The sequence below is a fragment of the Mobula hypostoma genome, unplaced genomic scaffold, assembly GCF_963921235.1.
Source record: "Mobula hypostoma unplaced genomic scaffold, sMobHyp1.1 scaffold_134, whole genome shotgun sequence".
Lineage (NCBI taxonomy): Eukaryota > Metazoa > Chordata > Chondrichthyes > Myliobatiformes > Myliobatidae > Mobula > Mobula hypostoma.
In genome coordinates this window covers 38451-182629 of record NW_026948246.1, presented here as the reverse complement: position 1 = coordinate 182629, position 144179 = coordinate 38451, and the positions used below count along the sequence as shown (strand labels likewise).

Genomic DNA, 144179 nt, shown 5'->3' with positions numbered 1-144179 from the left:
CCAATCGGCTTAATCCTGGTGTTTAACGGGTTAACCGTAAGGCATATCGTTGCTGCAATTAGAGTCCGCAGAAGGCTTCGGCACAGCAGCGACAATCAGAAAGATGCCGAGGTGGAAAAACGCAGAAAATCGATTATTTTGTTGTTTTCTATATCAGCTAATTTTATATTATTGTCGATGCCCTATGTAGCCCATTCCCTGAAATGGCAACTGCAAAACTATTTTTACGAGGACAGATATTTGAGTTCCCCGGTGTACATCCTACAGCAATTTGGGTTCATGTTGGTAATGCTCAGCGTGTGCACCAACACTTGTATCTATACACTGACACAGAGGAAATTCAGAGAAGAGCTGACGAATGGAATGACGTATGTGTTTACATTAAATGGCCGTCTGTGTAGATAACACCCGCCTCCAATGGCAATTCAGCGGAGTTTTCAAATAAAGCCGTTTCACAATGAACAGGGTTGGCAAATATGTCACAAACTCAAACATTCAATGCTGCTGGCGTGATTGTTACAATGGTTGAAATAGTTTGCAAACTATCCCAGATACTCAACTGTCACAAGGGCAGGAATGGCTGCAGGACTTTCCGCGTTTTAGATGTTGAATGACGGACAGGGTCGGGTAATAGAGTGTTAAGGGAGAGCGATTGTAAACCAGGGATAGTATCGCAGATGCAGAAAGGGAGGACAACGTGGAGCGTTCGTTTGTTAATAGACTGTGAGACGAACACAGAAACATGAAGAGCGCGATCTCCCCATTTGGAGTATTCTATACAGCCGCCCACCAGATTAACAAAAAAAAAACGCAACGGGAACAGTGAGGAACCGATCGGGAGGGGAACATCGACATGTGTCATGCTATTGGGACGGGTAAATGAAACTTCCACAATATTCTTTGGCACCTCCCCAGGGTAAACGGTTTACCTATGGCATAATTTCTCAGTGTGTCCAGGAAGGATTCATGTCACTATAAGAAGACACGTGGACGAGCGAACAGTCCATACCGGATCTAATATTAGAAAAGGAAACGGGTCAGGTGACAGATCTCTACGCGGGTCAGCATTTCAGAACCATAGGGCAGGACTCCTCGACATTTATCTTGCACGGGGATAGGACCAGGGAGCATGGAATGTATTTAATTGGGGGTCTGTGAATTATGGTGCTACCTGGCAGAATATTGGGAAAGTAAATTGGGAAATGATGCACTCGGGTAAATGCGCAACAGATATGTGGTGATTGTTGAAGGAACAATGACATGGGGTTCAGTATAGGCTTGTCTCTTTCAGGCAGCGAAAGGAAGATAGCGTAAAGTAACCCTGGGAGATAAGAAGATTGGAACGATTCAAAAGGAAGAAGGAAAGATACTTAAGATTTTAGGAAGAAAGGATCATATAAGTTTATGGCGAGTCGCAATGCAGACAAGAAAGAATTTAACAATGGGCTTAGCAGCCTTAGAAGGGGGCTTGAGAAGTCTTTGGAGAGTTGCACTGTGAAGAATAGGAGGAGACTGGAGAGAGTGTGGTCAGATCAGAGGAAAACTTGTGTCTGGAGTCCAAGGAGGCATTGAAGCTCCTTACTGAACACATTGAAGAATGTGAACACAGTGTAAAAAGGCGGATACGCCAGATCATGCCGACGCTGAGAAAGAGGATGCGCTGGAAACTTGGAAAACATTATGATGGATGATTCCCCGATACTGGAAGGGATATTGTCCAGGTAAATTTTGGAATGCGAGCAAAGTTACTGCTGAGCTTTTGGACAGGATATTTATGGCTTGGATGGCCACGGAAATAAAACTAGATGATTGGAGGGTGGAAAATGTTATTCATTTGTTGACGAAAGACAATAGGGATACTTCTTGGAATTCTAGACCAGAGAGTCTTACATCACTAGTGGGTAAACTACTGGAGAGGATTATTGAAGAAGGAATTTATGAGTATTTGGAGAAAGGCAGTCTGGCTACAGAGAAACAACATGGCATGTTGTCCTTTCTGAGCCACATTGAATTATTTGAAAAAAGTGAAAATTAAACAAACTGAAGAATCAGAACAGTCCATGTGGGTCCATTAATTTTGATCAGGCGTTTCATCAGTTCCCCATAGGAGACTCATTCAGAAAGTCAGGAGGCATGGGATCTGGGGAATCCTGACTTGATTCAGGGCTGGCTTCCTCACAGAAGGCAGATGATGTGGTAGATAGAGTGAATTCTGTCTGGAAGACAGCGGACAGCCGTGTTCTGCATGGACAGTCGAATTTTCGGTACACTTTATAACTCTATTTCGAGTCTGTAGTTACAGTGCTCTATGAAACAGGGCTGAGGAAATAACGGATTTAATCCGACCACATAGCAGCAGCTGGATAATTAATGGAATCAGGGCTGACGAAGTAAGCAAATCGCTGATCGATTGACTAGACCAGCGCGTTTTATGAACTGACCTGTCATTTATATATTACAGGGCAAATGCTACAATGACTTCAAAACATCTTTTCCAATGGAGCCCTACAACTTAAAACCAACATTTCAAAGTGTTCAGCCGCAGCTTCTGGTGCTCATTAAAAGAACCCGCCTTCCAAAATGCCAATTCCAAATTCCCAATTCAAGTACGCACCAATTTATCCTAATGCCAATTTACCTCTGAATTGTGGTTTTATCGTATCGGGTGTAGATACGCTCATATTTCGATGTATTCAACCCTGAATCCACATTGCCAGTGTGGAATCCGTGTCTCCCTCTGAAATCAATAATAAATGAAACATACAAAACTACAGAAACTAAAAACGCAGCGAAGACAAAGCAAATATCCGTGCTCACACTTGTCTTCTTTGAAAACCATCGCAGGCAGTTGTAGAATACAGAATAAACAATTTCCAAGCAAAAGGCCTGAGCACGTATTCTGAAGAACTTAGGACAGTAAAATGTGGAAAGCTGAGGTTCACATACACGAATGTTTCATAGAATTTCGAAAAGATATGCAGCCTCCGAATTCCTCATTAGTTCCTGGAAATCACTTCTTGCAAGGTGACACAACTGTTTTTTTGTCACGTGTGTGGCGAAAAAAAATTAACACAGGCAACCTGTTCATTTTCTATACCTTCACAGGATGGTCCGGGTCAATTCTAACCGGGCCCAAGAATGCCCTCATAACAAGTGTCTATACTAAATTATGAAGGACAGATCTATTTAGAATATATAAATAGCCTATCTGACATTAATAAATTGGTGATTAATCCTTAATTAATGTTTCAGAGACCTAAAATCCATTTCAATAGATACAGGTCAAATTTGACCAGGAACAGCCTCAATGAAGAAGGGTAGTTATGGAAAGAATGACAATTAAAGGAGAGGAAGCACTGGCGCTTTTAAGGAATATAAAAGTGGATAGGTCTCCGGGTCCGGACAAGATATTCCCTACAGAACAGTGCAGGCCATTCGGCCCAGCAGGTTATGCAGAGCATTTAACCCACTCTAAGATCTACCTAACACTTTCCTCTGACAGAGCCCTCCAATTTTCTCTCTATGTGTCAATGTCATCCTTTCATAAATGTCCTTCCTATATCTGCCTCCCACATTCCGGGCATAGCGTTCCCCCTGACATCCCCCAGATACGTTCCCCAATCACCTTCAAATTATGCCCATTCGTATTTGCCATCTCGTCCGGGGAAAAAAAAAGTATTTGATGACCAACTCGATATTATTGTCATATAACCTTGAACATCTCTGTCAAGTCATGACCTCATTCTCCTTCGATCAAACGAGAAGAAAACAATGGTTTGCGTAACCTATCCTTATACGAAAGGCCTTATGACCCATGCAGCATCCCGTAAATTTCCTCTGCAGCCTTTTGAAATCAATCCCCCGAATAATGAAAGCCAACATATGGTACTTAACAACACTGTTAATTTGCGTGCCAACTTTGATGAATCCATGGACGTAGACCCCAAGATCCTTCTGTTCCTCCTCACCACTGGAATCCAACCAGGACCCCTGCATTCCACCGTCAAATATGGAAATATTCCTGATAAAGTGAATCACTTACACTTTTCCGGGAATGAAATGTTAATCACGACATGCTTGAAAATTCCACAAGGAATATTTGCAAGGAGATTAGTCGAGCTGTATTTATATCTCTTATCCATCGTACGCCAGGATGCTTTATAACCCCATAATGAACCACCGTGTATATTGATAAAGTGATTCATGAATAATGCGCTTTTTTGTGGTGACCATGGTTCATCCACCTGTAAGGCAAATAAACGCATCGGGAAATACTCGTCTCGAAACCAATAGATGTTACTGATAACTATTCGAACTTTCCAAACAAACACAGACAACAGTGAAGCGGCTGGAATGATGTAGAGAGTTCATTATCAGGTTAGAACATAAGGCGGGGATCCTACTGCCGAAGACTGATATTTCAGAACACTACTGGCTTTCCCAGCAGGAAGTAGAATCAATCACGTGTAATAGTTTTAACGAACAGGTTGAAATGGGAGACAGCCGCGATCTTCAGCTGCTCCATGAATCTGGTCCGGGTCACCCTGTAACTGCGGCTGTTTGTGCAGCAACTGAAAAGCTAAACCACAATCACCACATTCTCTGCCTGAAAAAAAGCCGAATTGACGTTTCCAGATCCGTGTAATGATATCGCATGAGAATGAAGACCAGAGTGGTCGTCGCCCAGCAGAGAAGGAAACTCGCCGACAGGCTGAAGAGCAGAATGATGGATTGTCTCTGGCTCTCCAACTCCGGATCTCGCTGTTTGCCCTGACAGCCCTGCGAACTCTGCTTGCAGCCAGGAGCTGCCTGACGTTCAGCGTATTAAGGGACAAAATGAGGAATGAAGGAAGCAGCGGGTTCAATATGCGGCCCGTCCAGTAAAACCCTCTAAGTTTTCCCCTGAAAGAAGCGGTGGTCTCTCAAGGCGCACCAGTTTACTGCCCACGATATAGGTTGTTGCTTCGACATACAGAAAATAAAAAGGGACATTTTTCAAACATACCAAAAGAAATATTGTGCCAATCACCGTCCCCAAAATTTTGGGTGTGCAGCAGTTTGTCTTGAAGTTAGCCCTGCAAATGGCCACAAAGCGATCAAAATTCAAAGCAACTGTCAACCAGACGGAACAGTCCAAAGCAACGTGACACAGGACATGAACAAGGCCAAATAGGGGAGGAGGCTGTTTATGGATGGGCAGACCTCATAAGCTTCATTTATCGGGAACACTACACTTCGATAATCACGACCATGAGATCCGCCGCTGCCATCGCCAACAGGTATCGAGTGATACGTTTCGAGAGACCGCAATTTCCTCGATAGAGTACTACAATTGCCATCAGGTGAACTGGGGAGAGGAAAGACCCAGTGATAAATTCAATATTAATATCTATGTATCTCCATACGAAAAAAATAATGTGCCAGAAAAAAAAAATAGAATACTATGCAGGTAGAAGACGCTGCTGGAGTCTGAAGCAATAAATCAATTGATAGATAGATAGAGACCGATAGATAGATAGATAGATAGATAGATAGATTGATTGATTGATTGATTGATAGAGGGATAGATAGATAGTCCACTCACAACATGCTGGAGGAACTCAGCGGGTCGGGCAACATCCGTGGTAAAGATCGGTCGACGTTTCGGGCCAGAACCCTTCGTCAGGACTGCAGAGGGAAGGGGCAGAGGCCCTATAAAGAAGGTGGGTGCAGGGTGGGAAGAGGAAGGCTGGTAGGTTCCAGGAGAAAAAACAGTAAGGGGAAAGATAACGGGGTGGGGGAGGGCAGGCAGGAAGGTGAATGTCCATTATCCACAAAGTAGCTGAGGGCTTGAGGCCTTCTTGATGGGGAATGGAGCTGTGTAGGGATTGGACATCCATAGTGAAAATGAAGCGTTTGGGACCGTGGAACTGGAAGATATTGAAGAGGTAAGTCACTCTGCCCCCTCCCCCAGCTGCCTATCACCTTCCTTATGGTTCCGCCTCCTTCCACTACCCATTGTGTTTTTCCCTATTCTTTCTTCACCTTCCCTGCCTATCACCTCCCTGCCTCCCCTCCCCCACCCCTTTATCTTTCCCCTTACTGGTTTTTCATCTGGAACCTACCAGCCTTCTCCTTCCCACCCTCCCCCCACCTTCTTTATAGGGCCTCTGCCCCTTCCCTCTACTGTCTTGACGAAGGGTTTCGGCCCGAAACTTCGAAGGATCTTTCCACGGATGCTGCCCGACCTGCTGAGTTCCTCCAGCGTGTTGTGAGTGTTGCTTTGAACCCAGCATCTGCAGATTATTTTGTGTTTAGATAGATAGTTCGTCGCGATTGCAAATCAGCTGAGAACTGGCTCCATTCAAAATTCGGTACTTCTTGGCCAAATTTTGTATCAGCTGTGAGCCGACAGTTACGGGAATTTTGTGATTGTGTGACATAGTCTCATTGCCTGATTTTGTGGGGCTCTTCCCTGGTTGTGGACTGCAGGTTACTTGATGTTAATCTTCCTCCTGTCCGCAATCATTCTTCCAATCGTGACTACTCCCAGAGTAAACAGGAGCACTCCAATAGAAGTATAGAATTGGCCTGTGATGACAAAGCCGATGGAGCAAGCAATGGACAAGATCAAAATCAATCATGCAACCGAGCGGTGAGCTAGAGAAACAAACAAGAGAAAATCTGAAGATGACGGAGTGTCCCTGGGAGGACGCGGACGGGATACAGACAGCCCTCTCTCCAGTCTGCAGTCGGATTTAGAGTCGCAGTCGCAGCTCAGTGCAGCCCAGAGCCGGGCCGGACTGGAGGTGGGTAGGGTCCAAGAGGAAACGTCCCATCCCACAGAGAGATTCTGGACCTTCATGTACCTTCAAGTACCCGGGATCCCCCTCCACCCTCCAGCTCCCTTCTACTTCCTATTCACTACGGTGATTCGCCTGTGCCTACCCTCATCCGAACAGAAAACGCCCCCGACCTCCTGCCTCTGACCCAGGCGGTAAGGGTGCTGAAGGTGCGGGAGCGTCCCGACTTTGTGCACAGAGGGGCCGCGCTTGCGAGTCGTTTCGGGTCAATAGGTGCTAAGGCCGAAAAGGAAGGTGAGGGAAGGTTGTAGATTTACCTCACCCCTGCGATACCTGGGGAAGAGCCGGCCCGGTAGGGGTGTGATCAGAAGTCCCGGCACTCGTGGGTTTGGCGGTGCTCCTGGGCTCGGGGATTCCGTAGCCTGGAGGGCAAAGGAAGGGTGGAGTGAGAGCATGGGAATGCGGGGTTGGGCCGGTAGGGGGAGCTACTGGATGGAGGTCCCGGCACTCGTGGGTTTGGCGGTGCTCCTGCGCTCGGTGATTCCGTAGCCTGGAGATCAAAGGAAGGGTGGAGTGAGAGCATGGGAATGCGGAGCTCGGCCGGTAGGGGGAGCTACTGGATGGAGGTCCCGGCACTCGTGGGTTTGGCGGTGCTCCTGGGCTCGGGGATTCCGTGGCCTGGAGGACAAAGGAAGGGTGGAGTGAGAGCATGGGAATGCGGGGTTCGGCCGGTAGGGGGAGCTACTGGATGGAGGTCCCGGCACTCGTGGGTTTGGCGGTGCTCCTGGGCTCGGTGATTCCGTAGCCTGGAGGGCAAAGGAAGGGTGGAGTGAGAGCATGGGAATGCGGGGTTGGGCCGGTAGGGGGAGCTACTGGATGGAGGGAGGGGGTGGGGAGCTCGATTTGTCATTTCAATTATTTATGTAACAGCACAAACACAAGACTTGTGAAAAATACAGTAAAATTCACATTTTCGTGTGCTTCACTCTGTACTGGCACCGAAATTTCGTAAACGGGGGACTTTCAGTAACCCCAGAGGTCCGTGCCAGTCACAAAATAATGCCACAAACTCGCTAAGTCTCCGCAGCCTCGTGTCACCCCAAACTAATCCCACTGCCTCGTTAAGTCCCAGTTTATTCCCCATATCCTTGTGCCAGTCCCTAAATTAATCTCGCTGCCGCTTTCTTCCCACAGCCCTGCATCAGTCACCAAATTAATCCCGCTGCCCTGCTATCTCCCGAAACCCTCGTGTCAGTCTCCCAAACGAATCCCATCACCGTGATCTCTCCCCTCGGACCTATATCAGTCCCCGAATTAGTCACATTGTCCTGCTGTCTCCCCACAGGCCAAAAGTAATTAATTGGGTAAATGAAACTATGATGCTATTAGGCCGGATAGTCAGGGATAAACCAGGGAACTTGTGCGCTCTGGAAAATGTACACCACGAATGAGAAGGTATTTTAGGCAGCACCTGCATAGCGTTCTGGATAAGTGAAGGAATCATGTTTGAGCGAGATGTGGATCAACTGGTCAAGAGGAAGAAAAATGCTGACTAGGTTTAGAAATCCAGGATCGGACACGGCTGTAAAGTTACAAGGCAGCCAGGGACGAGCTGAAGGATGGAATTAGGAGAACGAGATACCTCTATATAAAGCCTACAAGAGGATTAACGAAAACCCCGCGACATTCTAGGTGTATGTGAATAAGAGAACGACTAGATTGAGGGTCGGACCGGTCAGGGATAGAGATGAAACATGCGGCTGGAGTTGGTGGAAGTGGGTCTGGTCATTAATGAGGAGTTTACTTCAATTCTCACCGGTCAGAGATCCTGACGTTTGTGAGGATGCGTTAAAAGGGCTTTCGTGCGGCAACGTGTCGCGGTTAAAAAAGAGGATGTGCAGAAAATGTTGAAAAAAATTAGGATAGGTAAGTCCTCTTGGTGTGGTGGCGAGAAACCCCAGGTCACGGTGGGAAGCGGGGGAAGAGATTGCTGCTCGCCCGGTGCTGAGCTTTGCGTTATCACCAACCACAGATGTAGTGTCAGCGGATTGGAGCGTGGAAAATAGTATTGCCTTGTTCAGGAAAGGCTGCAGGTATAACCTTGTAAATTATAACCCAATGAGTCCTACTTCAGTGGTGGGCAAACTATTGGAGGAGAATCTTAGAAACAGGATTGCGGAAACGTGATACGGAGAGTCGGCGTGGCTTTGTGAGGCGCTGGGCATGTCTCCGGAGCCTGGTTGAATTCCCTGAGAATGTGACAAAGCGCGTTCATAAAGGGAGAGAAATTGAATTGGTATGAACGGATTTTAATAAGGTACTTGATACGGTTCAAATTGGTAGCCCTTTCAAAAAGTTAGCAGTTAGCTGGTGGATCAGAACTGACGCCCACAGAATACACTACACCGTTGGTTATCGGGCGTTTTCTTCATGGGTGTCGGTAGCCAGTGGTGTCCTACAGAGATCTGTTCTGAGACCCCTGGCGTCTTGTGTTTTATTAATGATTTGGATGAGGAAATGGAAGAGTGGTTACTGTGTTTCCAATGATGTGGAAGCTGGTGGAATTATGGATAGTACAGAAGGTTACAACTGGACAGGGACAGGACGCAGAGCAGCGCTCTGAAGTTACAGGGTGAAGTTCAATCCGAAACAGTACGACGTGATTCACTTTGGAAGGATGGGTTTGAAGGCAGAGGTGATACTTTCTCGAGACACCGAGGACCGAACATTAGTAAGAGTTCCCCAATGGAAACAGAGTGATGAGACTCTCTCCAATAAGGCGAGGTCCGGTCATCGGTACGAGTATCACAATAGTCACGGAGCGGTGAACGGCAAGAGCAGAAGGAAGTGTGATTGACGGGTGAACTTGAACCCATCCGCTGTTCTGCACATTCTTATAGTGACGCTCGAAAGGCAATATACCTGACAGTAAATCAGAAGAAAAAAAATACAACTTAGTGGCTAATAATAGAACAGCCGGAAACCTGCGGATAGTTCACAAATTTTACTTGCTATATTTGTTCAGAGAATGGATGGAGAAATAGTGGTAGAATTGAGGCAGGTTTGAAATGTCTTTAAAGTTAATTTGTCTGCATCGCAGGTCTCGGGTATGGGGTGGTCAAATCATTCACTGGCAGAGGTCAGGTTCGTGTGTGCGCTGGAAAACATTGTTCTTCAGACTGTCCACAGACCTCGCTAATTTCCCGAAGACACTTTCCGTTTTTGACCACAGGTCTCTGGAATATCGCTGTGGATCTTTAAAACTGCTTGGAGGAACTTAAGTGCAATGTATTTTATTGTAGCACATGTCAGCTGTCACTGTCAATTTCATCACTCAAACCACAGAAATGACTGGAACGAAAGAAAGAAAAGAATGAGCGAATGTTCCCTTTTAATAAAGAATTGATCTCCATTTCACCTGCCAGAGCAAACTCCTTCCCTCAATTTCAGAAGCGAATGTGCACGGTCAAATATTACAAAATTAATCGGCTTCAAGATGAATGCCTGTTTTAAAGCAACAATGATATAAAAATATGCTATGTTAATAGCTGAAGCCGGGTATCATGGAAAATAACATTTAAAAAAAACACATGATATTTTGTTTTAAAGTAATAGACTCCCATGAGGAGTCAAATTCATGACACAGGGACAGAGTCAGTAAACACAGCTTAACGTAAGTGTTTGAGCAGTTGGTTTTCACTAATGTCCCTGACGTGATAGCCACGCTAATTGCCTCAGTGGAATTGCTCTCACCTCAATAAAAGTCTGCTAAACCGATGCCCAGTCCATCTGAGCAGCTGAAACGTTCCGTACAACTGAACGCTGCTTCTGACGGAATATGGGATATCCGGCGATTTACAACATCGCGGCCATTTTCTATCCCACACTCGTAGCGGTTGGTGTCCCCGGTAAGATGCCGGAGCTGGTTACTTTATGTACGGTGCCGTCGTCTTGCTGTTACTCTGCTGCGGGATCCGCACTGTTACTGAGCACAGATGCTGCCGTCGGCTGAAACGTGTTTCCGGAATGGAGGGTTCAGGCATCTGATTGTTTTATTTTCATTTTCCATACTTCGATCGCAATGTCTTCTTCCTTTGTCAATTAAGTTGGAGCCGATATTGTCAGTGTCTCACAATTTCACCTCGCTAGGCTTTCTGAAGTGATGCTGGTCTCTGGTTTTCTAGGTCCGAGTCTCTATCAGTGCAGACACTTCGATCTTATAACAACGTGGCAGCTTATTTAAATGACGGTCCAGTCTATGTTCAACACATAGGTCTGTTCTTCTGTAAGTCAGTAAATGAGAACTCGTGCTTCATATCTCCTTGACTCCACTTTGTTACCGCTACAAACAATCCCTTCAGCTATTTCACCTCTAATAATGGAAATGGTGTTGTTTACAGGAGCGATCGACTGATCACCGGTACGTGAGCCGTGGAACTCGGATGCCTCGCTCTAAACTGTGGGAAGGTCGCCAATCCACCGACACTCACAGCCGTCATTGTCCTCCAGCCGGCCTGTAGCGACCGAGACCGCACACACTGGATTTCCGGTTTCCACTTCCAAACAGACCAGACCCTGCGTCGCATCGGTAGAATGGGGGGATTCAGGGAGCTGACCATATTTCTATTTTGTTTCCAAATTTCTTGCAGTTAACTTAACGGCGATTGTGATCCTCTCTCGGGGAAAATGCGGACTCTCCAAATGCATCACCCGTTACCTGGTTGGAATGGCCACAGCGGATCTGATGGTGGTTATCGTTGTTGCTTTAGTGGATCAGACCAACAATATCTACATTTATTCCAGATCCCTGCTCATCACTCCTGTATGCGCTCTGACACTTGTATTTCGGGCTGTAACAACGGACTGTTCTGTTTGGTTTACGGTCAGTTTTACCTTCGATCGCTTCATCGCAATATGTTGCCGAAAGCTGCGGGAACGATACTGCACCGAGAGAACAGCAACTGTGGTTATGGTGACCGTGGTTATAGTGAGCTGCGGGAGATGTGCCCCGGCTTACTTTGTCGTTCAACCTTACGTCATCATTGACAACACGCCGTGGCGGTGCACCGGCTCATATGAATTCGCTGCTTCACCCGTGTGGAGAGGATACGAATTACTAGACAGTATTTAAAAACCTTTGCTACCAATCGGCTTAATCCTGGTGTTTAACGGGTTAACCGTAAGGCATATCGTTGTGGCAATTAGAGCCCGCAGAAGGCTTCGGCACAGCAGCGACAATCAGAAAGATGCCGAGGTGGAAAAACGCAGAAAATCGATGATTTTGCTGTTTTCTATATCAGCTAATTTCATATTATTTTGGATGCCCTATGTAGCCCATTCCCTGAAATGGCAACAGCAAAACTATTTTTACGAAGACAGATATTTGAGTTCCCCGGTGTACATCCTACAGCAATTTGGGTTCATGTTGGTAATGCTCAGCGTGTGCACCAACACTTGTATCTATACACTGACACAGAGGAAATTCAGAGAAGAGCTGACGAATGGAATGACGTATGTGTTTACATTAAATGGCCGTCTGTGTAGATAACACCCGCCTCCAATGGCAATTCAGCGGAGTTTTCAAATAAAGCCGTTTTACAATGAACAGGGTTGGCAAATATGTCATAAACTCAAACAATCATATACCTGGTCATCCTGAAATTACAGAATTGGCGGAAGATTGCTGACTTCATACAGTTCAGGTATGGAGCAATACAAACGTTCAATGCTGCTGGCGTGATTGTTACAATTGTTGAAATAGTTTGCAAACTATCCCAGATACTCAACTGTCACAAGGGCAGGAATGGCTGCAGGACTTTCCGTGTTTTTGAAGTTGAAAGATGGAGAGGGTCGGGTAACAGAGTGCAAAGGGAGTGCGATGGCAGATCAGGGATAGTAAGGCAGATGCAGAAAGGGAGGACAACGTGGAGCGTTCGTTTGTTAATAGACTGTGAGACGAACACAGAAACATGAAGGGCGCGATCTCCCCATTTGGAGTATTCTATACAGCCGCCCACCAGATTAACAAAAAGAACTGCAACGGGAACAGTGAGGAACCGATCTGGAGGGGAACTTCGACATGTGTCATGCTATTGGAACGGGTAAATGAAATTCCCACAATATTCTTTGACACCTCCCCAGAGTAAAATGTTTCGGTATGACATAATTTCTCAGTTGTGTCCAGGAAGGATTCATGTCACTATAAGAAGACAGGCGGACCAGCGAACAGTCCATACCGGATCTAACATTAGAAAAGGAAATAGGTCGGGTGACAGATCTCTCTGCGCGTCAGCATTTCAGAACGATAGGGCAGAACTCCCCGACATTTACCTTGCACGGGGATAGGATCAGGGAGCATGGAATGTATTTAATTTGGTGTCTCCGATGTATGGTGCTGCCTGGCAGGTGCTTGGGAACGTAAATTGGGAAATAGTATATTCAGGGAAATGAGCAACAGATCTGTGGTGATCGTTGAGGAAACTCTGACCTGGAGTTCAGTATAGGCTTGTCTCATTGACACAGGGGAAGGATGTAAAGTAACCCTGGGTGACAAGAAAGTTGGAACAACTCGTCAAGAGGAATAAAGAAAAATACTTAAGATTTAGGAAGAAAGGATCGGGCAGGGTTATGGCGAGGCACAATGTATACAGGAAAGAATTTAACAATGGACTTAAAGGAGCTAGAAGGGGGCTTGAGAAGTCCTTAGAAAGTGAAGAACAGGGGGAGACTGGAGAGAGTGTGGGCAGATCAGAGGAAAACTTGTGTCTGGTGTCCAAGAGGCAGTGAATCTCCTCACTGAATATATTGATGAATGTGAACACAGTGTAAAAAGGCAGATACGCCAGATCATGCCGACGGTGAGAAAGAGGATGCCCTGGAAACTGGAAACTTGGAAAACATTATGATGGATGATTCCCCGATACCGGAAGGGATATAGTCCAGGTAATTTTGGAAGGTGAGCGAAGTTGCTGCAGAACTTTTGGACAGGATATCCCTGTCTTCGTTGGCCAAGGAAGTAAACCTAGATGACTGGAGGGTGGAAAATGTTATTCATTTGTTGACGAAAGATAATAGGGATACTTCTTGGAATTATAGACCAGGGAGTTTTACATCAGTAGCGGGAAAACTACCGGAGAAGATTATTGAAGAGGAAATTAATGCGTATTTGGAGAAACGTAGTCAGGCTACGGAGAATCAACATGGCATGTTGTCTCTTCTGAGCCAGATTGAATTATTTGAAAAAGTGAAAATAAAATAAACAGAAAAATCAGAACAGTCGATCTGGGTGCATGAATTTTGTTCAGGCGTTTGATCAGTTCCCCGTAGTAAGCTCATTCGGAAATTCAGTAGGCATGGGATCTGGGGAATCCTGGCTGCGTTGATTCAGAATTGGCCTCCTCACAGAAGGCAGATGATGTAGTAGATAGAGTGAATTCTGGCTCGGTCAAAGGGCAGCCGTGCTCCGCACAGAGAGTCGAAATTTCGGTACACTTTACAACTCTATTTCGAGTCTGCGGTTACAGTGCTCTATGAAACAGGGGTGAGGAAATAACTGATTTAATCCGACCGCACAGCAGCACCTGGATAATTTATAGAATTAGGGCTGACGATATAAGCAAATCGCTGAGCGATTCCCTGCACTGGCGCGTTTTATGAACCGACCTGTCATTTACATATTACAGGAGAAATGCTACAATGACTTCAAAACATCTTTTCCAATCGAGCCCTACAAATTAAAACCAGCATTTCAAAGTGTTCAGCAGAAGCTTTTGGTGCTTATTAAAATAAGCAGCCTTCCAAAATGCCGATTCCAAATTCCCAATTCAAGTACACACCAATTTTTCCCAATGCCAATTTACCTCTGAATCGTGGTTTCATCTTATCGGGTGTAGATACGCTCATATTTCCATCCATTTAACCCTGAATCTACATGGCCGGTGTTGAATCCGTGTCTCCCTCTGAAATCAATAATAAATGAAGCACACTAAAGTACACAAACTAAAAACGCAGCGAAGGCAAAACAAATATCCAGGCTCACATTTTTCTTCTTTCTAGGCTTTTGACAAGGTCCCACACAGGAGATTAGTGTGCAAACTTAAAGCACACGGTATTGGGGGTAAGGTATTGGTGTGGGTGGAGAATTGGTTAGCAGACAGGAAGCAAAGAGTGGGAATAAACGGGACCTTTTCAGAATGGCAGGCGGTGACTAGTGGGGTACCGCAAGGCTCAGTGCTGGGACCCCAGTTGTTTACAATATATATTAATGACTTGGATGAGGGAATTAAATGCAGCATCTCTAAGTTTGCGGATGACACGAAGCTGGGCGGCAGTGTTAGCTGTGAGGAGGATGCTAAGAGGATGCAGGGTGACTTGGATAGGTTGGGTGAGTGGGCAAATTCATGGCAGATGCAATTTAATGTGGATAAATGTGAAGTTATCCACTTTGGTGGCAAAAATAGGAAAACAGATTATTATCTGAATGGTGGCCGATTAGGAAAAGGGGAGGTGCAACGAGACCTGGGTGTCATTATACACCAGTCATTGAAAGTGGGCATGCAGGTACAGCAGGCGGTGAAAAAGGCGAATGGTATGCTGGCATTTATAGCGAGAGGATTCGAGTACAGGAGCAGGGAGGTACTACTGCAGTTGTACAAGGCCTTGGTGAGACCACACCTGGAGTATTGTGTGCAGTTTTGGTCCCCTAATCTGAGGAAAGACATCTTTGCCATAGAGGGAGTACAAAGAAGGTTCACCAGATTGATTCCTGGGATGGCAGGTCTTTCATATGAAGAAAGACTGGATGAACTGGGCTTGTACTCGTCGAAATTTAGAAGATTGAGGGGGGATCTGATTGAAACGTATAAGATCCTAAAGGGATTGGTCAGGCTAGATGTAGGAAGATTGTTTCCGATGTTGGGGAAGTCCAGAACGAGGGGCCACAGTTTGAGGATAAAGGGGAAGCCTTTTAGGACCGAGATTAGGAAAAACTTCTTCACACAGAGAGTGGTGAATCTGTGGAATTCTCTGCCACAGGAAACTGTTGAGGCCAGTTCATTGGCTATATTTAAGAGGGAGTTAGATATGGCCCTTGTGGCTACCGGGGTCAGGGTGTATGCAGGGAAGGCTGGGGCGGCGTTCTGAGTTGGATGATCAGCCATGATCATAATAAATGGCGGTGCAGGCTCGAAGGGCCGAATGGCCTACTCCTGCACTTATTTTCTATGTTTCAAAACCATCGCAGACAATTGGAGAATATAGAATAAACCATTTCCAAAGCTTCCATCTTCTCGTGCTTTAACCATCCATCTTACTCAGTCTCCATGCTTCAGTGTGTGCAAGGACAGAGGGATAGAGCAGTATCAACGACTTTGTAGATTGGTCGGTGCAGTGAGACACTAAAAGTTCTAACCCAGACATGCAGTCAGACAGCCGCAGGAGAATACTGCACAGAAAAGGAGTCTTCAGCCCGTCAGGTCGGTGAGGAATTATTTAAATTGCCTACTGCCATCGACTGCATCCGGACCGTGACCATCTATATCCCAGTATTTATCCAATCATCTCTTAAACGTTGCCATCGACATCTCAATTCCCATTTGCGTTGGCAGCACTGTCTACACTCTGACGTCAGCACTCTCTACACTCTGATGTCAGCACTGTCTACACTCTGACGTCAGCACTGTCTACACTGACGACCCTCTGGGTGAAGAAGTTTCCCCTCATGTTCCCCTTAAACATTTCACATTTCACCGTTCGCACATGATCCAGTTGTATTCTCGCCCAACATCAGTGGAGAATGCCCGCTTGCATTTACACTCTCTTTAGGCCTCATAATGTTGTATACCTCAGTCAAAGCTCCCCTCAGTCCTCTACCCGCTCGGGAATAAAGGGCAGATACCTGTAATCAACACACATCAAAGTTACTGGTGAACGCAGCAGGGCAGGCAGCATCTCTAGGAAGAGGTACAGTCGACGTTTCAGGCCGAGACCCTTCGTCAGGACTAACTAAAGGAAGAGTTAGTAAGAGATTTGAAAGTGGGAGGGGGAGGGGGAGATCCGAAATGATAGGAGAAGACAGGAGGGGGAGGGATGGAGCCAGGAGCTGGACAGGTGATAGACAAAAGGGATACGAGAGGATCATGGGACAGGAGGTCCGGGAAGAAAGACAGGGTCGGGGGGACCCAGTGGATGGGCAAGAGGTATATTCAGAGGGACAGAGGGAGAAAAAGGAGAGTGAGAGAAAGGATGTGTGTATAAAAATAAGTAACAGATGGGGTACGAGGGGGAGGTGGGGCACTAGTGGAAGTTAGAGAAGTCGATGTTCATGTCATCAGGTTGGAGGATACCAAGACGGAATATAAGCTGTTGTTCCTCCAACCTGAGTGTGGCTTCATCTTTACAGTAGAGAAGGCCGTGCATAGACATGTCAGAATGGGAATGGGATGTGGAATTAAAATGTGTGGCCACTGGGAGATCCTGCTTTCTCTGGTGGACAGAGCGTAGGTGTTCAGCAAAGCGGTCTCCCAGTCTGCGTCGGGTCTCGCCAATATATAAAAGGCCACATCGGGAGCACCGGACGCAGTATATCACCCCAGCCGACTCACAGGTGAAGTGTTGCCTCACCTGGAAGGACTGTTTGGGCGCCTGAATGGTGGTAAGGGAGGAAGTGTAAGGGCATGTGTAGCACTTGTTCCGCTTACACGGATAAGTGGCAGGAGGGAGATCAGTGGGGAGGGATGGAGGTGACGAATGGACAAGGGAGTTGTGTAGGGAGCGATCCCTGAGGAATGCAGGGGGCGGGGAGGGAAAGATGTGGTTAGTGGTGGGATCCCGTTGGAGGTGGCGGAAGTTACGGAGAATAATATGTTGGACCCGGAGGCTGGTGGGGTGGTAGGTGAGGACCAGGGGAACCCTATTCTTAGTGGGGTGGCGGGAGGACGGAGTGAGAACAGATCTGCGTGAAATGAGGGAGATGTGTTTAAGAGCAGAGTTGATAGTGGAGGAAGGGAAGCCCCTTTCTTTGAAAAAGGAAGACATCTCCCTCGTCCTAGAATGAAAAGTCTCATCCTGAGAGCAGATGCGGCGGAGACGGAGGAATTGCGAGAAGGGGATGGCGTTTTTGCAAGAGACAGGGTGAGAAGAGGAATAGTCCAGATAGCTGTGAGAGTCAGTAGGCTTATAGTAGACATCAGTGGATAAGCTGTCTCCAGAGACAGAGACAGAAAGATCTAGAAAGGGGAGGGAGGTGTCGGAAATGGACCAGGTAAACTTGAGGGCAGGGTGAAAGTTGGAGGCAAAGTTAATAAAGTCAACGAGCTCTGCATGCGTGCAGGAAGCAGCGCCAATGCAGTCGTCGATGTAGCGAAGGAAAAGTGGGGGACAGATACCAGAATAGGCACGGAACATAGATTGTTCCACAAAGCCAACAAAAAGGCAGGCATCGCTAGGACCCATAAGGGTGCCCATAGCTACACCTTTAGTTTGGAGGAAGTGGGAGGAGCCAAAGGAGAATTTATTAAGAGTAAGGACTAATTCCGCTAGACGGAGCAGAGTGGTGGTAGAGGGGAACTGATTAGGTCTGGAATCCAAAAAGAAGCGTAGAGCTTTGAGACCTTCCTGATGGGGGATGGAAGTATATAGGGACTGGACATCCATGGTGAAAATAAAGCGGTGGGGGCCAGGGAACTTAAAATCATCGAAAAGTTTAACAGCGTGAGAAGTGTCACGAACATGGGTAGGAAGGGATTGAACAAGGGGGGATAAAACCGTGTCGAGGTATGCAGAAACGAGTTCGGTGGGGCAGGAGCAAGCTGAGACAATAGGTCGGCCAGGACAGGCAGGTTTGTGGATCTTGGGTAGGAGGTAGAAACGGGAAGTGCGAGGTGAGGGAACTATAAGGTTGGTAGCAGTGGATGGGAGATCCCCTGAGCGGATAAAGTCGTGTTCTCTTCACGCCCGGAGAGTGAACCCTTCCCCTGACTCCCTACTCTGTGTGTGATAATCCTCTCCCAATCCGGATCCTGCAGACGATCGGCCGCCGCCGACCCGCTTCAACACAGAACTGAAGGAAAGTCAGGACTGTAAATTACGTCATCAGAGCTGAGGGTGGAGCCTCGGAAACAAGGCAGATCTGCGGGAAAAGGGAGCGGGAAAGGGGCTCACGTGACTTTCACAAACATGTACGTCCATGAAATTTTGCAAGATTTTGCAATTTTCGCCGTCAGCTGAAATTCTAACAAACAAAAATTTCATAAGAACATGCGAATATAGCACAGATCTTGTAGCTGTGTTTAGATATACAAAGATGACACATCGTGCAGCACTCGACTAAGCACGCAACTTTCAGGTGTGTCTGTGTTAACTCTGTTACGGACCCGTAACGGGTTAAATGAACCAGCAGCAATAGACTACATCTGCAGTCTGGTGTTGATGTTAAAACCACTATCCTTAATAGTATCTACTTAATATAGCAACTTAAACAAGAATGATAAAAAGTTAACAGTGTTATGAGTATACATATGTTTCAATATAACTCCGACACTATTGAGGTCGGGGCGGGGTGGGGGGTGGGGGGAGGTGGTACAAGGCTTAAAATCTTGAGTTGGCAAGGAATGAGAGTTCAGTTCATCCACAGATTACAGGATGTGAGGGAGATATTTGTAATCCAAGGTGAATGTCGAGAGAAGGCATTTATATCGTAATCCACAGTTTCCACGGTGGTAAAGCAGGAAACAATCGCCGTAGATTTTACCCATCGTCGTTCCAAATCCACCTACGAATCATCACCAATAGTAGCTCATCACAGGGGTACCTTTAAAGGGAACTACCACCCAGGCAAGGGTTGACACAAAGGTAGATTCCACAAGGTTGCCCCGATCACACAACGTGATGGCCGCTTATCGATGTGCTGGGTCGATACTCAACCCACCCTTGTGGGCGCTCGGAAGTTCCAACCTGTGACCCCTCAGTCACTGGCTTCCTTTCATAGTCCGACTGCAACTGCGACTGACCGTGTGTGAGTGAGTGTCCTTGCTTCAATCAAAACAAGCCGCAGAGTCTCATAGCTCCGCACCTCTCTCTCTCTCTTAAGGCTGATTTATACTGTGTGTCAAATGTATGCTGTAGGTACGGCGTAGTGGCGCACCCTACGCCGTAGCCTATAACCATATAACAATTACAACACGGAAACAGACCATCTCGGCCCTACTACTCCGTGCCGAACTCTTACTCTTACCTAGTCCCACCGACCGGCACTCAGCCCATAACCCTCCATTCCTTTCCTGTCCATATATCTATCCAATTTAACTCTAAACGTCAACATCGACCCTGCCTCAAACACTTCTGCTGGAAGCTCGTTCCACACAGCTACCACTCTCTGAGTAAAGAAGTTCCCCCTCATGTTACCCCTAAACTTTTGCCCTTTAACTCTCAACTCATGTCCTCTTGTTTGAATCTCCCCCATTCTCAATGGAAAAAGCCTATCCACGTCAACTCTATCTATTCCCCCTCATTATTTTAAACACCTCTATCAAGACCCCCTCAACCTTCTAAGCTTCAAAGAATAAAGACCCAACTTGTGCAACCTTTCTCTGTGACTTGGAGATGAAACCCAGGTAATATTCCAGTAAATCTTCTCTGTACTCACTCAATTTTGTGCATTAAAGTGTATACCTTTCTTGCGGAACATCACTGGTCACTGTCTCCCAGGCAGAATTCCCTCCTTCTATTATCTAATCTGCCTGCTATTAATAAGCCAATTCTGAGCGTACGCAACCAGCTTTCGCTCGATCCAATTTCGTCTCACTTTCTGAATGTGCCTATCATGCATAACCCGGTCACATACTTTACAAAATTAATACACACCGAACCGACTGTTCTGTCTTCATCTGCGTATTTTTTTTTCACTTTTTCAAGGAATTCAATCAGGCTCATAAGAGGCGACCTGCTCCCACAAAACCATGCTGACTGTTCCCATCCAGAACACGTTTCTCCAGATATTCATAAATCTCCTCTCTAATAATCCTCCCCAATAGCTTCCTCACTACTGACGGAAGACTTACTGGCCTGTAATTCTCAGGACTATCCCTAATGTATTTCTTCAACAAAGAATTAACATTTGTCATCCCACAATTCCCTGGTAGTACTGCTGTGGCCGTTGAAGACGCAAATATCATATCCAAAAGCGCAGTAATATCTTCGCCCGCTGTCTCTAATTACCTGAGGTATATACCTTCCATCACTGGAGAATGGTTTATTTTTAATGGTTTACAAAGCTTCCAACGCATAATTCTTAACGTAGGCATGTCCCAGTATACGCGCCTTTATACGCTGGATCACATTCATCAAGGTCGCTCTCACTGGTGAATACCGAAACGAAGTATCATTAAAGACCTTCACTGCCTCTTTGCTAGCCAGGCACATGCTTCCTCTTTTATCTCTGATATGTCCCACCCTCTCTCTCGTCACCCTTCTGTTCTTTATGTACCTTAATGCGATCTCCATGGCATTCTCATGTCCCTTTCTAATCTTCTAAATTCAGTTAATTTCCTTCATGGTTACCTTGTGACTTTCGATAGCCTTGCCTGATCTTTACTTCCTGAATCTTAAGTATCTTTCTTTCTTTTTCTTGAGGAGGCGTTCCATATCTTTTTTCAACCATGGTTACTTTACATTACTTTCCGTTCCTCGCCTCAATGAGGCAAGCCTATTCGGAACCCCAATCAACTGTTTCATTAGCAATCATTTATTGCCTATTTCAAGGAGACACCATTTCCCAAATTCGGCTCCAAGTTCCTACCTAATAGCACCAATTAAATACATTCCGTTCTGTCAGCCCCTATCCCAATGGAAGGTTATGGTAAATGTCGAATAGTTGACCCGCGAGGAGATCTGTGTCATTTTCTGGTACTAGATCCTGAATGGACTGTTTTCTAGTCCACCTGTCTGCTTATTGAGAAATTCTGCCATATCTAAATCTTTTAACCTAAGGAAGTGCCAATGAATATTAGGGAAGTTTAAGTTGCCTGTGACAACAACCTTGTTAGTATGGCACCTGTCCAAAATCTATCTCCCGATCAGGTCCTCACCGTCTCTGATTTTTATTTTTTGTTTTGTTTTGGAGATAGTGTGCGGGGTGTGTGGTTTCTACAGGATACTCCCAAACGAGTGATTGCTCCGTTTCTGCTTCTGAGTTCCAATCACAGTCTAGCAATAGACAGTCTCTGCACTGTTTCTTCCCTTTTCTCAGCAGTGTTAGACTCTTACTCTGCGTGTGTTTCTGCTTCTGAGTTCCAATCACCGTCTAGCAATAGACAGTCTCTGCACTGTTTCTTCCCTTTTTTCAGCAGTGTTCCACTCTTACTCTCCGTGTGTTTCAACGGCATTCGCTTTACTCTCTTTTACCCGACTCTGTCAGTTTTGAAACGTCTGAACCCGGGTATGATCAGAAACCGTTCCTGCCCTTATGTTTGTCAAGTCTCTACAATAATTTGGAGTGAATCAACCAATATAGCAATCACGCCAGCCCACTGAACGTTTGCCCAGTTTCCTGCCTTATCCGCATGAAGTTTACAACCTTCCGTAATTTTGCAATATTTGGATGTCCAGGCAAACGATTGTTTGAATTCATGAGCTGCGCATTTGTAAGTGTTTTATTAGAAAACTCCGTTGAATTGCAAATGGACGTAGACATTATCTGCACAGATGGCCATTTAATGTAAACACATACTTCATTCCATTCTTCAGCTCTTTTCTGAACTTCCTCTGTGTCAGTGTATAGAAACAAGTATTAGTGCACATACTCAGAATTTGGAACATGAACCCAAATTGTTGAAGTATATATACTGGGGAACTCAAATATCTGTCTTGATACATATAGTTTTCCGGTTGCCATTTCAGGGAATGAGCTAAATAGGGTATCCAAAATAAAATGAATTTAGCTGATATAACAAATAACAAAATCATTGATCTTCTGCGGTTTTCTATCTCGGTATCCCGCTGATTTTCCCTGCTGTTCCGAAGCCCTCTGCGGACTCTATTTGCTGCAATGATATGTCTTACTGTTAATCCATTGAACACTAGAATTAAGCCGATTGGTAGCAACGGTGTTAAAATGCTATCCAGCAATTCGTATCCTCTCCACGCGGGAGAAGTAGTGTATTCATATGTAAGGGCGCAACGCCACGGCACGTTGTCAATAATGGCGTAAGGTTCAGATACAAAGTAAAATGGCACACTTCTCCCGCAGCTCACTATCACCACGGTCACGATAACCACCGTTGCTGTTCTCTCGGTGCAGTATCGCTCCCGCAGCTTTCGGCAACATATTGCGATGAAACGATCGAAGGTAAAACTGACCGTAAACCAAACAGAACAGTCCATCGTTACAACCCGAAATACAAGTGTGAGAGCGCATACAGGAGTGATGAGCAGGGAACTCGAATAAATGTAGATGTTGTTAGTCTGATCCACTAAAGCGTAAACTAGAACCACCATCAGATCAGCTGTTGCCATTCCAACCAGGTAACGGGAGATACATTTGGAGAGTCCGCACTTTCCCCGAGATAGGATAACAATCGCCGTTAAATTAACTACAAGACATTTGCAGGAAAAAAAAAATCGACAAAGAATTATCGTTAGCTGCAACTGTCTGAATATTCACCATTCTTCTAATGCTATGCAGGGTATAGATTTTTTTTTGGAAATCGAAAGCAGAAATCCAGTGTGTGGGGACTCCGTCGGTGCACTCCGGCTGGAGGACAATAATGGACTGGAGTAGCAGGGGGTTGGCGATCTTCCGACAGCTTAGAGACAGGCATCTGATTTCCACGATGCACCTACCGCTGAACGGTCGATCGCTCCATAAACAACATTTTAATTATTAGAGGTGAAACAGCTGAAGGGTTTATTTGTAGTGAAATTAATGAGGTTCAAAGCATAACTTATAAATTAGTGATTATAGAAGAACTGACCTCCTTGTCGATAGTCGACTGGACAGGCATTTGAAGAAGATGCCGATCTGCAAAAGGAACCGCTGTCGCTTAAGAAAGCCGAGCAAGATCAAACTATGAAATATCGGCAACAACGTATTTGACAAAAGAGAAAAAAAAATCATCATATTGGAAAAATATGGAAACTGAAACTGACGGTAGCGTTTGTGCTCAGTAAAAATCCAAAGAGAGCAGCGGAACAAAAGCAAGACGACAGCACCGTACATATAGTAACCCGCTCCAGTATCTTACCAGGGACACCGATCGCTACAATTGCAGGATAGTAAATGGCCGCGATGTAGTAAATCGCTGCATATCCCATACTCCGTCAGAAGCAGCGTTCAGTTGCACGGAACGTTCCAACTGCTCATATGGACCGGTGATCGGTTTTACAGAGTTATATGCAATTCAGAGTAATTCCACCGAGGCAATTAGTGTGGTTATGACATCAGTCACATAAGGGACAACCAGCTACAAAACACTGATATTAAAGTGTTTTTCTCACTCCGAAACCGTGCCATAAATTCGACTCCCCAAGAGATGTTACAGGTTATTAACTTTACAACAGAAGATAATATGAAAGTTACCAATATAATTTCCGAGACACCAGCCTTCAGCAGTCGTGGAAGATTGTGGTTTCAGAATCTGGCCTTGCAATCGGGCTTTCAGATAACAGGGCAAGTGGCCGGATCCCGGGTTGATGAGGAACATATCCTAGCAATTCTTCCAAAGAATTTCGGGCTCTTCGCTTGTTGATGCTACCGTTCTATAAATCGCGTCAAGACATCCATCACGTTGACACTCCCTTTAGAGCTCCCTCGCTTGGATTGTGTTCGCTTTTTTTTTATATAGAAATAGCAGAATAGAGTGCAGGGAGCATTTACAAAGATGATGCAAAGCATGTAGTTTCTGAGTTATCGGGAGCGGTTCTGTCGAATAGGGTTTTATTTCCTAAAGCAGATCTGAGGCGTATGACTTTATAGAGGTGCATCAATTAGTGATGATGTTCAGACACAGTCAATGTGCACTGTATCGTTTTCTCCATGATGTTGTGGCATATTAAGTAAAGGGAGTAGGTTTAATTTCAGAGGGCAGAGATGTAGTTGGAATTTGAGGGACATTTTATAACACAGAGTACGGACTGTATCTGGACCGACTGACAAAGGAAGGGGGTGATACAGTGTCATTAACAATACTTAAAGGACAACTGGACAGATTAATGAATGCGAGTGGTTTAGAGAGATGTGAATCAACACGGACGAACGGAACCAGCTCAGATGGCCATGTCGGTCTTCATAGAGATACTGGGCCGAACCACTCTTTTCTGTGCTCGATGATTCCTGAACTCTGCTCTGCCTAGCTACTGCATTCTGTGAACGTGAAGAGATAATTTGATCATTGCGGCTGTAAAGCATTTAGACTGCGTTTCAAATAATCTGCATAATCACAGCTGTATTCCTACTCCTCGCGATAAAGTCCATCATTGATGAACCACGTAGTTATTTCAAGCAGACAAAATACGCTTTGCATTTCTTCAATAAACGCGATTTGATGTTTTTAACTGCTTGATTTTGATTTATTTTTGTTTGTTTGTTTCACTGTAGTTAACCTTGTTGCAATCATAATTCTCTGCCGAGGAAAATGCGGTCTCTCCAAATGTATCACACGCTACCTGGTGGCGATGGCCGCGGCGGATCTAATGGTGGTGATGATCGAAGTCCTGTTCTACCGGATGGGTCGAGCATACGGAGTTGACACGTTCCTGGACAACGCTCCGTTCTGCCTTGTCCACTACGTCATGTGTCACGTGGCCGTTGATTGCTCCGTCTGGTTTACTATCAATTTCACTTTAGATCACTTTGTGGCCATTTGCTGGACTAAATTTAAAACGAAACACTGCACCCCAAAATTGCTGATTTGGTGATTGGCGTAGTACCCATGTGTTCTGTTTTTTTAAATATCCCATTTTATTTCCTGTACATGGAAGCAGCAACAGTTTTAGTGAGAGTTAAGTGGGTCAGTTTTGGTAGACCCACCCTTCCTTTTTCGGAATCGTTTGATGGGTTTTATTGGGTGGACCGTCTGTTGAATCCGTTACTTTCTTTCTTTCTCATTTTGACCCTCAATGCTCTGGCAATCAGACAGATTTTGGCGGCGAGCAGAGTCCGCAGGGGGCTCAAGGGACGTGGAAGTTTCGAGAAACAGCAAGATTGGGAAATGGAAAGCTGGAGACAGCCCATCATTCTGTTTTTCACCCTGTCGGCGAGTTCCTTCTCTGTTGGGTGACAACCAGTCTGGACTTAATTCTCATACGAAGCCTCTACACAGACCTAGAGATGTCTATTTGGCTTTTTACAAGCACAGTTTTAGCGATACATACATGGTAAATGGTAGGGCATTGAGGAATGCAGTAGAACAGAGGGATCTGGGAATAACGGTGCATAGTTCCCTGAAGGTGGAATCTCATGTGGATAGGGTGGTGAAGAAAGCTTTTGGTATGCTGGCCTTTATAAATCAGAGCATTGAGTATAGAGGTTCGGAAGTAATGTTAAAATTTGTCAAGGCATTGGTAAGGCCAAATTTTGAGTATTGTTTACAGTTCTGGTTACAGAATTATAGGAAAGATGTCAACAAAATAGAGAGAATGCAGAGATTTACTAGAATGTTACCTGACTTTCAGCATCTAAGTTACAGAGAAAGGTTGAACAAGTTGGGTCTTCATTCTTTGGAGCATAGAAGGTTGAGGGGGAATTTGATAGAGGTATTTAAATTTATGAGGGGAATAGATAGAGTTGACGTGGATTGGCTTTTTCCATTGAGAGTGGGGGAGGTTCAAACAAGAGGGCATGAGTTGAGAGTTAGGGGGCAAAAGTTTAGGGGTAACACGAGGGGGAGCATCTTTACTTAGAGAGTGGCGGCTGTGTGGAACGAACTTCCGGTAGAAGCGTTGGAGGCAGGTTCGATATTGTCATTTAAAGAAAAATTGGACAGGTATATGGACAGGAAAGGAATGGAGAGTTATGGGCTGAGTGCAGGGGGTGGGAGTAAGAGTTCGGCACGGACTAGAAGGGCGGAGATGGCCTGTTTCCATGCTGTAATTGTTATATGGTTCTGTGATTCAGAATTTCAGCAGCTGCACAAATACATTTATTTACGGATGACCCAGACCAGGTTCAGAGAGCAGCTGAAAGTTGTTCCTCTCTCCCACGCGACTTTAGTTTCCAAAATATTTAGACGTCTGTACCGCTCAGATGAAGTGGTCAAATAATTTCTAATTTCGAAAATAATCTCACACTTGCTCTACAAACTTATTAACAATTTCAACTTCCAGAAAGCTTTGCTGTTTTCAATGAATACAACAATTGCTCCCAACGGGTCTGCATTGGCTTTCTGTCTTTGAAAGAATCTACCTGTCATACATTAAGTTGCCTGGCGACTTCCTTTTTGTGAAATGTTATTTGCCTTGCACATTATAACACCTAAAATCCGATATTTAAACTGCGTACTGTAGATCCATTTTTGAAGTGTCCATTACACGAATCTTTGGAATGATCGAGCCGTGTCTGCCGATCCCGGCATCCATTCCCTTTCTCTCTTCTTCAGTTCTCTCTCTCTCTTCAGTTAATGTTCCAGTTTGCCGACTGTTCGAGCACGTTGCTGGGAGATTTATTGCACGTGTTCTGCCTGACTAACGCTTTCTATATTGAGCACAAGACGACGCCCGCAATGTGATTGAGATCATAATATTGTTTCTGCGAGTTTCACTGTAACTCGACAACACATCAGTACATCTTCCCTATTGGCCTGACGGTATTTACATCCAGAAACTAGTTTTCCATTGCTACAGCTATTTTACAGCACGGCCCCTTTACAGTAAAACTGTCGGATATGAGAAACATTGGACTCAATTTTAGACTTTACATTCTTTTTGTATTCCACTAGTTTAAAAATCTATATCTTCCTAATTCCTACATTGAGGGTGAGCCATTGTTATGTCTGTAACACAAGCTGTCTTCTTGTTTTATAAATTTCAAGATTTGTGACTATTTTTGCGGGAATGCTGTACTGTAATAGTTTCGAACTCTGTCTTCGCTTGCCGTGCCATGTGTCCCAAGGAGCTGGGATGTAAACAATTAGCGCGAATTGATGGCTCTGGGCCTGTACTCGCTGAGCTTAGAAGAATGGGAGGAGATGGCATTGTTTTCCATTGAACAGCGGAAGGTCTGGATAAACACGATGTGCAGAGTGGGGTGAGTCTACCACTAGAGGGCGCAGCCTCGGAATTGAAGGACGTCCATGTAGAACAACGATGGGGAAACTTCTCTTCAGTCAGGAGGCGGTAAATCTGGGAATTTGTTGTCGCAGACGGTTATGCAGGCCATGTCATTAGGTACACTTAGGGAGGTGGTTAATAGTTTCTAAAATAATCAGGGCATAAAAGGTTACGGGGAGAAGACATGAGAATGTGGATGAAAGGGATTCCTTTCTTCCTCATTTTGACCCTCAATGTTCTGACCGTCAGAGAGATTTGGCCAGCGAGTCGAGTCGCAATGGGTTCAAGGGAAGGGGAAATTTCGGGAAACAGCGAGATCCGGAGATGGAAATCTCGAGACAATCCATCATTCTGTTTTCCACCCTGTCGTCAGGTTTCCTTCTCTGTTGGGCGACGAGCACACTGGTCTCCATTCTCAGGCGATGCCTGTACACAGACCTGGTAATATCTATTCCGCTCTTTCAGAGACAGTTTGGGGTTCTGTGATTCAGCATTTCAGCAGCTGCACAAATACATTCATATACAGTGTGACCCAAAACAGGTTCAGAGAGCAGCTGAAAGTCGTTCTTCTCTCCCCCGCGAATTTAGTTTCCAAAACATTAAAAGTCTGTACCGCTCAAAAGTGAAATGATCTATTGTGGTCTCCTGTTCAACTGCTGAATTCCAAAAAAATGTCAGGCGACATTCTGTGTGATATTCCTGTTGGGGCTGAATAAACACACAATCATTCTCCAATTTATACACCGTTTTCGTTGACAAGTTAACGAAGAAGTCCGGAATTCATTTTTACTTTTAGCTGCGATCAACGTTTGATTACTTACTTAAACTGTAGGCAAATGTTTACCGCACTTGTTTCCAGCCTAAGAAATCCGTCTCTGACCGAAAAAAACCGTGCCTCACATTTGTATTTCTGAGGGAAATAATTCTGAAGTGATGAAGCCACTGGAAGCGTCTGGCTGTCGCGCTGCTCGTTTTGTATATCCACTTGCACGATCACCCGGTAAAATGAGCGGGGCAGAATCTGTCGTGGCGCTACATACTGGCACTATGGGGCTTAATGTCATTTAGAGAAGAATGTTCATTTGAGCAGAAGATCTGTCAGTGGTAATGCAAAACCTCTTCAGGGATACTATCTGGATTTAGGGGAATGTCAGTGTGATACCAATAAAGTTATACCCCTTTTATTCGAGTTTCTTTCCGCGGTTAATGCTGCCTGAAATAATTATTACCAACAGATGTCTGATCTCATATCCGGCATTGAAGGCAATTTAAGCAACTTAAATCTAGATTTTCCGGAGTCGTTAGCTCTCCCGCCGTTACGTTTCCTGCTCTTTGCTCTTCAATGCTACTGTTTTACCCCTTAATCCATTTCCCACATTACAGTTTGCGGAATCGCTGACAAGGTCGACAATAATCACAAGTAGTAATAGAAAATGCCTCTTCATATTAGTAAGCATTGAAAGTCGTCAAGTTATTTTTCACCTGGAAAAGGCTGGACCAGTGACTGACACTTCCGAAGTTCCCCAGTGAACTTCAAATGTCCTTTTGGAAATAACTTCCCAAACTAATTAGAAGGGGAATTTTATTCTATTTAATTGAATTCAAATTTCCAAAAAAAAACATTTTGAGTTGGGAATGCATTCTCCAGTGCTCAAGTGTGCTAACGGAATGATGCAAGGAGCATTTCCGCCATATTTCGTGAATCCGACGGTCAACGTGGACTTATAGATGTTAATGTTCCGCAGTGTGAAAATTGAAGAAGGAAATTCCTGCAGCTGATCCATTTCCTCTGCACTTGTATGTGCCTCCGGTCGGCTGAATTCAAATGGATGAAAGAGAACGTGCCCGCCACTCATAAACTCGTTGGACAAATAGAACAAGTGTTACTCCAACTACTCCGAGAGGCGGCAGTCGTGTGTCATTTATTCATATGAAGAAGACTGGTTTTCGGATTGGTCATCGTCTTTAGTAGAGCTAACCTGTAACTTTAAATTTCGCTTTTGCTCGGTAAATCAGTGCTAAGCTTTATAATATACACTAATATTTTTTGCTAATTAACAGTGAAACTTCAACATTGAATGGTAACAGCGCCGGCTTTCTGTTATATGGAAAAATTGGAGCGACGGTTTAGACTATCGGTCGAAGATGGAGAACTGTGAGGGAATATGAGAACCAGAACACTAAGCAGGTTTATTATCGCCGGTATGTGTCGTGAGATCTGTTAACTTAGCAGCAACAGCTCAATGTAATACATGATAATATATAAAGCAAGAAAATAAATACGTAAATTACCATCGACTTTACTTCAAACTTCCACCCAGCCCTCAGATTCACTTGGTCCATCTCGGACACTTCTCTCCCCTTTCTCGATTTCTCGGTCTCCATCTCTGGAGACAGACTGTCCACTGACATCTTCCACAAGCCCACTGACTCTCATAACTACCTCAACTATACCTCTTCCCACCCCGCCACATGCAAAAATGCCATTCCCTATTCCCAGTTCCTCCGTCTCTGCCACATCTGCCCCCAGGATAAGGCTTTCCATTCCAGGACATCTCAAATGTCCTCTTTCTTTAAGGATCGTGGTTTCCCTTCTGCCGTCATCAATGATGCCCTCACCCGCATCTCCTCCATTTCCTGCACTTCAGCCCTCACCCCATCCTCCCGCCACCACAACAGGGACAGAGTTCCCCTTGTCCTCACCTACCACACCGCCAGCCTCCGGATCCAGCACATTATCCTCCGCAACTTCCGCCACCTTCAACAGGACCCCACCACTAAGCACATCTTTCCCTCTCCACCCCTCTCCGCTTTCCGCAGGGGTCGGTCCCTCCGCGACTTCCTGGTCCACACGTCCCTCCCCACGGATGTCCCACCCGGCACTTATCCCTGTAAGCGTAACTGCTGCACCTGTCCCTACACCTCCTCTCTTGCCACCATTCAGGGCCGCAAACAGTCCTTCCAGGTGAGGAAACACTTCACTTGTGAGTCTGTTGGGGTCATAAGACCATAAGACAAAGGAGCAGAAGTCGGCCATTCGGTCCATCGAGTCTGCTGCGCCATTTTATCATGAGCTGATCCATTCTCCCATTTAGTCGCACTCCCACGCCTTCTCACCATAACCTGTGATGCACTGGCTAGTCAGATACCTATCAATCTGTGCCTTAATAAGCCCAATGACCTGGCCTCCACTGCTGCCCGTGGCAACAAATTCCATAGATTCACCACCCTCTGACTAAAGAAATTTCTTCGCATTTCTGTTCTGAATGGGCGCCCTTCAATCCTTAAGTCATGCCCTCTCGTACTAGACTCCCCCATCATGGGAAACAACTTTGCCACATCCACTCTGTCCATGCCTTTTAACATTCGAAATGTTTCTATGAGGTCTCCCCTCATTCTTCTAAACTCCAAGGAATACAGTCCAAGAGCGGATGAACGTTCCTCATATGTTAACCCTCTCATTCCCGGAATCATTCCAGTGAATCTTCTTTGTACCCTCTCCAACGTCAGAACATCCTTTTTTTTAAAAAAGGAGACCAAAACTGCCCACAGTACTCCAAGTGAGATCTCACCAGCGCCTTATAGAGCCTCAACATCACATCCCTGCTCCTATACTCTATTCCTCTAGAAATGAATGCCAACATTGCATTCGCCTTCTTCACTACCGACTCAACCTAGAGGTTGACCTTAAGGGTATCCTGTACGAGGACTCCCAAGTCCCGTTGTAGCTCAGAACTTTGAATTCTTTCCCTATTTAAATAATAGTCTGTCCGTTTATTTCTCCTGCCAATGTGCATAACCATACACTTTCCAACATTGTATTTCATTTGCCACTTCTTTGTCCATTCTTCCAATCTATCCAAATCTCTCTGCAGACGCTCCGTTTCCTCGGCACTACCGGCCCCTCCACCTATCTTTATATTGTCAGCAAACTGAGCCACAAAGCCATCTATTCCATAACCCAAATCGTTGATGTACAATGTAAAAAGAAGCGGCCCCAACACGAACCCCTGTGGAACACCACTGGTAACCGGCAGCCAACGAGAATAGGATCCCTTTATTCCCACTCTCTGTTTCCTGCCAATCAGCCAACGCTCTATCAACGTATGTAACTTTCCCGTAATTCCATGGGCTCTTATCTTGTTAAGTAGCCTCATGTGTGGCACCTTGTTAAAGGCCTTCTGAAAATCCAAATATACAACAACCACTGCATCTCCCTTGTCTAGCCTACTTGTAATTTCCTCAAAAAATTGTAATATGTTTGTCAGGCAGGATTTTCCTTTCAGGAATCCATGCTGAGTTCTGCCTATCTTGTCATATGCCTCCAGGCACTCTGTAACCTCATATTGACAATCGACTCTAACAACTTCCCAACCACCGTTGTCAAGCTAGCAGGTCTATAATTTCCTTTTTGCTTCCTTGCCCCCTTCTTAAATAGCGGAGTGACATTTGCAATCTTCCAGTCCTCCGGAACCATGCCAGAATCTATCGACTTTTGAAAGATCATCGCTAATGCCTCCGCAATCTCCACAGCTACTTCCTTCAGAACACGAGGGTGCATTCCATCTGGTCCAGGAGATTTATCTACCTTTAGCCTATTCAGCTTCCTGAGTACTCTCTCTGTCGTAATTGTGACTGCGCACACTTCTCTTCCTTGCCACCCTTGTGTGTCTGGTATACTGCTGATGTCTTCCTCAGTGAAGATTGATGCAAAATACCCGTTCAGCTCCTCTGCCATCTCCTTATCACCCATTACAATTTCTCCAGCATCATTTTCTATCGGTCCTATATCTACTCTCACCTGTCTTTTACTCTTTATATACTTGAAAAAGCTTTTAGTATCCCCTTTGATATTATTTGCTAGCTTCCTTTCATAGTTAATGTTTCCCCTCTTTAATGACCTTCTTAGTTTCCTTTTGTAAGCTTTTAAAAACTTCCCACTAATTTTTACTTCTTTGTATGCCCTCTCCTTTGCTTTAACTTTGGCTTTGACTTCTCTTGTCAAACACGGTTGGATCTTTTTCCCATTCCAAAACGTCTTCTTTGTTGGAATATACCTGTCTTGCACCTTCCTCACTTCTCACATAAACTCCAACCACTGCTGCTCTGCCGTCTTTCCCGCTAGTGTCCCTTTCCAGTCAACTTTGGCCAGTTCCTCTCTAAAGCCACTGTAATTTCCTTTACTCCACTGAAATAACGACACATCAGATTTCGGCTTATCTTTTTCAAATTTCACAGTGAACTCAATCATGTTATGATCACTGCCTCCTAAGGGTTCCTTCACCTCAATCTCTCCAATCACCTCCGGTTCATTAGACAATACCCAATCCAGTACAGCCGATCCCCTAGCGGACTCAACAACAAGCTGTTATAAAAAGCCATCTCGCAGACATTCTACAAATTCTCTCTCTTGAGATCTAGTGCTGACCTGATTTTCCCAATCCACCCGCATGTGAAAATCCCCCACAATTACCATAACAGTGCCTTCTGACAAGCCTTTTCTATTTCCTGTTGTAATTTGTAGTCCACATCTCTGCAGCTATTTGAAGGCCTATAAATAACTGCCATCAGGGTCCTTTTACCCCTGCAATTTCTTATCTCAACCCATAAAGACTCTGCACCTTTCTAGCTGAGATCACCTCTTTCTAATGATTTAATATCATTTCTTACCAAAAAAGCCACGCCTCCTCCTCTGCCTTCTTTCCTATCCTTCCGATACACCGTGTATCCTTGGACGTTCAGCTCCCAGAGACATGCATCCTTTAGCCAGGTCTCAGTGATGGCCACAATATCATACTTGCCAATCTGTAGCTGTACGACAAGATCATCCACCTTATTTCTTATGCCGCGTGCATTTAAGTTTAACACCTTAAGACCAGTATTTGATACTTTTTTCTTTGATTTCACTGCAACTTTATTGCACCGCAACTCATCCCAATGGCTGCAAATTCACCCCATCACCTGCCTGTCTTTCCTGACATCTTTACTGCTCACTATCTTAGGTTTATTTCTGTTTTCCCCTTCCTCTGCTCTATCATTTCGGTTCCCATCTCCCTGCCAAATTAGTGTAAACCCTCCCTAACAGCTCCATTAATCTTTCCCGCCAGGATATTGGTCCCCTTCGGGTTCAGGTGTAACCTATCCTTTTTGAACAGGTCATACTTCCCCCAGAAGAGATCCCAATTATCCAAGAATCTGAAGCCCTGCCCCCTACACCAGTCTCTCAGCCAGGCATTCATCTGCCTGATCCTACTATTCTTGCCCTAGCTAGCACGTGGCACAGGTAGCAATCCCGAGATTACTACCCTGGAGGTCCTGCTTCTCAGCTTCCTTCCTAACTCCCAGAAATCTCTCTTCAGGACCTCCTCCTTTGTCCTATCTATGTCATTGGTACCAACATGTACCAAGACAACTGGCTGCTCGCCCTCCTCCTTGAGAATATTCTGGACCCGATCCGAGACATCCCGTACCCTGGCACCTGGGAGGCAACACACCACGCGGGTATCTCTGTCAGGCTCACAGAATCTCCTGTCCGTTCCCCTGACTGTGGAATCCCCTACGACTACCGCATTTCTCTTCTCCCTCCTTCTCTCCTGCACAACAGCGCCAGGCTCAGTGCCAGAGACCCGGTCACCGTGGGCGTCCCCTGTCAGGTCATCCCCCTCAACAGCATTCAGAACAAGATATTTGTTGTGGAGGGGGGCAGTCACAGGTGTGCTCTCCACTATCCGGGCATTTCCCTTCCCTCCCTTCACAGTGACCCAGTTTTCTGACCCCTGTAGCCTACGGATGACTACCTCCCTGTAGCTCCTGTCTATCACCTCTTCACTTTCCCTGATAAGCAGTAGGTCATCAAGCTGAGGCTGCAGATCCCTAACACGGTCCCTGAGGAGCTGCAACTCGGTGCACCTGGCGCAGATGTGGCCATCAGGGAGGCTGGAGGTCTCCCAGGATTCCCAATTCTGACATCCTGAACATGTACTAACCCTGCAGGCATGCTATCTAATTCTACAGGAATGAAACAGGAAAAATAAGTCTACTCACCTACTTACCTCGCCAAACAGACGAACGTTTTTAAACCGTTGACTCGTATCGTTAGCTGTGAGAGCCCCGCTGTTCCTGTCTGTCCGGGCCGATTCGCCAAGGGGGCGGGTGGGGGGAGAGTTTGTGCTTCGCTCTCGCTTCTTCGCGTTTACCGCCGAAGCCCATTGAAGCCAAAGCCCTACACTCTGCTCCCACTCACTACGCTGCCCGCTGTATAGGGTGGTCTCCTTTTCAAACTCTCCGCTCTGCCCTGTTACGTCACGCGCCTGCGCAGTCCCGTCCTTCTTGCACTCGAAGAAGCTTTTTTAAACAAAACAGCCTTCCTTCAGAATTCAGCTCCCACGACGCTCTGTAGTCCTGATCCTCTGATGTCTTTTGAGGAAGTAGTAACTAAATACTCTCTCGTATTCACATTTCTTGCAATATTTTCAGGTCAGACACTTCTTACAAAAATATTTAAGTAACTTTCCATATATACAGGATTCTGACCTGTTAGATATTACGTATTTTAAAAATGAAACCTTTCGTGAAAGGTTTTATTGGGAAAAATTATAATTTATTGTTACAACAGCATAATTATCCTTCAGTTAAAATTAAGCAAGATTGGGAGAGCGAACTTAACATGACCTTGATAACAGAGGACTGGTTGCGAATCTTGAAATTGGTTAATTCTTCTTCGGTCTGTGCCTGTCACTCTTTAGTTCAATTTAAAATTGTACATTGTTACTATTTGACAAAGGAGTTTTCTAATGTTGATAATCAGCGTGATAGATATAAAACCGAGACAGCTACATTGACACATATGTTTTGGTCGTGTTCTGTTTTGAATCATTCTTGGAAATCTATTTTCTCTACAATTTCTAAAGTTTTAAAAATTAATTTACAACCTAATAAGTTGACAGTTTATTTGGTCTGATTCCTCAACATATTCATGGTATTTCTTTCTCAGACCAGCATGTAATTGCATGCGTTACATTATTGGCCAGAAGGGCTGTTCTGTTGAAATGGAAAGATGCTTCTGCTCCCACCTTGATGCAATGGATCTCACAGGTGATGCTGTGTCTGAGTTTGGAGAAAATTGGAAGTCGAACTTTTGAGCCTCGATTTGATTTTGAGAAAAGATCAGGTTCATTTGCTCGCTACTATCATCTGACTTGAGTTTCATTCCGAATTTTGTTTCAATGGATTTCAGTTGGCGGTTTGAAGGTTTTCTTTTACGGAAGCTCGGATGACGTAGAGCTCCGAGGGTGTGCTCCTAATGTTTTTTTTTTAGTTAGTAGTTTTTTTTTCTCTTTCTTTTTCTTTAAAAAATATTCCTAATACTTTATATTTTATTATTATTGTTGACGTAATGCTTAATTTTGTTAACCAATTATTTGGTAATTTAATTCTTCATTGTACATATTAATATATTGACTTGATTACCTTAATGTACTTTGTGTCGATCTTTAATAATGATTAATAAAGATTTTTTAAAGTGAACACAGGGACTTTGACGGCAGAAATGTGGGTCACAACGATGGCGCTGATCTACACTAACAGAACGTAGGTCGCTCCACTGGGGAAGAGAGGTGGATATAAACTGGTGAATGCAGGAAAATAAATCGATTGAAATGATCGTCAGTGAGTCAGAGTGAGGAATCATGCGCGATGGGAAAACTGGCGAGCAATGTGATGAACAAGGACAACGCCGGGCTCCATTGGTGCAGAGATTGCCTGCAATGAGTGGTTAATTGATTTGGCCAGGCAGGGAAACATCACTAATTCATGACATCCTCGCAGCAACGAGAGCCAGGAGATGTTTTATCGCGTCCTTCAGTTGCTCCCTGAACTTGGTCTGGGTGACGGCGTAAAGAGCCGTGTTTGTGCAGCAGCATCGAGCCCAGTTCTCGCAGAGAATCAGGAGGCACCGTCACGGCAGAGGAAGCAGACAGCCGGTTCCACGCAGAATACACAGTGAACGGTGCCCACAGCAGGACGAAATTGCCAGAGATGATCAGCAGTAAAACGAGGGATTTCCTGCGGCTCTCCATCTGCGGGTCCCTGTCACCCTGTCCCTTGTCAGCACGCCGGAGTCTCCTGCGCCCCCTGCTGGTGACTAGAACATGCCGGACGGTGAATCCATTCGTCAGGAGAACCAGCAGGAATGGGATTACAGGGGTGAGAAGGTAATTAAATAATTCTATTGGTATTGCGACAGATAAAGAGAAATAATACACGGTATCTAGACAAATAAATGGAGCGATCAACACTGCATAATACCGCGAGAGCCGGAAATACCAGGAAATGTTCCTTAAACAGCTGATTACAGTCACTGTCCCCAGAATCACAGCCGCAGTTTTCCCGGTGCAATATTTTGTTTTCAGCTTTTGGCAACAAATGCCCACAAACCGGTCAAAGGTGAAAGTGACGGTGAACCAGACCGAACAATCGGTGGCGGTGTAAAGCAGGACGGCGTGGATTTTACACACTGGTGTATCTCTAGCCCAGAGGAAAAGTTCCATTGATGCGGAATCTCGCTCAGTATCAGGTCCAGGACAACGACCATAAGATCCGCCGCTGCCATGGCAACCAGGTAGCGAGTGACAACTCTGGAGAGACCGCACTTTCATCTGGACAAGATTTAAATGGTCACCAGGTTCACTGTGAGGGGGATAAAAAAAATAGTGGAGACACATCCGGAAGCGTTCTACATTGTCATACAATTTATCGGATTTGTTTTTTTGTGTCTAGTCACATGAGTAAATAAATGCTCCTCGGGAAGTCTATCAAGAAAATCAATTATTAGAATCAAATCGTTAGTGAAGTCACTGAACAATCAACCGTAATATTTGCGGGCCGGTATCACACAGGGAACAGCAGTGAATAACACAGATAACGATCACTGATAATTGGTAACTTTGTATATGTTGAAGGGAAAGATGTAAATGGAACTTCAAATACGAGCTCTACAGAAACTTATAATCAATTAGATAAATTTCGGCAAGAATAGCTGCTTAGATCAAGGGCAGACACCCTCCCCTGATCATTATGCATTACTCTGCAAAAGTCTTTGGCAAACATATATTTAGTTAGGTAGTCTATGCGTTTTGCACAATACCGTATTGTCAACGTAGAGCGGAGAACCAGGTTGCAAATCTGGCGGAAAAAATCGATGTTGAAATTTATTGTCAATTACAGAATATCTCCCCGGTGCTTCCCGCTCCCTGCCCTCTCCCTCCCACTTTTCCCAACTACGATTCTCTCACCCTGACCCCTTCCCACTCCCAGTAGACAACCAACACCCATATCAGAAACAGATTTAACGTCACCATCTGAAGTCAAGAAAACAGTTCCTTTTTTTTGTGGCAGCAGTACAGTGGAATACATACAATTACCACGGTTCTGTGGAGAGGTCTCGGGCATCTTCGCTCTATATAAAGTACTGTCACTGGTCTGTCAGCAGTAGCTCCGGTGAATTCGCTCGATGTGCGAGTGATTCCGAATAGCGGAATCCATCCAAGTTTCACACAACCCATTAACCGATTTGAAGCTGCTGCCCTAAAGCTCGGAGAAGCTGGTCGACTCTCTGACACATTCAGCGGGAGACCAGATTTTGCTGCAGCTGATGTTACGTTCACAAGCCAAAAGTTAACTGGGCAAATGATATTCCTTTGGAATTTTTCTTCCACGGTTCTTTAGCCCCTTCAGATACTCCTGCCCTTATTAAAGAGATTTTCCTGCATTCTTTTGCATTTAATTTGATTCGTGGTAAAAATTTACTTCCCCGCAATAATGACCCTCTTTTATCCCCAAAGCAATGCATCACTGTCAGAATTTCATGGCCTGTTCGTAATCGTTCAGTGCGCAGATTTTTTTGTTTAGTTTTTGTCGCTTCAGAGCACCGACAGAGTTGACAGTCAAATGTAAACGGCGACGATAATAAAATCATCAGCTGGGGATTTTTTGAATTTCAATGGAATGAGTTTTGTGCCAGGACTAATCTAAATTACTGAGATCACAATCAATTTTCGCGGGTCAAAATTTCAAAGATAAAACACACACACAGAGGACAAACACGAGGAAATCTGCAGATGCTGGAATTTCAAGCTACACACATAAACATTGCTGGTGAACGTAATTTTCAACAGAAAGGACAATGGCATTTTATAATTGCTGAGTTCCAGCATAGAATCAAATCTGATACAGATATCGATTGGAGGCAGATCGTCAGAGGAGAGCGAATGATTGTGAGAATATTTTAACGATACTATAGTAAAAATGAGATCCCTTTCCTTTTTTTTTTATTTTGAATAAAATGCCAATTGAATTCAAGGAAAAATTCTGCACTTCGAACTGTATTGTATACAGACAACTACATTTTCTGGCGCACAATGTTATTCAGATGAACATTGTTTGAAACGACCAGAGAATGAGAGAGTCGGGAATATTCACCATAAGGTAACTTCTCACAGGAGAAAACAGATAAAAAGCCGTCTCTCTTTATCATTATTATAACCCAATTCTGAGAAAGCCTCAGAGTGACATTTGAAAAGCGAATGAAGGGTTGTTTTAAATTACGTGAATTACCACAGGAAAGGACAGAGGTGAAACAATTCAGACATTTGCTGACAAACTCCGGTAATGCGGAGACGGAGCTGCAGCGGGACGAATGCCAGTGGTGAACCGTGAGGAAAGGATCACGGATTCCCTGGACAGCCCGGGAGTTTAGAGTAGACAGTCGGTTCTGGGAGAAGTGGGAAGGCGGGATGTTCTGTTCGATGACGTGACAGCACGTACGGAGCTGGGCGGGGCTGGGTGCGCGGTGACGTTGGCGGCTGGTTCATCATCAGACCGGTTGTCTGCGAGAATAATCCGCACCTGGAAGTCAGATTGAATTCCGCTGCAAACACAAGGAGAGGAAGCAACTTGATTCAAAAGCCGATATTTTCGCGCGGGCGATGGAGCGACTGAAAGGAAGCAACGCTTCCAGAGGCAAAATATCAGAACCTCGTTTATGAACTGATGTGAGCAACGATTGAACGGAGTTTACCGATTGGATCATTGGCCATTACACCCGCAGATTTACAAGAACCACAGTGAACAGCATCGTTGCAGAATTTGATCCTTTGGGGATTTCTTACCTGGAGTGTGCGACAGTAGCAGTAATTTCAAATGGGTGATAAATATTAGAAAGCAGTTAAATATTGTTGTATAGTTGAGTTTTGGAGAGACACTCACCGGGAAGGACAATGATAGCGAGACAAGGGTAGTAAATCACTTGAATGACTTTTAATGCGTGCGTGATTCGAAGATCCAAGGTCATCCATTCATGCTTCGCAAAGATAAATTGAGCAGCCCAGAAGACATTGTTCCGAGTTTCTTTCACATTCCACGCTGCTGTTCCCGGACTCTGACCCATTACGGAGCCAGCAAACCTTCCTTCCGCAGAGTGTGCTCTCTCTGTCCCGCTGTGTGGATCGGCGAACCGCTGTGAGTATCGGAGCGGCTGCTCGGTGAGAACTCGGTGATTCCGATGCTTATTAATAGGAGAGGGGAACTCCCTTGTGACGCCGAAACCCTCCGTGGAAATGACGATATCGGCATTTAATGAAATGACAGATGCAGTTAACCCTTTCTGCACAGCAGCTAAGTAGCAGGTGCGGAGGTGTTGTAAAATAATTTCGAGCAATGAAGTTTTATGAGTTCACAATTTGTTTATTAAAATATTCAGTAGAGTTAGCAAAAACTGAGTCAGAGTAAAATTCGAAGTTAAGGTGAGAATAAAATGTGCAGATTCTCTCATTAAGTTCCTTTAAATAAAACAGGTATTTGTTTCAAAAGCTTACTTTTCATATATTCTGAATGAAAATCAGGGTGGCATAAATATTTGGCTGAGAGAGCGAGAGGGAGAGAGAGGGAGAGAGACACAGGCAGACAGACAAAGAGGGGGAGGAGAGAAAGAGAAAGGGAGAGAGTGAGAGAGGCAGAGTGAAAGAGACAGCAGAATGAGAGAGAGAGAGAGAGAGAAAGAGAAAGAGACAGACAGACAGACAGACAGGCAGATAGACTACAGAGGGAGGGAGAGAAGGAGAGAGAGAGAGAGAGAGACAGAGAGAGACTGATAGAGGGAGGGAGAGAAGGAGAGAGAGACAGAGAGAGACTGATAGAGGGAGGGAGAGAAGGAGAGAGAGACTGATAGAGGGAGGGAGAGAAGGAGAGAGAGAGAGAAGGAGAGAGCCTGTCAGAACGTTCTCCCATCTACAGAAGTTTTTGAGTGTTTTTTATTGACAGATCAAATCACTTCAAACTAAAAATGAAGTATAGTCGCTGTCTTGCCTTCTTTACAGCTGCATTGACATGTTGGGACCAGGATCAGAGATCCAGACACCCAGGGACCTGAAACAGCTCACTCCACTTCTGATCTCTCTATGAGGATCGGTATCTGATCCTTTTCCTTACCGTTCCTGAAGTCCACAATCAGCTCTTCCGTCTTACTGACGTTGAGGGCAAGGTTGTGGCTGAGACGCCACTCCACTAGTTGGTATATCTCGTTCCTGTGCGCCCTCTCGTCTCCATATCATATTCTACCAACAATGGTTGTATTTACAGTGAATTTACAGATGAGCAATGCCTAGCCATACGGTCATGGGTGTACAGACAGTAGAGCAGTGGGCTAACCGCATAGTGATGGGTGTACAGACAGTAGAGCAGTGGGCTAAGCCCACAGCCCCGAGGTGCACCAGTGTCAATCATCAGCGTGGAGGAGATGTTATCAAAAATCCGCACAGACTGTGGTCTTCCAGTTGGGAAGTCGAGGATCCAGTTGCTGACGGAGGTACAGAGGCCCATGTTCTGTGACTTCTCAATCAGGATTGCGGGAATGCTGGTGTTGAAAGCTGAGCTATTGTCACCAAACAGCATCCTGCATAGGTATTTGTATTGTCCAGGTGGTCTAAAGCCATATGAAGATCCGCTGACATTGCATCTGACGTTGCGCTGTCGTGGCGATAGGAAATTTGCAGTGGATCCAGATGCTTGTTGAGACAGGAGTTCACTCTAGTCATAACAAACCTCTCAACGCATTTCATCACTGTCGATGTGAGTGCTACCGGGAGACAGCCATTAAGGCAGCTCTCATTAATCTTCCTAGGCAGTGGTATAATTGTTGATTTTCTTTTGAAGTAGTAGGAAATTCCGCCTGTAGCGGTGAGGGGTTGAAAATATCCTTGAATAGTCCCGCCAGTTGGTTGTCATAGGTTTTCAGAGCCTGACCAGGAATTCCACTGAACCTTTCACCTTGAAAGGATTCACTGTCTTTAAAGACAGACTAACATCGGCCTCTGAGACGGAGATCACAGCGGCACCGGGCGCAGCAGTTATATTCTCCCTTTCAAGGCGCCCATAGAAGGCGTTGGGTATATCTGGTAGTGAAACATCGCTGCCATTCATACTGTTGGGTTTTGCTCTGTAGGATGCAATGTCTTGCAAACCTGCCAGAGTTGTACATCCGATGTCGCCTCCAACCTCGTTTGAAATTGTCGCTTCGTCCTCCGCAATTTTTACCTGGTTTTCCGGTACACACCCAGGTCGCCAGATTTAAATGCTACAGATCTAGACTTCAGCAGAGACATACCCTCTGGTTCATCCACGGCCTTTGATTTGGGAATGTACAGTAAGTCTTTGTAGGCACACACTCATCCACATAGGTTTTAATGAAGCTGGTAACAACTGCAGCCTACTCATCCAGATTTGAAGATGAATTCCTGAATACAGTCCAGTCCACCGATTCAAAGCAGTCCTGTAGGCGCTCCTGCGCCTCCCTTGTCCGTACCTTCTTGGTCTTCATTGCAGGCGCTGCAGTCTTCAGTCCCTTCCTATACTCAGGGATTACAAGTACAGCCAGGTGATCAGACTTCCCGAAGTGAGGGCGTGGAATAGCACGGTAGGCATTATTGATGGTGGTGTAACAATGGTCCAGTCTGTTGTTTCCTCTGCTATTGCAAGTGATCTGTTGATGGTAATTTCTTGGTGATTTTTTCCCAGACTGTCCTGGTTAGCATCCCACAAACTGCTGGTGAAGGCGCTAGGGGGCGCTGTTTCCTGCCTGTGGATCACATTGCCCCTTCCTTATGCCACCGAATGTAGGCTTCACACCATTTCGATTTTTTTACTGAACTGTCTGTTCTCTCTCTTTTCTCTAACAACCTGGAAACGATGACGGCCATTCGTCCCAAACGAGGTCCCCACTATCGCCGAAGCCGCTTGACCCGTCTCGTCCCCTCACAAGTGATCGAGTGCAACGGTCTGACTCTCAGCATCATCTTCATTTCACTTCTCAAAGCGGTCCCGGAGGCGCAAAGCAGATTTGACCCAACCTACATCGCTGGCACTTCGGCAGTCTTAGGCAATATTTGTGAGGAGTTCATCAAGTATTATTATTATTATTATTATTATTATTATTGTTTCTACTACTACTACTATTGTTATTCGTATACCTATCTCTGACTTCCACACGTATTCTCACCTCTACTTCCTGCTTACAACTGGGTGTCCTGGTGTGATATCCCAAGTATTATGGATTGCCCTACCCGTAATAATGGGTCGGTCGTCATGTTATTGTAGGACTCTGACTCTAAAACAGGAGGCGGATTGTATTTGTAGTAATGTATGGCACCTTTTATGACTTTGCCTTTTAAAGCAGGATTTTGTGAATGATGTTTGCCACGTGATTGTGTCTGTGTAAGTGACCAGATGATAAGCTCCCGCGTGGGAAGTTGGTCATGAAGGTTCAGTCGCTCGGTATTCACGATGACGTAGTAAACAGGATGAGACATTGGCTTTGTAGTTGGATCCAGAGAGTGGAGGTGGAGTGTTGTATCTCTGACTGGAGGCCTGAGACTCCCACAGTGCCACAGGGATCAGTGCTGGGAACGTTTTTGTTTCTCGTCTATATCAACCATCTGAATGATAATGTGGTTTACTGGAAATTTGCAGATGACAACATAATTGTAGGTGTAGTGGACAGGGAGGAAGGCTGTAATGACTTACGGCTGGATCCGCACCGGCTGGAGAAATGAGCTGAAAATGGTTGCAGGAATTTAATGCTGACAAATGCGAGGTGCTTCTCTTCGGTAGAACTAACCAGGGGAGTTTGAACGGTGGGGCACTGAGGAGTGCGGTGGAACAAAGGGAGCTGGGAATACAGGTCCATACCTTGTTGAACGTAGCGTCACAGGTAGATAGGGTCGTAAAGAAAGCTTTGGGCACATCGGCCTTCATGTCTCAAAGAGTTAAGTACAGGAGATGGGATATCACGCGGATGTAGTATGATATATTTCTGAGGAAATTTACAAGGATGTTGCCGGGTCTGGAGTTCATGCTCTTCCATTGGTTAACAGTTTCTACTGTCCTGATACTTCCTTCATTTTTCATCCGTGTCCTTACATTTAATTTCAGTTTCCTGTACTTCTTATCAGAATAGTATATGTTCGTTGCAGTGGTTAATCATGTTTCCATTAATGAAAATATATCCTTAGAAGTTTTATCTGACTGTTGTGTAAAGTTTTTATATCTTATTCTGTTCATCCTTCGTTCCTAGGTGGAGTTCGAGCGTACATGATGTTTTCTAAAATTCCTCATTTCAGTCCTTATTTTCCTTCGTAAGTTTTCCAGATCGGTTTTACACCAAGATATTATGCGATGTATGTATGTATTAATGTGTTTTTCTCGGCTCAAGCTGATAAAACCAGAGGGACGGGCACTCTCATTTCTCAATTGCTCGGAACTTCCCGACTATTCTAATGGTGGTTAGTACTGTGCTTTTCTGGAGATTTACTGACATACTGCTGTGTGAGGATGGTGACAGGTGAGGAGGGTGGGGGAGTGGAGGAGATGAGGCGTGTGGACAGAGGAGAGAAGATAGTGAGGGAGCTACACACACTCAGACAGGAGATTGGGAAGCTCCATTCTCTCTGACCCAAACATAGTAAACAGGGTAGCACAAGGGGAGGGTCTGAGGTTTCCCATTCTCGCTCCGTTCTCCAGTTCCTCCTGTTCCCGAGCTGCGGGGCGAGTTTCTGCTGCTCTGAATGTAACCTGTCACGCGTCGCTGTTCGTCCAAATCTCGTCTCCGATTGACAGTGATCCTGACATTCACTGTCTTTCTCTGTCTCTCCCTCTCTCTTTAACTATCACTCTCTGCCTCGGTCTCTCTCTCCACTCCCCCCCCCCTCTCTCTTATTCACTTGAATTCTCTGTGTGTGTGTCTCTATCTCTCACTCTCTCGGTTGTACTCATTGTTCTCTCGGACTTACTCTCTCGCTCGGGTTTGCTTTCTGTTTTTTTTTCCTGTTTCTCTCCCGTATTTGTCTGCCTGTCCGACTGTCCCTCTCTTTTTTTTTCTCACTGCCTCTAAATGTTTCTCTGTAACAATCCTTCTCTCTCTCCTCGCACTTCCTCCCGTGGGAGAGTCTGGGGTTTGGAATTGAGAGAAAGGGACAGCGACATCAGGGAGAAAGCGGGCGGGGGAGAGAGAGTCTGAGAGAGAGAGAGAGAGAGAGACAGACAGAGAGAGAGTCTGAGAGAGAGAGAGTCTGAGAGAGAGAGAGGGAGAGAGAGAGAGAGAGAGAGAGAGAGTGAGAGAGAGGGACAGAGAGAGAGACAGAGAGACAGAGAGAGAGTCTGAGAGAGAGACAGAGAGAGGGAGAGAGAGACAAACAGAGAGAGAGTCTGAGAGAGAGAGAGAGAGAGAGTGAGAGAGAGGGACAGAGAGAGAGACAGAGAGAGAGAGAGAGAGACAGAGAGAGAGTCTGAGAGAGAGAGAGAGAGAGACCGAGGCAGAGAGTGATAGTTAAAGAGACAGAGAGAGAGAGAGAGAGAGAGAGAGTGAGAGAGAGAGAGTGAGAGAGAGGGACAGAGAGAGAGACAGAGAGAGAGAGAGAGAGACAGAGAGTCTGAGAGAGAGAGTGATAGTTAAAGAGACAGAGAGAGAGAGAGAGAGAGATTTACCTCCACCACTTGAGGTGATTGGGGGAAAGAAAGAGAGACGGGATAGAAAGAGCTCCGTGGTATTGAGAGTATGTAGAGGGTCTGAGAGTCTGGGACAGACAGATGGGGGTGAGGAGAGAGTGGAGAGGGACCCTGGGGGAAGAAAGCCCTGTCTAATTTCCATCAGCAGATATATTTCAGTGATTCAATTATCGTTATTATTTTATGTTGTTTTTGTGGATGCCTGCAAGAGAATGACATGTTCGGCAGAGCTTTGTGGGCCGAAGGGCCTGTATCGTGCTGTAGGTTTTCTATGTTCTATGTTTCTAAACTGAATCTCAGAGCTGTATACCGTGACATAGAAGCATTTCTATAATAAGTTTACTTTTAACTTTGAAAGAGACTGATGGAGAGAGGGAATGTGGGAGAGAGAGAATCTGGGAGGGCGGAGAGAGAACGTGGGGGGGGGGGGAGAGTGAGACGGGGAGAAAGGCCAGTGCGGGAGAGGGAGAGACCAAGACGGGAGATAGACCAGGAGGAGAGGGAGAGGAATCGCAGATGAGAGAGCAGCCGGGGAGAGGGAGAGATTTGGGATGAGACCGGGGATATAGAGACGGGGCGAGGTGGCGTGGGGGAGGGTAGAGAGTCTGGGGGCCTGGAGAGTAAAAGAGGGTAGGAAGAGACGGGTGGGAGAGAGGGGTAGAGAGAGAGATAGGGACAGTGGGAGAAACGAAATAAAGGGTGGTGAGAGGGGCTGGAAGACAGGGTGGGAGAGACTGCTGGGGGAGGAGATGGCGAGGGAAAACAGGACAGAGGGGGGAGAGAGGGGAGTGAGGGAGAGAGATGCTGAGGGAGTGGGTAATGGACGACGCAGAGGCGATGATGGTTTTACTCATCTCGTCTCCTCTTCTCACCTTTTCTTTCTCCCCTTCCCTCCTCAATCTGATCCCTCCCTCTCACCCCGCCCCCTGCTAACCAGCCCGCACCGACAGACCTCGCCTCCATCTTCTCCAGCCAGCCCACGCCCACTCCTGCCTTTGATGGGCCTCATTGAAGCCATGTTCTCCGCTCCATGGGACAACCTGAAAGATTCGTATCAGGCCACCTGAGGAGGGGAGGGAAAAAAATCAAGGCGGTATTTTGGAGATAGGAGGGGGTGGTAACGGTGCCAAGCTTTTCCCGTAGCTACATTCCTCCCCATGGGTAACCTCAGTGTTCCTCTACTATTGAATAAATCACTCCCTCACACTCCTCATTCTGTTCCTCCCCACCCTGTCCTATCAGACCCCTCTCCCAGTCCCGTCACTTCCCTCTCTCCCCGTCCCATCACATTCCCTCGCTCCTCGTCCCATCACTTCCCCTCTCTCCACGTCCCATTTCCCTCGCTACCCGCCCCATTACTTCCACTCTCTCCATGTCCCATCATTTCCCCTCCTTCCCAGTCCCATCACTCCCGCTTCCTTCCTGTCGTTTCATTCCTCCTCACCCTCTCTCTATCTGATCCACGTCGCAACCAGTTTGTGACAGGAACTCTCGCCTCCTCTTTTCGTCCCCTATTGACTTTGCCACGGTGACCGTTTCATCAGTCCACTCCTCGTCCCGTCACTCCTCTTCCTCCCAAACCCCTCACCCCTCCTCCCCAAAACCCACATGTATATGTGTATGTGTGAATATCTGAGATATATACATTAGTTTATTCAATGACAACATTATTAGAATTAAAACATACATGCAATGCCCAAGACTATATAAAACACAAATTAAAATACTGTTATTACAATCAATAACACACTCGATCCCGGGATTGTATCCACGGGCACCGCATGTTCCTTCGCCATAGATTCTGTGAGCGACAGTGGCCATTGTAAGTCAGTGTCTCACTCCATCCCTGGCGGCCACATTAACCAAGGAACACACACAGAAATGCTGGTGAACGCAGCAGGCCAGGCAGCATCTATAGCAAGATGTACAGTCGACGTTTCGGGCCGAGACCCTTCGTCAGGACTAACTGAAAGAAGAGATAGTAAGAGATTTGAAAGTGGGAGGGGAGGCGGAGATCCGAAATGATAGGAGACGACAGGAGGAGGAGGGATGGGGCTAAGAGCTGGACAGTTAATTGGCAAAATGGATACAGAGATGAAGAAGGGGGAGGGTCATGGGACAGGAGGCCTTGGGAGAAAGAAAGTGGGAGGTGAACCCACTATAGTGAGCGGGACCGAGGGAGAAAAAAGAGAGAGAAAAAAGGGGAAAATAATAAATAATAAATAAGGGATGGGGATACAAAGGGGAGGTGGGGCATTAACTGAAGTTAGAGAAGTCAATGTTCATGCCATCAGGTTGGAGGCTACCCAGACGGAATATAAGGTGTTGTTCCTCCAACCTGAATGTGGCTTCATCTTTACAGTACAGGAGGCCGTGGATAGACATGTCTGAATGGGAATCGGACGTGGAATTAAAATGTGTGACCACTGGGAGGTCCTGTTTTCTTTGGTGGACAGAGCATAGGTGTTCAGCGAAACGATCTCCCGGTCTGCGTTGGATCTCACCAATATATAGAATGCCGCACCGGACGCAGTATATCACACCAGCCGACTCACAGGAGAAGTGTCGCCTCACCTGGAAGGACTGTCTGGGGCCCTGAATGGTGGTAAGGGAGGAAGTGTAAGGGCATGTGTAGCACTTGTTCTGCTTACAAGGGTTAGTGCTGGGTAGGAGATCAGTGGGAAGGGATGGGGAGGACGAATGGACAAGGGAGTCGCTGGGATTGTGTGGTGGGACGGCGTGGAGGGAGCTTCATGCTGTGTCTGACCCCGGGAGTGTGTGATGGGACAGTCAGGGCACCAGACATATTTATTTATTATTTCCCTTTTTTCCCTCCCTCTGTCCCTCTGACTATACTGCTTGCCCATCCTCTGGGTTCCCCCCCTCCCCCTTTTCCTTCTCCCTGGGCCTCCTGTCCCATGATCCTCTCATATTCCTTTTACCAATCACCTGTCCAGCTCTTGGCTCCATCCCTCCCCCTCCTGTCTTCACCTATCATTTTGGATATCCCCCTCCCCCTCCCACTTTCAAATCTCTTGCTGCCTCTTCTTTCAGTTAGTCCTGACGAAGGGTCTCGGCCCTAAACGTCTACTGTACCTCTTCCTAGAGATGCTGCCTGGCCTGCTGCATTCACCAGCAACTTTGATGTGTGTTGCTTGAATTTCCAGCATCTGCAGATTTCTTCGAGTTTCCGATTATAAAATCACACTTGAGGGCCGTGACCGAGATCGCTGCAGATCCAGGGTCACTGTCCAGGTATTTGTCAATTTAACATCATTATATCGGCAAGATTGCCCAATGCACCGTCCTCAGCAAAGGGAGCAAAAGGATTCTCTCCAGGGACACAGTCTCCCTCGGCTTCCTCCCGTCTGTGTATTTTTTCCCGGGGTCTCATGTCGGGGAGTCTTGAACCCGCACATTTGGCGGAAGGTGCGAAGCTGGACAATAGGTGGAAATACATCACTGCAGGACCGCTTTCGATGTCACAGAGAGCGCGACTGGACCCAGTTCCGTGAGAACCGTTGGGAATTAAACCTGTCTGGCGGCCATTAAATGTAAGGGCGGGAGATAAAGGGGAGGACGGGGAGTTAAAGGGGAGGGCGGGGAATCGGCGAAAATGTCCCCATCCCGCAGGCGGGGATGTTCACACATTCAGATGTTCACAGGATCACTTTCAGTCCGGGTCTGAATACCCGCAGAGATCTCAGTTCCTTCATCCCGGTCTCACTGAACTGATTCCTGTACAGCCTGAAACAGATGGGAGAATAAAGATGAAATAAACGGATTACACAACAGTGTCAATAACAGGGGATTGGGGTTAATGTTCCAACAACACTCACAGACAAATATCACCAGAAAACCCGTGGATCCGCTGATATTTTATCACATTGAACATTAACACAAACACTCACCCGATCCACTGCAGACACAGGACGGTCTGTATGAGGCGGCGGAGAGCGGGGACAGATCGGTCTGTCAGCGAGTTTGATCCCAGGTTCAGTTCCGTCAGTGACAGGTTTGTACTGAGAGCGGAGACGAGATCCTCGACGCCAGAATCTGTGAGACTGACATCCCTCAGCCTGGAGATGAGAGAGAGTGAGGGTGAAGGACACAGAGAGACAGGAAATGGTACAAATCCCCAGTATTTTTCAGTAACACAATTACTGATCACATTAATGTTCAGTGTCAGACACCCAGTGACTGTAAACACAATCTCCCACAGTCTGGTACTTACCATAGTTTCTGTATTTTACACTCCGGGTTCCTCAGAGCCGCAGACACCAGTTTCACTCCTGAATCTCCCAGTTTATTATCATTCAGGTTCAGCACCATCAGTGATGGGTTTGTACTGAGACCGGAGACAAGATCCTCAGCACCAGAAACTGTGAGACCGACACTCCCCAGCCTGGAGATGAGAGGGAGTGAGAGTGAAGGACACAGAGAGACAGGAGACGGTACAAATCCCCAGTGTTTATCAGTAACACAATTACTGATCACATTAATGTTCAGTGTCAGACACCCAGTGACCGTAAACACAATCTTCCACAGTCTGGTACTTACTCCAGTTTCTGTATTTTACACTCCGGGTTCCTCAGAGCCGCAGACACCAGTTTCACTCCTGAATCTCCCAGTTTATTATCACTCAGTCTAAACACAAGCAGACAAATTGATGAACAAAGTGATTCAAACCGAGGGTCTGAGGGAATTTCTCTCACTCGGATATTCAGGAAACATTAAACCCTTCAGTAAATCACTGATCGGAGTTCCCATCACTGTCAATGTCCCTCACTGCCCAGCTCCAGGGTATTCACCGAATGTCAGTAATTTAGTCTGTCCGTGTGACCCTGTAAACTCCACATATTCTGTCTCATTCCCCGATGGTGAGAAAAGTGTTACTGACGTGAGAGGGCCGGGAGGGGCAGGGATGAAGGGGAGAAAGTCCCACAGTGAGGAAGATTTGTGAATGGGAAATGTCGATGGGAGATCGAGGAAATGATACCACCTGAGGAAAAGGATGGAAAGACAGAACCTGAAGGAGGAGGGGGGATGGGGATGAGAGATCCCACAGGAGGAAGGGGGATGGGGAAGAGAGATCCTACAGGAGGAAGGGGGATGGGGAAGAGAGATACCACAGCAGGAAGGGGGATGGGGAAGAGAGATCCCGCGGGAGGAAGGGGGATGGGGATGAGAGGTCCTACAGGAGGAAGGGGGATGGGGATGAGAGATCTCACAGGAGGAAGGGGGATGGGGAAGAGAGATACCACAGCAGGAAGGGGGATGGGAAAGAGAGATCCCGCAGGAGGAAGGGGGATGGGGATGAGAGATCCTACAGGAGGAAGGGGGATGGGGAAGAGAGATACCACAGCAGGAAGGGGGATGGGGAAGAGAGATACCACAGCAGGAAGGGGGATGGGGAAGAGAGATCCCGCGGGAGGAAGGGGGATGGGGATGAGAGGTCCTACAGGAGGAAGGGGGATGGGGATGAGAGATCTCACAGGAGGAAGGGGGATGGGGAAGAGAGATACCACAGCAGGAAGGGGGATGGGGAAGAGAGATCCCGCGGGAGGAAGGGGGATGGGGAAGAGAGATACCACAGCAGGAAGGGGAATGGGGAAGAGAGATCCCACGGGAGGAAGGGGGATGGGGATGAGAGATCCTACAGGAAGAAGGGGGATGGGGATGAGAGATCTCACAGGAGGAAGGGGGATGGGGAAGAGAGATACCACAGCAGGAGGGGGATGGGGAAGAGAGATCCCGCGGGAGGAAGGGGGATGGGGAAGAGAGATACCACAGCAGGAAGGGGGATGGGGAAGAGAGATCACACAGGAGGAAGGGGGATGGGGATGAGAGATCCTACAGGAGGAAGGGGGATGGGAATGAGAGATCTCACAGGAGGAAGGGGGATGGGGAAGAGAGATACCACAGCAGGAAGGGGGATGGGGAAGAGAGATCCCGCGGGAGGAAGGGGGATGGGGAAGAGAGATCCTACAGGAGGGAGGAGGACGGGGGACGGGGAAGAGAGATCCCACAGGAGGAAGGGGGATGGGGAAGAGAGATCCTACAGGAGGAAGGGGGACGGGGAAGAGAGATCCCACAGGAGGAAGGGAGTTGGGGAAGAGAGACCACACAAGAGGAAGAGGGGTGGGGAAAAGAGATATACAGGAGGAAGGGAGATGGGGAAGAGAGGTCCCTCTGGAGGAAGGGGGACGGGGAACAGATATCCCACAGGAGGAAGGGGGTTGGGGAAGAGAGTTCCCACAGGAAGAAGGGGGATAGGGAAGAGAGTTTCCACATGAGGAAGGGGGACAGGTAAGAGAAATCCGACAGGAAGAAGGATGGGGAAGAGATCAGACAGGAGGACGGGGGATGGCATTTGTCACAGTTCTTTACTATCTGATTTACTACAGTTTTCAACAAATTCCTTTACGTTGAAACAACACAATTGGACAGTTTCACAGTTCAGAGTGAGAGATAAAGGAAGTTACCTCAACTCTTGGCACTTGTGTAGCCCGGGTCCCAGCCGCTGGATTCCTTCACACTGAATGTGGCACCTTTCCAGGTTGAGGTGTTTTATTGTATCACAGAGTCCGATGACATGAGACAGGACCGCGCAGTCAATCGGGGTCAGTGTTATTTTACTGAATGAAAGATTTTTCACAGATCCTAATGCGGCCTGAGCCAGTCCACTATTCTGAGACTCAAACAGGTAGTGCAATGTGTTCAGGAGGCTCCTTTTACCAGCTTCACTCCCTGTGTTTTGACTCTGGCGTTTAACCTCCTCCTTCACCCAGTCAATCACCCGGCAGGTTGTTTGATGGGGAAATGGGCCCAGAAACTCCTCCAGGCCCTGAGCTGTCATTGGGGAGGAGAGACCAGCAACAAAACGGAGAAATATCTCAAATCGCCCATCTGTCGTGTTGTGGGCTTCAGTGAGGAATTTCAGGATATCCTCAGGATGTAGAGTCAGGAATTGTGCGACTGCAGCTACAAACTCTTGGATGGTGAGGTGTGGGAATGTGTACACCACGCTCCGGACAGAATCCTCTCTCTCCAAAACCTCCATCAGGAACCCGGACAGGAACCGGGAAGGCTGCAGATTGTACTTGATCAAATCTCCGTCTGTAAACACAATCTTCTTCTCGGACGCTCCTCTGAAGGCCATCTGACCGACCCTGAGTAACACATCACGGGGTCTCTCAATCTGACGGCCGTGGTTTTTCAGGATGTTGTAAATATAGTCGGAATACAGTTGGGTGATGGTCTTGGGAACTCGCTGCGGGTCCCTGACTCTTTGTGTGAAGAAGGGGCCCAGTGCCAGAGCGAGGATCCAGCAGTAGGAGGGGTTGTAGCTCATGGTGTACAGGATCTCGTTCTCCTTCACATGTTTGAAAACAGCTGCCGCCACTGTCTGATCTTCAAAATGCCTGATGAAATATTCCTTCCGTTCCTGACTAATAAATCCCAGGATTTCAGCCCAGACACTAATCTTCGCCTTTTCCATTAAATGTAACGCAGTGGGACGGGTGGTCACCAGCACTGAACACCCTGGGAGCAGTTTGTGCTGGATTAAACTGTACACAATGTCTGACACCTTGCACCGGAATTCAGGATCTGTGCACTGTGATTCCGTGTCTGTCCGACTGTCAGCAAAATGAATTGTGTCATTGAATTCATCCAAACCATCAAATATAAATAGCATTCCCTCTGGATTCTTCCACAGTGATTCCAGAACATTCCTCAGGTAAGGATAGAAAAATAGCACCAGGTTCGAGAGGTTGATTATACAATTAATGGAGTTTAAATCCCGGAATTTGAAACTGAAGACAAACTGGAATTGTTGGTATATTTTCCCCGTCGCCCAGTCATAAACAATCTTTTGTACCAGTGTTGTTTTCCCGATCCCTGGGACTCCGGCCACTGCTGCTGAACTCCCAGATTTGGATTTACTCTGGGAAAAGCTGCTCTGGAACAACTGATCAGTCCGGATTTTTTCCAGCTCTCTTCGCAGATGTTTTTCTCTCCACTCCTCGTGGTCTCTGCCTCTTGCCAGCAGCTCATGTTCCACCAGTCTCCGATCTCGAACAGTAGAAATGACTGTGAGCTCAGCGTATCGATCAACCAGCTGGAAAACCTTCACCTTCTCCCTCATCAGGATCGTGTTCACTCTCAGTGTTTCCGTTTGTACTCGCAGAGTCTCCTTGTGTTTCTGTTGAACATCTTCCATGGGAACGGAGAACATAGTCAAAATGTTAAATAACTCAACTGACAAAGAACTTTATAACTGCATTTCAACATTCAATGTTTGAGATTACATGAATAAATTCAATGCTTCCATGGATATTAGGACAGAAAGTAAAATTCTGTTCACAGACAGCGGAATTAACAGCGATGAATGTCCCAGAAAATGTCCAATCGTCATATTCTGGTACTAATTACTTGTGAAGATGAACATTTCTCTGATATCCTATTGCAATCCTGACTGCACTTCCATTATGATATTTCACTATATTTAAAGCATTGTTTGCATCATTAACAGAAGATGCTAATGTTGATTTGGTGTGGAAATATGGAGAGCAGGACACTGTGCATGTTGGCATTTCTACACTCTGGGGAGTCACAGCTGTCCACTGCTCTTGTATCAAAACAGGAGCAGAATAAGCGGGTAATTCTCAAGTTGGGCAGCATCTGGGGGAGAATCACAGTGAAGTTGCGGATCGGTAACCCATCGGAATGACAAGAAAGACAGCGAGTAGTTTTCCGTTTTAGAGATGGAGGAGCGATGGAAAGACAGAATCCCCGTGAATGGGAGAGACCGCAAGCGTCTCAGTGTGCCGTGCTTGTGGGATAAATTTTGGCAAATGCTGCCGATCAGTTTAGCACTAGAGTGTGGGTTGCTGTCTTATGAGGCCTCCGTCTGTCAGAGTCGACCGGTGATGTCCTGCCCCCGCAAGCCAGGACACTACGATATGGAGAGGAAGCTTTGCCGATGTAGCAAGTTCCCTCTCTCCATGCATCTGATGAACACAAAGGAACGGCAGAGACTGACACAGTTGGCACCAGGCGTGTCGCAGGATATGCCAGTCTGCGTTGAACACCATTTAAGACTGCCTTAGGGGCTCCAGGTCAAGAATTTTCCCATTGGGTTTACTCCCAAACTCTTCCCCATGAGGGGTACAGTTGCAAGGCAGTGGAGTTTTGAGGTCAGAGTTTTCCTGCTCCTGGGTGAGCTGCCAATCACGGCTGATGAACCCCATCTGCCCAAAGCGACTGGTTATAAGGCACCAGTATCCCGCCTTTGCCCCTTCTCCTGTCTGAAGAAACGCTTCCACCGGGCTTAGTGGCTAAACCATACGTGAAGGCCAGGAGCTGGACTCGGTTGTCAGAGGCTATTTTAGACTCACGCCACTGGGAGCATTTAATAGGTTGTGACAGTTCATCCCCACTACCAACCCTGGGTATAACAATCTTAAGGGACCAAGGGGCGCTGTATTATTGACAACAATAAATCAATAAATTGGTTTATTATTATTACATGCACCACGGTAAAATGGAAAACTTTTCTGCATGAGATCCAAATAGATCATTACATCACATCGGTGCAATGAGGTCGGACAAGGAAAAATGGAACAGAATAGTTCAGGGAAACAGTGTTTCAGTTACCGAGAAAATGCAGTGCAGGCAGACAGTAAGGTAGAAGGACAAAGGATCATTGGGAGGTCAGGGTTTTGTTTTTGTGAACTGTGGAATTCAACACCTAAAACTACAGTACTGTGCAGAAGTCTGAGGTGTATAATATGACTGGCAACATTTTGTCTTTTATTTTCTAGTTTGCACTTTATCCCATTGTGATGCGGTTTGAACGCCATCGTCTGGATGAAAGGTGCTTTATAATTAAGTTATTATTATTATTTTTATGTTCTTAGCCTAAACTGGTAAAACTTAAGATACGGGCATAGCCAATCACACTCATGTCTGAATTGATACGAAATTTCAGATTATTCTCGTGCATTTTCTAAGATTTACACAAGTATTGCTGTGTGGGCCTAATTTATTAATACTATTGTGTAAAGCCTTTGGGATGATACCAATTATCGATATTACGATTGGGATAATGAATACCCTGTTCATGTTCCATGGTCTTTCAATCTCCCCTTTTAATTCGCAAATTTTTGGTGTTTTTCACTAATTGATTTCGGTATGTTGAGTATGTTTGGGATGGCTATATTTATTAAGTTTTTTTTTGCTTGTTTATCCTGGAAAATTATATCCGAACGGTTATCGTGGATTATTCTATATGAAGTAATGATGGGTCACAGTATGATATGAAGGACTCTAACTCTAAAAGTGGAGCAGGCTTGTACTTGTAGTAAGTTATGGTGTTTTTCATCAGTTGTAGTTCAAGCAAGATTTTTGTGAATGTTGTCCACCACTTGATTGTGCTGGTGCCAGTAATGAGATTCAGTTAAACCACTGCAGGATCCTGTAAAGTGTTGGATTGTTTTCTGTTTCTTCTCGTAAATTTCAGCATTTATTGTTTTGAACCCATTGGTCTTTTATTCTGTATTATTGATAACTACACGTGTTAACCACCTGGTCCTGTATTGCTACAATGATCTCTTCAGTTTCTGGGAAGAGGTCTCCAACTCTGAGCCAGGGGCTCGATGCTTCCTTGTCGACATCTAGTCGGCTCAGATCGTGTGGATTCTTCCACTGGGGAGTCAGACTCTTCCATTGGGTAACGTTTTCTACTATTATGATAGTTTCTTCATTGTTATGGGTTATGCTTTCATTTCCGTTCAGTGATGTGTTCACCAGGATGTTGCCTGGATTCGGTGGCATGTGCTACAAGTAGAGGTTTGATAAACTGGGTTTGTTTACTCTGGAGTTAGAATAGAGATCTGACAGAGCTGTACAAGTTTGAGAGATAAGATTTGGGTCGACAGCCTGTATTTTGTTTGTTATTTTTTTACATAAGACTGGTGTCTAATATCAGAGGGCATTTGGTTAAGGTGAGATGTGGTAAATTTACAGCAATTGTGGGTGTTTTTTTTCATAGAGTTCTGGTACCTGGAATTTACTATCTGAGTGATGTCGAAGGCAACTATGTTATAGATGCTCCTAGTTATACATGAATGTGCAGGAAATGCAAGGGTAGAGTCAATAATATAAGAAAGGATACCAAATTATATTTTTTTAACTCTTCCAGATGTATAAAGAGTAAAAAAAAAGGGAGAGGGTCGATATCGGACCGCTGAAAAATGATGTTGTAGCTGCAGTAACGGGTGAAAAGGAACTGCCAGACAAACTCTGTGGAAGTCACTAGCGGAATTACAAAAAGTAATGAACATCAGCGAACAGAATTGTGTGTAGTGCGATGACAAAGGAAAAGGGGCTTGGAAGATGGAAGGTCTGAAGATAGAAAAGTCACCTGGATTGGGTCATACAGTGTATCAGGAGCCTGCCTGGGGTGTGTGGGCATTCCCAGAGCATTAGGACCTGGAGTGAAGGCTTCAGCAGAACCAACAGATGGATTAATAGAAAAATAAAATGTAGAATATTCAGGCTGCAAAGAGAGATACTTTGAATTGTTACTTCAATCCAGAGATCAGCGAATGGCTAATGGCGAATTTTGATTCCCAGACTAACATTTGAGGTGTGGTTTGAACTGAGCATTTCATCACTCACCTATCAGTTGAGTGGGTAATTCAGATAACCCTTGGGCGATGTTCATATATTCCTGTGGATCAGGACCTGTTTAAATATAGAAAGAATCCATGGAAACAGAGCTAAAATAATTAAAATAACTAAAATGTTTATTTCAATGTGCCTTTGTGTTTCGTGCATGCTTTTAACGTACCAAGTTCCTGTATTTCCCTCAGTATTCTGTCCAATTTCGGTAACTCAGTCCTCCATGTCACAAAGGATTCCCACATCGCCCTCCGGGCCTGGGAGCCTTTACCCATCACCAAACTGAGGAAGAGTCTGGAACTCTCTGTCCGGTTTCCCTTCTCTGTCAGTTCGGTGACTTTCTAGAAAAGGAAAGTAATAAATTTACTGTGGAGCAGACAGACAGACATGGAGAATGTGCAGGAAAATATCTGTTCATGGTCCCAGTAGCTTCAGAATTGATGCAGTCACTGGGCTGCTGTCTGATCGTCCCTGGGTTCAGTCATTAACAGAGAAACAGTAACTGAGGGAAATTCTAAATCAATATTGTGAAAGAATAAGGATTTACTGACACCCTGCAGTATATTCAACGTGATTAATTTACTTATCCATCAATGTGTAACATTACATCAAAAAGATGTGACAAGAAGAACGGAAGAGGGGGAGAGCGAGGGAGCAAAAAATGGATGGTGGGCATCACTGAATCGTGGCTGAAAGAAGATCATATTTGTGTGCTCACATCCAAGGATAAATATTTAATCGAAAGGAGAGGCAGGTGGGTGAAGGGTTGGGTTGACTCTGTTGTCATTAAAAAAATGGAAAGTCCTTCTAAAGATGTGACAGCAGATTTTATGGTGTAGCTGTTAAGATACCTTGTAGGAAAAGTAACCCTGATCGAACAGTAACCAGGATGTGGGATACACATTCCAGTGGGAGAGAGAAGAGGCATGTAAAGAGGTCAATGTTAAAATAGTCATGGGGAATTTCAATATGCAGGTAGCTTTGGAAAATCAGGTCGGTGCTGAATCCCAAGTGAGGGAATTTATAGAATGCCTATGAGATGGCTTTTGAGAGAAGCCTATGGTTGAGCCCACTATAGGAAAGGCGGATCTGGATTCGATGTTGTGTATTGCACCAGATTTGATTGGGGAGCTTAAGGTAAATAAACCCTTCAGAGGCAGTGATCATAAAACAGCAGAGCAGACACTGCAGTTTGAGAGGGAGAAGGTAAAAGTTAGATGTATCAGTATTACACTGGAATAAAGGAATTACAGATGAATGAGAGAGGAGCTGGGCAAAAATAAATTGGAAGAGGACATTAGCAGAGGCAACAGCAAAGCAGGAATAGATGAAGATTCTGAGAGCAACTCAGAAGGCGCAGGTAGAGGTAGATAATCCCAAATATGAAGAATTATTCCAAAGGGAGGATGATCAACCGTGGCTGACGAGGAAGTCAATGCAGCACAAAAGCAAAGGAGAGGGCGTAGAGTATAGCAAAATATAGTGGAAAGCTGGAGGACTGGGAAGCTTTTACTAACCAGCAAAAAGCAACTAAAAAGCCATAAGTAGAGAGAATATGAAATATGAAGGGGTGCTGGCTAATAATGTAAAATAGCTTACCAAAAGGTTCTTTTGATTATATATGTCCTTTTCAGGACAACCTATTGATTTTTGATGTCATGCGATATCAGCTTTGTGCGTGGTAGTTCATGTCTAACCAATCTGAATGTTGAACCAGGAAGTTACCGGGAAAGTTGATGAATGGAAGGAAGTGGCTGTTGTCTGCATGGACTTTAGCACGACATTTGACAAGGTACCGCAAAGGAGGGTGGGCAAGAAAGTGCAGTTGCTCAGCAGTCAAGGTAAACTAGTAATTTGGATTAGACAATGCTTTTTGGAAGAAGGCAGAGAGTGGTTATAGACTGTTGAATCTCTGACTGGGAATTTGTAATATGTGCTGTGCCACAGGGATCGGTGCTGGATCCGATGTTGTTTGTCATCTACATCAACGATCTGGATGAAAATGTGGTTAAATTGGATCAGCGAATTTGCGGATGACGCCAAGAGTGGGGACGTCTAGTGGAGAGTGAGGAAGGCTACCAAAGCTTGCACTGGTGTCTAAACCAGCCGTGAAATGGGCTGAAAAAATGGCGGATGCAATTTAATGCAGACAAGTGCGACATGTTGCACTTTGGAAGGACCAAGCAGGGTCGAACTTATACAGTGACCGGTAGGGCCTAGGGGTGTGGTAGAACAAAGTGATCTGAGAGAACAGGTCCATAATCATTAAAAGTGGCAGCAAAGGTTGATAGATCGGAAAGAAGGTATTTGGCACAATAGGCAGGAGGTGAGATATGATGTTAAATGTGTATAAAACGTTGATGAGGCCTAGTTTTCAGTACTGTGTGCAGATCCGATCACCTACTTAGAGGACAGATGTAAAGAAGGTTGGTAGAGTACAGAGAAAATTTACAAGGATGTTGCCGGGACTGGAGGACCTGAGGTATAAGGAAAGACTGAACAGGTTAGGACTTTATGCCTTGGAACGCAGAAGATTAAAGGGTGATTTGATAGAGGTACAGAAAATTATGAGGTGTATAGACAGGGTAAATGAGGGGAAACTCTTCACTCAGAGGGTGGTGAGAGTGTGGAACGGGCTAGCAGTGCGAGTGGTACAAGCGGTACAAGAGAAGTCTGGATAGATTCATGAATGGTAAGGGTATAGAGCACCAGGGCCCAGTGCAGGTCAATGGGAATAGGCAGTTGCAGTAGGCTGGCATGGAATAGATGGGCCAAAGGGCCTGTTTCTGTGCTGTACTTTTCTATGACTATGACAATCAGCCACTCTGTTAGGGAACTCAGATGGAGACCAGACCAGCTGTGTCCTGCAGGTTTCCCTCCCTCAAGTACCGCAGTGAAGCCAGTTGTCCCAATTTACAATCTGACAGTTTAATATTCACCCTGGATTAATGAACTGGGGTGAATTTGACCGACGGTCCTGATAAGATGCAGAATTAGTTTTAGACTGAATGTCTGTTCAACGGTCTAGATATGCAGACACTGCTCTTATATCACACTGATAAATACAGCAGGTGTGAGAGGAAAAGGTGATGCTGAACCTGTAGCTCCCAGTGCTCCCCACCTTAACAGCTGAGAGCAGATCTGCTGGAGACAAGTCAGAGATCAAAGTCTCCATTGTCATGTTGACCTCCTAGAACTTGCAGCATATTAATATTGATCACTATTCCCTCTGATACCAGCAGTTCTGTGACAATAGACTAAATTCACTCACCTCATTTTCTTCTCTACTGAAATGTCCCTCCTTTGTCAACATGCAACCGAGTCTTTCAACCTTTTCTTCAATTGCTTGTTTGAGTCTGTCCCAGTAGAAATTTGTCAGTTGGTACAGTCGATATTCCTCCCCCTCTGCCAGGAGGTCAGAGATTGTAAATTCTGGCTCTGCAAATATAAAAAGAGAATGTAGTCACAAACTCAAATATCCCACGTCTCCACAGGTCTCACGGAACTCAACAATCAATGATGTCTTGAACCTCAGTGTTCGTCTGTCTTCAGCTGGAAACATGGTTTTTGTCCTAATCTCCAACACTGTCCTTAAAACCGACCCATCAATGCGCTGGGCACGACGTTACCAGAAGGACCACATTTACTAGAAACCTGTTTCTCCCACCGTCCCACCCACTCACCTATTGCAGTTTAAGATGGGCAATAAATGTTGGGACTGTCAAGGACAGTCGCTTCCCAGAGATACTCTTTACTTCCTGACGAATACATTTCCCACAACTCATATCCTGGAAATACTCTCTTATCCGGACAGCTGCATTTCCTCTAATACACATCCTGGAAATCCTCAGAGCAGGTGGTATATTTCCTGTAGCGGGTTAACGGGTGCCCCACTACACAACATGCACCACATCCACACATTTCCCCTCTCTGACCAACCCTCCAACAAGGAATCACATTTACCCACCTTCCTGCCTCATTCTGCGAACACATCACCCTCATATTTCACTCACCTGCTCCTTGTTGGGGACTTGACAATTCCGTGTTCAATGAGCTTTCGTGCTCACAGGCAGTTGCCTCACTTGTACCGGTTCCAGGGTCCTGATCAGTGTCTCTGACGTCACTGTCTCTGGGCTGACAGACAGTCGCCTCACTTGTACCGGTTCCAGGGTCCTGATCAGTGTCTCTGACGTCACTGTCTCTGGGCTGACAGACAGTCGCCTCACTTGTGCTGGTCTCCGTCAGGGTCCTGATCAGTGTCTCTGACGTCACTGTCTCTGGGCTGAACTTGCTCCACTTCCGCTGCGGCCGGACCGCATTCCATTGGGACATTGCTCTCAATCTGACCCTGCTTTGGGACCTTGCTTCCCATGTCCCGATCATCTTCCCTCGATGAGTTGACTGGTAACAACCTCTTGAGAATTTTCTGTACCCGATTTAATTTCCAACCTGAAAGAAATTATGAATAGCAGGTTTAGTGTGATTTATACTCGAACAAGGATTCACAATGGGTGTCTGCAATGGAGCCAAGACTCTGGCTGACCAGTTTTGGAGTGGGACTGTGCTGGTGAATGTGAACCACACTTCCTGCTAGGTGACCATCCCGATAAGCCGGTGTCTGGACACATCCACTCCCAGAAAAGGAACTGGATAGACACAGTAATACTGATCACCGACTACGCATTAGTTGAACACACTGATAACCAGCGGTTATTAATGTAAAGGCATCAGGTGATACCAGGAATTATCACTGGGATTATTTTCCACAAACATAAATTTCCCTGGGTCACAAACTGTCCAGTCACCTGTATCACTCACAGAGAAGCCACTGGATTACTCATGGTCCGATCCTCTAGATCACACGTTCTCCGTTTGCTTTGTCACAAAATGTCCAGTCCCCTGGGTCACAGACTGACCATTGCCTTGAGACGAACAATATCCAGTCCCCTGCGTTACAGGCCGACCATAACTTTGCAGCCCATGATGCCTGGTCCCCTGGGTCCTATCCCGTCTCCTGGAGGATGATCGTCATGTAACAACTGTACAAGTCATTGGCAAAGGGAGAGTCTTGCGTGCATTTCTAGTAGTTAAACTTAAAGACTCACTGAGAGAGCTTTGCAGTTGCTAATCTATAGGATGGATGTGATTCTGCTGGAAAGCGTCTGGAGGAGATTGACAAGTACGTTACTGGATGGGACTGTTTGGTTTTTGTGTTATATTGTACGGCTGGGATAGTTTGCCCTGGATCATGGGAGGTTGAGGGGCGACCTTACACACGTACAAAAAATAATCAGGGATGCAGATAGGGTAGATGGTCACAGTCTTTTTTTCCCAGGGCAGGGGAGTCTGAGACTTACACATGTACATAAAATAATCAGGGGTGTAGATAGGGTAAATGGTCACAGTGTTTTTGCCAGGTTAGGGAGTCTGAGACTCAAGAGCAGAAACTCAAAAGGGACTGAAGGGGCAGGTGATGGGTATAAATTACAAACGTACATGCAGCCAGACTGTGAACACAAATAAAATTACAAAGTTGAGAAGATGTGAGCAGGAAAAAGGATAGAAGAAGTCTGGAAGGGAAATCTGGGAAAAGCTGCTGGGAAATCGGACAAGCCCAGAGACACTTAGACCAGCATGAATTAGTTGGGCCTGGAATCACAGAGTTGAGCTCAATCACAATGCCCACCGGAGACAGAGACAGTTGGTCATTGGTTATACCGGGTCTCCCATCAGAGACACTGGGAATTTAAATTCAGGTAGCAGATCATCTCAAGAGGGAAATATTGAGAACTCACTTTCACCATTTGGCCACAGACCAGACATGGACTGGGGTATTAAATCAGAATTGGAATCAGGTTTATTATCATTGGCATCTGACTTGAAATGTGTTAACTTAGCACCAGCAGTTCAATGCAATTCATAATCTACCAGGGAACAAATAATAATAAATAAAATAACAATAATCATCATCATAAACAAGTAAAGCAATTACGAATATTGAATAGTTTTTAATAAAACTTGCAAAATCAGAAATACTGTAAAAAGTGATGTAGTGTCCAAAGATTCAATGTCCATCTAAAAATCGGATGGCAGAGGGGAGGAAGCTGTTCCTGAATCGCTGAGTGTGTGCCTTCAGGCTTCTGTACCTGCTTTCTGATGGTAACAGTGAGAAAAAGGCATGCCCTGGGTGCTGGAGGTCTTTAATAATGGACGCTGCCTCTCTGAGACACCTTTCCCTAAAGATGTCTTGGGTACTTTGTAGGCTAGAACCCAAGATGGAGCTGACTAGATTTACAACCTCCTGCAGCTTCTTCCAGTCCTGTGCAGTAGCCCCTCCATACCAGACAGTGATGCACCAAAGCAGACCACAAGTTTATCTAAAATGAAATGTCTCCTGATCCTTCGCCATTTCCAAGGCTGGCAATGTTCTCAGCTCGGTTTCAGAAAACAGAGTCTTCTTTCCGCATCGAGGGGGGAGTTGATAGCTGCCCTGCCAAAACCTGAAATGTTGTATTATCACACAATCTCTGAAATCCCGGAAATGCTCTTATCACCTGTTTCTGAATTTTACAAATAAAAGTTGGAGATGTCTTTCACCTCTAAACAGGCTCGGATGTACAACAAACCCTGAACCTGGACTTTTACATAACAAACAACTCCGCTGTCACATTTCTGTTTGTGTTTCACTCTCAACCTGCTGATTCAGGGTCTCCGGCTCCTTTCACTCAGGTGATGTTTTGCCTGGTGAGCAGAGTCATTCGACCATTACTGGTGTCAGGTCCCTGCACTGGGACTGTTGGACTGATCGATTGCACAAAGCCGCTTGGGATCAATGACACTGCTTGATTAAACTTTTCTCTGCCCTATTAGCGCCTGTGTAAATTTCTTCATCTGAACTATTAGAAACATACAAACATAGAAAATAGGTGCAGGAGTAGGCCATTCGGCCCTTCGAGCCTGCACCGCCATTTATTATGATCATGGCTGATCATCCAACTCAGAACCCAGCCTTCCCTCCATACCCCCTGACCCCTGTAGCCACAAGGGCCATATCTAACTTCCTTTTAAACATAGCTAATGAACTGGCCTCAACAGTTTGCTGTGGCAGAGAATTCCACAGATTCACCACTCTCTGTGTGAAGAAGTTTTTCCTAACCTCGGTCCTAAAAGGCTTCCCCTCTATCCTCAAACTGTGACCCCTCGTTCTAGACCTCCCCAACATCGGGAACAATCTTCCCGCATCTAGCCTGTCCAATCCCTTTAGGATCTTATACGTTTCAATCAGATCTCCCCTCAATCTTCTAAATTCCAACGAGTACAAGCCCAGTTCATCCAGTCTTTCTTCATATGAAAGTCCTGCCATCCCAGTAATCAATCTGGTGAACCTTCTTTGTACTCCCTCTATGGCAAGGATGTCTTTCCTCAGATTACGGGACCAAAACTGCACACAATACTCCAGGTGTGGTCTCACCAAGGCCTTGTACAACTGCAGTAGTACCTCCCTGCTCCTGTACTCCAATCCTCTCGCTATAAATGCCAGCATACCGTTCGCCTTTTTCACCGCCTGCTGTACCTGCATGCCCACTTTCAATGACTGGTGTATAATGACACCCAGGTCTCGTTGCACCTCCCCTTTTCCTAATCGGCCACCATTCAGATAATAATCTGTTTTCCTATTTTTGCCACCAAAGTGGATAACTTCACATTTATCCACATTAAATTGCATCTGCCATGAGTTTGCCCACTCACCCAACCTATCCAAGTCACCCTGCATCCTCTTAGCATCCTCCTCACTGCTAACACTGCCACCCAGCTTTGTGTCATCCGCAAACTTGGAGATGCTGCATTTAATTCCCTCATCCAAGTCATTAATATATATTGTAAACAACTGGGGTCCCAGCACTGAGCCTTGCGGTACCCCACTAGTCACCGCACCAACAGGGCAGAAGTTTAATTATAAAGATCCCAGTGAACGTACCTGTAGCCATTCTGATTCTGACTGATGATTGTTGATTGTCGTCGTCTTGTTTACACTTTGGTCACGGTGCGGGACAGCTCCACCTGCTGGTGATGCCCTGAATTACACACAACAAGCAGACAGTGAGTCAGACAGAGTTGGGTTGCTTTGCAAATGTGACAGTATCGCCATCCCCTGTATCAGAGCAGCAGTTCCCTTAGAGACCAAGCATTCTCTGATAACATCAACTCCCACACCACGTCTGTATGTCTGTCCAGTGATATCTGGCACATCTACTGATAGAGTCACAGAGCAACAGATCACAGACACAGACCCTTCAGCACAATGAGACAATGCTGACCACAGTGCCCACAGAGATGGTCCCAATTTCCTGTGTTGGGCCAATTTCACTCTTGGCCTCTTCATTCCAACTTCACATCCCAACCGCTTCCAGAATTATACAATTGTGCTGCCTCATCCACTTCCTCTGGCAGGTCCCTCCACATCATCACCAAACTCTGCGTGAAACCGTTGCTGCTCGTGTTGGTTTTACAATCTACTTGCCACTCCTCTGCCCACTTAGATCCCCTATAAGCTACGATATGCTTCACCGTGAGTACAATCCACTAATTTTGTGTCATCCACGAACTTACTGGGCAAGCCTTGTGCACTTGCATTCAAATCATTGCTATCACATAACGAATATCAAATGTCCCAACTTGTAGCTTTGCGGTTCACCACTAGTTACCCACCTCCATTCTGAGGAGAAGCCTTCAACCACCACTCTTTGCTTGCTACCTTCAAGGCAATTTTTAAATCCATCTAACTTTCTCTCTCTGTACCACATGGGACCTTATCTTCCAGACCAAGCTGTCATGAGGCATCTTGTCAAAGGCTTTACTGTAGTTCAATGTACAACATCCTCTTACCCACCCTCATTGACAATCATCTTCAAAACCTTAAACAGTATTGTTCAACACAAATTTCCATGCAGTGTCAAGGTGACTCCTGATCAGTCTCTGTCGATCCAAATGCCAAATGTTGGTAGATATTGTGTGTGTGACTGGTCCATATTGTGGAAAATTGTCTCCGGCACCTCTACTTCCATTTTCTCCACTCTCCATCAAAAAGCCAAAATGGCAACCCGTAATAAGATTATGCTTCTCCAATTGCTGCCCCAAGTATCCGTTCCAAGTGTTGCCCCCCCACCGATGTAACACTCATTGGTGAATAATCCCCAGGATCAAACCCGTTTGGTTTATTGAATTACGGAACAACATTTGACAGCCTCCAATCATGTGTTACTATCCCTGTGGCCAGAGAGGATACAATGTTCATTGTCGATGCCCCGTAACCTTCCCCTCAGTTCCTCTAGTAACGTGTGTATCTTGTGTGATGAGGTCCAGAATTACCCTTGTAAATTGTGCCTGAATTACCCCGATGAACTGTGCTTTTGAAGAGAGAGAGAGAGAGAGTTATTTAACACTGACATGTTGTTTTGAAAGGAGAGAGAGAGATAAAGACTGCTCACAGGTTGTTTATACTTTCTTCAAGGACATTGCCTGCTTGTACTCTTACACAGGCAGAGCAGGGCGGAGTTATTTGAATGACAGGTGGTACTCAGCACGGGAAGAGAAAATAGAGGTCAGATGATACAGACCTCAGACACATGTTTTGGACACTGAATGAGCTTTGTTGTGCCCGCAGGAAAAGTGGGCTTTGGAGGATCGATCAGTCGCTCTTGCAGTGAAAAAGAAAGGCAGTGACCGATGGGGAGTTGTCCATGTTTCCACCCCTGCCTGACATCTACCATGACATCTGTCACCTGACCAGCATCATTGCCTCATACTAGATGCAGTATGCAACTCCTCCGGTTAGCCCATCAACATAATATGGCAAGAATCCTTCCTGGACACACACTGCATTCTGCCCCATTGACACATTTTGGAACAAGGAGGTGGGATCAACATTAGGAAAGTTGAGATCAACAATGATAACAACCTTGTTGCTTTTGCACCTTTCCCAAAACTGCCAAGTTATCTGCTCCTCATTATCACAGTGGCTTTGGGGGAGGCTTATAGAATACTTCCAGAATGATAGCCCCCTTCCCGTTTCTGACTTTCACCCACATTAATGTCCTCTGTGTATGTAGCTGTGATACCATCCCTAATTAGTACAGAGAATTCTCCCCCATTCACCCCCCCCCCAATATGTATTATGAAACAACTGAAACCTGGAGCATCAAACACCAATCCTGCCCTTGTAACAGTCAGATCTGTGTAAAGGTGATAATATGTACCATCCATGTACTGAAACATGTTCTAAGTTACCCTTATTCTTAATACTTATTGTACTGAAATAAACACATTTCCATCTGACTGCATGATGCCCTGTCCACAACCGATCCTTCCACAGTCTCTCTGAACATTACATCTACCTTTATATCAACTCTTCTATCATCTGACCAAACACTCTGGTTCCCATCCCGCAACAACTGAGTTTAAACCAACCCTGGCAGCTCCAGCAGACCTGGCTGTAAGAACATTTGTTGATCTCAAGTACAGATATAACCCATGCCTTTGGTACAGGATGAAATGGGAAAATAACTTCATTGTAAGACCTAATTCTGCTTAATCACAGATTCATAGGTTCTGACAATTTATTAGTAGAAAAGTACTTGATGAAGACAGGCTATGTAAATGTAAATTATTGGTTGGCATTTGCTAGTTAGGACTGAATGAAATGTAGTGCTGGGACATTTGGCTTCAAGAGGGTTTGCTCTTAGCAGAGGCTTGCATGAGCATATATTCGAGGGCAGGTATCTCATTACAGCTTGCAATGGCCAGAGGAAACAATGACATGTTGCTGTAGTTCATGAAAATTCCACATTTCTGCAGTCACTACAGCAGGAAACAACTGTGGCGTCTTCTAAAGGGAGGAAATTCTCAACACATTTTGAGATAATTGTGACCTAACACAGCCACGCAAGGAAACATCAGAAATGATAAGTTTGAAATAAACAAACAATATGAGGGAACGTGTGTGGCTTCACACAACTGATGCTGACAGCACATTAGTAGAGCTGGAGTGATTGCAACTGGGTCTGATAGAGGCATAAATAGTATTTCTAGGCTTATTCAGTCTCACTCCAGCTATTTCCTACCTTCCTTGGTACAGAAATGTAATGTCTGAAGGACTAGCGTTTGGGTAAATGAAACTCACCAAACTTTCTCCAGACTGAATCACTGGAATCTCTGAGTCAGAAGGATTCTCTCCAGTTGATGCTCCCAGTCCTTGGGCAGGTTCACGTGTTGCTGTTCCCTCATGTACAGTTGTGGTTCTCTTCCGGTCGTGGGCTTTTCTTCCAATAAATCTCTCAACACAGGTCTAACTTTAACCAGAGAGATAATGAAGCATGTTAATAATACAAAGGAGAACAAAAAAATAAACCCATTGAAATTTAAATCTTGAATACATATATAATGATCCCAGTGAAGATATCTGTAACTGCCCCTCACACTTTACAAAGTCTGACATAGGATACAAAGGAACACACACAAAATGCTGCGGGAACTCATCAGACCGGGCAGCATCTGTATGGCGACTCTACTCTCTTCCATAGATGCTGCCTGGCCTGCTGGGTTCCTCCAGCATTTTGTGTGTGTTGCTTGGATTTCCAGCATCTGAAGATTTTCTCCTGTTTGTGATGGGATACACATGCCGGGGCTCAGTCATGATATAAGATACAAGTCATAATATACGAGTAGAGTTAGGTGATTCGGTCATTCTAGTCTGATCCATAATCAATCATGGAGGAGCTTTTCCCCAACACCGAATTCTTGCTTCCCTGCTCTAACACTCAAACCTATTTAGCAATCCAGAACATGAATATACCCAACGACAGCCTCCACCACCCTCTGTGGCATCAAACTCCACAGATTACCAACATTTGGCTAAAGTAGTTGCTCTCATCTCAGTTTTAAAGTGAAGCTTCTTTATTCTGAGGATGCACTCTCAGATCCCAGACTCTCCATCTAATCGAGACATCGTCTCCATTCTGACTGTATCCAGGCTTGTTGTTATTCAGTTGGTGTAAATAATCACCCCCGCCCACCCTCCTCCCTCAACCACCATCCCTCTGAACTCCACTGAACACAGGCCATGGCCATCAAATGCTCCACATGCATAAAGCTCATCATTCCTCAGCTTATTTTGTTCAACAACTGTACTGAACACATGTCCAGGATTAAAAGGACAACTGGTAGCAGGATAATTTACAGGGAAAAGCTGTGATTACTTTACTGTTCTACTCTCACAAAAAGTGCGCTGCTGCACTGCTCCAATCGCAGGAGATTTAAGGTTTTCCAGGGTGAATGTTGTAAAGAGAAACTGGAATCACTAGAAACACTCAGCAAGTAAGGAACGGTCATGGGGAGAGGAACAAAGTTAACGATTCAGTTTCCTAACTTTTCGTCAGAATGGATTCAAATATTATCCAGTTTTTACTGGAAATCTTGGGTTGTTTTCCTTGCAGCGGCGGAGACTGAGGGGGGGATCTGTTAGAGGTTTATAACATTATGAAAGACACAGATAGAGTAGACAGGGAGTGGCTACAAATGTCTAAAACCAGAGGACATGCATTGAAGGTGTGAGGGAGTAGATGCAAAGGAAATGTGAGGATAAGTTGTTTTACTCAGGCCTCTACTGCCATGATGAGGCTAAACTCAGGTTGGAGGAGCAACACCTCATATACCGTCTGGGTAGTCTCCAGCCCCTTGGTATGAACATCGAATTCTCCAACTTCCGGTAATTCCCTCCCCCTCCCTTCCCCTATCCCTATTTCACTCTGCCCCTCCTCCAGCTGCCTATCACCTCCCTCATGATTCCGCCTCCTTCTACTACCTATTGTGTTTTCCCCTATTCCTTCACCTTTCCTGCCTATCACCTCCCTGCCTCCCTTCCCTCACCCCTTTGTCTTTCCCCTTACTGGTTTTTCACCTGGAACCTACCAGCCTTCTCCTTCCCACCCTCCCCCCACCCTCTTTATAGGGCCTCTGCCCCTTCCTCCTACAGTCCTGACGAAGGGTTCCGGCCCGAAACATCGACCGATCTTTTCCACGGATGCTGCCCGACCTACTGAGTTCCTCCAGTGTGTTGTGAGTGTTGCTTTGACCCCAGCATCTGCAGATTATTTTGTGTTTATGCTTCATTACTCCGCTGCGAAGTCTCTTCGAGGTATGCCTACCCTGAAGAAGTTTAAATCCTCTCTTCGATGGGAGTTCAGTGAGACCCTCTCTCACTGCTCCCCCTCTGTGATCTCTGCCTCTCTCCAACTCTTCGACCACATCCTGACTCAGACCCGCTGCCACAGCCACATTTCCTTCCTGGGAACGTTTCTCCGCCGCCATCTGTTACCGCAGGGATTCCAGCTCTGGTTCCAGGCCTCCCAGTTCGGACCCGACGTGGATCCCAGGTACCTCCGTTTCATTGACCGCTGCTCCCGCCGGATTCTCCGCAGCATGCTCGCTGTCATGCGGAGCCCTGTCCCTCTCTCTGCCACCACTCTGGGGCACGCTCTCCACCATCTGCCATGGACCTGTCCTACACTTCATTCTCCACCGGATTCACGCCTCAAACTGCCGTTTCTTCTCCTACCTGGCATCCAAGAAGGACCACAAGCTCGCCCGCCTGGAGCCCACGACGACGATCGGTTCCAGCCCGGACTCCGAGGACCTTGACTTCTCAGGCCTTCAGCAGGCTGAAGACCCATCCGCCTCTGACTCTGACCCCGACTGGAACTACGGTCTCCCGGACATGGGCACCAGCCCCCGGCGGGCCAGGGAGTGGTGGATGCTCGGAATGAGCTGCCTGTTATGGTGGTGGATGCCAATACATCCGAGTCTTTGAAGAGACGTTTAAACAGGCACATGGATGGGTGTGAGTAAGATTGAGAGGGGATATGGACACTGTGTAAGTAGGATGGATTAGTTTTTTTTTTGCGGGGGGGGGCTTTGATTTATATTTATCTGGTTTAGCACAACATTGTGGCTGATGTGCCTGTTCCTGTGATGTACTGTTCCATGTTCTGTTCTACCTCCAGCATCTTGAGTTTCCATTTGACTCCCACTGGTTGATAGACAGGTGAGAGTGAGGGGGAATTTCCAAGCATGGATGGAACACCGACCCCCGGGTCCATTTCTACTGGTGCAAATACAAAACAGCATATTTAATCACAGCCTCACCCTGTGAGGGATAGAATGGGAATTCAGGATTGAATGGCCTGTCACATGAAGAGCATTTGATGGCTCTGGAGCTGTATTCACCTGTATTCAGAGGAATGAAGGGTGATTTCATTGAATCCTATCGAACGGTGAATAGCCTTGATTGAGTGGATATGGAGAGGATGTTTCCTGTATTGAGAGAGTCCAGGACCAGAGGACGCAGCCTCAGATTAAAGGGGATAGAGGGGTATTCCTTCAGAAATGAGATTAGGGGGAATTTCTTTAGCCAGAGAGTGGTGAATCTGTGGAATCTTCTTGCCACGGGCAGCTGGAAGGCCAAGGATATCAAAGGCAGAGGTTGCTAGATTGTTGATTGATCGGGGCATGAAGGGCCATGGGGAGAAAGAAGGAGACTGGGACTGAGGAAGATTGGAACAGCCATGATAAAATGGAAGAACAGATGCGATGGGCCAGATGGCCTAATGCTGCTCCAGTATCTGATGGATTTATGTGGGGCGCCAGAGTGACGTCACATGCGGGTGAGAGCTTGCATTCAAAAGCCGTTTATTGGACGTTTTAACGATTTCAGCGGATGGACGAAGCAAACTTAACAGGTTTCCTCACTGAATCCAGTGATGTGTGAGGTAAAGTCCCCTGATCTGCAATGTTATCCGTAGAGTAGGCAGTGTGTTGCTTGTCTCGAGTTGGGTCACAAAACCCCAAAGGTTTCTGAGGAGGACTTTCTGCGGTGGTTCAGTCAGTGCAGTGTCATGTTTAATCTTTTCATAAACAGCGGTTTTACTAAAGTAAACGGAACTGCCAGCAGGGTAAAGACAGGTTCGTATCAGTTAACAGAAGACCTCTCGTCCCTGCAGTCCTTGTCTCCTGGCAAACTAAACACCCCGACAGTGTAGGTACCCCTTCCTCTAAAGTGAGTGAATCATTCCGATAGCTGATCGCTGAGAGGAATTATAGTTGTTGGTTAATGTTCACCCAGATTTGGCTGGATGGAGTTAATGCAGAGTTTGGGGGTGTCACAGTGAAAGAACCGAACAGCCAAATCCTCTACGTTGTCCCTCCGACCTCTGGACACTGGTGGCGCCGCAGGGACCTCCTGCGAATCACAGCACAGGGCCAACCCCAGCTGTTGCCGGCTGTTCTCCTGGTTGGGCGGCGATGAGGAAGGGTCTGATCTCGGGTTTGTGTAAATCGAGGGGCGGTTGCAGTGGGAAAGGGCCGGGATTGAGCCGGACAGCTGGATAGTCTGGGCCGGGAATGTAGGATCAGTTAGTTCTGATTCTCCAAGCTGTGAGAGTGGATGTCCGTGACATTAATCTGTCTACCTGTACAGTTGTGGGGTGAACGGTGGGAAGGGTGTGAGGCTATTGGCGGGGTGGTGGGAGGTTGGAGTAGTGTGGGTTATCGGACGCAGCGTGACCCAAGAGGATGGGTTCCAGGGCAAATTAAGTTGTAAACAAGGGAGGAATTGGTCCATTGGATCAGACAGTTCACATGTCCTTTCAGGAAGCAACAAGTGTTTCTTGATATTAATCACTGTCTGATCTTGCTGCTAACATTGTGTTTGTCACAGAGCCCCAGAGTCTGGGAACAGCTGGATGGTAGGAAGCAGATGGTGATGATGGGAGTCTGTTTCTTGGACTCTAGTCCTGTGCTTAGTCATGTTCCACATGGTTTCTTGTCATGTATATCAATAACTTGGTTGTGAATGTTCCGGATATGGGTAGAAAGCTTGCAGAAAGTAAGTTCAAGCAATTACTTTTTTTTTGAAAGATAGTAAGTATATACAAACCGCTCAGATTCCCTTTCCTCACTCAGAACTGACCAAAAGCTACTTCAGAACATGCAAAATCTTGAAATGAGTAAACACTGAGAGAATGTGAGTGGCTTTGAAGAGCTGGGCTTCTGACAACACATTACCAGTTCTAGAATAATAGCAACTGGGTCTGACAGAAACATAACTGGTACTTCTGGACACATTCAGTCTCCCTCCAACAGTTTCCTACCTTCCTTTCTGCAGATATGTAATGTCTAAAAGACCAGTGCTTGACTAAATGAGACTCACCAGACTTTCTCTGGACTGAATCAATGGAAACTCTGAGTCAGAAGGGTTCTCTCCAGTTGATGCTCTCACTCCTCGGGCTGGCTCATTTGTCGCCGTTCCCTCGTTTTCAGTCATGGTTTACTTCCAGATGTCAGTTTTTCTTCCAATAAATCTTTCACCACAGGTCCAACTTTAACCAGACAGATAATAAACCACATTAACAATACAAAGGAGAACAAAATATTTCTGCCTAATGAAGTTGAAGACAAATATAAAGATCTCAATGAACAAAACTGAAATTGCCCCTCGCACTTCTTAAAGCCTGATATGGGATATGAAGGTGTCATCGTTCAGTTATGGTAAGACACGAGATGTAGGAGGAGAATCAGATGATTCGGTCCACCGTGTCTGCTCCACCATTCAACCATGAATTTTACTCCAACTCCATATTCCTGCCTTCATCCTGTAACCCTGAAGCTACGTAGCAATCACGAATATATTTAAATCTGCCTTAAATATACGCCAAGGGCAGCCTCCACCATCCTCTGCGGCAACAATTTCCACACAGAGCAGCCATCCTTCGGCTGGAGAGATTTTTCTCATCTCAGTTTTAAGGGAAACGTCTTTACTCTGAGACTGTGCCAGCTGATTGTAGACTCTCCATGTCCACTGTATTCAGGCTTTTCAGCATTCGATAGGTTTACTTCACCTCCCCACACCACCGTCCCTCTGAACTGCACTGAGCAAGTCCAGACCTGTCAAATGCTCCTCATACATAAAGCCCATCATTCCTGAGATTATTCTTGTGAACCTTGTTAGCAACAACTGCACTGAACACATTCCCAGGAGTAACAGGAAAATTGGTACCAAGAAAATTTAGTGGGAAGAGCTGTAGTTTCATTATTGTCCGACTGTCACAGAACGAGCCATTTCCATTTCCAAGTTAAAACAGGCCCATTTCAGGAAATATAAACCATTCCAGGATGAATGTAATAGAAAGAAACTGGAATTACCAGAAACACTCAGCAGGTAAGGAACAACTGTGTGGAAGAGAACAAATTTGACGATTCAGGTTCACACCTTCCTTCAGAATGACTTCATACATTTTTAGTTTTTACTGCAGATCTCCAGCATCAAAATCTGTTAGATTTCCACTGCCTGACAGACAGGTGACAGTGAGGGGGTTTTCCAAACGCGTTTTGAACACGGAACCCCCAGACCAGAAACACTTGCTCAACAACTCATAAACCTGGGCAGGTTGATCCGCAAGTCCATTTTACTATGATATCCCATGACCCAACCTCACAGTGTCACACAGCTGAGCCTGTCACTTCCGACGTTAGAAGCCTCACACATCGTCCCCACGTCTCCCAGCAAGTGGTGTATTCAGGGATATACCCACAACCAATGTCCTGAAGCCCGAGACTTCTCAATCATTTGGAAGGAGGAACATCGTGTCCCATCTGTATAAGTACTGACCTTGACCAAATCACAAATACTGAGAGCTCCATATGCCCGGAGTTTCCAAGGATTACAGCCTAAACAACAACTCTCCCAGGACTCCTTGCTACCGGTAATACGATGCAGTGTTTCGGCCAATCAGAGTTCAAAAACTAACACTCCACCAACCTATGGCAGAACAGGAACCTGATGATCATCTGACTGGACTAACGATCAGGCTGCAAAACCTTGGCGTGAGTCACCAGATACCGGGGATACGTTTCATGTCATCTCCTGAAGCTAAACTGAACTCAATTTATCATTATCACAATGTTGAATGAGGTCGCCATCACATTTCCTGTAGGCTAACAAGAATAAAATGTTTTTAATATAAAATTTAAATAATAGAGCTGGAAACTCGTTTTATCCGATTAGACTTGTGGAAAGAGAAATTGTGGAAGGCCCAATATCAGTACTGGGACTGTCCAAGTTGCTGCCCGATCTGCTGTACGTTTCCAGCATTTTCTCTTTTTACTTTAAATGATGCACAACTATTGACTGATTACAAGACGTTTGTGACGGCCTGAACAAAGTTGCACAATGTAATGCCCACATTCATCAGTTTTGTCTGCATTACAACACAGGGTTAATACAGGTGATACAGTCAATGCTCACAACATCCTCCCCAATGCACTATCAATCTGCTACATCTGCTCCTGAGGCTACTGTCTCTCAATGAGGGACCGTGACCAGAGAGCGATAAAAATGAGCAGCACTCCCTGCAAGTCACATGGGCTGTTACCCGGGCAACAAAGAAAGTGGCTCTCCAAAAATGACAAAAAGTAATAACAGTCTCACTTTAAATGCTGTCAAGATTAACACTTTGTCATTTTGTAACGTTGAAACTAAAATTATAATTATTGATGCGATACAGAGTGGCCAGAAATTGACTGATGTGATGGGATACAGACTGGACAGAGATTGAACAAGATGGTTGATATATATCATTGAGGTTGTGGGATACTGAATGGACAGAGATTGAAGAAGATGGTTGATATATATCATTGAGGTTGTGGGATACAGACTGGACAGAGATTGAACAAGATGGTTGATATATATCATTGAGGTTGTGGGATACAGACTGGACAGAGATTGAACAAGATGGTTGATATATATCATTGAGGTTGTGGGATACAGACTGGACAGAGATTGAACAAGATGGTTGATATATATCATTGAGGTTGTGGGATACAGACTGGACAGAGATTGAACAAGATGGTTGATATATATCATTGAGGTTGTGGGATACAGACTGGACAGAGATTGAACAAGATGGTTGATATATATCATTGAGGTTGTGGGATACAGACTGGACAGAGATTGAAGAAGATGGTTGATATATATTGAGTGCAGAAGATGGCAGCGCGTGCGGCCTCTCCGGTGATGAATATCTGTTATCTGTCAAGCAGGGGACTGTGCGCAATACTGATTTTATGGAGACAGACATTGAGTGCATAGCTGAACATCTGCAAAACTTCTGAAATGTCTGCTTTGCTACCGCTGCTACTGCGTGGTAACCGGAATCTCTGGAGCTGAAGGCCTTGAAATCCTCGGCTTTGCGTGTTTCAGCGGCCGGGGAGAGGTCGAAGGTGCTCGGTGGAGGATGGCGCTCGTGAGGCTGTATCGGAGAGGCTGCTCGGAAGCTCAGAGTTTTCAGACGGATGGACTCGGGGTCGGCTGCCTCCAAGGTATCGGCAAGTTGATGGTGCCTGGACGTTTAGGCAGGGAGTTTCTCCCTTTTGTCGCTGCTATCAGGGACTCGGGGACTTTGAGACATTTTTTTTTTGTGTGCCTATGGACTGTTAATCAAGTTATGGTACTGCTTTTCACTGCTGTAACTATATGCTATAATTATGTGGTTCTGTCAGTGTTAGTCTTTGGTCTATCTTGTTTTCTGTGATATCACACCGGAGAAACATACTATCATTTCTTAATGCATGTATGCATTTCTAAATAACAATAAAAGAGGACTGACTGTTCTCATAATCTAATAGATATATATAAAATTGAGGTGGTGGGATACAGGATGGACAGAGTTTGAACAAGATGATTGATATACATCATTGAGGTGAATGGATACAGACAGGACAGAGGTTGAACAAGGTGTTCGATATACATCATTGAGTTGTGAGATACAGACTGGACAGAGGTTAAACAAGATGCACGGGGAATGAGCAGATGGAACCAGATGGGAAAAGGGATAATCATTAGTTTTCTCTTCATTACAACACAGGAATAATTCAGTACACACAGTCAATGTTCACAACATCCTCCCCACCCCTCTATCAATCTGTTAAATCTGCACCTGACATCACTAACTCTCACTGAGCGACGGTGACCAGAGAGCGATACAAATGTTTACCACTCCCTGCCGGCCACATGGGCTGTTATCCTGGCAATGCAGAAAATGGCCTTCCAAAAATGACCGAAAAACTCAACAGAGGAGTCAATTTTAAATGCTGTGAGTCTCGTTATGACAACATAGAACATAGAATAGTACAGCACAGTACAGGCCTTTCGGCCCACAATGTTGTTCCGACCCTCAAACCCTGCCTCCCAGATAACCCCGCACCTTAAATTCCTCCATATACCTGTCTAGTACCCTCTTAAACTTCACTAGTGTATCTGCCTCCACCACTGACTCAGGCAGTGCATTCCACACACCAACCACTCTCCGAGTAAAAAACCTTCCTCTAATATCCCCCTTGAACTTCCCACCCCTTACCCCAAGCCATGTCCTCTTGTATTGAGCAGTGGTGCCCTGGCGAAGAGGCGCTGGCTATCCACTCTATCTATTCCTCTTATTATCTTGTACACCTCTATCATGACTCCTCTCATCCTCCTTCTCTCCAAAGAGTAAAGCCCGAGCTCCCTTAATCTCTGATCATAATGCATACTTTCTAAACCAGGCAGCATCCTGGTAAATCTCCTCTGTACCCTTTCCAATGCTTCCACATCCTTCCTATAGTGAGGTGACCAGAACTGGACACAGTACTCCAAGTGTGGCCTAACCAGAGTTTTATAGAGCTGCATCATTACATTGCGACTCTTAAACTCTAACCCTCGACTTATGAAAGCTAACACCCCATAAGCTTTCTTAACTACCCTATCCACCTGTGAGGCAACTTTCAGGGATCTGTGGACATGTACCCCGAGATACCTCTGCTCCTCCACACTACCAAGTATCCTGCCATTTACTTTGTACTCTGCCTTGGAGTTTGTCCTTCCAAAGTGTACCACATCTCCGGGTTGAACTCCATCTGCCACTTCTCAGCCCACTTCTACATCCTATCAATGCCTTTCTGCAATCTTTGACAATCCTCTACACTATCTACAACACCACCAACCTTTATGTCGTCTGCAAACTTGCAAACCCACCATTCTACCCCCATATCCCGGTCATTAATAAAAATCAAAAAAAGCAGAGGTCCCTGAACAGATCCTTGTGGGACACCACTAGTCACAATCCTCCAGTCTGAATATACTCCCTCCACCACCACCCTATGCTTTCTGCATGCAAGCCAATTCTGAATCCACCTGGTCAAAGTTCCTTGGATCCCATGCCTTCTAACTTTCTGATTAAGCCTACCGTGTGGAACCTTGTCAAATGCCTTACTAAAATCCATGTAGATCACATCCACTGCACTACCCTCATCTATGTGCCTGGTCACCTCCTCAAAGAACTCCATCAAGCTTGTTAGACACGATCTGCCCTTCACAAAGCCATGCTGACTGTCCCTGATCAGACCATGATTCTCTAAATGCCCATAAATCCTATCTCTAAGAATCTTTTCCAATACCTTTCCCACCACAGACGTAAGGCTCACTGGTCTATAATTACCCGGACTATCCCTACTACCTTTTTTGAACAATGGGACAACATTTGCCTCCCTCCAGTCCTCCGGTACCATTCCCATGGACAATGAGGATATAAAGATCCTAGCCAGAGGCTCAGCAATCTCTTCTCTCGCCTCGTGGAGCAGCCTGGGGAATATTCTGTCAGGCCCCAGGGACTTATCCATCCTAATGTATTCTAACAACTCCAACACCTCCTCTGCCTGAATATCAACATGCTCCAGAACATCAATCTCACTCATATTGTCCTCACCATCATCAAATTCCCTCTCATTGGTGAATACCGAAGAGAAGTATTCATTGAGGACCTCGCTCACTTCCACAGCCTCCAGGCACATCTTCCCACCTTTATCTCTAATTGGTCCTATCTTCACTCCTGTCATCCTTTTTTCCTTCACATAATTGAAGAATGCCTTGGGGTTTTCCTTTACCCTACTCACCAAGGCCTTCTCATGCCCCCTTCTTGCTCTTCTCAGCCCCTTCTTAAGCTCCTTTCTTGCTACCCTATATTCCTCAATAGACCTATGTGATTCTTGCTTCCTGAACCTCATGTATGCGGTCTTCTTCCACCTGACTAGATTTTCCACCTCACTTGTCACCCATGGTTCCTTCACCCTACCATTATTTATCTTCCACACTGGGACAAATTTATCCCGAACATCCTGCAAGAGAGCTCTAAACATCGACCACATGTCCATAGTACATTTCCCTGCAAAAACATCATCCCAATTCACACCCGCAGGTTCTAGCTTTATAGCCTCATAACTTGCCCTTCCCCAATTAAAAAATTTCCTGTCCTCTCTGATTGTATCCTTTTCCATGATAATGCGAAATGCAAGGGAGCGGTGGTCACTGTCCCCCAGATGCTCACCCACTGAGAGATCTGTGACCTGACCTGGTTCATTACCTAATACTAGATCTAGTATGGCATTCACACTGGTCGGCCTGTCCACATACTGTGACAGGAATTGGTCCTGGACACACTTAAACTCTGCCCCATCTAAACCCTTGGAACGAATCAGGTGCCAATCAATATTAGGGAAGTTAAAGGCACCCATGATAACAACCCTGTTATTTTTGCACCTTTCCAGAATCTGCCTCTCAATCTGCTCCTCTGTATCTCTGCTGCTACCAGGGGGCCCGGAGAGTCACCACCCATGGGGGACCGTGAGCACACACCACGTGATCTTGCGTCACAAAGCGGAGGGCGGGGCTAAATAGCCTCACGTGACCTGTTGGCGGGACTTCCATTCCAATTCTGCGGAAAGAGACAGCCTGGGCTCCTGGTTTGGGTCGTTCAATGCAGATTAAGTGGAGTCGACACGTTTCTGACGAGCCCAGATAACTGGGTACTAAATGAGTAATTGGCCCGCAGTTCGGTGCTGACGGCCAACATCAGATCTCCCGGCTGGGTATCGGTCTCAGTACTCACCGATAGGAAAACTGATATCTTCGGCCCGCAGACAGTGATCCCGACCCCCGGCTCCCCGATCAAGGAGGCGATCGTCCCTTCCCGATCCCGCAGACGATCCGCTTCAGCACTGAGCGGCAAGGCAAACGCCGACAATCTGGCGACAGTGAGCATGCGCGAAGGGGTTGTCGCGTCATCCGGAGGGCGGGGCCTCGGGAACAGACGCGCGGCTGCCCGTCTGCGGTTAAATGGGCGGGGCGAACAGGATCACGTGACCGGTGGGTCCCACAACCCAGGGAGAGACTCCAGCGACCCGCCCGTCACTCTGTGTTATGTACAGCAGCGATAGACCACAAACTCAGTCTGTATTAGTATAAACTACTATCTGTATTAGTATAGAGACAATTAAACAAACTACTCTTCTAAACAGAAGTTAACAGTGTTATGCGTTTGCGGCTCCCAAACTCTCAAGTTTAGGAACAGTTCTGAAAGTTTCAAGATGGCAAGTTTCAGTTATCCACGGAATGGGGAAGTTTGTAAATCCACATTGAAATGCAACGAGAAAGTAATCACAAAGAATTTCACAGATTCTACGCTGGGAAAAGTTTATGGGACTGAAATTTTAACTTTGGCCCACAGTATGCCCGTAGGTGGCCATTTTGGCATGAATAAAACTGTAAACAGGATTATGAAAGAATTTTACTGGCCGAATTTGAGGAAAGGTATTGTGACCTTTTGCAGAACCTGTCACACTAGTCAAGTTGTGGGTAAACCTAATCAGGTCACCCTAGTGGCCCCACTCCGGCCTATACCTGCATTCGGTGAACCTTTTTCCAAATTTTATTAAAGCTAAAACTGTGGTGAAGGCTCCAAACAAGTTTTCTTTACTTTATTTGGTTTGCCTAAAGAAATCCAGTCTGACCAAGGAAGTAATTTTACATCTGGATTATTCCAGCAGGTAGTTTACGAACTGGGAGCTAAACAAATTACATCGTCTGCGTACCATCCGGAATCACAAGAGCTTTAGAAAGATTTCATTCTACCCTCAAAACAATGATTAGGACGTACTGTGTTGAAAATGGACAAGAGTGGGATGAAGGAATACATTTGCTTTTGTTCACCGTAAAGGCTGATTTATACTTGTGCGTTTGGGATACGCCGTATCCTACACCGTAGGCCTGATTTAATTTTTGCATAGCCCTACGCCGTAGCGAGCATGCATAGTTGTGTCTGCATCACTCTGCACTTCACCACCAAAATGCAAGTTGGCGGTGGGGTTTCTCTGACACTGTTGAACTTCTTCGTGAGAGACATGGATGAGGAAATGCATCTCAAATATTTTCCCATGTCGGCAGGTAGATTTGACGATTTGGTTCATTGTCTCCAAGCATTTATTTCGCATCAGTGTACAGACATGGCAGAGAAAAGCAACCAGAAATGTGTAGGAGGAAATGCGATGCTACCAAGCGGACCAATCACAGTGGTTGCGGTCTGCGTCACCGCAATGCGTGAGTTACTTTTTTGAGGAGGTGCCTGTCCCTCTACGGCGTAGGGTACAGCGAGGGTACGGCGTACACTTGATGCATAAGTATAAATCAGGCTTAAAAGAGTCGGTACAGGAGTCACTGGGCTTTAGTCCATTTGAACTTGTATTTGGTCATAGAGTGAGGGGACCTTTGACCTTGTTAAAAGAACAGTGGGATGATGTTCAAAAATAAACTACACCAAGCCTGTAGTCTAGCCAGACAAATCTCAAAGATTTCTCAAAACAAAATGAAGTGTTGGTTTGATAAGCAGACCAAAACAAAAGAAAATACTAGGTGGGGGATAATGTGCTTGCCTTATCTCCAATGTTGATGGATCCACTTCAAGCGAAATTCAATGGACCGTATGAAATAGTCTCTCAAATTAATGATGTGAATTATGGTATTAAAACACATGACTGATGTAAACTAACACGGGTGGTACACATCAATATGATAAAGTCTTATTCTGACAAGCAGGCACCATTGGTGAGTGTTGTCAAACATAACAATCTGGCAACCCTGAGAATGAAACAATTGACTTGTCTGAAACTTTTCACAAACCAAACATGGTCCCAGTTAGGCTAATGAACTCGGTTGTTCTCGAAAACATTCAAAACAAGTTGGCTCATCTGCAGCCAAAGCAAGAAGAACAGCTGAAGGAATTAATTCTAAAGTTTAAAGATTTATTTCCCAATGTTCCAAAGGAAACCACGGTCACAGTACATGACGTAGATATTGGTCAAGCCAAACTGATTAAACAAACCCATATCGCTGAATGTAGAGAAGTGTAAATTGGCTGAGCAAGAAATTGAATACATGCTGGAAAATAGTATTATTAGGCCTTCAACATCAGATTGGAGCTCACCCTGTGTTATTGTGCTCAAACCTGATGATAGTGTTAGATTTTGCACTGATTATAGGAAGGTAAATGCAGTAACAAAAACAGATGCCTATCCTATTTCTAGGGTGGATGATTGCATCGATAAGGTTGGAAAAGGTAATTTCTTACAAAGATTGATCTGTGAAAGGGTAGCTGCACACATAAAAGTTGCTGGTGAACGCAGCAGACCAGGCAGCATCTCTAGGAAGAGGTGCAGTCGACGTTTCAGGCCGAGACCTGACGGAGGGTCTCGGCCTGAAACGTCGACTGCACCTCTTCCGAGAGATGCTGCCTGGTCTGCTGCGTTCACCAGCAACTTTTATGTGTGTTGCTTGAATTTCCAGCATCTGCAGAATTCCTGTTGTTTTCTGTGAAAGGGTATTGGTGTGTTCCATTGACGGACTGAGGTAGAGAAATTTCTGCATTTGTGACACCTTCTGGGTTGTATGAATACAATGTTTCGCCATTTGGAATGAAATATGCTCCAGGAACATTCCAGAGAATGATTGATTCTGTAATTCAAGGGTTAGGACACACAGATGCCTATATTGATGACTTAGTCACAGGGAGTGACACTTGGGAAGAGCATATTTCTTTAGTAGAAAAGCTGTTTGACAGGCTCTCCAGGGCCAACCTTACAGTTGACTTAGCTAAGAGTGAATTTGGCCATGCCACTGTGATCTATCTTGGCTGTGTTGTAGGTCAAGGCAAGTTGGCTCCTGTGCAGGCAAAATCCAGGCAATTTCTGAAGTTCCTATTCCGACTGTGTGACGAAGGCCCGTCACTGATTACAGACGTCTCATGGCACACTCAGTAAAACACTCAAAGGGTCATCCACACACATTATTCCCTCTGTTATTGTGGTGAGTGAACGCATCTCAATAAATCAACAGTCACAATTTTACACTCAACCCCAGCAATAATAGGTATGAAAAAAAGAAAAACACTGTCACAGTTTTATTATCTCAGGTCAATTTATTCATATTCATCTTTCCAAAAAGTGTTTTGCCGAAGTGTCATGATAATCTGACGTCTCTCTCCTCCACAGTCACTGGGTCTGAAACAGAGCTGCTGCATAGAGCTGTCTTATATAGAGGCAGCAGCAACCTGCACAGGTGTGCCGATGGTGGAGGATACCATCTTTACCTGGGACAAGGGTTATGTTACCTATTTACTCACCTTGTGGTAAAGTTTTGGGGTTTATACATGTTATTTAACCGGGAAATGGTGAATCCTATGATGAAGTATATGTGTTCATTGTGAGAACTGGCGGTAGAGTTTCAGATTGTGTGAAATGGAAGATAATTGAGTTAATTAGCTTTTGGTTAGTCTAGGGGGATTGGCTTAGCAGTTATAAACCTCGGGTTACCAAGGCTTTGGGTTGTTTTTTTGTTTAGTCTGAGGGTGGCTGTTAACCAGACAGGTGACAATTGCAAGCTGTATATATATATATATATATATAAAAAATCTTCTTGTTTTGATGTGGACCTCCAAGTTTTTGATTTTTCACTATTTTTGTAAATAAAAGCACCTCAATCTATTTTTGCCACTCAAGCCATCTTGTTATTTTTCTTAGACAGACGACCCACAGTTTTTGTGTCAGACTGGTAAGAAGGCTCTTGGAAGGTTTCTGGGAATGGTTGGATATTATCGTAAGTTCTGTAAGAACTTTGCTGATATCGCTCTTCCTGTGACTAATCTCCTGAAGAAGGGTGAAAAGTTTGTTTGGACCAAGCCTTGTCAGGAAGCATTTGATCAATTGAAAGTTATTATTTGGGATTAGGCCAATCAATTAGTGTCATCAGCAAATTTAATTAATAGATTGGAGCTGTGGGTGGCGACACAGTCATGGGTGCACAGAGAGTAAAGGAGAGGGCCAAGGAGACAACCCTGTGGGGTGTGTGTGCTGAGGGTCAGAGAGAGAGAGGTGAGGGAGCCCACTCTTACCACCTGCCAGCCATCTGACAGGAAGTCCGGGATCCAGCTGCACAAGGCAGGGTGAAGGCCGAGGTCTCTGAGCTTCTTGTCGATACTTCACGCCTTCGTATGGCTAAAGCTCTGCCATGACTGCAAGGAACTGCAGAGAACTTTGGTCTCATCTGGAAACATCATAGAAACAAGCCTCCCCACTATGGACTCTTCCTACACTTCCCCTGCCTCGGGAAAGCAGGTCGTGCACACAAAGATGCCCACAACTTTGGACATTATTGCTGCAAACCCAATCCCCCATCGGGGAAGAGATACAAAACCCTTAAAGAGCGTACCACCAGGCTCATGGACAGCTTCCTGTCTGCGGTTGTAAGCCAAATTAATGGTCTCCGGTCCAATAAAATGGACTCGACCTCAGAATGTAACTCGACGTGACCCTGCCCCATATGTCTATCTGCACTGCACTTTCTCTGCAGCCATAATGCTTTGTTACAGTTATTGTTTTGTCGTATATCAGCTCAATGTACTGTTGTAATGTATCGATCTGTGTGGATGGTAGGTCGGGCAAGATTTTCACTGTAGCTCAGTACGTGATAAGGATAAACAAATTCCCCATTTTAATTGTGTGGAGATATTAGACAGACTGAGCTTCTGCTTTGGAACCACAGAAGGAAACTTAACTGTTGTCATTTCTGAGGAACACAAATAAATAGAAAAGGCTTCAGTCTCGCATTACGATCTGTGGTAACTGGGATCAGGTGACCGGTGGTGGGTCTCCCAGACCAATTATCAGAATCAGGTTTAATAGCACCGGCAGATGTCATGTAATTTGTTGTCTCTATGTCAGCAGTAGAACCTAACTCATAACAATAGATTTTAACCATTGTGATTTAAAATAAGAATATACATATTAAATAGTTAAATTATATAAGTAGTACAAAATTAAAAAACGTAATAAACTATTTTAAATGTGTGGAACTATTTGACTGAATGGGTTGTTGCTTTTGAAATTCTGGAGTGAAGCTTAACTAAACGGTACTAAAGTATAACTAAACTTATGAGAAGCTCAGAAAATATAAAAGGCTAAATTCTCACATAAATGGGTCAGACACCCAAAAACATTGGCTGCACTTCAGCAGGTACAAACAGTGGAATGAGACCTAGTCTTGGGCCTCAGCCCAGTGGTTATGATCTGAGGCCTGGGACGAGGTGAGGGTAAGCATTCGGCACGGACTAGAAGGGCCGAGATGGCCTGTTTCCATGCTGTAATTGTTATGTGGTTATATGGAAACATGCTGAAAATATTGCAGAAAAAAATCATTGTCCACCCACAACGAGAGGACGTGACAGATCCGGATCTCAGTGCCTTGTCTGAATGGGTGAAAGATGAAGCTACATGTACACGTAGAGCAGTGACCGGCAGATGCTGCAGATCTGTGGAAAAACGTGAACAGGAAACAGGATCACCTGACGGGTGGAGGGTCTCCCATCTGATCCGCTGACTCTGCTCCTCGCCCCTCACACGCTGCCCGACCCATCTGCTGCATTTCCCACATTATTCCATATTTACACAAGATACATTTTTACTTTTTCTTCCAGATCGTCCCTGTCCCTTTCCCTCCACCCCCAGGTCACAGAGTCACAGGCTCGATTCCCATCCCGGTCCAACAGACAATTCAGACCCAAACTGGAAATGTGCAGGTTTCATTTAAATCAGTCTATGTTTATAAACACTAATTTCTATTCACATTCCTCCGGCCTCACTGAACAGGAACACTGAAACATCAAGTGAGAAACAGCAGGAGGTGGCCATTCAGCCCCTCTAACCATCAACAAGATGACGGCTGCTCTCCCATCTCAGCCACATGATTCTGCCCGATTCTTATTTACTCGATCCCTCCGGTCTCCAGACATCTGCCGACCTCTGTTTTATGTGAGGACGATCACTGAGTCTTCACCGCCCTCTGTGGTGGGGATTTACAGACATTCACCACCCTCGGAGTGGAGACATTTCCCCTCATCTCAGTCCCGGACAGTCCACCCCTTTTTCAGAGACTGGGATCCCTGGTTCAACCGGTAATGATGTTGTGCGTTTCAATGTGTTCACCTCTCAGTCCTCGATTCTCCAAATGAAAGGGTAATCGCATTTGATCTTTCTTCATATGATGACCCCACCACTCCAGGGATCAGTCTGGTGAATCTTCATTGCACTCTCTATAACAAATACTCTCCAACCTCTTTGTTAATCCTCTATGGAATTAATTTCCATCTTCTGCAGCCCCGTGTTGCCCCAACCACTCACCTCCCACCCCCGTCACTATTTCCACCTTCCCACCTCCCCCTCACCTGGATCCACCTCTCACTCCCCAGCTCTTGCCCCATCCCCACCCCTCACCTCTTTTCTCTGACTATTTCCCGTCCACTCTCAGTCCAGAGGGAGGGTCTCGGCCCGAAATGTTGACGGTCCATTTCCCTCCACAGATGCTGCCCGACCCACTGAGTTCCTCCGGCAGTTTGTTCTTTGGTCTGTATAACCCGTGTTAGTGTGGGGAGCGGGATTTTACACCATATTCCAGGTACAGTCTCAACAAAACACAAATAATTGTCACTTTGCCCGGACCATTGGCCCCGCTTGCAGGGCAACAGTCTGCCGGTGTTTGCCCCCCAATGTGGTGAATCGCCACCACCGTGGGCTCAGACATTTCCACAGATGAGCCCCTCCTGTCCCCACCGGGACAAACATCCTGTCCGCCCCCTCTCTCACCGTCTTCATCCTTTCAATAAAATCCCCCTCTCCCTCCCCGGGGAACCGGCATCAAACCGACGGGCCGAGCGGTCTCCTCCTACCTCTCAGCGACACATCAGACTCCGGCCGCAGGAGACGCTTCACAAACGCCCCAACTTCCCTCGGAGGGAAATGGAAATAAATCAGAAAGCGGACATTTACTTTGACGGTTGTCCCGCCGTGACGGAAAGTTCGGGAGACGGTGTCAGCGGGGGTAACGCCCTCTCGGCTGGTCCGCCTCCGCTATTGGTTGGAAGCAGTGATTGACAGTGTTTCCCACCAATGGGAATACCGCAGCGCGTGACTCCTCTGTTGACGGCGGTGGGGGAGGGACTGGTCACGTGATTAGTAGCCCAGCCGTTAAACCGACCAAGCTCGAGCTCACCAGCGCGCGGGGCACAAAAGGCCCCGGATGATCGGTTGAGGTAAGAAGGGATCTCCGGGTTGGGGGTCTCACCGGGCGGGCGTTTTCAACACCGACTTCGGGTAGTTGCTGTGAGCTCCGGACTCCGTGACCCGCAATCCCGGGACAGTCCTGCTCTCTTCCCTCTCTCTCAGCCCCACCATCCGTACACGGGCCCCGGGGAGCTTCCGGCTGATGAGGGAATGGGAACCGATGGATCTCTCAGACAGAGCTGAGCTCCAGCTGTCTAAATGCAAGGATCGGGAACTCGGAGAAAGGGAACAAAATCTTTTACATCAGCTGTTGAGAAAATCACCTTTGTTCTGCCTCCAGTCACAAACAAGAGAAAATCTGCAGATGCTGGAAATCCAAGCAACACACACAAATTGCTGGAGGAACTCAGCATTAGTACTCTTTTCCATAGATGCTGCCTGGCCTGCTGAGTTCCTCCAGCATTTTGTGTCTGTTGCTTGTTCTACCTCCTCTTGTTCTGGACTTTTCTACCCGTGAGAACATGTTTTGTCCCACTCTCTCTGGGTACATAATGATATCAAACACCTTTGCCCTGGGCAACAAGTAGCTTTCACATCACAAATGTGCCAGACTCCAATGAGACAGACTACTGCCCTTCCCTTCATATTCATTGGCATTGCCATCACTGAGTTCACCACTGTCAGTCACCTGAGGGAGGGTTCAGGGGAAATATTTATGTACAATACAGAAACTGGTGTTACCTGTGTGTATTGTGGTGATGTAAAAGTTGCTGGAGAATTTGAAAGTGGGAAGAAGTGGAGTGATATTTGGAAATCTGACTTTTTAAAGCGTCATTTAGCAAGCAAATGACGTATGGATGGTGTGGAACAGCTGTGGAGAGAAAATCATTACCCACTACAGGCCTACTATACAGGTTGTGTGAGAGTGCAGATGAATTTGATCAAACCCAGAGGAGATCAAAGTTCTGATTGACAGTGATTTGCTAGCTGTTAAAATGAATACCTCTCTATTTAAAGTTCACTCTGCCCATGTTGTCACTGGGTAACAATATGCACAGTAAAAGCTTTTCGTGCACACTGGTCATTAAAAGCTTTTATAGATATGTAAAAGGGAAAAGACTGGTAAAGACAAATGTAGGTCCCCTGCAGACAGAAACAGGTGAATTGATTATGGGGAGCAAGGACATGGCAGACCAATTGAATAATTACTTTGGTTCTGTCTTCACTAAGGAGGACAGAAATAATCTCCCAGAAATAGTAAGGGACAGAGGGTCCAGTGGGATGGAGGAACTGAGCGAAATACATGTTAGTAGGGAAGTGGTGTTAGGTAAATTGAAGGGATTGAAGGCAGATAAATCCCCAGGGCCAGATGGTCTGCATCCTAGAGTGCTTAAGGAAGTAGCCCAAGAAATAGTGGATGCATTAGTGATAATTTTTCAGAACTCGTTAGATTCTGGACTAGTTCCTGAGGATTGGAGGGTGGCTAATGTAACCCCACTTTTTAAAAAAGGAGGGAGAGAGAAACGGGGGAATTATAGACCGGTTAGCCTAATGTCGGTGGTGGGGAAACTGCTGGAGTCAGTTATCAAGGATGTGATAACAGCACATTTGGAAAGCGGTGAAATGATCGGACAAAGTCAGCATAGATTTGTGAAAGGAAAATCATGTGTGACGAATCTCATAGAATTTTTTGAGGATGTAACTAGTAGAGTGGATAGGGGAGAACCAGTGGATGTGGTATATTTGGATTTTCAAAAGGCTTTTGACAAGGTCCCACACAGGAGATTAGTGTGCAAACTTAAAGCACGCGGTATTGGGGGTAAGTTATTGGTGTGGGTGGAGAATTGGTTAGCAGACAGGAAGCAAAGAGTGGGAATAAACGGGACCTTTTCAGAATGGCAGGCGGTGACTAGTGGGGTACCGCAAGGCTCAGTGCTGGGACCCCAGTTGTTTACAATATATATTCATGACTTGGATGAGGGAATTAAATGCAGCATCTCCAAGTTTGCGGATGACACGAAGCTGGGTGGCAGTGTTAGCTGTGAGGAGGATGCTAAGAGGATGCAGGGTGACTTGGATAGGTTGGGTGAGTGGGCAAATTCATGGCAGATGCAATTTAATGTGGATAAATGTGAAGTTATCCACTTTGGTGGCAAAAATAGGAAAACAGATTATTATCTGAATGGTGGCCGATTAGGAAAAGGGGAGGTGCAACGAGACCTGGGTGTCATTATACACCAGTCATTGAAAGTGGGCATGCAGGTACAGCAGGCGGTGAAAAAGGCAAATGGTATGCTGGCATTTATAGCGAGAGGATTCGAGTACAGGAGCAGGGAGGTACTACTGCAGTTGTACAAGGCCTTGGTGAGACCACGCCTGGAGTATTGTGTGCAGTTTTGGTCCCCTAATCTGAGGAAACACATCTTTGCCATAGAGGGAGTACAAAGAAGGTTCACCAGATTGATTTCTTGGATGGCAGGACTTTCATATGAAGAAAGACTGGATGAACTAGGTTTGTAATCATTGGAATTTAGAAGATTGAGGGGGGATCTGATTGAAACGTATAAGATCCTAAAGGGATTGGACAGGCTAGATGCAGGAAGATTGTTCCCGATGTTGGGGAAGTCCAGAACGAGGAGTCACAGTTTGAGGATAAAGGGGAGCCTTTTAGGACCGAGATTAGGAAAAACTTCTTCACACAGAGAGTGGTGAATCTGTGGAATTCTCTGCCACAGGAAACAGTTGAGGCCAGTTCATTGGCTATATTTAAGAGGGAGTTAGATATGGCCCTTGTGGCTACGGGGGTCAGGGGGTATGGAGGGAAGGCTGGGGCGGGGTTCTGAGTTGGATGATCAGCCATGATCATAATAAATGGCGGTGCAGGCTCGAAGGGCCGAATGGCCTACTCCTGCACCTATTTTCTATGTTTCTATGTTTCTACTTCACGGCTCCATATAATGATTTGATCTGTACACAGAATCCCAGTACATGTGACAATATTAAACCGATTCCAATTCCATCCAGCTAGGAAACAAATCTGAATCAGTCTTCCCACCACGGGGGAGTCACAGTCCGTGGACAAATCAGGCCGCTCACACGGAGTTGCCTTGTCCGGATCACAGTGAGAAGTGAGCGGCGACTTGCATATCAGGGGTTCGCAAGTTCACAGAGTACGTCACGGCGGCACGTCATTTCCGGGTAAGGTACTCTCTCTGACTGGAACTGGATGGCGATAATTTTATGCCCCTTCTATCCACATGTTCACCCAGATCCGTCTGATCTGCTGTCAGACTCTCTGCCTCCGCCGGGCGCTCACGCAATTGGTTTCTGATCTGTAGCAACTCACCCGGTGAGGAACAAAGCGATCCGATACTCTCTGTGTTCGCTACACTTCAGAACCATTTATGGTGCCTGGCTGCTGACGCCTCCTTGCGTGGGATGTATTGCAAACTGGTTATCGTCTGCCGATAATCGCGATCCTCTCAGTCTCAGGGTGTTTCGCTACAGCGGTCACACACCGATCCAGTTTATCGGTTTCGTGCTGTTTTAGGATTATTCCTCTCACGTGTACCGAGATACAGTGGAACTGTGTCTGGCGTTTTGTTCCATGAAACTCCAATGATTACACAATGTGTTGAGTAGAACAATGTACAGCAATATTATGTCACTGTTCCTGTGCACCGTGTCTCGTGTAATTAAAGGAAGCATACATTCCAGTGTAGATGGAAATGTTGGGCTGGGGATTCATTGTTCAGTCGTCCCGGGAATCATTTGCATCCAGGAAGCCGTTCTGTTCTCACCCCGGTTCGGGCAAAGAAACGCGGGGAAATACAGCGCACATACTTTGGTGTTTTACCTATCGGGATCTATAGACTTAAAACTCTGAAACGGCTTGTTCCTTCAGACTTATCACAGACCTAATGTCATTGGCGTGTGTTATAAACTTACCAAACTTCCCCAAAATCTGTTAAAGTCACTTCGAGTCTTTGGAGCAGCCGGTAAAATAGGCTGAGAATTGGCGGATGGAATTTCATGCAGGTATCTGCGAGCTGTCGCATTTTGGGAGGACATACACGTTGAATGCTCGGTCACCGATGAGTGCGGTGGAACAGAGGGATCCGGGAATAGAGATCCATAATCTCTCGAAAGCGGCATCACCGGTCGACAGTGTGGTAAAGAGAATGTTTCTGTAAATTGACCTTCATAAGTCAAGGTATTGATTATCGGAGATGAGATGTTATGTTGGAGTTGTATAAGACGTTTGTGAGACCGAATTCGAGGAGTATTGTGCGCAGTTATGGTCAGCTGTTTGAAGGAAATCTGTCAATAAGACTGAATGAGTTCATAGAGATTTTACAAGAATGTTTCAGACCTTGAGGACTTAGTGGTGTGCACTTCTTACCAGAATAGAACATACCCAATCGAGTGTTGAAACCTGTTTTCGTTGATACAGTGAATCCCGAGAAGGTTTACTGTGAGCGGGACAGAGGGAATGGAACTGGCCCGACACCCAGTCTGAGTGTGTGCAGTTCTCACAACATCTTCTTCACGCGGTAAGCACCGTGTCCGCTTCCCGCTTCTTCCTCCCCCCACCCCTCACCATCCCCTCACTCCTTAGCACACCCTCCTTTCTCAGTCTCACCACGTGAGCTCACCGTGTCCGCTTCCCGCTTCTCCCCCACCCCTCACCATCCCCTCACTCCTCAGCACACCCTCCTTTCTCAGTCTCACTACGTGAGCTCACCGAGTCCGCTTCCCGCTTCTCCCCCACCCCTCACCATCCCCTCACTCCTCAGCACACCCTCCTTTCTCAGTCTCACTACTCCATTTTCCGTAACTCACCCCTCTGTTTTATCTTACTCTCCTTCTCTTTCCCCTCTCACCCTAACGCTCCTCCTTCCTTTCCTCACCTCCCTCTCGAACTGCCCTCACTCCCACTTTATAAAACTCTCACTTTTCTTCTCCCCTTTCTGTCTACAAACCCCCCACCCCCACCCCTGCCACTGCCCCTTCACTGACCGACAATGAATCTGTGCCCGTGCTCATTCCGGGATAGCGCACCATCACTTTCTATGTGTGATGGTGACAGAGAAACAATTGTCGACAAGATAGACGGGTTTATTCTGGTGTTTGGAGATTGGAGTTTACAGGCATTCAGAGCTGCCTGACCCAGAGGACAGAGAGACATAGAAGGCGAGTGGGGGGAGAGGGGGGAGAGAGAGCGAGAGAGAGTGACCGGGGTAGAGAGAAGCGTGAGTGGGTGAGAGATGGGAGTGGGTTAGGCGATGTTGCGGTTGGGAAAAAACGGGGGGTGGGGGGCAGAATGGTGGGAAATGTGATTGACATTGCTGAGAAATAAATGTGGAGTGAGAGACGGGGAGAGGGTGACGGGGCAGACAGAGCCGTTGGGAACAGGGTGACAGAGGAGAGAGAGCGGATGGGTTACAGTTGGGTAGAGAGATGCGGTACAGAGAGAGACGGCGAGAGAGATTGGGATAGAAACGAGCGAGAGAGATGGGGGAGATAAGCAAGGGAGAGAGACAGGGAAGTGCGAGGGAGATTGGAGGGGAGTAGACTCTGGGAAGGATTGTGAGGAAAGAGTGGGGTGTGAGAGAGAAATCGAGGGAGAACAAGAGAGAGAGAGGGAGAGAAACGGGAATAGGGAGATTGGAGGAGACAGTCATGCGGAGATGGGGAGAGGCAAGGGGTGTGAGAGACAGAAATGTGGGAAAAGAGAGAGACTGGGAAAGAGTAAGATGGGAGAGAGGTGAGACGACGGGAGAGGGATGATGGGAATAAGAGGTCGAAACAGATGGGGGCGAGATAATGGGGAGGGTAAATGACTGACACGGAGAGACTAGGGGAGAGAACATGGGAGGAGAGAGTGCTGAAGGAGAGAGGGAAAATGGGCTGAGAGAGACTGAGAGAAAGAGAGGGAAAGACTGGGCTGAGACGGGTCGAACAGTAGAACTGTGGAAAGAGAGCAGAAGAGCGAGGGACTGGTGGAGAGAGAGAGAGAGACGAGGAGAAGGAGTGAAAGAAAGCGAGAGACAGAGACAGAGAAAGAGACGAGGAGAGGGAATAACAGTGAGCCGAGACAGCCAGAAATTAGGAGGGGGTCTTGGGGTGGGACAGAGAGACCAGAGGGAGAGTAATACTGAAAGAAAATGAAAATAAAGTGGTAGAGGCGAGAGTGACCTGTGAGAGACAGACACTGTCGGGGATATGAGAAAGTCTGGGAAAAGAAATTTTCGGGAGAGCGAGACAGAGAGACCAGGGAGGGCTGGGGAGAGAGAGAGACAGAGTCTGGGTGAGAAAGACGAGGTAGTAAAGGCCAACAGAAAGTGAGACGGAGGAAAGCGGGAAATGGGGAGCGAGACAGCAACAGGGGTGACAGAGGAACTGGGGATAGGGGGATAGAGAGAGAGAGAGAGAGACAGATTGCGGGTGGGATAGAGAGACAGGAAGAAGTCTTGTAAGTGATAGAGACGGGGTGAGAAAGACGGAGGAGAGAGAGATGGGGAGAGACCGGTGGGGTAGAGAAAGACCGAGCGGATAGAGAAAGACGAGAGGCGAGAGAGAGGGAAACCATTGACGGGAAGACAGATCGGAGTGAGGAGTGAGCTTGGGATGGGGAGAGAGATCTAATTGGAGAGGGAGATTGGATGTGACGGAGACCGGGAGAGACTGAGACGGTGGAGAGACACGCGGGGGGGGGGGAGGGCGGTGTGGAGAGTAAAAGATGTGGGAAAGACTGCAGAGGGAGAGAGGAAGAGACTGGGGAGAGAAGGGCTAGACGAAGTGGGCAGAGGGAGAGAGAGACTCAGGGAGAGAGAGCGATTGGAGAGTGAGTCGGGGAAGATTGAATGTGGGGGCGAAAGAGAGACAGTTTTTACAGACTGGTGCGGGAGTGAGAAACTACTACAGAGAGACAGGAGATAAGAGGACGGAGGGAGGAAGATAGGGAGACTAGGTGTAGGGAGAGACAGAGACTGGGATGAGGGAGGGTGGGGAAGTGTAAGTCAGAGAAAAGCCTGATGAACCCTGAGGGATTGGAGGGATTTCTCTCACGCATGGCATTCTGGGATTGCACAGCCACCATTCTTCAATCCCTCTGAAACATTCAGCGCTTCCCATCTAACTGACCACTCCCTTCCTTGACCCCTGTTTCCCACACCGTATCCACAATCTCCTTTTCCCATCCTGTCTTCGCGACAACCACCCTCCCTTACGCGTTGTGTGACCTCTTACCTCCCTCCCGTCTCTCTGACCACCCCGACCCGCCTCCTGTTACGCATGCGCGGAGTAGTTTGCTGAAACCCTTGTACTGAGTCATGTTAGAAATGGGACGCGCTGTGGAGGTTACAATGTGGAGGTTACGATCCGGACCCACTCGAGACGAAAACCCTGAGCTGTTGAAATCCAGCGCCGAGAGTGCCTCAGTCTGTAAACCCGCCCTATTAAACAGCCGCATGCGCACCTGCAATATTATCGCAATCAATCTGATTAACATGTTTAATATGTTGACACCTTCCCCTGCGTTTCTTCCCATCTGTACCGCAACCTCCCGTCCCTCCTCCGACCTGCCCCTCACTCCCTCGCTCCAGATCGATCACCCTCCCTGAGCTTCGCGAGCGGAACGGTCTCCTAGGCTGATGCAGGAGGCGGAAGGTCCCGGAGTGGACGCATCCGGGGACGTAGCCATCCTCTTGCCCCGACAGGAGTCCCAGACGGAGCTCAGGACAGCCTGCAGCCAGACCGGACTTGGAGATCGGCTAGCCCGGGAGGAAGAGTCTCCTCTCCTAATGAGGGTCTGACACGGGCCGTGACCGCCTATACCCTGGAGCACCTCTTCTCCTCCCCCACAACCTCTGCGCTCCCTTCTACCTTCATTAGGGAGACACGGCGGAGCCTGGCTTTCAGTCCCGGTGAGCAAAACACTCCAACTTCCTGTGTGGCCTTTCGGACCTACCGCAGCCTTTTGTCCAAGCAGCTCAGCGGCAGGGTTCTGAGGCCGAAGGGGCCGTGAGGAGGGGAGGGATAGTTGGAGATTTGCCTCACCTTCGTGGGGCTGATCCCTGGGGGCCACCGGTGGCAGGGACGGTGGGAGCTCCGGTTTTCCGGCACTAGTGGGGTGAGCGGTGCTCGTAGGCTCGTGGATTCCGTGGTCTTGTGTGTGAGAGCGCGGTAATGCGGGTTTGGACCGCTAGGTGGGGCTTGAACATGGAGAGAGGGAGATCGCTGTGTGGTCTTAATTTAGCTCGATAGAACTCATTAACTTTACGAAATAATTTAAACCAAAGACTTTTGTAAAATATAATAAAATTGACATTTTAGTGTGATTCATTTAGTTCCAGCAGCCTTCTTTCCTAAAAGGGGAACACACACCAATCCCACAGCCCGTATCAGCCACCCAAATAATCCCACTGCCCCGTTACATCCCCGCAGCCCCCTGTCAGGCCCCAAACTGATTAACTGGGTAAGTAGAATTTTGATCCTGTTAGGCTGGAAACTCAGAGCTAAAATCAGGAACAGATATACTCCGGGAAAAGCGCATCCAAAAGGTCGAAATATTGTAGGCAGCACTTGCATTGGTTCTGAACAGGTTTGTCCCACTGAGGCAGGGAAAGGATAGTCGGCTGAAGATCACTGTTTGAGAAGAGACTAGGACATGGCTTTGCTGAACACCTACGCTCTGTCCGCCAGAGAAAGCAGGATCTCCCAGTGGCCACACATTTTAATTCCACATCCCATTCCCATTCTGATATATCTATCCACGGCCTCCTCTACTGTAAAGATGAAGCCACACTCAGGTTGGAGGAACAACACCTTATATTCCGTCTGAGTGGCCTCCAACCTGATGGCATGAACATCGACTTCTCTAACTTCCGCTAGTGACCCACCTCCCCCTCGTACCCCATCTGTTATTTATTTTTATACATACATTCTTTCTCTCATTCTCCTTTTTCTCCCTCTGTCCCTCTGACGAGACCCCTTGCCCATCCTCTGTTCCCCCCCCTTGTCTTTCTCCCCGTACCTCCTGTCCCATGATCCTCTCGTATCCCCTTTGCCAATGACCTGTCCAGCTCTTGGCTCCATCCCTCCCCCTCCTGTCTTCTCCTATCATTTTGGATCTCCCCCTCCCCCTCCCACTTTCAAATCCCTTACTAACTCTTCCTTCAGTTAGTCCTGACGAAGGGTCTCGGCTGGAAACGTCGACAGTACCTCTTCCTACAGATGCTGCCTGGCCTGCTGCGTTCACCAGCAACTTTGATGCGTGTTGAAATATTGTGTTCAGTTCTGAGGGCCTTATTATAGGAAGGATGTGGAAACTATCGACAAGGTGCAGACTAGGTGCTGCCTTGATTCGAGGGAGTGTGCTACGATGATACTTTAAGCGAGCGAGTGTGTTTATCTGGTAGGAAGAGAGTTAGACACGGTGTCTTTGTGAGGGGCAGATCATGTCTCACAAGCTTGGCTGAATTCTGTGATGATATGACAAAGCACATTGATAAAGGGAGAGAAGGTGATCTTTTATAAATTGATTTTAATAAAGCATTTGATGCCTTGATGGGCTTTTTCTGTAGGCAAGGTATCCAGGGAAATTTGGCTGGTGGATTCAGAATTGGCTTTTGTCTGTACAAAGCAGAGAAAAAATATGCATACAACAAGTGGTATTCTGCAGGTCTCTGTTCTGGGATCCCCTGCTTTTAGTGTTTTTGTAAATGATTTGGTTAAGGAAGTGGAAGGGTGGAATTAGTAAATTTTAAATGATAAGGGGTTTGGTAGAGTTGTGGATAGTGCAGACGATTGTCGGAGGTTAAAACAGGACATTCACAGGATGCCGAAAAGGACTGAGAAGTGGCAGATGGAGTTCACCCCGGAAAAATGTGGAGTGATTCTCTTTGGAAGGGGAAATTTGACTGCGCCCCTTCACTCCGCCGGCAAGCAGGTCACCCTTGGGCAATGTGTAGCACCCACTTTAGCACAAACCCACCACCCCCACCCTCTCGGATCAGGATGACTTGAAGCCATGGGAACCGGAGGCGTATGGTCGAAGGAGCAGCCGGTGCATGTCACAAGTACTGCTTCCCCGACCACTGACACCAGACAGACAATTGCTGAAGAGTATTGATAATGGCTGGGGTCACCCGTCTTGTAAAGACACTGGCCAGAAGGCAGCAATAGAAAACAATTTCTGTAGAAAAAAATTGAGCAATTACATTCATGGAAAGACCATGATCACCCACATCATGCAACATGGCACATAACGAACTCAGAAACAAATCTAAACTGGGACCTTCTGCGCATAATGATTGAGTTGGAGCAGAATTTTCTGGGTACATTTTAAATCAATATGTGTAATGTCCAACTAATGAAGGATCTGTACTGCATCTGATGTTGGGTAGTGAGCCCGGCCAGTTGAGTGAACGGCGAACACACCATCTTAAGCTTCAAGATAGCTGTAGGTGAGCGGCATTGACTGCGTGGATAGCCAGAGGCTTTATCCTAGGGTTGAAATGGCGAACACAATGGGGCATAGTTTTAAGGTGATTGGATGTAGATAAAAAGGTGATGGGTGGGTGGTAAGCACTTCCAGCCACGATGGTAGAGGCGGATACAATAGGGTCTTTTAATAAACTCTGAGATAGATACATGGAACGTAGAACAATGTAGGTCTATGCGTTAGGGAAATTCTAGGTAGTTTCTAGACTAGGTTTCATGGTCGGCACAACATTGTGGGCCGAAGGGGCGATAATGTGCTGTAGGTTTCTATGTTTCTGTAAGGATAAGCATGGAGCTCGCGGAAAACAGGGCAAATTACAAGAGCATTAGGTGGGAACTCGTGAGAGTTCACTTGGAGCAGCTGCTTTTGGGCGTGTCCACGTCCGGTGTTTGAAGTCTAACTACTCGGAGTGCAGAACTAAGGGCAAAAAGGACAAGGGAAGAGAATCGTGAATGTGGAGGGAGGTCATGAATGTAGTCCGGAATCAGAATGAAAAATAGGTAAAACTTAGGAAACTGGAATCAAACAGAGTCTCCAAGAACTCAAAGGGAATTAGGAAAGCCAGGACAGTCCACACAAAGTCCTTCACAAGTATGATTCGAGATAATCTCAACCGAGGCTTCATTTTATTTATTCGAAATTATCTGTCCGCCCTCTACTACACTCCAGTAGAGAGGGGTTGGGAGTAATTAGGAGGTCTATCCATATTGCCAGTTATAGTCTGTGGAGATGTGAAGAGTTGATGGTGTCATTACGATCCCCGTTGCTGAGACCTGAGGTGGGTCACCCCATGCGGTGTCGTTTCATTCTCCTCAGAAGGAATGCCAATCCGATGGTCGTAGTTCAAAGAAGATTTAGTACATTGAAATTTGGTTTGTGTGAATTCCTTTGTCAGGAAATATCTATTAGCTTTCGTTTGTTTTCTTTGAATTAGAGGAATTAGAGTTGAATCTATCTCATGGGCTGTTGGTGGATGAATGGAGAATTCACCGTATTCGCTGGTATCAAGTAAGGGCGAGGAATTGATTGTATTTGATGGTCACTGGATAAATTAGTTGAGCCCTTGCTTGGAACACACAATGTCAAGCGGGATCTTGATAGCAATGTGGACAAGATGTTTGTTACTGTAGGGGGAAATGAAACAGTTTTTTCTCAATGTGATGAATTCTGCAGAGCACAGATCCTTGACTGGAAATGTTTTTGCAGCTGGACGCAGGGTTGGGCCACTGAGATGAGAGTTCAGCTTAGAAAATGGCGGAACAGGATCGACAGACTGGATGTCCTGCTGCTAATCCAATATGCCAGAAGCAAGCTCACACAAATAGTAGACCCCGGGAATTTAAAGTTCAGAGTTTTCTCCTCACTCTCTAATGAGAAACGGTTGATGTGTCTGCAAAATAAAGGCAAGTTACGCGAATTCAATATAATTTCATGATTGCTGCTGTGACATGCTAACTTGTTTCCAGTCAGTGAGCAATAAAGTGAAGGAGAAGGGCGTACTTCTCTTGCTGTCGACTTTGACTGGTAGCTATCTCCAGGAGATGGTAATCTCGGCACAGTTGTTCCTCAATTGGTCCAACGGCGGACAACCGTTGAAAATGACTTTTTCAAAAGGCTGAACCTAAGATCGCGGCATCTCCAGGCGGCTGGTGCACAGTTAGATCTGGAGAAAGGAAGTGAGCAGCGTTCAATGGAAGAAAATATCCCAAATGCATAACTTTTCACAAGAGTTCATAGCGCCCTTACTTCTGCTATCGATGTGCAATAAAACCATAGGGACTTTTGCCCTCACCTGTTACTGTGATGTATAGTCTGACAATAAACTGATCCCAAGGTGAACAGTGAATCAGACTGCACCAGCTAAACGGAACCCGGATGCGAGATATGATTCCACTCTGGGGAGAAGTTTTGGAGAGAAAGGTACCCATTGCCACCGTGTACTGAAGTAGAAATTCTGGCTCCATCCACATGTAAGGGGGACATTCAAGCAAAATGAGACTTTGTGTGGTTTAACACAAACGTTGTGGAACAGAGTGTGACGTTACGTGCTGAATATGGTGAAGTTCAGGTTTATGAGCGTGTTATCAACTGAACTTTGCTCAGGGTGTGTTCACTTACTGTTAGGGACATAAAACTCAGATTCTCGGTTTCACTGAAAACAGACTCAGGAGACCAGCACCAGGTAAGAACAGGGACGGTACTGGGCAGTGTTGTGGTGTTTTAATAAGCCCACTTGTCTTGGCAATATTTCTTGTATTGCTACCATATTGTCTTTAAAATAGCACGGTTTTATGGATCTGTGAGCTTTATTATTCTCATTGTGTATTTCTTTTAGGAAAGACGAGGCAGATCTGACAGTAGTATTTATATTAGCAAATATTGTCGTAATTCTCACTGACCGTAGATAAAAATTGAAAATTCTACCCCCTTTGGACAATGTACCTCCTGTACCTAATAATGTGGCCACTGAGTGCACGTCCGGGTTCTGTTGCTGTTGCCCGTCCGCTTCAATACTGACCACTACGCCACTGGGCTGCTACGTTTATCAACCTTAGGTTGTTTTCGCTGAGTTCGTAGAATTAGAGGTAACACGACTTTGTCCTCGGGTACTGGACGAATCGATGAATTTGACTGTATTCGCTGTTATTAGATAAAGACGGGGAATTGATCGTATTCTCTGTTACTTAAACTGGGAAGAGTTTAGAGAAGATTTCCGATGCTGTTGCCAAGACTAAAGGCCTGAGAATGAGCAGTGACTTTACAGAAATATTTACAATTATGAAAGTCAGAAATCAGGTCAGTGTTAAGCCTTTTCCTCAGTGCAGGGGAGACCAAGACCAGGGAAAATGACTTTGTAAGTGAGGAGAAGTTTTAAAAGGGACATGAGCAGTAACGTTTTCATGCAGAGGTTCCTGATTATTTGCACTGCGCTGCCAAAGGAAATGAATGAGGCAAGTACAAGATTATCATTGGACACTGTACATCATTAAAGACCCCTCACACCCTCTCCATGAACTGTTTGTTCTTCTGCCATCAGGCAAACGTTACAGAAGCATCAAAACTAAAACCACAAGGCTACTAAACAGCTTCCTCCCACAGGCAGTCAGACTGCTAAATAGCTGCTCTACCTGACTCTGCTTTGGACACTTTTAACTTGCACTGGACACTTATAACTGATTTTAACTGACATGTGTCTGTTGTGTTTTACTATTTATTGTTTTGTTTATTATTTAGTGTTGCATTTGTTATGTTATGATCACACTGCCCCTGAGAAACGCTGTCTCATTCTGCCCTGCAGAGCTGATATATGGTTAGAATGACAATAAAGTTTTTTGAATCTTGAATCTTAAGGAGCAGTTGTGATGGGTGGATGGAGTGAAGGGGCCTGGATGGATATTGACCCATCACAGGAAATCGGGACCATCTCTGTAGGCAGTGTGTTCGGCATGAATTCGTCGGGCCGAACGGTTTGTATCCATGCTGTATTGCTCTGTGACTCTATCTGTGTGATGCACCAGATATTACTGAACAGACATACAGACGTGGTGTGGAAGTTGATGTTAACGGAGAATGTTTGGTCCCTAAGCCAACTGCTGCTGTGATACAGGGGAGGGAGATACTGTCATATTTACACATTCATCATAATCTCTCTGACTCATTGTCTCTTTGTGTGTAATGCAGAGCATCACCAGCAGGTGGAGCTTTCCTAAACCGAGACTAAAGTTTCAACAAGAAGACACAGTCATCAGTCGTCAGTCACAATCATAATGGACACAGGTCTGATTATGATTAATCATTCTAACCGCTTTAATTAATATCCGGTGCTCACGGTGTTCAGTAGTTCAAATGAAGAAATTTATACAGGCGCTAACAGGGCACGGAAAATTTTCCTCAAACGTGGTCATTGATACCAGTAGTAAAACAGACTTGAGTTATAGATCAATCCAACAGTTCCATGGCAGGGACTTAACACCGGTGACCGGGTCTCGGGCACTGAATCTAATGCTGTGGCTCAGACTGTGTTCATAGAGGAACAGAGACATAATTATGTGGGCAGGCTAGAGACACCCAGATGGTATGTTGCCTCCCAAGTGCCAGGGTCAGATCTCAAACAGGAGAAAAATCTGCAGATGCTGGAAGAAAGCACGCCAGACAGCATCGGTGGAAAATTGTACAGTCGACGTTTTGGCCATTTTGCGTGATTTACCAGTGGCCTGATCTCTCGGATCAGGTCTAAGGCATTCACAATGTCAAGGGTGAGCAGCCACAAGTCCTGGTTCATATTGACACCAATGACATAAACAGACAAGGTGAAGAGGTCCTGAAGATCGATTTTAGGGAGCCAGGTATAAAGATAAAAAAAAACATGATTTCCAGGATAGGAATCTGTGGAATGCTGCCTGTGCGACGCACTAGTGAGGTTTAAGAATAGGATGATTTGGCAGGTGAATGCGTGGCTGAGAAATTGTGCATTGAGCAGGGGATTCAGAATGATGTATCATTTGATCTCTTCTGGGGACGGGTTACACGTGATCCAGAAGACAATGGCAATATCATTCTGGGCATGTTTCTTAGAGTCGTGTGGGAGGCTTTAAATTAATTTGGCGGGGTGGAGGATTGGGGGCTGTGTGCTGGGAACCAGAGAGACAGTGCTGAGGAGAAGGATAAGCATAGTGGGTTTACAGATAGAGGCGGTGTGTAGTGTGATTCCCAGCAAGGAGTCACTGATGAAAGTGCAAAATTGCAGTCTACAGGATGAATTGCAACTTAAAAAGCGGGCAAACTTGAAAAGGGTGAATACAGGACTGATGGTGTTATATTTGAATGCATGCAGTACACATATACATGAACGTGGAACAGTTGCAGATTAGCATGCATAATGTCGTCGGCATCACTGAATCATGGCTGTAAGGAGATTATAGCTGTGAGCTTAACATCAAACGATAGGTATTGCATGAAAATACAAGCAAGTAGGCAGATGGGTTGGCATGCCTCTGCTGCTGAAACAATAAATCAAATCATCACAAAGAGCTGTCATTGTGTCGATATGTGTTGAATCATTGTTGGTAGATCTAAGAATCTCCCAGGGTAAAAAGACGCTGAAGGGCAGTATATACAGACCCCCAAACAGAGGTACGAATGTGATCTACACATTAGAACGGGAAAAAGAAAATGCGTGACAAAAGGGCAATGTTGCAATCATCATGGGGGATTTCAATGCAGATAGACTGGGTCATGTTGGTGCTGGATTCCAATTGTGGGAATTTATAGAGTGCCAACGAGGTGGCATTTTTAAGCAGCTCATGGTTGAGCACAGTAGAGGATCAGCTAATCTGGATTGGGTGTTGTACAATGAACCGTAATTGGTTAGAAAGCTTAAGGAAAAAGAGCCCTTTGGGGCAAGTGATCATAATATGAGTGAATCCTCTCGGAAATCTGAGAAAGAGAAACTAAATAAGATGTTCAGCACATGCAAAATGCTGGAGGCCTGCTGAATTCTTCCAGAATTTTATATTCGTTACTTGGATTTCAAGCTTCTTCAGATATTCTCCTGTTCAAATGTATCAGTATGACAGGGGAGGAAATGGAATTCTAGAGGAATCAGAGATGTTCTGGCCATTTTTTGGAAAAAGGACACTGGCAGGGATGATGGCAGAGCAGCAAGGCCTGGAATTTCTGGAAGCAATGAGAAAAACACAGGACCAAGTATTTTAATAGCACAGCGACACAACCGTAGCTAACAAGAGAAGTTAAAGCTTAAATGATAGTCAAAGAGAGGGCACATTAAAGAGCAAATATTCGTGAAAGATAGAGGATTGGGAAGCTTTAAAAAAATAGAAGGCAATTAAAAGTCATTAAGATTGAAAAGATAGAATACAAAAGTAAGCTAGCCAGTGATATAAAAGAGGAAGCAGAAAGTCTCTTCAGATTCATAAAGTGTAAACAAAAGTTCAGAGTGGATATCAAACCGCTGGAAAACAATGCAGGAGAGGCATTAATGGGGGACATGGATATAATGGATGAACAAAATATGTATTTTGCATTGGTCTTCACTGTGGAAGACACTGGTAGCCTGCTGGAAGTTTTCCAGGGTCAGAGGTCAGAAGTGTGCAAAATTACCAGGCAAACACGAGGAATTCTGCAGATGCTGGAAATTCAAGCAACACACATCAAAGTTGCTGGTGAACGCAGCAGGCCAGGCAGCATCTCTAGGAAGAGGTACAGTCGACGTTTCAGGCCGAGACCCTTCGTCAGGACTAACTGAAGGAAGAGTTAGTAAGAGATTTGAAAGTGGGAGGGGGAGGGGGAGATCCAAAATGATAGCAGAAGACAGGAGGGGGAGGGATGGGGCCAAGAGCTGGACAGGTGATTGGCAAAAGGGATCATGGGACAGGAGGCCCAGGAAGAAGAAAAAGGGGGAGACAGAAGGTTCTTGGACAACTGAAAGGTCTGCATGTAGATAAGTTATCTGAGCCAGTTGGAGGGCATCACGGGGCTCTGAATTACCAAGCTGAAGAGATTGTGGAGGGAACAATAATGATATTTCAAGAATCACTAGATTCTGGAATACTGCCAGAAGACTGGAAAATTGCAAATGTCACTCCACTTTTGAAAATGGGAGGGAGATAGAAAAAAGGAACTTGTAGGGCTTTTACTCTGACCTTAATGGTTGGAGATGATTGTTAAAGATGTGGTTTCAGGGTACCTGGGGGCATATGATGAAATAAACCGTAGTCAACATGTTTTTCTCAAGGGAAAATCCTGCCTTTCCTTGAGGAATCCTGGAATTACTTGAAGAAAGAACCAACAGGGAAAATCGGTTGATGTTATTAAGGTCTTTGCCAAGCTGCCAAACATGAGGCTACTTAACACGCTATGAGTCCATGGTATTACCGGAAAGATACTAGCATGGATAGAACAGTGGCTGATTGGCAGGAGGCAAAGATTGGGAATAAAGGGATCTGTTTTGCGACGGCTTCTTTTTAAATTATATGTAAATGACTTGGATTACTTAATTGATGGCTTTGTCGGAAAATTTGCGGACGATACGAAGATAGGTGGAGGCGTCGGTAGTTTTGAAGAATGAGAGAGGCTATAGGAGGAATAACAGATTAGGAGAATGGGCAAAGAAGTGGCAAGAGAGAAGCAGTTCAAGAAGTGGCAATGCACTTTTGTAGAAGAAATAGAAGGGTGGACTATTTTCGAAATGGAGAGAAAATTTTAAAAAACTGATGTGCTTGGGATTCATTGTACGGGAATCCGTAAAGGCTAATTTGTAGATTTAGTCTGTGGTGAGAAATGGAAATACGATGTTAGCATTCATTTCAAGAAAAGGGGAATATAAAAGCAATGATGCAATGTTGACACTTTTTAATGGTGAGCCCTTAATTGGAGTATTGAGAGCAGATCTAAACCCCTTATCATAGAAAAGATGTGCTGACACTGGAAAGGGTTCAAAGGATGTTCCCGAAATAGAGTTCAGAATTGACCTGCTTGTCATATAGAGAGTCTAAGACAAAGGGACGCAGCCTCATGGTAGAGGTGATTCCTTTTACAATGGAAATCAGGAGGTATTTCTTAGACAGACAGTGGCGAGCCTGTGGACGTTGTTGTCTCAGGCGACTGTGAAGCCAAGTCTTTCGTATAATTTAGGAAGAGGTTTAATTTATTTTTGATTGGTCATGGTATGATGTGATATGGGGAGAGGGCATGCAATTGTGGCTGAGAGGGACAATCTATCAGCCATGATGAATTGGCAGAGCACATTTAATTGTCCAAATGGCCTAATTCTGCTCCCAGGCCTTATGGTCCTAATACGCCATACGAAATAGGAGCAGAATTTGGGCATCGGCCCATCAGGTCTCCTCCGTCATTTCATGATGCCTGATTTAATTTCTCTCTCAAATCCTATTCTCCTGCTCTCTCCCCGTAATCTCTCACACCCTGACTAATCAAAAGCATGTCACCATCTACTGTAAATAAAACAAATGACCTGGCCTCAATAACGTCTGTGGCAGGGAATGCGTCAGCTTCAGCACCCCTTCGCTGAAGAAATTATTCCTCATCTCTGCTCTAAGTGGGCGTGCCTTTATTCTGAGGCTATGCACTCTAGTCCTGGACTCCCCCAACTATGGGAAACATCCTCTCAAAACCCACTCCATATAGGTCTTTCAATATTCGATAGGGTTCATTCATATCCACCTCTCGTTCTTCTAAACTCCCACGAGTACTGCCCAGGCCAATCTCATATTATAATACTTCCATTCATGGGATCAATCTCATGAACCTCCTCTGAATCACGTCCTTTCTTAGACAATGTTACCAAATCTGTTCACAATACTCCAGCTGAGGCCTCACCAGTGCCTTTCAAAGCCTCCTCATTATATCCTTGCTTTTATACTCTAGTTCTCTTGACCTGAATGCTAATATAGCATTTCCTTCCTCACCACGGATCCAACCTACACGAGGACTTCCAAGTCCTTCCGTGCCTCCGATTATTGAATTATACGGCTGTTTACAAACCAGACTATGCCTTTTTCCCCTTCTAATAAAGTGCATAACCATACACATCTGCAACTCTGTATATCAACCGCTACTTCTTTACCCAATCTCCTAATATCTCCAAGGTCAGTCCATCTGCAGTCTCCCTGCTTCCTCAACAGCAGCTGTCCCTTTATTTACCTTCGTATCCTCTGCAAACTTGGCCATAAAGCTATCAATTACGTATTCAAAAACATGGGTATATAAAATAAGCTCAGTTGGTCCCAACACAGATCCCTGCGATACACCACTAATCTCTGGCAGCCAGCTAGAAAAGGCTCCCCAATATTCCTAGTCTTCATCTCCTGCCAATCAACCAATCCTCGATCCATGTTTGTACCAGTCCTATAATACCATGGCCTCAACTTGTTAAGTGTCTCATGTACGGCGGCTTTTCTTCTGAAATTTAAAGTGCACAATATCCACCAACTCTCCTTTGTCTATCCTGCTTATTATTCCCTCAAAAAATTCCAAAAGGTTTTTCATCCCAGACTTTCCCTTCAGGAAATCAAGCTGACAATTAATAAGTAAACTTAAAACATTTGTTAGTCCGTGTAGATGTTTAAGAAAAAGAGGAAATTTCTACAGCTGTACCTGATGAACCTACTGACAGGTCGTGTCAACATCTGGTCTGGAGGGGCCACTGCATAGAATCAGGGCAAAAGCTGCAGAAATTTGCAAACTCAGCCAGTTCCATCATGGACACTGTGCTCTCCAGCATCAAAAACACCTTCAAAAGGTTGTACCTATGTAACCCTAAAAAATACCTTCTCCATTCCTAAGTTACTCCCATCACCTAGGACATGCCCTCGACTCGCTTCCATCAGTGAGGAGTTAGGGACACCTGCTCAACGGTTCAGGAACAACATCTCCTCTGTCACCACTGGAATAGTCAGTGTTGTTCCTCAGATTGAGAAAAGCCACACAGGAAACCCAGTAAATCATCGGCTGTGGAGGAATTAGTGGAGAGTATGCTGAGGGATACATTGTGTCTGTATCTGAAATCGTATAGAAATCGTATAGCATTATTAGAGATGGTCATCATGGGTTTAGCGCACCAGACTATGCTCTGCATTCGGAGGAGGACTAATGAGGGAAGGACAGTGAAATTTTCAAACATGGATGTTTGTGAAGTTTTCACAATGGCCCCTTGAGATAGACAAATGTGTAAGGCAAATTCGATCCTTGGAGACGTGCAACATTATCTTGCCCAAACCAAACAGGTACTGCTGGCAATGTCTGTGAGCAGAGGTGCTCCGCAGAGGTTCAGTGTTGAGCGCTCTGTAATCTGTGATGTTTATAAATGACTTGGGAAAACTCTTGTCGCTGATTCACAAATTTACAGAAAATGCAGAACTCGGTGGAGTTGTGGAAGTTCGGAATGTTTGCTAAAGTATAGTGTAGATTATTGATCAGCGAAAGGCATGGGCAAAGAGGTGGCAGCTGGAGTTTAATACAGGAAAGTGTAAGGAGTTGCACATTTAGCAGTCAAATAAATGAAGGAACTACAGGACAGTGTTATGCACCCCGTAACTGGGTTGCCAAACCAGCAGAAATGGACCACTTAGTTGGAGTCTGGATTACTGGAACTAAGAAAGTTTTATTAAAGAAATAAGTAACACAGTGCTCTAATCATAAGGATATAAATGCAACAGTTTAGCAATGATAAAACACACGTGCACAGAACTAGGATAATTTGAATCAATCAAGCTCTATCCCAGTCTAGGGGTAAAATGATCAGTCTCAAGTGACGCAGAGTTCAGTTCAGCTGAGTACAGTTCGCAGTAATCGCTGTTGTGCCGTTGGATAGAGAGAGAGTGAATGCAAATTTTCGATTCAAACAGACCTTTGATGTTCCTCGCAGTTAGATTTTGGGCAAACCCTTCTATGGCTTCTGTGGTCACCGACTGTGACCCCTCCATTCCGGATACGATCGTTCTTCCGCGGTGAACCGGCACCCAGGCAAGGGCAGACACACACACCAGGTTCCCGCCGATTGTACCTTTTCACCCTGTGCGTCTATGGTCGGTCCCCCTCCAAACTCCCACCAACTTGTGGGGGGGGGGCACACCGCACTTCCAGGGTCTCGTTATCTCGTGATCTCGTGGTGTCCGTCGTGCCTTAGCGAACCTGTTCCTTTTATCCCCCTGCTGGGGTATCGCCTGTCCATCAAACTTCAAACAGTTCAGTTTCAAAGCAATCGGTCTGTCAATATCTGAAGTGTGTTTCTTTCTCATTAATCTCTCTCTTCTCTCTTATTAGCATTTTGAATGTTTCTGCATTGTCTCACTTATCTCTCTCATCAGCATCAATCTTCTGATAACTTGGTTTGTCATCACACCACTATCCTTCAAAGGATTTTTACCGGGGTAAAAATTATAGGCATGAATAGATTATTAGATACACACTAATATACAGGATCATCAGCGATAAGGCTAATACAGAGAACTAAGTTTTCAACACCTTGACAGACAGTCAGCAATCACCTTTCCGTTTCTTTTATATGTGTTATGTTAATATCCTCTAAGACCAGGCTCCAACTTAGTAAACTACATAGTGGCCAAAAACACTAATGGGTTGTGATCAGTGTAAACCCTCAATGGTTTCTGTCCTGGACAAAGATAACAAGGGTCGTCCCACACAAACTTAGCATTCTTTGGCAAGAGCTTAGTAAGAGGGAGGGCAATATCCGCAAAGTTTTTGCAAAACTTCCCATAGTACCCTACCATCCCTAAGAACCTTCTCAGGGCTCTCTTGTCTGTTGGGGTGGGGACTTCAGAGATAGCCCACACCTTAGCCTGCATCGGAGCCAGCTGCCCCTGTCCTACCACAAATCCCATATAAGTGACCTTCGCGTGGCCGAATTCACTTTTTGCGAGGTTCACTGTCAGGCTGGCTTCAAACAGCTCCTCCCACATGTCACTCCAGACCACTAAATCGCCAATATACGCTTCTGCGTCCTTTAGCCCTTTTGTCACTGAATTAATCATCCTATAGGGGTGTTGCTTACTAGGCTGACCTGATGTGACAACAATACCATGTCCCGGCTCTTTGCATCGCCTCGGGACATCCGGATGTACGTGTGCATGCCGTTTAATTGGCTTTATCGGCAGCTCGCTTTGTTCGGGGATTAAGCGAGAGAACTCATCAGCAAAGTTGGCCAACACAATAGAGTTCTCCCATCTGGTCGGCACCACACTTATCTTTCCAAAATGGGTCTTCCCCTTATCAGGTGGCACTCTAGCCTCATTAATTTTCCTGCTAACACCGACTAGGTCTGCTCTCTTATCGTGGCAAGCTGTTAAAATATCAATAGTCTGTAACTGTGTTTGCTCACGTCTACAATGGTCAACAGCATCCTTCCTCCTATGCGGCCAGTAAAACTCTTTCATGATTCTATTGACTGTTTTCCTCACCCCAAAATGTCCACCGAGGGGTATCTTGTGGGCCAGGTTAAAAATCTCATCACCATAAATTTTCGGCACTATCACCCCCCCCCCACCCACTAGCTCCCTTTTTAATTCTGCTTCGGAGAGAGCTGTCTCCGTCAAAACCATCAGCTCCTCGTCTTGCTCCTGTGTCTGTATAAATTCCTTCCTTGCTAACGATAAGTCTACCTCAACTTCCTCACTTCCTCCCGTTTTACTATGCTCCTTCTTTTCACTTTCTAACCCCTCCTGGTACAAGGCTGGTAAAAACGTCTCCGCTAAATCTATGTTCACTTCGGCAGCCTTTCTGGACATGTGCCGAGTGACTGCGCAAACGGGATAAACCTGTGAGCCCATGGGCAGGGCCTCAATGCTGGCAGGCTGGCTTGTCAATCTTACTGCTGGGTACACCTCTCCGCCGGCGAGGTCATTACCGAGTAAGACCTCCACATCTTCCATCGGTAGTTCGGGCCTCACCCCGATCGTGACCAGTCCGGAGACCAAGTCGCTTTTTAGGTGTATCTGGTGCAAAGGTACTGTTTCAGTCCCTTTCCCAATGCCTTTTATCACACTGACCTCCCCAGTCTCGGTCTCTGAACTAAAGTCTGAAACACTCCTTAAGATCAGTGACTGACAAGCTCCAGTGTCTCTCCAGATCCGCACTGGAACTGGGTTTAACCCCTCCTTCACCGACACCAATCCGGCCAAGATAAACCTCTCGCGTCCTTCCTTAACTTTATCAGACCTCTTCTCCCCCAGCGGCTTGTTTGCCCGCTCAATACAGCCAATCGGAGTCATTTTTCCTTTCCCCGTCTCCTTCTTTGGGGCAAAGCTCCTGGACGCAAAGTGACCGGCTTTCCCACAATTATAGCATACGACCCCAGGAGACTTCCTACCAAACTGCTTCCTGTCTTCCTTATCCTTCTCTCTAGTGCCTGGCTTACTTTCTGGCTTTTCCAGTGAACTCTCTCCGCCCTCTCGACTACCCTTCTGGTAGCTTTTACTTAGGGTAAATTTTGCTTTATGTGTCAACGTGTACTCATCCGCTAACTTAGCAGTTGCGGCTAAGGTGTCTGCCTCTTTCTCATCAAGGTAGGGTCTCATACCTTCAGGGACACAACCTTTAATCTGCTCAATCAGGATGAGCTGTAGCAGTCTGTCATAATCCCCATTGACCCCTTTCGAGGCGCACCAAGTTCACAATACATCTGCATCTCACGGGCAAACTCTAAATACGTGCTTCCTCGCATTCCGGAACTTCTGCCGGTATGCCTCCGGGACCAACTCATAAATCCTGAGGATGGCCTCTTTCACCACCTCATACCTCTGGGCATCTTCCGCGGACAAAGCTGAGTAAGCTTGTTGAGCCTTCCCTTTAAGTACACTCTAAAGCAAAACAGCCCACTTATCCCTCGGCCAGTCCTGACTTGCAGCAACTTTTTCAAAATGGAGAAAGTACCGATCAACATCGGCCTCCTCAAATGGGGGAACCAGCCTAACCTCCTGGGTCGCCCTGAACCCTCCACCTTGGTTCGGCATTTGGCCGCTATCTAGTGCCATCCTCAACTTCTCAAGCTCAACCTCCCTTTCCTTCTCTCTTTCTTCCCGTTCTAACTGTTTCTCTTCTCGCTCCAGCTGTTCTACCCGGAACTTGTGCTCGAGTCTCAGTTTTTCCACCTGCAGCTGTACTGCTTCTCCACCAGGTTTGCCCATAGATACCACCTCCAGCTCCCCGTGGGGAAACACACCTTTAGATACATAGTGCTCTATGATAGCTCTGTGCATCTCCGCTCTCCTCATTGTCGACTTTCCCTTAAAAAGATTCAACCGTTTGGCCACAGCTATCAATTCTGATTTCCTGGCATCCGCTAATGCCTCCAAGGTTGGCGCCTTTAGAAATTCCTCAATCTCCATTTCTGCTGGTTGCCCTTTCTTTTTTTCAGGAATTTTAACCAAATCAATTTACCCAGTCCCAAATTTAGCGCTCAAAATCACGGACGAGATCCCCACTTATGTTACGTACCCCGTAACTGGGTTGCCAAACCAGCAGAAATGGACAACTTAGTTGGAGTCTGGATTACTGGAACTAAGAAAGTTTTATTAAAGAAATAAGTAACACAGTGCTCTAATCGTAAGGATATAAATGCAACAGGTTAGCAATGAATAAACACACATGTACACAGAACTAGGATAATTTGAATCAATCAAGCTCTATCGCAGTCTAGGCGTAAAATGATCAGTCTCAAGTGACGCAGAGTTCAATTCAGCCGAGTACAGTTCGCAGTAATCGCTGTTGTGCTGTTGGAGAGAGAGAGAGAGTGAATATGCAAATTCTCGATTCAAACAGACCTTTGATGTTACTCGCAGTTAGATTCGGGCGAGCCCTTTTTTAGTGTCTTCTGTGGTCACCGAGTGTGACCCCTCCATTCCGGATACGATCGTTCTTCCGCGGAGAACCCGGCACCCAGGCAAGGGCGGACACACACATCAGGTTCCCGCCGATCGTACCTTTTCACCCTGTGCATCTATGGTCGGTCCCGCGACCAGACCTCCAAACTCCCACCAACTTGTGGGGGGACACATTGCACTTCCAGGGTCTCGTTATCTCGTGATCTCGTGGTGTCCGTCGTGCCTTAGCGAACCTGTTCCTTTTATCCCCCTGCTGGGGTATCACCTGTCCATCAAACTTCAAACAGTTCAGGTTCAAAGCAATCGGTCTGTCAATATCTGAAATGTGTTTCTTTCTCGTTAATCTCTCTCTTCTGTCTTATTAGCATTTTGACTGTTTCTCCATTGTCTCCCTTATCTCTCTCATCAGCATCAATCTTCTGATAACTTAGTTTTTCATCACAACAGTAAAGCGCAAGACCGTGAGGAGAATTGATGAACAGAGGAATTTTGGTGAACAAGGATGTATCTCCTTGAAAGAGGCTGCAAATGTAGTTGGATCGTAAAATCAATCTACGACATCGGTCGAGGGTTGAATACGAATGTGGAAAAGTCCATAAGACCATAAGATATAGGAGCACAAATAGGCCATTCGGCCCATCGAGTCTGCTCCGTCATTCAACCATGGGCTGATCCAATTCTTCCAGTCATCCCCATTCCCCTGTTTTCACGGCATATCCTTTGATGCCCTGGCTAATCAAGAACCTATCTATCTCCGCCTTAAATGCACCCAATGACCTGACCTCCACAGCCGCTGGTGGCAACAAATTTCCCAGATCTACCACCCTATAGCTAATTTCTCCACATCTCAGTTCTAAAAGGAAGTCGTTCAATCTTGAAGTTGTGCCCTCTTGTCCTAGACTCCTCTACCATGGAAAATAACTTTGCCATATCTAATCTGTACAGACCTCTTAATATTTGGAATATTACTATGAGATATCTCCTTCATTCTCCTGAACTGCAGGGAATACAGACCAAGAGCTGCCAGACGTCACTCAGACGGTAACCCTTTCATTCCTGGAATCATTCCCATGAATCCTCTCTGAATCCTCTCCAATGTCAGTGCTGTAGCCGTAGGGATCTCTGATCAGGGCACAATTGCGGTTTGCGTGCAGTTCTAGTCTGTACATTAGAGAAAGAATGTGGAGTCCCCAGAGAATATGCAGAAGACTGCTGTATGAATTACAGATTATTAGATGTAACGGGAGATTAGGGATTGGCTTGGATTACTTTCCTTTTAGTGTTGGAGGCTGGTGACGGAATATATCAAATCATCTGAAGCATAGATTACACAGACACTCAGACATTTACTTGGTGTTGAAATGTAAAAATGAGAGGGCATGAGTTCATGCAAGAGGGGTGGTTGTGCAAAGAACATTTACGATGCAGGTTTTCCACTGAGAGAGATCAGTGCCTGGAACGGGCTGCCAACGAGGTTATGGTATCAGATACGATTACAGCGATTAAGAGACATTTAAATGGCCACATGGACAGGCAGGGACTGGAGGTATTATAGACCATGAGCATGTGGACAGGATGGTTTCACATTGACATCATGGTCAACATAGACATGGTGTCACAAAGGGTCTGTTCCTGTGCTGTATGTTCTATATCTGTTCACAGATCTGAATTCCTCAATCTCCGCCTTCCTGTCAAATTGTGACGATCACAAACTGTACCAGTTGACGAGGTTCTACATGGAGCGACTGGAGCAGGCGGTTGAAGAGGGTGTGGAGGAACTCGGCCTCATGTTAACAGGCGAGGATCACTTCACTGGGCAAGAGTATCATGTAAGTGGAAAAAGACACAGATTGACAGCATATTCTTCGACAGACTGACTGAACCGATGTAACGGAACAGCTCTGTGTGGGTCAAAAAGACAGCCCGGGGCTGCAGTCACGCTATGCCTTTATTCAGCAGATTGATGTTCTGACTGGAATCTGCCAAGTAACCAAACACACAGTAATCGAGACAAACATTTGTGATACGAACAGTGATTGACTGTCAGTAATGTAATGTGTGATGGGTATTGCCAATTGACAGAGAATGACTTTATATTGATCTTTCAGTCTTCCAAACATGTTTCCATTGCTTAACCTCAGCTGTCACACAGCAAACTTCTGGGATCCCACAATTCATCTAGATTTGTGACTTCTTTGTCGAACCATCTGGAGCCTTCCTTCACCATCATGGGACACCCGCGCTCCGCCCCGCAATCACTTCGGCCCATCTAATCCACATCAATTATTAATCTGCTTAGTCCCATTGATGTGCACCCAGAGCAGAGACGCCATGCCCCTTCCATCCATGCACTTAGCCAAATTGCTCTTAAATGTTGAAATGGAACGTACATCAACCACTTCCAATGGCAGCATGCTCCATACTCTCACCAGCCTCTGAATGAAGAAGTTCACCCCCATATCCCCTTCCACTTTTCATCCTCATCACATGGACTCCAATTATAGACTCACAACCTCAGTACTAAACGTCTGTTCACACTGACTCTATATATTTTATAAACTTGTATACTGCTAGGAAATCCCTTCTGATCCTCTTACATTTGAGGGAATAAAGTCCTAACCTTTCCCTATATCTCATGTTCTCAGGTCCTGGCGACATCCTTGTAAATTTACTCTGCACTCTTTCCATCTTATCTACATATAGGTGCTCACAATACTCCAAGTTAGAACTCGGCAACATCTTATACAATTTCAACATAGTATCCCAACGGCTGCATTCAGTAGGTTGATATAGGAAGTCTTATGTCCTAAAGTTCTCTTTACAGCCCTACCTACCTTCCATAATTTCAGGAAATTATGTATCTGTACTCCCCGATATGTTGGTTCTACCGCACAGCTTAAGCCCTACCACTCAAGGACTGTACTTTCATGGTTTGTCCTCCCAAAGTGAAACACCTCACATTCGTCTTCATTAAATTCTATTTGCCATTTATTTCCCATTATTTCCAGCTCTTCCAGGTCGCAGTGCAAGCTTTGATAACAATCCTCGCTGTCAGCTACGTTGGTGTCACCACAAATTTACTGATCCAGGTTATGGCATTATCATCCAGAATGTTGTTATATATGACAAACAAAACCCGACCCAGTACTGATCCCTGTGGCACACCATTAGTCATAGACCTCCAGTCAGAGAGTCAAATATCTACCACCTCTCCTAGCTTCTCTCCTGAATCCAATGTCTAAACCAACTTACTACCAAGGGACTGAATTTTCCTTAACGAACTCTCATGACGGACCTTGTCAAAGGCCTTACTGAACCCCTTGCAGGCAACATCCAGTGCATTGCTTTCTTGGTAACGTCCTCGAGAAAGTGTAAGTTCCCTAGACAGGATCTACCAGGCACAAATCAGTGCTGACTATCTAAATCAATCCTTGTCTATCCAAACACTCATGTCCAGTCCTTTAGAGTACCTGTCAATAGTTTTACCCCGACTGATGCTAAGCTCACCAGCCTATAATTTCCTGGCTTATTCTTACAGGCTTTTCAAACAGTAGAACAACATTGGCTATCCTACAATCCCCCCGCCTCTCACGTTGTAAATATTTGTGCTGGAGCTCCTGCAATTTCTGCACTAGCTTCAAACAAGGTACGAAGGGAAACCCTGTGGATTTACCTACCCTAATCTGCCTCAAGAGAGCAAAAACCTCCTCCTCTCTAATCCGTACAGGGTCCATGATGTCTCTGCCATTTTGCCTCACTCTAAAGACTCTGTATGTTCCCAGAGTAAATATGAATGCAGATAATACATGAATGACCACATTGAACTTCAAGAGGACCAGTTTTGTCCGTTGGTATACTTTTGTTCTGAACATATTTGATGAAGAGTTTGGGGCCCTCTTTCTCCTTGACCACTGGAGCAAACTCATGCTGTACTTTAGCCCTCCTAATTTCCTCCTTTAGTAACTCTTGCGTTTCTTATACTCATCAAATACCTTATTTGTTCCTTAATGCTTCTACTTGCTATGTGCTCAGGGCCGCATATCTCTCAAAAAACAAGGTTCCCTAAACCTGTTATCCTTGTCTTTTATACTGTCAGGAACAGTCAAGCCCTGCACACTCTGCATTAATGCATTCAAAATATACTATCAAAATATCAGTTTTGGAGCCCTCACACTTACCAAGCACATCTTTGCCTGAAAGCAACCTGTCCCAATCCATTTTCGTCAGATCTTTTCTGATACCATCAGAAATGGGCTTTCTTCAATTTAGAATCTTAACCTGAGGACCAGACCTATCTTTTACCATAATGATCGTGAAAGTATTGGTATTATAATCACCAGATCCAAAGTGTCCTCCTGCACTCTCCTCGGTCATAGGTTCTGTCTTTTTACCTAATCGGAATTCCATTATGTACTGTCTATAGTTGTAACCCAAATATATTCATTCCGGAGTTGTCCCTGAACATATTTGAATGACACCATCCCATCCAGCCCTTTAAAGTATGGGTGCCCAGTCAGTAAATGGAAAATTAAAATTATCTACCATCAGAACCTTGTGTTTCTTGCAACTGTCTGTGATCTCTCTACAAATAGGATCCGATATATCACATTGACTATTGGGTGCTCTATAATATAATCCCACTAACATGCTCATCCCTTTCTTATTCCATAGTTTCACCTAAGTAGTCTCATTGGACCATCTATTCAGTTTTTCCTGTCTGAGCAATGCAGTGACATTTTCTCTGATGAGTTCTGCCACCCCCACTTCTTTAATCCCTACTGCTCTATCGAACCGTGTCTAACACAAAGGAACTCTGAAAGACTGAGCTACCAGTCCTGCCCCTCCTCTGACCAAATCACATCAATTGTTACAATGCTGTAATTCAATGTGCTGATCCATGCTCTAAGATCATCTGCCTCTCCTACAATACTCCTTGCATTGAAATAATACACATTTTGAAACATTAGTTTCACCATGTTGATCCTGTAGTTTCCTTACTTTCTATGTTAGCTTAACAAAGTTTCTCCCACACAACCACTCCACTATCCACTCTGGTACTTCAACCCCTGCAAATCAAGCTTAACACCTTCCCCTCCCCATGCAGCGGTAACAACCCTTCCCACAAGTCCATCAGTCCTCGTCCAGTTCGGGTGCAAAACGATCACGTCTGTCCAGGTCCCATCATCTTTGGAAACGCGCCCAATCATCCAAATATCTGAAGCCCTCCATAATGCACCATCTCATCAGACACGCGTTAGACTGTACTATCGTCCTATTTCAGCCCTCACTAGCACGTGGTAGGGCAGCAATCCTGAGAACACAGCCCTGGAGGTTGTGCCCTTTAGCTTAGCATCTAGCTCCATGAACTCACTTTGCAGGACCTCATCACCCTTCCTACTCTTGTCATTGGTACCGACGTGGACCACAATCTCTGGCTGACCACCCTGTTCTTAAAAAAGTTTTAGACTCGATGGGAGATATCCCTGCCCTCAACAACACACCATCGAGAGACCTTGTTCTCCTGACCACTGAATTCCCACTGTTAATGCAGCTCACCTCTTCTCACCCCTTTCGAGCCACAAAACCAAACTGAGTACTAGAGGCATAATCACTGTGTCTCTGCTCTGCTAGCTCAAACCCCACAACAGTAAGCCTTATACCTGTTATAGAGGGGTTTCTTGCATTGGATGTCTATCCCCTTCCTACCCATCCCTCCCCTCCCCGCGCTGCTGACAGTGACCCAGTTACCTGTGTCCTGCGCCTTGGGTATAGCTCCCCCCCACAACCCCCGTATAGCCTGTCAGTCAACCTCTCAGCCTCCCGAATGATCCTGGGTTCATCCAGCTCCAGCTCCAATTCCTGAGCACAGTCTGAAAGAAGCCGCAGCTGGATGCAATTCCTGATGGTGTAGTTGTCAGGGACATGGGACGACTTCCTGTCTTGCCACACCCTACAAGGGGAGCATTCCATTATCCTGTCTGGCATCCCCGCTGTTCTAACACAGAAACTCAGCTCCCCACTCTATCTCTGGCTCCCTAACACTATGTCCGCTCCACTTAAACATTGCCAAGTGGATAGTTCCCCGCAATCTGTGGTGTTCAGAAGGTCATGACTGACCCCGCTCATTTCTTTTAAAATCTTTCCCCCGCTATGAACACTTCAATGGCTGTGAGTGATCTGTTGCGAGCAGAATCTGCTGGGTTAGTCCATGTTCAGGGTAGATTTGTACCCATCCCTCCGCTCCTCAATATATTCCCCATTGTTCATTACAGAGCGTGACTGAGCTGGCGGAGAAGGGAAACCGAGCGGGCGCTTCCAAACTCCTCCTGGATCTGGTGATGGAGAAGGGCTCCGGGGCCCGGAGGGTGATGTGGGAATCCTTTGTGAAACTACACCACCATTTACTGAAGCTGAGCAGAATATTGGATGAAATACGGGAACGTGGTACGGTGAACAATACACTGTGTGTTACAGATGTAAATGCTGATGAATTTACAGTATTACACAGAACAGACTTCATGCAGGTTAATCTGTTTGAACAGGTGACGGCCAGTTCGCCTACATGGACACTGAGCGGGGTTTATCTGAAGTGCCCGCGCATCTGAAAGGTAAGCGATGGAGCGGGAATCTCAAAATCTTTATTTCACTCTGAGAGTCTGAATCCTTTACTTTTGAGGCATGATTAGAAACTGTCAGAATCTGGGAGACAGGTTTTTGTTGATGTGGCTGAGAACAGAAAACCAAATGCATTTGTCACAACACCCTGCACCTTCTGGGTCTCAGGCTGTGCACCCAGAGGCCCCTATGAGCTTTATAAGCAGACATTCCCGGCACCGAATAAATGGAGATTTGACAAAACTGAAGCCAGACCTTTCCAACTGGAACATTTAACTCCAGCAAAGTAAATCTCACGCCTCGGATCCAAAGTGGAGCGGAGATTTGCTGTTATTCCTCAATAAGACCACAAACCGTGGGAGCAGCATTCGGTCATTCAGCCCACCGAGTCTCCTCTGCCATTTCATAATGTCTAATCCCAGATCCCACTCAGCCCCATACACCTGCCCTCTCGCCATATCTTTTGATGCCCGAACTGATCAGGAACTTCTGCCTTAAATATACCCATGGACTCGGCCTCCACTGCAGTCTGTGGCAGATTCACAACTCCCTAGCTAAAACTAAATCCTCCTTACCTGTTTTAAAGGATCGCCCCTCAATTCTGAGGCTGTGTCCTCCAGATCTGGATATCCACCCTATCTGGTCCTTTCAACATTTGGTAGGTTTCAAACACATTCCCTCGTATTCCTCAAAATTCAAGTGAGTACAGACCCAAAGTTGCCAAAACACACCTCATATGTTAACCCCTTCATTCCCGGAAGCATCCTCTTGAATCTCCTGTGGACTCTCTCTAGTGACAACACATCTTTTCAGAGGTACGGGGCACAAAACTATTGACAATACTCCAAGTGCGGCCTGACTACAGTCTTGTAAAGGCACAGCATTTATATTCGATTCTCTTTTACATAATTGCCAACGTTGCATTTGCCGCCTTTACCACAGACTCGACTTTAAATTAATCTTCTGGGTGTCTGGCGTGAGACTCCGAAGTCCCTCTGCATCTCTGATGCTTGGACCTTCTTCCCATTTAGATAATAGTCTGCTCCTTTTACCAAAATGCATTGTCATATATTTCCAACACTGTATTCCATCTGCCACTTTTTTGCCGATTCTTCCAATTATTCTCGGTCCTGTTGCAATCGCGCTACCTACCCCTGCACCTATCTTTGTATCATCCGCAAACTTTGCCACAAATACATTCATTCCATCATCTAAATCATTGACAAACAATCTGAAAGCCAGCGGTCCCAATACTGATCCCTGCGGAACAGCACCAGTCACTGGCAGCCAACCAGAAAAGGCCACTTCTATTCCCACTCACTACTTGCTGCCTGTCAGCAATTCCGCTACACATGCCAGATCTTTCCTGTGACGCCATAGATCTTTATCTGGTTAAGCAGACTCATGTGCGGCATCTTATCAAATGCTTTCTGAAAATCCAAGTAAATGGCATCCACGGACTCTCCTTTGTCCACCCTGCTTCTTACTTCCTCGATGAATTCTAACAGAAACCATGCTAACTTATGTGGTCATTAGCCTCCAAGTACCTCGAAACCTTAACCTTAGTAAGAGACTCCAAATCTTTCCCAATCACAGATGTTTGGCTAACTGGCCTATAATTTTCCTTCTTTTGCTTCCCTCCCTTCTTAAAGACTAGAGTGACATTTGCAATCTTCCAGTCCTCCAGGACCATGCCCGAATCAACTGATTCTTCAAAGATCATGACCAATCCATCTGTCATCTCTTCAGCAACCTCTCTCAGGACTCTGGTCTGGTCCATCTGGCCCAGGTGACTTTGCACCTTAAGAGCTTTCAGTATGCAGAGAACTTTTTCCTTTCTAATAGCAAATGCATTCACTCCTACTGCTTGCCACTCGCAGACCACTGCATGCTGCTAGCGTCTTCCACAGTGAAGATACATGCAAAGTACACATTAAGTTATTCTGCCATTTGTTTGTTCAGCATTACTATCTCACCAACATCATTTTTCAGTGTTCCAGTATCAACTCTCACCTTCCTTTAACTCTTTATATAACTGAAAAAGTGTTTATTATCCTGCTTTATATTATTGGCTTTTCTGCCCTCATATTTCATCTTTTCACTTCTTATAGCTTTTTTTTAGTTGTCTTTTGTTGGATTTTAAAAGTTTTCTATTCACCCAACTTTCCCTCACTTTTGTTGTCTTGTATGCCCTTTCCTTGGCTTTTATGTAGTCTTTAACTTCCTTTGTCAACCATGGTGTCATATACGTGCCACTTGAGAACTTCTTCCTCCATAGTCCATATCCATCCTGCAACTTGTGACCTATTCCCAGAAGATTCCGCCATCTTTGCTCTGCTGTCATCTCCACTGGTATCCTTCTCCAATCTACCTGGGTAAGCTTCTCTCTCTGCCTCTGTAATTCCCTTTATTCCATTGTGATACTGATACTGTAAGTTATGCTTCTCCCTCTCAAACTGCAGTATGAATTCACTCAAATTATGATCACTACCTCTTAAGGGTTCTTTTACATTAAGCTCCCTTATAAGATCATGGTTATTGCACGACACCCAATCAAAGAAAGCCTTTTCCTGAGTAGTCTCAAGCACAAGCTGCTCTAAAACGCTAACACATCGGTAATCAATTAATTCCCTCTCTTGTGATCCGACTCCTGAAGTTCGTTTGATTTTCTTATTGAAGCCCCTATTACAATTGCGTCATCACCTTTATTACATGCCTTTCCAAGCTCCCTTTGCAATCTCAACCCCACACCTTCAATCTCAACACCACTATTTGCAGGCCAATATAGGGTTCCCATAAAGCTTTTTTTTTAGCCCTTGCAGTTTTTTATCTCCACCCACAATGATTGACCCTATTGTCACCTCTTTCTAAAGATGTGATTCTATCTTGAACCAGCACAGCCACACCACCACCGCCTTTGCCTTCCTGCCCGTCCTTTCGGCAGGACGTACATCCTTTAACATTAAGCTCCCAACTGTCTTCTTTCAGCCATGACTCTGTGATGCCTGCAACATCACAAGGACCAATCTCTAATTGTGCCAAGAGTTCATCCACCTTATTCAAAACGCTGCGCCCATTTAAATACAAAGCATTCAGACCTGCATCTGCGCCCTTTTGAATTTTGTCTATGTGGTACAATTTAACACTTTGTTCTGTCTGTATCTGAACCCAGTCATTGGCTTGCCCTTCCTTACATTCATGTTACACCCATCATCCACTTGTAAACCTGCTGGTTCATCCACAGCTCTATCGTCCTAGTTCCAATCCCCCTGACATTTTAGGTTAAAACACTCCCAACAGCTCCAGTAAATCTGCCCACAAGAATATTGGTCCTCATCGGATTCACGTGCAACCCGTCCATTTTGTACAGGTCTTACCTGCCCCGGAAGTGGTCCCAATTATCCAGAAATCTGAATCACTGCCCCCGCTCCAAATCTTCAACCACACATTTCTCTGCCACCTCATTCTATTCCTATTGCCACTGTCGGGTGGCACAGGCAGCAATCCTGAGATTACTACCTTTCAGGTCCTGCTTCTCAGCTTTTTACCTAACTCCCTATGTTCTGTTTTCCAGACCTCCTCCCTTTTCTCTTCCTATGTCATCGGTACCAACATTTGCCACGACTTCTGGCTGCTCAACATCCCTTCTCGGGATATTGTAGACACGTCCAGAAACATTTCGGACAATGGCACCTGAGAGGCAAAGACCATCGGTGTTTCCTTTTTTTCGTGTCCACATAATCGCCTACCTTTCGACTCCCTTATTACCGCTGCCATTCTCTTCAGCTTCCGGCTCTTCCGCGCATCACTGAGGAACTGCCTGAGTTCATGTACCAGCTCCTCGGAGATTAAGAGACTGTAGGCTAGTGCGGGATGTGTTACATCATGACTCGCTCAGCCTTGAAAGGGAAACAGAAATTACGTTACTTTTCTGTGGCTCAGTGCTGACAGTTTAATCCTAAAGGAGTGTCAAGAACATGGGGTCCATTGTGAGAAAAGTAAATGTCAGTAGAGCAAGTAAATTGCTTCCCCCCTCCCCCACCCCCAAGTGTTACCCTCTGCAATGCAGAGTGGAGTGTCAACAGCGAATCTGAATCAGATCAGAAATGTTTCTGGGCCATCGTTCATTTTCAGACACTTTGTCTCTGATCTCCAGATTTCACCCAAACAATGTCTTTAAGAAGTATTTTTTATTAAAGAATTATTTTTTATGTGTGCAACATGCTCATCAGATCAGGCTTTGACAACCTATTTCTGTCCATCCTAAGCTGTTCGAAGGAAACACAAGGAGACTCTGCGGACACAGACTGAAACACTGAGAGTGAACATGATTCTGATGAGGGAGAAGGTGAAGGTTTTCCAGCTGGTTGATCGATACGCTGAGCTCACGGTCATTTCTACTGTTCAAGATCGGACACTGGTGGAACATGAGCTGCTGGCAAGAGGCAGAGACCACGAGGAGTGGAGAGAAAAATACCTCCGCGGAGAGCTGGAAAAAATCCGGACTGATCAATTATTTAAGAGGAGTTTTCTGCAAGAATTTAAAAGATTTGTCTTTGGAAACAAAACAGGCATGTCCGCAGCAGTGGCCGGAGTCCCGGGAATCGGGAAAACAACAATGATACAAAAGATTGTTTATGACTGGGCCACGGGGAAAATATACCGACAGTTCCAGTTTGTCTTCAGTTTCAAATTCCGGGATTTAAACCCCATTAACTGTAGAATAAACCTGAGGGAACTGATTCTGCATCAGTATCCTTACTTTGGGAATTCCCTGAGAGAGATCTGGAAGAACCCAAAGGGATTGCTGTTTATATTCGATGGTTTGGATGAATTCAAACACAACATCGATTTTGCTGACAGTCGGAGAGACACAGAACCCAAGCACCAGTGCCCAGATCCCGAGTGGTGGTGTAAAGTGTCTGACATTGTGTACAGTTTAATCCAGGGCAAGCTGCTCCCAGGGTGTTCAGTGCTGGTGACCACCCGTCCCACTGCGTTACATTTATTGGAAAAGGCGAAGATCAGTGTCTGGGCTGAAATCCTGGGATTTGTTGGTGAGGAATGGAAGGAATATTTCATCAGGCATTTTGAAGATCAGACAGTGGCAGCAGCTGTTTTCAAACACGTGAAGGAGAACGAGATCCTGCACACCATGAGCTACAACCCCTCCTACTGCTGGATCCTCGCTCTGGCACTGGGCCCCTTCTTCACACAAAGAGTCAGGGACCCGCAGCGAGTTCCCAAGACCATCACCCAACTGTACTCCTACTATATTTACAACATCCTGAAAAACCACGGCCGTGAGATTGAGAACCCCCGTGATGTGTTACTCAGGGTTGGTCGGATGGCCTTCAGAGGATTGTCCGAGAAGAAGATTGTGTTTACAGATGGAGATTTGATCAAGTACAATCTGCAGCCTTCCCAGTTCCTGTCCGGGTTCCTGATGGACCTTTTGGAGAGAGAGGATTCTGCCCGGAGCGTGATGTACACATTCCCACACCTCACCATCCAAGAGTTTGTAGCTGCAGTCGCACAATTCCTGAATCCACATCCCGGGGATATCCTGAAATTCCTCACTGAAGCCCACAACACGTCAGATGGGCGATTTGGGGTATTTCTCCGTTTTGTTGCTGGTCTCTCCAACCCAATGACAGCTCGGGGCCTAGAGGAGTTTCTGGGTCCATTTCCTCATCAAACAACCTGCCGGGTGATTGACTGGGTGAAGGAGGAGGTTAAACGCCAGAGTGGAAACACGAGGAGTGATGCTGGTAAAAAGAGCCGCCTGAACACATTTCACTACCTGTTTGAGTCTCAGAATCGTGGACTGGCTCAGGCTGTACTGAGACCTGTGGAAATACTTTCATTCAGTGGAATAACGCTCACCCCGATTGACTGCGCAGTCCTGTCTCATGTCATCGGACTCTGTGATACAATAAAACACCTCGATCTGTGGAAATGCCACATTCAGTGTGAAGGAATCCAGCGGCTGGGACCCGGGCTGCACAAGTGCCAGAAGTTGAGGTGGTAACTTGATTTATCTCTCACTCTGAACTGTGAAACTGTCCCATTGTGTTGTTTCAATGTAAAAGGATTTGGGTAAAACTGTAGTAAATCAGATTGTGAAGAATTGTAACAAATGCCACCTCACTTCTTCCTGTAGGATCTCTCTTCCCTATCCCCCTTCCTCCTTTTTCTTCCACCATCTCCCATCGACATTTCCCCATTCACAAATCTTCCTCACTGTGGGAGTTTCTCCCCTTCACCCCTGCCCCTCCTGACCCTCTCGCATCAGGAACACTTTTCTAATCATCGGGGAATGAGAGAGAATATTTGGAGTTTACAGGGTCACACCGACAGACTAAATTACTGACATTCGATGAATACCCTGGAGCTGGGCAGTGAGGGACATTGACAGTGATGGGAACTCCGATCAGTGATTTACTGAAGGGTTTAATGTTTCCTGAAATATCCCAGTGAGAGAAATTCCCTCCGACCCACGGATTGAATCACTTTGTTCATCAATTTATCTGTTTGTGTTTAGCCTTGGGGCGAATGAACTGGGAGATTCAGGAGTGAAACTGGTGTCTGCCGCTCTGAGGAACCCGGAGTGTAAAATACAGAAACTGTGGTAAGTACCAGACTGTGGGAGATTGTGTTTACAGTCACTGGGTGTCTGACACTGAACATTAATGTGATCAGTAATTGTGTTACTGATAAACACTGGAGATTTGTACCGTCTCCTGTCTCTCTGTGTCCTTCACCCTCACTCTCTCTCATCTCCAGGCTGGGCAAAGTCGGTCTCACAGATTCTGGTGCCGAGGATCTTTTCTCCGCTCTCAGTACAAACCCATCGCTGACGGAGCTGCAGCTGGACTTAAACTCGCTGACAGACCGATCTGTCCCCGCTCTCCGCCGCCTCATACTGACCCTCCCGAGTCTGGAGTGGATCTGGTGAGTGTTTGTGTTAATGTTCAATGTGATAAAATATCAGCGGATCCACGGGTTTTCTGGTGATATTTGTCAGTGAGTGTTGTTGAAACATTAACCCCAGTCCCCTGTTACTGACACTGTTGTGTGATCTGTTTATTTCATCTTTATTCTCCCGTCTGTTTCAGGCTGTGGAGCAATCAGTTCAGTGAGACCGGGAGGAAGGAACTGGGATCTCTGGAGGAACTCAGACCTGGACTGGCAGTGATCCTGAACATCTGAATGTGTGAACATCCCCGCCAGCAATGGAACCCGCCACTGCAGCCCCACAGTGAACTATGTACTGACTGCCTCCCCTCCCCCAGTTCCACTCTTTCTGCGTCACTAGCAGACTGGGACATCTCACATCTTGCTCCCTCCGCCAGGCCATTAAGCTGTCAACAACCGTGGTCAGGAACTGATCTCTGGGGTACTCCAAACCCTGCCTCCTTCCACTCTGAAAACTACCCACATATCCAGCCACACAGTACCGACAGATTATCAATCTCCAACGAGAGAGCCTAATCACCTACTGCTGAAGTTCAATACCATTGCTGCCTCCAAGTTTACCACCATCAGACGCCAGGAGGGACATAATAATCAGAAAGTCTCCAGTCACAGCCGTGTAAATAAAATGTGATCTCAGTGGGTGTGTGGCGCATGCTCAGAATGCGAAGGAAACAGACAAACTGAGCCAAGTCACAGACTGACGAAGGGGAGGAATGATCCATTTTGATACAGAGAGGGAAGCAGAGAGTTTGATATTGTGCCTGATCCCGGAACTGTAGCCAGTTAGCCAATCAGCCACTGCTTCATCCATGCAAGAATCTTTCCTGTAATATCATGGGCTCATAACTTGGTAAACAGCCTCATGTGTGGCACCTTGTCAAGGACCTTCTGAAACTTCAGGTGCACAGCATCAACCGATTCTCCTTTGTCCATCTTGCTTGTTACTTCTTCAAAGAATTCAAAGACTTTCAACATACTTGTCAGGCAAGATTTTCCCTTGAAGAAACCATGCTGAAAATGACCGAAAATACCCTGAAAACACATCCTCAATATCTGACTCCAATATCTTCCCAAAGAGTGAAGTGAGACTAACTGGTCTATAAGTTCTGTTCATCTAGCTCCCTCCCTTCTTGAAGAGTGGAGTGATAATTCCAAATTTTCAGTCGTACGGAACCATTCCAGATTCAATTGATTATTGAAGCATCATTACTAATCCCTCCACAATTTCTTCAGTCACCTCTTTGAGAACTCTGGGATGTACACTATGTGGTCCAGGTGGCCTATTTACCTTCAGACTTTTCTGTTTCCCAAGAACCTGCTCGCGAGTAATGTACTATAAATATTTCTGACCACTGACATCTGAACTTCCACCATCCTGCTGGTGTCTTCCATAGTGAAGACTGATATAAAACACCTACTCAATTCATCCGCCAGCTCCTTGCCTCTATTACCACCTCTCCAGCATCGTTTTCCATTGGTCCGATATGTACCCTCACCTCTCCTTTATACTTTATGCATCTAAAGAAACATTTAGTATCCTCTTTATTGGCGAGCTTACCTTTGTATTCCATATTATTCCTTCTTAATTATTTTTTTTTAAGTTTCCTTCTGTTGTTTTTTAAAAGCTTCCCAATCCTCTGACTTCCCACCATTTTTGCTCCGTTATATGCCTCCTCTTTGGTGTCCATGTTGGCTTTGCCTTCCTATTAGCCACAGTTGTATCATCTTGCCTTTGGAATACTTCTTCCTCTTTAGTACTTATATATCCCGTGCCTTCCGAATTACTTACTGAAATTCCAGCCATTCTGTCGTCATCCATTCCAGTGTTCTTTCCTTATCAATTTAGGCCAATTCTTCTCTCATGCCTCTGTAATTCTCTTTATTCTACGGTTATACTGACACATTTCATGTTAGCTTCTCCTTCTCGCACTTCAGGGTGAATTCCATTATATTAAGATCACTTCCCCCTCTGGGTTCTTTTGCCTTAAGTGCTCTAAATAACTCCTATTCATTGCACAACACCCAATCGAGAATAGCTGATCCCCAGCTAGGCTCAACCAGGAGCTACTGTAATAAGCCATCTTATGGGTATTCTAGGAAATCCCCCTCTTGGGATCCAGCACCTACCTGATTTTCCCAATATATCTGCATGACTATCTCCCATGAATACTGTAATATTGCTGTTTTGGCATGCATTTTCCTTCTCCCATTGTAATTTGTGGAAGATATACATACTACTGTTTGGGGTCTCTATAAAACTCCCATCACTGTCTTTTCACTCTTGCTACTCCGTTGTTCTCGCCACATTGACTCAACACCTTCCGACTCTTTCTAATGATTTGATTTTATTTTTTATCAACAGAACCATACAACCTTCTCTGCCTACCTGTGTGTCCTATTCAAGAAACATACGAGTATATGGGACACAAGAGACCCTGCAGATGCTGGGAATCTACAGCAAAACACACAATGCTCTGTAGGAGATCAGCAGGTCAGGCAGCATCTATGGTTGGGAATTAACGTTATGGGCCAAGACCCTTCATCAGAACTCTTGATACCCAGGTATCTGGAATATCAACAAGCAGAGAAAATAGATGCCAAAACAGCAAACTGTGAAAAAGGGAAAACATGACAAAATTTACATCAAGGCTTAAGAACATTTGCCAAACATATGTCCATGGTATAGCAAATACAACAAAGGCAATAAACTCTTTCACTATTCCTATATTAGCATATTCCTCGGCAAAATATCTTGTTTCCATTCCAATCTGGAAACTTCACAAAGAAAAATAAGAACTGAAATGACAAATTTAGAAAGGACTACTTACACTCAAACACACCGAGATTAACACTACTGAGGACAGAAGGAGGAAGAGCTATAACAGAGATTTTAAAAATCAACCAACAGTCTGATAAGATGTCTAAAGTATATATTTTCATCAAAATAAACAGAGTTCAGCACTCCATGTGAGTATATATAATTCTGATAAGAAATACAGACCAGACAACTTAAATGAGAGGCCAACTCAGAAAAATGAATCATCACTATGGAAGAAAACATTAACGAGTGGAATGAGTATGACCCTCCATGGGAGACATCCCAATGATCTAAGCAGACTAGATGGTGACAAGGAAGCATCGAGCACCTGACTGAGAGTTGGAGACCTCATCCTAGAAACAGAGGGGTTCCTTGCAGAAATACAGGACAAGGTGGTTAACAAAATGATTTAAAAAATCAAAAATAAATGAAATACAAACAAACAAGGCAGAAAATGCCAAGAGAAACCAGAGACAATCCAATATATTCCAGGTTCCTGCAGCAGTTTAACTCCATCTGATTAATTACAATCAAGTGGCAAATATCATTCACCAAAATCTTGCTTCAAAATAAAAACTCATGAATTCCCTCTATCACTTCATAAAGGCACCATAAATTCAAGCCTGATCCAGTTTTAGAGTTAAAATCTTACAAACTATATGATAATCAATACATTATTTCAGATAGGACAATCCATAATAACCATCCAGATATAATATTATGGGAAAAACAAGCAGGAACAACTCCCTCAATAGATAAAACCATCCCACCACACACGTTCCTCGACCAGTGCAGCACCTCACCACAGGTATTGTTTGTGTCATCAGTCAGACAACCGACTTACATTCTCTGTCAATCAGCTTCCAAATGTTGCTACTCTGTCATTCATTGCCACGCACCACTGCTGATTCCCTTCTCCTCATCCTACGTTCTTACCCTGACAACTCCCAATGTCATTCTTCCTCAGCCCAGAGATTTGTGGGACGAAGAACATCTCAGGCAGAACTGCAGTCAGCTCGACTTCTTCAGTCTGCAGAAAAGTCAAGGGAAACATCTTCACCCACAGAGTGGTGTTACAGCATTAGCAACAATGCTGATGCTGAGGATGTTCTACGAGTCTGCGGTGGCCAGTGCGATCATGTTTGCTGTTGTGTGCTGGGGCAGCAGGCTGATGGCAGCAGACACCAGCAGAATCAACAAACTCATTCGTAAGGCCAGTGATGTTGTGGGGATGGAACTGGACTCTCTCACGGTGGTGTCTGAAAAGAGGATGCTGTCCAAGTTGCATGCCATCTTGGACAGCGTCTCCCATCCACTGCATAATGTACTGGCTGGGCACAGGAGTACATTCAGCCAGAGACTCATTCCACTGAGATGCAACACTGAGCATCATAGGAAGTCATTCCTGCCTGTGGCCATCAAACTTTACAACTCCTCCCTTGGAGGGTCAGACACCCTGAGCCAATAGGCTGGTCCTGGACTTATTTCTATCTGGCATAATTTGCATATTATTATTTAATTATTTATGGCTTTATATTGCTATATTTATACTCTATTCTTGGTGCAACTGTAACGAAACCCAGTTTCCCTCCGGAAAAATGAAGTATGTCTAGCTATCTATCTATCTATCTGTCAATGAATCTAGAAATGAGTCAATGTTTTTTAAACAAACATAAACATTTATTAAACTTTGCTTACAATAGTGAAAAGTAAAGAAACGACTAACTTAACCAGAAGTAAACTGCTATACGCAACTCTGGAACAGTTCTTAAAGTGGTAAATTCTAACACAGTTCTTAAAGTGGTAAATTCTGAAGTTCAAGTGATTTACACACTCAATAAGGAGAGACTTCTCTGGAGACGGATTTCTTCACAGACATGACGTTTCTGCTGATTCTGTCCAAAGGATTCCTGACAAAGGAAATAAAATGGCTTAAAGGAACTGACCTTTTCCAGGCAAGTAACACTGCTGAAACTTCCCTGCTCTTTTGCAGGAGTTATCTCAAATGCAGGTCACTATTTCTTGACCGAAGAGTCCAATAAGGGCGATCCTTCATTACCCCGCCGAACGACTCCAACTTTATTGTGATCCTTCAGGTTCCCATCCTTTTGATGAAGGTCTTCACTCTCCGATACTGAACTGCAATGGTAAAACTCACAAAAATCTGGCAGATATTGGCAAAACTGTCAGCACAAAGGTTTTACCTTAAAATAGAAAGTAAAACTCCGGTTTAAAACGAAATTGCATCATGAGACAAATACGCAGCAAAACGGAGTATCTGACGAACTAAAAATAACTCAACTGAAGACTAACTGCATCACACCAGGGTTTTGCGTTATATACCTGTTGTGAACATGTAATCACATGACCTCACATTGGAGGGGAAATTACATCACCCCACCACCAAAAGACCATTACCTCATGCTCACAAGATACTGCATTACATCACTGTCATAAGACAGTCACAAGATACCCACAAGGTATGTAACACCTCCCACCAAAAAGGAGAAAATTTTGGTCTGTTATGAACAAAATTTTAAAAAACTAACAATTTATAAAAAAAAATACAAATGTATAAAATTTACGACATACACAGTATCATACAGCACCTTACAAACTAATATACAGTAGGAGTGTTACAAATGCTAAAATATAACTCCATAAAAAAAATTACATTGCACATTCAATATCTAGATAGTCTGTCAGCAATCACATTATCTTTGCCTTTATTATAGGTTATCAAAATATTATACTCCTGTAACATTAAACTTTGTTACTGAACTGGAGTTTGCTTCATTTCCTTAACCATTATCCTTAACCAAACCCGAACCTACAACGTGATCAAGATAGGTCACTATGGCATGGCCAAATTCGCTTTTAGCTAAGTTAATAGTTAAGTTAGCTTTTGAAAGTCTTTCAAATAGTTTCTCCATCGCAGTAACATGTGCTTTCCAAGTATCATTTCCTGTAACAAAATCATCAATATATGCATCTGCCCATGAATCACAGAATTAATTGTCCGCTGCAAATTACCTGGTGCATCCTTCATCCCAAATGGAAGAACATTATATTCATATAACCCAGATGGGGTTACAAATGCAGAAATCTCTCAACCTCTATCCATCAATGGAACACGCCAATACCCTTTTAACAAATCAATTTTTGTAAGGAACTTTGCTTTTCCCACTTCATCCACACAATCATCTACTCCAGGGATTGGATATGCATCAGTTTTTGTCACAGTATTCACCTTCCTGTAATCAGTACAAAACCAAATACTACTGTCTGGCTTAGGAACCATCACATAAGGTTAACTCGAATTCGAATTAGAAGGTCTAATAATATTATTCTCTAACATATACTTAATTTCTTGTTCACAAGTTCACATTTTTCCCTGTTCATCCTATATGGATGTTGCTTTATGGGATTTGCATCTCCAACATCTACATCAACTGTAGCTACAGTGGTTCTTTTAGGAACGTCTGGAAATAAATCCCTATACTGTATTTAACAATTCACTGTTTCATTTGTTGTCTCTGCTCTGGCTATAAATGAGCTAATTTCTCATCAATATTTTCCAGAATTGTTGAGTTTGATAATCTGGCAGAAATAATGCTGGGTTTAAAATGAGTTTCAGATGAATCATCCATTAAGTCCCTAGTGGGATCAGCCTCTTTATTATTAACCATAACAGTCATAGTAGCAGACTGTTTCTCATAATATGGTTTTATCACATTTATATGACATAGCTGTGTGGGACTTCTTTGATCTGGCGTTTTTATCATATAATCCACATAATTAACTTTGGATATAACCTCATAAGCACCGGGAAAAGAATCAACACCTTATCTCCAGGCTTAAATGACCTCATTCTAGCATCCTTATCATACCACATTTTCATTTTCTCCTGAGCCAACTTTAAGTTTCCGTTGGCTAAGCTACACGCTTTAAGTAATCTTTCCTTGAACTTTAAAACATAATCCAGCAAATTCGTATGTACCTCTTTATTAATCCACTGCTCTTTCAACAAGTCCAAAGGTCCTCTAAATCTATGTCCAAACACAAGTTCAAAAGACTAAAACCTAGGGATTCCTGCACTGACTCCCAGACTGCAAAAAGTAATAAATGTATGCCCTCATCCTAGTCTTTTTCATTTTCCACACAATACGTCCTAACCATGGTTTTGAGGGTAGAATGGAACCTCTCCAAGGCTCCTTGTGATTCACGGTGGTATGCAGATGAGGTGATCTGTTTTGCTCCCAGTTTATAATCTCTCTGCTGAAACAATCCAGACATAAAATTACCACTTTGATCAGATTGTATTTCCTTAGGAAATCCAAAATAAGTAAAGAATTTTATAGCAACACACATCAAAGTTGCTGGTGAACGCAGCAGGCCAGGCAGCATCTCTAGGAAGAGGTACAGTCGACGTTTCAGGCCGAGACCCTTCGTCAGGACTAACTGAAGGAAAGTTAGGCTCTTCCTAGAGATGCTGCCTGGCCTGTTGCGTTCACCAGAAACTTTGATATGAGTTGCTTGAAGTTCCAGCATCTGCAGAATTCCTGGTGTTTGCGTGAAAGAGCATTTATTACTGCTTTAGCTGTTATATTCCTGAGTGGAATGGCCTCTGCAAACCTAGATGCTGTGCACATGATAGCCAGCAAATATTGATGTCCAATCTTAGTTTTTGGCAATGGGCCTACACGATCTATAATAATTTTGGAAAATGGTTCACCAAATGCTGGAATCGGTTGCAGTGGGGCCACCGGAGTAACTTGATTAGCTTTACCCACAATTTGGCAAGTTTGACACATTCTGCGAAATGTCGCCACATCTTTTCTTAAAGTAGGCCAGTAAAAATATTTAAAAACCTTATTTGCAGTTTTCTTTACACCTTGATTGCCGCCCAAAGGCATACTATGAACCATAGTTAAAATCTTATTCCAGTAAACTTTAGGAAATACTACCTGGTGATTAACTTCCCATTTTTCACTTGCAGGACTTGTAGGTGATCTCCACTTCCTCATTAATACTCCCTTCTCAAAATAATACCCTACTGGCACCTTCTCAATTTCACTACCTGGAAGAGCTTGTTCTTTTAATTTGATAATCTCAGGGTTTCTACTCTGCTCTGCTATCATCTCTTTCTGAGATAGAGATAAATCTTCATGGTCAGACATACTACCAGAATCTTGATCAAACAATGAAGGTAAGAAAGTTTCTGACACATCCTCAAAATTTGAATCCCAAGTTGAACAGTCATGGGTAACAGACTCATCCTGCACATCAATCTTTTTAGCCTTAGCTTGGGTTACAACACAGGAAGAATCTGTTTTAGGAGAATCCATCTGTGGTTCCTCAGGTATGGGCTTTGTTGTCAAATGCACTTCAGGAAAGACTTGTCTGTTAGCTAAGTCATTCCCTAATAATAGAGAAACACCATTCATCCTTAAACTGGGTTGTAGTCGTAATTTCACAAGTCCTGTAACTAACCCTGATCTTAAATTTGCTCTATGCAAATGTACTGGCATAAGGGCACTCCCAACACCTCTTATATAGTTTACCTCACCAATGTCAGACTCATCACTAAATTTTAGAACACTGTCTAATATAAGTGATTGAGAAGCTACAGTATCACTAAGGATTTTTATTGGCATTGGATTGGCATCCCTCTTTCAAGGATACAAATCCTTCGGTTATAAAATAATCATATCCCCTCTTAACTTGGTCGAAGCCTGACAAAGCTTCATGTGTATTTATCGAACTCTGTGGATTTACAAGTGTTTCAATATGTTGCACACAAGCATCTAGGACTGCCTCCTTCTCCTTCTTCTTCTTTAATCAGAAACAGTTAGCTATGCTGTGTCTGGGTTTCTTACAATAATCACAAATAGGACCAAAATGTCTTTCCTTCATATGTTTCCCTTCATCCTTACCTTTCTCACTAACTTCTGACTTAATTTCTGGTTTACCTTGACTCTCTGTGCTATCTTTCCTTTTAAAAGTTCTACCCTGAGGAAATCTACTCTTATGGATTAAAGCATACTCATCAGCTAATTCAGCAGACTCCTGCAACGTAGCAGTGTCCCTCTCATTTAAGTATGTCCTTACTTCAATAGGGATGCACCTTTTAAATTCCTCCAATAAAATCAACTCTTTTAATTTACTACACTCCCCATTCACATTTTTAGAGGAAACCCATCTCTCAAAACACACAGAATTAGCGTAGGTAAAATCCACGTAATTTTTGTCCACAGCTTTCTTCAAATTTCTGAATCTTTCTCTATAAGCTTCTGGAACCAGTTCATGTGCTTTCAATATATGCTGCTTCACAGTATCATAATCAAGTGTTTGCTCAGCAGTTACTGCTGTATAAACTTTCTGTGCCTTACCTCTAATTATACTTTGTTACATCACTGGCCATTGATCTTTCGGTCACCTTGAACTCAGAGCAATAATTTCAAAATGTTGCAAATATTTGTCCACTTCTGTTTCATTAAATGCAGGAGCCAAAATAACTTCTCGACTAACAACAAACTATTTCATAGAACCAGAATCCTGATTCTTGGACTTTAATTTCTCCATCGCTAGCTCAAACCGTCTCTGGTTATCTGTTTCTCTAGTTTTAAATTCCCTTAGTTTATATTCTTCTTCTAATTGACTTCATTCCAAGTCCACTTTAACTTGTTCGAACTTTATCTGTTCGTTATGGAACTGCACCTCAAGATTACTGAATGGAAACATTTCTAACGCATCCCTAGCAAAATTACCTGACGCTATATAGTGTGTCACGATTTTTCTTTGAATTATGGGCTTTGCTGTAACTTTCATAATTCCTTTAAGGTCCAACCCTCTAGCAATCTCGGATACATCACCCTTTTTCGCCATCGCTAATAATTCCAGGTCTGGTGATTCCATGAACTCGTCAATATTCATTGCTGCTGAATATCACCCACAAACCAATCAAACAAAACAATTGGAAATTGCCTTATCCAAATCAGATTATTAATTAAACAAGCACTCAAACTCAAAATCGGAACAATCCCATGAGCCCCCGATTTGTTACGGCATTAGCAACAATGAATATAGAAATGAGTCAGGGTTTTTTAAACAAACATAAACATTTATGAAACTTTGCTCCACAATAGTGAAAAGTAAACAAACGACTAACTTAACTGGAGTTAACTGCTTTACACAGCTCTGGAACAATTCTTAAAGTGGTAAATTCTAACACAGTTCTTAAAGTAGTAAATTCAAAAGTTCAAGTGATTTACACAGTCAATAAGGAGAGACTTCCCTGGAGACAGATTTCTTCACAGACATGACGTTTCTGCTTATTCTGTCCAAAGGATTCACGACGAAGGAAATAAAATCGCTGAAAGGAACTGACCTTTTCCAGGCAAGTAACACTGCTCAAACTTCCCTGCTCTTTTGCAGGAGTTATCTCAGATGCAGGTCACTATTTCTTGACCAAAGACTCAATAAGGTCGATCCTTCATTACCCCGCTGAACGACTCCAACTTTATTGTGATCCTTCAGGTTCCCGTCCTTTTGATGAAGGTCTTCACTCTCCGATACTGAACTGCAAAGGTAAAACTAACAAAAACCTGGCAGATATTGGCAAAACTGCCAGCACAAAGGTTTAATCTTAAAATAGAAAGTAAAATTCCGGTTTAAATCGAAACTGCATCATGAGACAAATACGCAGCATAACGGAGTATCTGACAAACTAAAAATAACTCAGCTGAAGACTAACTGCATCACACCAGGGTTCCCCGTTATATACCTGTTGTGAACATGTCATCACGTGACCTCACATTGGCGGGAAAATTACATCACCCCACCATCACAAGACCATTACCTCATGCTCATAAGATTCTGCATTACATCATGGTCATAAGACAGTCACAAGATACCCACAAGATATGTAACAGTGGTGACTGGAACCCATCCCACAAGGAGAGCGAGAGGATAAAATGACGGTCTTGGAACAGAATCACCGACAGGGTCCAGCCGGCCTGAGTTGACTCTCTGCTGCACACTAGGTGCGCTATAAATTCACCAAGTACCAGAGACTGAGTTTAAAATAGAACTGATTTATTTCTCTCAGATCCAGAATATTAAACTGCAGTCCCATTAAAGGTGAATGTGCAGCAGAAGAAACTACTCCCATGCCCAGTGACCAGGGTGCAAAACTGGGTGTGGTGAGCAGCAGCAATAATTGCAGAGTTCAGCACCGACAGTCACTCTCGAAATTGCATTCAGCATCGGTGATGGACAAATATCCAGCATGCAGCTTATTGAAACTTTCTCCCCCGTATGAATCCAGTCGTGTGTCACAAGTGTAACATGCTGTAAGGTTTCACTGCTCATGTAATGGCCTCTCTGCAATGTTTCACTGCTGAGGTAATGGCTTCTCTGCAGCAGCAATGTTTAGGTTACGACTAGAGATAACAGGGTTTTAGAGTGCGGGGCTATCCAATGAGAAAAATGTTCTTTCTTGTGAGTCTGAAAGAGAGATTTTTGTGGTCTTTTGCAAAGAGAAGATGAGAATGGAGAGAGTGGGCCCTTTTTCTCTTTTTTTGTTTACTTCACTAACCATATAGTCAAAGTAGGAATTTTAAAGCTCAGTCATTTAATCACAGATTGTGTACTGTTTGTTATTTCAGGGTATTGATTTGTAACAGGAGACACATCACACAGCATCCACGCAAACGAGATTTCTTAATGTTGGCCGGGCTGGGGGGGCTGTCACAACCTATATTAAGCTGCTAGCTGAAGCGAGCGTTACATAAGGTTAGATGACTGAGTGAATCGCTTCCCACATTCACAGCAGGTGAACAACCTCTCCCCAGTGTGAACTCAATGATGCACATTTGGTGGAGATGGCTGAGAGAAACTCTTCCCAATGTCTGAGCAGGTGATCAGCCTCTACCCAGTGTGAACTTGCTGGTGTCTCTGTCGTTGAGATGACCGAGTGAATCCCTTCCCACAGACTGAGCAGGTGAATGGCCTCTCCCCAGTGTGAACACGCTGGTGTGCTATTAGGGTGGATGACCGAGTGAATCCCTTCCCACAGTCTAAGCAGGTGAATGGCCTCTCCCCAGTGTGAACTCGCAGGTGTCTCTGTAGGGTGGATGATCGAGTGAATCCCTTCCCACAGACTGAGCAGGTGAATGGCCTCTCCCCAGTGTGAACTGACTGGTGTTTCAGTAGGTCAGATGACCGAGTGAATCCCTTTCCGCAGTCTGAGCAGGTGAATGGCCTCTCTCCAGTGTGAACTGACTGGTGTTTCAGTAGGTGATATGACTGAGTGAATCTCTTCCCACAGTCTAAGCAGGTGAACGGCCTCTCTCCAGTGTGAAATCGCTGATGAATCTTCAGTTGGGATGAGCAAGTGAATCCCTTCCCACAGTCTGAGCAGGTGAATGGCCTCTTCCCAGTGTGAACTCGCTGGTGTGCCATTAGGGTGGATGACCGAGTGAATCCCTTCCCACAGTCTGAGCAGGTGAATGGCCTCTCACTGGTGTGAACTGACTGGTGTCTCAGTAGGTCCGATGACCGAGTGAATCCCATCCCACAGACTGAGCAGGTGAATGCCCTTTCCCCAGTGTGAACCCGCTGGTGAGACATTAGGGCAGATGACCGAGTGAATCCTTCCCCACAAATTCAGCAAATGACGAGCCTCTGGCCAGTGTTAACTGACTGGTGTGTTCACAGTTGGGAAGACCGACTGAATCCCTTCTCACACACAGAACAGATGAATGGCCTTGTCCCAGTGTGTACCTTCAGTTGAGATGACAGAGTGAATCCATTCCCACTGTCCGAGCAGATGAATGCCCTTCCTCTGTGTAAAATAATGGGAATGCCAGTAGGTCAGATAGTGAATCCCTCCCCACCATCTGAGCAGGAAGGATGATCGAGTGAATCCCTTGCTCCACTTCTTAAATATCTGGACAGAGACAGCAAAACTGGCGTGTTGTGTTTGAGATTCCTGTAGATAAATTCCTTTTTGTTTTTACCCTGAAAAAAGATTTACAAATTCCATCAATGGGTGCAGGACAACATTTCAGATGAGATTACTTGAGTTGCCAAGGTGTGATCTGGTATCACACTGTCACGGTGAGGTTCAACCCAACTTGGGGAGAGAAATCATCTTCTAACTGGGCACAGTGATGGTATCTGGAATGACCATCAAATTCTCTGATGTTCTTTTTGTGTCTATGAGAATGGATACAGAGGAGATATCAGGGGTAAGCTTTTTTTAATGCAGAGAGTGGTGACTGCGTGGAAGGGGCTGCCGGTAACAGTGATGGAGGCGGATACAATAGGGTCTTTTAAGAGACCCCTGGACAGGTATATGGAGCTCAGAAAATTAAATAGCTATGGCTAACTCTAGGTAATTTCTCAGGTAAGGACATGTTCGGCACAGCTTTGTGGGCCAAAGAGCCTGTATTGTGGATTAGTTTTTTTTTCTATATTTCTGCTGTCACGAATCTGTGACCTGGCTCAGTTTGACTCTCCATTGGTATTATTCCCTGTTCCCACTGAGCTGCATGGGTGCCTGGCCCCACAGTAACTGAAATACTCTCACACAAATAGCCTTTGTTGACATGCAGCTGGGATTTCCTTTTATGTACTGTTAATTTAAAGCATCACAGTTTTAAAGCCATGTAAAAATTTCCTGCCCAGATGAATCATTGGTATGCACAGCTGTTAAAAGGACTTAGAGTGAATATTAGTATTATTTCATGTTCTTGTCACAGAGTCATGCAAAAGTACAACACAGAAACAGGCCCTATGGGCCATCTGGTTTGTACTGAACTATTTAAACTGTCTAATCCCATATCCCTACCATCCAGGTACCTATACAAACCTCTTAAATGTTGAAATTGAGCTCACATGCACCATTTGTGCTGGCTGCTCATTCCACACCCGGATGACCGTCCGTGTGAAGAAGTTTCCCCTCATGTTCCCCTTAATGTTTCACCTTTCAACCTTAACCTATGGCCTCTGGTTGTAGTCCCACTCAATCTCAGTGGAAGAAGCCAGCTTGCATTTACCCTATCTATAACCCTCAAAATTGTGGTATACCTCCATCAAATCTCCCCTCGATCTTCTACATTCCAAGGAATAAAGCCCTGACCTGTTCAATCTCTCCTTATAACCCAAGTCCTCCAGACCTGGCAACATCCTTCTGAATTTTCTCTGAACTCTTTCAACCTCTTTTACATCTTTCCTGTAAGTAGGTGACCAAAACTGCACACAACACTCAAAATTAGGCCTCACCAATGTATTGTAAAATGTCAACATAACATCCATCCCTTGTACTCAGTACTTTGGTTCATGAAGGCCAATATGCCAAAATCTTTCCTTCCGTCCCCATCGAACTGTGACACCACTTTCAGTGATTTATAGACCCGTATTCCCAGATCCCTTTCTCCTACAGCACCCCTCAGTGTCCGACCATTCACTGTGTAAGACCTTGATCCTACCAAAGTGCAACACCTCGCACTTGTCTCCATTAAATTCTATTTTCCATTTCCCCGGCTGGTCCAGATGACACTGCAAGATATTAAATTCTTTTTTGCTGTCCACTACACCCCCACTCTTAATGTCATCCAGAAATTTGCTGATCCAGTTAACCATGTTACCATCCAGATTACTGATATAAATGACAAACAACAGATCCAGCACTGATCCCTGTGCAACACCACTAGTCACAGGTCTCCAGTCAGAGAGGCAACCATCTGCTACCACAGTCTGGCTTCTCCCAAAGACAGTGTCTCATCCAATTTACTATCTCATCTTGAGTGCTGAGTGACTGAACCTTCTTGACCAACCTCCCATATGAGTTTGTCAAGTGCCTTGCTAAACTCCATGTAGACAACATCCACTGCCTTGCCTTCATCCACTTTCCTGATAACTTCCTCAAGAGACTCTATAAGATTGGTTAGACATGACCTACCGTGCACAAAGCCATGCTGCCTATCCTTAATCAGTCCACATCTATCCAAATACTTACAGTATATATCCGGTTCCTGCACATACGTTCCAGTAACTTTCCCACTACTGATGTCAAGCTCACCAACATATAAAATTCTAGTTTCTTTTTAGAGTCTTTCTTACACGTGGAGCAACATTGGCTGTCCTCCAATCCTCCAGTCCCTCACCTGTCACTGAGGATGATTTAAATATCTGTGCTTGGGCCCCGACAGTTTCTGCACTTGTCTTCTGCAGGGTCCTGGGGAACAACTTGTCAGGCCCATGCTAATTTGCCTTAAGACAGAAAACACCTCCACCTCTGTAATCTGTACAGGGTCCATGAAGTTGATGCTGCTTTGCCTCACTGCTATAGACTCTGTGTCCATCTCCCGAGTAAATACAGATGCAAAAAAATATTTAAAATCTCCCCCATATATTTTGTCTCCTCGTATGGATTACCATTCTGATCTTCCAGAGGAACAATTTTGTCCCTTGCAATCTTTTTGGTTTTAACATATCTGCAGAATCTCTGAGGATTCTCCTTCACCTTGTCTGCTGGGGCAACCTCACCTGAATTTCCTGTACCTCATCAGTACCCCATTCACTCCTATCTGCCTGTACCCGGTGTGCACCTCCTTGTTTTTTGATCTGGGAGAGGAAAGCCAAAGGGGTAATAGAGGATGCATGAGTTTGGGGAACAAAACAAGAATGTGTCTGATATCCCAATGGTAAGACTTGCTAGTGCTGCATGGTGGGTGGGGTCTGTGAAACAAAAGTTGCGGGGGGTATGGGAGCCTGAATAACAGAACAGATAGTGGAGAGGTTGTGGAGACAGATGTTGTTCAGACTTCAGACAAAGTCAGGAATGAAAAAGTTGAGCATGGTGCAGTGAATATGCTGAGGCCCATATATTTCAATGCAAGGAGCAGCGTAGGAAAAGCAGATATGTTCAGGGCATGGATCAACCCCTGGAATTATGACACTAGGATCTGGCAACTGCAGACTGGGTTGGGCTGCTTTATGGCAAAGGTGTGCTCAGTAAATGGGAGGCCTTCAAAGCGAAATTTTGAGAATACAAAGTGGGTATGTGCTTGTCAGAATAAAAGGTAAAGATAAAAACTGCAGGGAACTTTGGGTTGCAAGACATATTGAGATCCTGATGAAGCACAAAATGATGTTGCATAACAGGGATAGGCAGGTAGATTCTTATGGAGTATAAGAAATTCAAGAGAACACATAAGAAATAAATCAGGATGGCTAAGAGAAGGCAAGAGGTTGCCCTCACAGAAAAGAGGAAAGGTAATCCTCAGGGATTCTAGAGATAGATTAAGAGCAAAAGGATTGCAAGGGACAAAGTTGGTCCTCTGGAAGACCAGAATGGCAATCCACGTTTGGAACCAAAGCAGATGGGGGAGATCTTAAATATTTTTCTCATCTCTATTTACTCAGGAGATGGACACAGGGTCTATGCAGTGTGGAAAAGCAGCATTAAATTGGTGGATCCTGTACAGATTAAAGAAGAGGAGATATTTGCTATCCTGAGGCAGATTAGGGTGGAAAATCCCCAGGTCATGACAAGGTGCTCCCTCGGACCCTATGGGAGGCAAGTGCTGAAATCGTCCTTAGTGACGGGGGAGTTATCAGAGGATTGTAGGATAGTCAAAGTTATTTTGCTGTTCAACATAGAGCATAGAAATCTACAGCATATTCCAGGTCATACAGCCCACAGTGTTGTGCCAACCATGTAACTTACTCTAGAAACAGCCTGGAATTTCCCTAGCACATAGACCTCTATTTTTCTAAGCTCCATGTCCCTATCTAAGAGGCTGTTAAAAGACCCTATTGTATCTGCCTCGACCACCACTGCTGGCAGTGCATTCTACGCACCCACCACTCTCTGTGTAAAAAAACTTACCACTGACATCCCCTCGGTACCTATTTCCAAGCACCTTAAAACTATGCCCCTCGTGTTAGCCATTTCAGCCCTGGGAGAAAAAACCTCTGGCTATCCACATGATCAGTGCCCCTCTTCATCTTATACACCTAAAAAAGGCATAAACAAGGAAATTATATACTGCTTTGAGGATTTGTTGGAAGTAGGCAACATTATGAGGGTACAGATAGGGTAAATGCAAACAGGCTTCTTCCACTGAGGTTGGGTGGGACGACAACCAGCGGTCATGGGTAAGTGACTTCCGCATTTAATGAAAATTTAACAGGAACACGTGGAAATCCTTTTCACTGAATTAATTCTGAGAGTGTGGAATGAGATGTCAGCACAAGTGCTGCATGTGAGGTTGATTTCACCATTAAGAGAAGTTTGATAGGTATCTGGATGGTGGGGGTATGGAGGGCTATGGTACTGGTGCAGGGCATTGCATTGAACGGCTTAAATGTTTCTAGTATTGTCCAGATGGGGCAACTGGCCTGTTTCTACACTGAACTTCTCCATGTTTCTATGACTTGATTGGAAGGGGAAACTGGTAGGAGTGACAACGGAGCAGCAGTGGCTGGAGTTTCTGGGAGCAATTTGCGAGCTGAGTGCACGGCAGATACATCCCAGTGAAGCACTCTAAAGGCAGGAGAACACAACC

General features: G+C 45.3%; 1 protein-coding gene, 1 long non-coding RNA gene and 2 pseudogenes across 2 annotated transcripts; 2 read left to right on the top strand and 2 right to left on the bottom strand.

Moving 5' to 3' along the window:
- Positions 1-36849: 36849 nt before the first annotated feature.
- Positions 36850-40485, bottom strand: LOC134342159 (probable G-protein coupled receptor 139; annotated as a pseudogene).
- Positions 40486-49146: 8661 nt separating this feature from the next.
- Positions 49147-88110, bottom strand: LOC134342160 (NACHT, LRR and PYD domains-containing protein 3-like; annotated as a pseudogene).
- A 123-nt stretch (positions 88111-88233) lies between these two features.
- On the top strand, positions 88234-93537 carry LOC134342164 (uncharacterized). Its single transcript, XR_010016963.1, has 3 exons — positions 88234-88333; positions 91329-91502; positions 92758-93537. It is a non-coding gene; the product is annotated as an uncharacterized LOC134342164 (long non-coding RNA).
- Positions 93538-100999: 7462 nt separating this feature from the next.
- On the top strand, positions 101000-131553 carry LOC134342161 (NACHT, LRR and PYD domains-containing protein 3-like). Its single transcript, XM_063040134.1, has 8 exons — positions 101000-102588; positions 114852-115018; positions 119462-119633; positions 119732-119797; positions 124073-125831; positions 126349-126435; positions 126591-126758; positions 126923-131553. The coding sequence occupies exons 1-8, from the start codon at positions 102579-102581 to the stop codon at positions 127014-127016; spliced, it is 2523 nt and encodes an 840-aa protein (XP_062896204.1). The 5' UTR covers positions 101000-102578; the 3' UTR covers positions 127017-131553.
- The last annotated feature ends 12626 nt before the right edge of the window (positions 131554-144179 follow it).

What these genes read in the sequence shown, in the direction of transcription:
- LOC134342161 (XM_063040134.1), top strand. An exon ending in GGATGAAATACGGGAACGTG is followed by an intron (nt 119,634 to 119,731) that starts GTACGGTGAACA and finishes CTGTTTGAACAG; the next exon opens with GTGACGGCCAGTTCGCCTAC. An exon ending in AAGTGCCAGAAGTTGAGGTG is followed by an intron (nt 125,832 to 126,348) that starts GTAACTTGATTT and finishes GTTTGTGTTTAG; the next exon opens with CCTTGGGGCGAATGAACTGG.